The sequence below is a fragment of the Dasypus novemcinctus genome, chromosome 14, assembly GCF_030445035.2.
Source record: "Dasypus novemcinctus isolate mDasNov1 chromosome 14, mDasNov1.1.hap2, whole genome shotgun sequence".
In the NCBI taxonomy this organism is placed as follows: Eukaryota; Metazoa; Chordata; class Mammalia; order Cingulata; family Dasypodidae; genus Dasypus; species Dasypus novemcinctus.
The window spans coordinates 109,734,740-109,878,025 of NC_080686.1; the positions used below are offsets into that span (position 1 = coordinate 109,734,740).

Consider the following 143,286-nt stretch of genomic DNA (forward strand, 5'->3'; position numbering starts at 1 on the left):
ATTTTCCAAACCAATTTTCAAGCCATCCTGTGAGTGAATTGCTGATGCCAGAATTCTCTAACTCCTCAGATGGGGCTGTTAGGCCTTGTAAAGCTTTAGAGATAGTTCCATCAGGGACAGTGTTATTGGGAATAAATGTAGAGCAACTACCTCCAGTCGTAACACAGACTCCCCCTTTCTCAGCGAGCATCATATCTAAGGCCGTTCTATTTTCTCATGCCATTCTGCTAGTAACATCTAATTGTTCTGCAATTCCCTTAACTGCATTCCTGGTGTAATTAATAAATCTCTGTTGATTATAATAAATATAATTAATCCAATCTACATTTTTATTAATGATGACGCACCAGAACAAGAACAACTCAAACCCAGCTGCTACCTGATTTCTAGCCTTAAATTCATCTGGGACTCCTCAGGGAATTCCTATATTGTCTAAATAGATCCGCTCATCAAAAGAACCAAGTAAACTTCTCTCTCCCTCCCTGGGGTGTTATTTTTACTTCTTTTTCAAATGCCAAGGTGAATGGGATGGCCAGTTGGACCAGAGCACAGGTTCCGCCCCACCTGACCACCACAGGTCTGCCCGAGGTCTGACCAAAGTGGAGAAATTGTCAGTACGATCACTGCTTACATTCTACACTCATGTACACGAGGCCATGGCTCCAAGGTCCTGGAATCCTTTCCCCTGTCCAGAGAGATAAGCAGAGTGATTCCCTGGGCCCCTGCGGGAGGCAGGTATGGCCTTGATGTTTCCGTTTTTGACCAGTGGGAAGAGAGGACAATGTACTACAATTTTCACCAGGAGTAGCACTTCGGAAGAGGAGTAACATGCACTAAACTCCCTTTCATGCTTTTCCATACTGAGCAGAAAGGGTACCATATGAGCTGTGGGCCGGCCTGTTGCACAAGCGTAACAGTTGCTTTTGTTTAGACTCTGGGCCGTATATTTGATCCATTCTACCCAGGCATTTGTGTCCCCATATCCTGTTTCTATGTCTATGGTTTGCTTTAAATCTTCTGCCTTAAGTATCCTAACTGCTTTGGGATCATTTTGAATTGGGGAGCTGGCCTTTGGAGGGTTTTCCCTTGGCATCTCTGAAGGGTTGGCTGGAGGGGGCGTTGTTGATGTCATATCTACAGGGGGAGGGAGGACTCAGATACGGAGCCTCCCCAGAGGATCTTTACCTGTAATATCTGCTCCCATTCCATATAGCCTATCAACCACTTGGTCTCTGCCGCTGCTCCTAGTTTCTAATTTGTCTGCTTTCTTAATAGTTATTACTACTGGATTGCACTGAAGACTTTTGCAGTCTGGTGGGGTATTACCTTTATAAAAGGTTATCTTACCCTTTAATGGCCTTGAACTCGGTGAGACCCATCCCATATTCACAGTCCATCCCTTATACTGGGTGGTCCACCATACATCATCCCAGGAGGGGCAAGGGGGGGCTCGACTGTAACCATTCCCCACTGGCTCTGGGCATAGGTATTTATTTTCCCCACTCAGCCATGGCTGGTGCTCTAAATTCCCAGTCTATTACTTGGCAGGCATCAAACTGCACTGTCTGGGACTCCAGACCTTCAGTCACATTTATAACTAATTTGATGGGGCTAGTTGCTTCTCAGGTGAAACATCATAGCTAGTAAGATTATTTTCACCTGTAACTTAAGGTCTGAATCTCTCCTTTGGTATTCTGATAGGACTAGGGCCATTGTTAACTAGGATGATACCCAGCTCAGCACCCCCCCCCCCCATTATTGTTTTTTCAGTGTGATCTTTAAGGGATCTGGGGCCGAAATTATTTTCCAAGACTCAGATGAAGTTGTTAGGTACTTACCGTCCAGTTTAGGTACTGGTTCTTTTACTCGAGTGTAATGAGTCCAGCCTTTTTCTCCTGTTCGGACTGCTGTGTCAGTTGGCAGCAAGACTTGATAAGGTCCTTCCCAGGTCGGATGGAGTTTGGACTCTTTCCACGACTTGATCAGGACCCAGCTGCCAGGTTGGTGTTGGTGGACTGCAAATTCAAGAGGCGGAGTCTGAGCCAGCAAAGCCCGATGTCTGAGGGATGACAAAGGAGAAGACAGGGCCAGTCTATGATTTTGAAGAAAGAAATTTTTCAACTCAAAGGAGGGGAGTTCTCCAGACTTCTCAGGGAAGGGCAGGCCAAAAAGCACTTCATAGGGAGAAATTCCCTGTTTCCTCCTAGGGGCAGTCTGGATTCTTAACAGAGCTATAGGTAAACATTTAGCCCATGGTAATTTGGTTTCTAAGACCAACTTAGATTTTTTTTAAAGGTTTGGTTCATTTTTCCACTTTCCCTGAGGATGGTGGGTGCCAGGATGTATGGAAGTTCCATGTGACACCCAGACCCTGCATAATATTTTGCAACACTCTGGATGTGAAGTGACCGCCATTGTCTGAATCTATGTTTTCTACTAACCCATATCGGGGAATGATTTGTTCAAGGATAATTTTTGAAGTCCCTGATGCTGTAGCTGAAGCAAGAGGGTATGTTTCTACCCACCTCGTCAGGTGATCCACAATAACCAGAACATACTTTAGTCGACCTACAGGGGACATTTCAGTATAATCAACCCGAATGCTCTGGAAAGGTCTGAGGCCTGGCTCTCTCCCCCCTGGCACTTGTTTTCTTAAAACTTTCTTATTAACTTTCTGACAGATTATGCACCATGCACTTATTTGTTTGACTGTAGTATAAAGGCCCATACACACAAAATGCTTGAGGCCAGGTCACACATGGCCTGTACTCCCCAGTGACTCCCTTGGTGCAAAAAGCTAGTACTTCCCTCATTATTTGTTATTCAACATCTGCCGGCCATCTGGGAGGAGCCACTTCCCTTGGCTATCTAAGGTTGCCCCCAATTGTTCTAGTTCTTTTACTTCCTTTTCAGGGAATACAGGGATTCCAATTTCTTTGGGGATGGAGGGTATCAGGACCATTAGTTCCAGAGGGGAACAGAGGGAAGCCTCTTTGGCCTTCTCATCAGCTAACCTGTTGCCTTTTGCTTCAAAAGTATGACATTTCTGATGCCCATTTATATGTGCCATTGATATTTCCCTTGGTTAAGAGCAGACTGGCTGACACTTGTTTCAGCAGTTCCACATGGACTAATTCCTTCCCTGTGCTAGTGATCAATCCCCTTTCTTCCCAAAATTTTCCAAAGACGTGGACCATGCCAAAGGCATATTTAGGATCTGTGTAGACTGTACCATCTTTTTCCTCTAACAATTTAAGAATGTGATTTAATGCATACAGCTCACAAGTTTGAGCTGACCAATCATTGGGCAGTCGGCCAGCTTCTTTCACCTCACAAGTTAGTCCATCAACAACAGCATAGCCATTATGCCTTTTTCCTTCCAGGACTCTAGAAGACGCATCTATGAACAATTTTCCCCCCAAATGTAAGGGAAGGTCCCCCAGGTCAGGCTGGACTCGGGTTTGGTATTCAATTAATTTGAGACAATCATGTTCAGGAGTTTCTACTTGGTTGGGACCTTTCCAAAGGAAAGAAGCTGGGTTCAGACTATGATCAATTGTCAGTATTAAATCGTCTTTTTCCATTAAAGTCACCTCATATTTCAGAATTCGGGAGTCTGTTAACCACTTCCTGCTTTTTGAGACAGAATAGTCCTGACCCGATGAGGGGTGCTAACAACTCAGGCCCCTCCAAAGGTCAGTGTCCTGCTTTCTTCTACTAAGAGAGCAGTTGCTGCCATGGCCTGAACACAGCCTGGCCATGCCCTGGAGACAGGGTCCAGGATTCTGGAAAGGAGGCCACGGGCTTCCTTGGGCCCCCCCTGATCTGGGTTAGGACTCCCAAGGCTGTCCCCTCATCTACTGTCACAAACAGATGGAAAGCCTTCTCGAGGGAGGGGAGGGCTGGAACGGGGCTTGCACCAATGCCTGCTTGAGCCCCTCTAAGGCCTTCACTTCCTCCTCCTTCCATTCTAACCTGTCAGGCTCCTCCTTCAACAGTTTTTGGTATAACCCTTTGGTTTGCATGCATAAGAATCTATCCATAATCTACAATATCCCACCAATCCCAAAAATCTTCTTGTTCTCTTTTTGTCCAGGGAAGAGGTAATTCAGTAATGGCCTGAATTCTTTCTGGATTTATCTTCCTCCTTCCCTCACTACTGAGATGACCCAGGTATTTGACTACCTTTTCTACAAATTGTAGCTTACCTTTTGACACTCAGCCCTTGATCTCCCAGGAAATTCAGTGAGCTCTTTGTAGTTCAGATCACTATCTGCCTTTCTTCACCTGATAATAGCATATCATCTACATATTGTAAAAAGGAAATTTCAGATGGGACTGCAAGTTTCTCCAATACTTTTTCCAGTTCCTGCCCAAAGAGGCTGGGGGATTCTGTGAAGCCTTGGGGTAAAACTGTCCACCTATTTGCTGTTTTCTTCCTGTGGAGAGATCCTCCCACTCAAAGGCAAACAAGTCTCTATTCTCTGGATCAAGGGGACAGGCCCAAAAGGCATCCTTTAGATCTATTACACTAAAGCATTTATGATGGCAGGGGATCTTACTAAGGAGAGTGTATGGATTTGGAACTACTGGGTATCGAACCTGAATGATTTGATTAATGGCCTTTAGATCCTGTACCAGCCTCCAACTACCGTCTGATTTCTGAAAGGGCAAGATAGGAGAATTGAAGGGAGACATGCAGGGCTCCAAAGGCCCATCCCAAAGGAGGCCTTCGATGATGGGTTGAAGTCCCTGCCTCCCCTTAAGGGGAATGGGATATTGTCTTTGGCAAATAATTTCCCCTTCCTTTTTCAATTTGATTTTAATACTGGGTACCTGCAAACCCCCTCTATTCCCTTCTCTTACCCACACTTCCTCTCTGATACCTTTTTTTATCTTCTTCAGTGAGCATGGCTAAGACTACTTCTATCTGCTCATCCCTTACTTCCAAATCCAAACTCATGAATACTATTAAGTCCCTTCCCAACAAATTTCTCCTGGCTTCTGGGATATACAATAAAGGACTTACAATTTGATATCTGTTCAACAAATATTAGTGGGAGAAAGAATGGGTACCTCAGATCCTTCTCCTTTTACCCCCGAGGCTGTAGGGGAACTGCCAGAGAGTTTGGTCTCTGTGGGAAGATAAGTCACAGAGGGTCAGGCTGTGCCAGTGTCCACTAGAAATGTAATTTCTTCCTATGTGCGTCCACCCTTAGATTTACTAAAGGCTTCTGGTGGGCTTTAGAAGTGAGGAGCCTCAGACCCCCCTAATCCTCAAAATTCTTGTGCTGAGACCAGCTCAGCAATAGGTTTGCATGAAGGAAAGGTGATGCAGAACTGAAGAAATGAGAGGACAGAAAGAAAGACAACAAGAGAGAAATTAAAGATGGGACCAGGGGGCTCAACAGTTTCTGGAACTGAGAGCCTTGATCCTAGATTCCACATCATATTCATTAGAAATTACAAAGCAGTAGTTACCTATGTTTACTTTCAAGGCTGCTTGTTATTAAAGCTGAAGCACTGGAAATGCTAGGGAACAGGCCATAACAAAGTTCAAATGTCTCCACATGCAAACAATTTTCATGCTGACCAGACAGCGTTCTGTCTAGGCAAGGCTGGTGTTCCTAAGCTCACACTTCTTATCTGCATTATGGAAACATTTCAACTTCAAACCAGGTTCCCACATTCAAATTCAAGCTATTTTACCACATTCATGAGGGGGATAACCTGACTCTCTTTCTTTAAACTGGGCATTCCCTTTAGAAATGGCCAAGCCTCCCCCAGTGATAGCACCCTGCAGAGCCTTGCCTTCTCCCGGTCCCCTTATCTAAACAAGCCCATTTTGCATCTTTATCTTGCCTCTGCGTGTTCCCTCCCTGACTCATCTCCAGTCTTTTCCTAACCATTTGATCAACTGTGCTTATTATAACCTTTGCTTTCTGTTTCTGCTTTTCCTCCTCTCACCTTACAAACACTTTCTGGGACTCTCAATAATTCATTCAATGGCTTATCCAGCTATCCTATTTTCTGAATCTTCTTCTGAATGTCAGGCCAAGACCCCTTCACATAGCTGACTTTTAACATTCCCTGAGCCACAGGATCATCAGGGTCCATCCCTGAATATTTCCTCACTTGGTCCCTCAATTGTTGCAGGTAAGCAGAGGGAGTTTCATCCTTCTCCTGGGCTACTGCAAAGGCCTTATTCAAGTTTTGAGATTTGGGTACAGCCAATTTGATCCCCTGTATAATGAGGTCTCTAAGATCTTTCATCTGTGCTCTGTCCCCCAGGTCATTATTATCCCAGTTAGGGTCTGTGTTTGGGAACTTCTGTTCTGCCACCATTACCCCCTGTCCGGGTGGATGCTGCCTTTCCCACTCCTTCATAGCTGCCCTCTGCACCATTCCTCTTTCTTCTGTAAAAGGGATATTCAGTATGGACATAAGTTCATGCCAGTTGTATAAGCTAGGACCTAGGAATTGATCTACTTGTTCAGCCAGCCCCATTGGATCTTCCATTAGTATTTCATCTCCTTTTTGAAGTTCCTTACTTCAGTACTTGTCAGTGGGGCATTTACATGGCCAATCTCTCCTGGCCCCATTGGTACTTCTCTCAGTGGATACAAAGGCTCAATGGAGTTATGCTCTTTCACTCTCTTCTCCTCAGATGCTCTGGGGAGTGGAAAATTTTGTATATCTTTCTTACACTGTTCCAATTCTTTCCTCTGCTTTTGGGTTGTAACCAGTGGGGCTGTTGGTTCCACTTGATTCTCCGGTTCTGCAGGGTTTACAATGGGTTCTGTTGGGCCCTCCAAGTCTAATGGCCCTTCTCCTGGGAGGGGAGGGGGAATATAAGGAGGAGGGAGATTTGACAGGGGGTCCCAGGGTTTAGTTTCTACAGCTTTTGTTTCTGCAGCCTTAGTTTCTGCAAGCTGTCTTAGGGTCTAGATTTTCAGCTTTCATAGGATAGAAAGTGGCCCCCTTTCCCTTTAACCAGCACATGGCACAGTCAGGCTCTTCTTTGGAGTAGGGTGTTTCCCCATTAACACACAGTACAAGCTCAGCACAAAGCCAATCCTCGTCTGCCCCGTATTTTGGCCAGAATACCTCAGGCAGTAAAATACTTTCCTTGGACCAGATACAACAGCAGTATTTAATCATTTTCTTCTTGTCTTTTCCCTTGGTCCAATGACTATCAGTCCAATGCCTTAACATCCTCCCTAATGGACTATCTGGAGGAATGTCTCCAGGGGATCCTACAGATACCCCCTTCCCCTTTTTCCCAGTTGACTGACTGCCTCTATTTCCCATTCTGAATCTTGTCTAGGTCTCTTTCTCTTGACTCTTTCACTTTGTCTGTCTCTGGCCCTTTCCCTCATGGGAGAAGAGAAATGTGAATCGGGACTCCACACTCACTTCACGCCATATGTCAGCCATCTCATGCATGCACAATGAACCTCAGACTCATCAGAATTCCTGACCACCAAGGTAATACTATTTATTTATTTATTAAAAGTGGGTGGTAATACTTAATAGCCTTTGTTCTTACCTTGGTCCATGCATGGAATCACCTGGTCAACAAGAGGCAGATTTTCCCTTCCCTTTTTCTTGTCCACAATCAGCAGATCTAAGCATCTGTTCTTGGGTCTCTTGGCTGCCAGAGGCGAGGCCCCCACTGGTGGAGTCCAAGACTGCTTAAACAGCAGGGCAGGTGTCCCCGTCATCCACCCCGGGGGTCCACTCTCTGAAGCTTCAGAATCCTGGGTGAGCCTCCAAAACTGTAAGAAATCTTCTTCTGGAAGAAAATAAGGCTCACCTGATTGTGGAGAAGAAAAAATTTATTCTCAATCTTTTAAGAAGGGGTGCACAACCAGAAAACATGGCTGGTGCCCCGAATGAAGAAGAATGACACAATTTATACCCTCAGCCTAGCACGCAGGCCCTTCCTCTGTTTCTCCATAGATGGGATACTTCAGAGGTTACAACCTATCTGAGAAGATCTAACTGTCCCGTTCAAAAGTTTGTGGTTAACTGCTTCTCCCATCACATTCCAACCATTTTAATTTTTACCTGCTCTCCTTTGCCAAATAAGGAATGGAATTTAGTGCTGAATTGGTATGACTTAGCTTTTTTCCTGGGCATCTTTTTTTACTTCCTATAAGACTGCCTTAAGCTGGTTTCCTTTGTTGCAGTTTAACCCGGGAGTGAGAGACTGAGGCAGTAGGCTGCCAGGTTACATTAGTTCTTTCTTCCTTTATGTGAAAACTAAACTAATCTTCATTTCTTACAATTAATTGATTAGGAGATGGCACATTTTCTATTTTGGATTGGCACATTTAAGCCTTTTCCAGGTTTTCCTGGTTGTCTTTTCTCATTAGGAATTGCCTGCTCATGTCCTATGGTCATTGATTTGTAGGATAGCATTGTGCCAGAGCATACTGACCTTGCTTCAACCACAAATATTTGTTCCAGTCATTACTTTTTTTATTTGAAAACGTGTTGGATTATACACAGTACACAAAAATAAATTCCAGATGGTCTAAAATATATTAAAAGTCATAGAAAAACTTGAAGAGAACAAAAGATTAAATTTCTGGTAGCTGCAAGGAGAAATAATATAAAAAGAAAGATTTAAATACTTAAAATGTAAAGACTTCTGAATAAAAATTGAAAATCTAAAATAAGTGTGAAATGTTGCTGATAAATCAGAAGTGGGAGGAGAAGACTGTTGGGGTGAGTGGGATCCTGAGGGTCCTTTGGCCTATAATGCCATTTCCAAAAGGTAGATGGCCCCCATGTTCTGGAAGGTTGTATGCTGCCTCCTGCTCCTTGGAGAGGAAGAGGTGAGTGGCAGGAAGAGGCACTTCAGGGTACTTCCTGGCCCCACCGATACCTGAGCCTGTCCTGCTCACTAATGGCTCAGTGGCAGCAGCCCTAGACAGAAAAAAAAGACAGAATGATATTAAGCACACTGTTTAAGAAGGAGGAAAGCAAACTATACATTTACATCCCTAAAAACCACTTAGAATCAACCCCTAGTTATTGGAGGATTTAGTAATCCAGAATGACTAGTATTATGTAATTTAATGTGTCCTTTGATATTATAGGGGACTCCCCACACAAGTACCGTACATTGAATCTGATCCAACTCTTATACTCATATTGATTGGACTTTGACTTTTTCTCTTACTCTAAGGCTTCTATATGATATAGAGTTTGTGGCTTAAATTGGGATAGACTCTGAGGAACAGCCACTAGTTCAGATGCTAGCTGTGGACTCCATCCAGGAAGGGTTTGTGGCTTTCCTCTGTACGGGACTTGATGAAATAGCATCTAGTTATCTCAGCCTCTCTCTGAAGTAATACCTCAGCGATATTTCCACCTGAGAGGTAACACCTCAGTGACCTCAACTTTTCTGAATTATTATCCTGGTGATGTCAGTTCCTCTGACATGGCCTCACTGAAGCAATTTCTCAAGGATCTCAGCTCCCATTTGGTGATCTCATCACGTTTAATTAACACGTCAGTGATCTCTTGTCCTTTCTGAAGTAACACTTCCGGGAAGTCAGCCATTGTCTGAGGTAAAACTTCACAAATATCATCTCCCCTTCACAGGAACACCTTATAATTGCAGCTCCTTTCTGAAGTAACACCTCAGTAATCACCTGTTCTTTAAAGTAATGCCTCAGTTATATGAGCTCCCCTTCTGAAGTAAAACCTCAGTGATCATATCTCCTCTCTGAGGCAATACCTGTTAGAAATAAAACAAAAGCTCACCCAATTGTGGGGGAGAATTTCATTAACGGTCTTATAAGAACGGGCGATCGACCTGGATAAAATGGTCGGCACGCCAAACAGCAAGAAACACTGACATTTATACCCTAAACCTAATGCGCGGGCCCCTCCCCTGTTCCCCATCGATTGGGTGTTTCAGGGGTTACAGCCTGTTGAGAGATCTCACTAACCTACCGGCTTCCGCCCTGAGCTCCCTCCCGCGCTCCCTGCGCAGCGGAGCGCCTGCGCGGCTTTCGCCCTGGCGCGCTTTTCACACTGGGCGCTGCTGCCGCTCCTGGCCCCGCCCCCAGCACTCACCATTGGCTCTCGCTGATCTAGCCCCGCCCCCAGCACTCACCATTGGCTCTCGCTGATCTAGCCCCGCCCCCAGCACTCACCATTGGCCTCCCCCTCATTTTGGCGCCACTTTTTAAATTCTCGGAGTGCCAAAGCTACTGGATTCCCTACCCACCCTCCTCCAACTGCAAAGTCAGTTTGGCTTCCCCTTTATTTGAAAATTAAACTTAACCCTTTCCCACATACCCTGGTAATCTCAGCTCCTCTCAGAAGGAACACTTCAGTGATCTCACATCCTCCTTTGAAGGAGCACTCAGTGACCTCCTCTACCCTCTGATGAAATACCTTGTGATTTCAGCACCTTTCTTAAGTAATACCTGTTGCCGTTAGCTCCCTTTGTGAAGTAAAACCTCAGTGATCTTATTTCTTCTTTGAAGCAACACCTCAGTGATCTCAAATCCCCTCCATGTTAACACCTAATTAATTGCATCCTCTGTGAAGTAATACCTCAGTTTCCATATGGTCTCTGAAGTAACACCTCAGTAATCTGACCTCCTTTCTGAAATAACTCATTTTGGTTTCATGTTCTCTAAGAAATAACATTTAATGATCTTGTGTCCTCTGTAAAGTAACACTTCAGGGATATCTGCTCCTTTCTGAGGTAAAACCTAGTGATAGCGGCTCCTTGAGAAAGGCCCATCATTATAAGTTCCTGTGATGTAAGACCTCAGTGTTCTCATCTCCTATCTGAGGCAACAACTCAGTAATCTATGCTTTTCTTTTTTTCTTTTTTAAGGAGATACCAGAGATTGAACCCAGGACCCCATACATGGGAAGCAGGCACTCAACCACTGAACCACATCTGCTTCTCAATTTATGTTTTTCTGACATATCACTTTAGTGATCTTAGAGTCTCTTATGTAACTGCTCTGTAGTCTCATGTCTTTTCCAGAAGTAATACTTCAGTAATTCCGATTTCTCTAAATACCTGTTATCATATCTCCTCTTTGAAGTAACACCTGGCCCATCTCAGCTTCTCTCTCAATTAACACCTTAGTTATTTCAGCTCCTCTCCTATGCACCTTCAATGATCTATCTCTTCCTTGAAGTAACATTTCAGCAATCTCTTGCTTCTGTTATTTAACACATCAATATCTCAACTCTTCTCTGAAGAAACACCTGTCATTTTATCTCCCACTGAAGTAACTCTTCAGGGAGCTCATGTTCTTTCTGAAGTAACAATCAGTGATCTCACCTTCTCTGAAGTAAAACCTCCATGATATCATCTTTGCTGAACTAATGGCTCAGTGGTATAAATTCCTCTGATAACACCTCATTGTCCTCATCCCCACTGCTGAGGGAATACCTCAGTGATCTCAGCTTCTCTCTGAAGGAAAATACATGAGTGACTTCAGTTTTTTTTTTTTTTTTTTGTTGTTGTTGTTGTTTTGAGGTACTGGAGTGGGGGACTCAACCTGAGACCTTGTATATGGGAAGTCAGTACTTACTTGGGCTCCCATGAGTTGTTTTTTTCATTTGTTTGCTTGCTGTTTTTTTTTGTTTTTAGGAGGCACCAGGGACCAAACCCAGCACCTCCCATGTGGGAAGCAGGGGCTCAACCGTTTGAGTCACATCCACTCCCCTCAGCTCGTCTTTGAAGTAACACATCAGATGCCACTTCCCATCTGATTAATACTAAGGGGTTTCAGATTCTTTATTAAGGAACACCTTAGTGATTTAATCTCCTCTCTGAAGTAACATTGCTGATTTCATCATCTCTCTGAAGTAACACTGTGATCTCATCTCCCCTCTAAACTAACACCACTTTTTGTTTCAGCTTCTCTGAAGTAAAACATCAGTGATCAGCAACTTTCTGAAGTAAAGTCTCAGGTATGTCATCTCTTTTTTAATTTTTAATTTTAAAGATTTATTTATTTTTCTCTTCTTCCCTCCCCCCCATTTGTCTGCTCTCTGTGTCCATTTGCTGTGTGCTCTTCTGTGTCCGCTTATATTCTTGTCAGCAGCACAGGAATCTGTGTCTCTTTTTATTGTGTCATCTTGCTGCATCAGCTCTCCATATGTGTGGTGCCACTCCCGGGCAGGCTGCACTTTTTTCATGCTTGGTGGCTCTCCTTATGGGGTGCACTCCTTGTGCGTGGGGCTCCCCTATGTGGGGGATACCCCTGTGTGGCACAGCACTCTGCATTAGCACTGCTTGTGGGCCAGCTCCACACGGGTCAAGGAGGTCTGTCCTGGGTTTGAATCAAGGACCTCCCATGTGGTAGGCGGATGCTCTATCTGTTGAGCCAAATCCACTTTCCTGTTGTGTGTGTTTTTTTTAAGTAAAGCCACAGTCATATCTCTCTTCTGAAGCAAACTACAGTGATCTCAGCTCCTCTCTCATGTAACAGTGAACTCACTGCCCTCTGAAGAAACAGCTCAGTTTTTATTTTTTTAAATTTTTTAAAAAATTAAAGTTAATAGATCACAAGGAAACAGCTGTTTTTAAAGCTCTTCTATGCAGTAATGCCTCAGTTCTGTCAGCTCCCCTTTGAAGTCAGACCTCAGTGATCTTATCTCCTCTTCATAGCAATGCCATAGTGACCTTAGGTCCTCTCTAAAGTAACACCTCTGGTTGCTCTTTACCTCTGAAGTAACATCCAGTGATCTCAGCTACTTGTTAAGGAATTCCACAGATATCTCAAGCCAACACCTCAGTGACCTCATATCCTCTTTGAAGTAACACCTCCATTATCTCATGATCTTACATTAATGATCTTATCTCACCTGAGATAACACCAGCATGATCTCAGCTCATTTCTGAAGTGAAACTCAATGATCTCATGTTCTTTAAAGTAATTCTTCAGTCATAACTACTGTGATGTATACCTCAATATTCTCAAAACCCTCTGTGGAAACATCTCAATAATCTCCACATTTCTGAGGTATCACCCAGTGATCTCAACTTCTCTGAGATAACTGGTCTGTAGTCTTTTCTGAAGTAATACCTCTATAATCTGATTTATTCTCAGTGACACATCATTCATCTTTTCTCCTCTTTGAAATATGACTTCTCCAACCTCAGCTTTTCCACAAATAATGTCCCAGAAAATCTCAGTGATTGGCTGCTCTTTGAAGGAATTCCTATTAAATCAGCTCTTTTTCTGAAGTAAAACCTCAGTTTCCTATCTCCTTTCCCAGGCATTACCTCAGTGATCTGAGCCCTTTTATGAAGGAACACTCGGTGATCTCACAACCTCTCTGAATAGCACTCAGTGATATACTTTTCTCTTGAAGAAAACCTCAGCTTTTTCAGCCACTCTATGAAGAAATGCCTGTTATGTCAGCTCCCCTTCTGAAGTAAAATCTCAGTGATCATATTACCTCTCTTGGGCAAAACCTCAATGATCTTAGCTTCTCTGAGGTAATGCTCTGTGATCTCACTTCCATTATGAAGGATCACCTCAATGATCTTAAGTCTTCTCTGAAGTACCAGTCTGTGACCTCATCTTTCCTCTGACTGACACATAGTGTTTCAGTTCCTCTCTGAAGTAACTTAGTGATCAGCTGCTCTCTGAAGGATTCCCTGTTACGGTAGTCTTCCTTCTGAAGTAAAACCTCAGTGACCTTATCTCCTCTCTGTAACATTGCTTCAATTATATCACCATTCTAAAGGGACACCACAGATATCATGATCTCTTTGAAGTAACACTTGAATATTTTGTCATCTGTGAAGTAACGCCTCAGTTAACTTAGCTCTTTTGAGGAAATTGTTCACTGTCCTAAGTGACTCTGATGTAACAAGTGTTCTCATCTACCACCTGACACAATACCACAGTAATCTTGCTTTCTTAAGGAAGTATCATCTTAGTGATCAGTTTCTCTGAGGTAACTGGTCTGTAGTTGCATGTCCTTTCTGAATATGTCAGTAATCTCAATTTTTCTGAAGTAACACTTCAGTCATCTTATCTTTCCTTTGAAGTATTACCTCACAGTTCTTTCAAATAACACTTCAATGATCTGTACTTCTGTTAATTAACACCACAGTAATCCTAGCCCTGTTAAATAAAATCTGTAATGTCAGCTCTTATCTGAAGAAATACTTCAGTGATCCCAGCATGTCAAGTCATCCTATCTCACCCCACCCCCAGCCTGCAGCAACACTTCAGTGATCTCATGCTGTCTCTGAAGCAACATCATGATCTCAGCTCCTCTGAAGGAACGCATTGCTCTTGGCACCTGAGGGAACATTGCAATGATCTCATCTACCTCTGAGGAATACCTCAGTCATCTCACATCTGCTCTGAGGTAATATTCAGTGATCTCATCTTCCCTCTACAAATGTATTGTGTTTCAGCACCTCACTTGAAATAACACCTCAGTGATTGGCTGCTCTTTGAAGTAATTCCTGTTAAGTCATCTCTCTTTCTGATGGAAAGCCTTAGTTTCCTGTCCTCCTTTCCCAGGCATGACCTCAGTGATCTTAGCCCTTTTATGAAGGAATGCTCAAGATCTTATGTTCTATCTGATTAACACTCAGTGATCTCATTTCCTCTTGAAGAAACACCTCAGCTTTTTCAGCTCCTCTATGAAGTAATGCCTAAGATATGTCACCCCTTTTTGGAGTAAATCTGTGATCTTACCTCCTCCCTGTAGCAATATCTCAGTGAGTTCAGCTCCTCTCTGAATAACATGTCTATCTCATGTCCCCTCTAAGGTAACACTCAATGATCTCACCTCCTCTCTAAAATGGCACTTATGTTTCAGGTCCTCTGTAACACATAGTGATCTCTTTTTAAAAATTTAATTTATTTCTCTCCCCTTCCCCCTGTTGCCTGCTCTGTGTCCATTCACTGTGTGTTCTTCGCATCCACTTGCATTATCTGGTGGCACTTTTTGTTGCATCATCTTACTGCATCACCTCTCCATGTGTGTGTTGCCACTCCTGGTGGGCTGTGCTTTCTGCATGTGGGGCAGCTCACATGTGGGGCATCCCTACTTGAGGGTACCCCTGCATGGCAGGGCACTCCTTGCACATGGCAGGACTGTACATGGGCCAACTTACCACAGGAGTCAGGAGGCCCTGGGATCAAACCCTGGACCCTCCACACAGTAGGCGGATGCTCTATCAGTTGAGCCACGCCCGCTTCCCATGTAGTGATCTCTGATCCCCTATGATCTCAGCTTATTTCTGAAATGATACTCAGCAATCTCAGGTCCTTTAAAGCAATTCTTCAGTGTCATAATGCTGTGTGATGTCAGTAATCTCCAATATTACCTTAGTGATCTCAGGTTCTCTGATGTAACTGGTTTGTAATCCTTTCAGGTGTTAAAGCTCAGTAATCTGATTTCTCCTAAGAGACACAGCTGTCTTTTTTTTTTTTTTAAAGATTAAAAAAAAAAAATTATTTATCTCCCCTTTCCCTCCCGCCTGTCTGCTCTGTGTCCATTCGCTGTGTCTTCTTCTGTGTCTGCCTGCATTCTTGTCAGCAGCACTGGGAATCTGTGTCTCTTTTTGTTGCATCATCTTGCTGCATCAGCTCTCCGTGTGTGTGGCACCACTCCTGGGCAGGCTGTGCTTTTTTCACACTGGGTGGCTCTCCTTACGGGGTGAACTCCTTGCATATGGGGCTCCCCTATGTGGGGACACCCCTACGTGGCATGGCACTCCTTCCACACATCAGCACTGTGCATGGGCCAGCTTACCACATGGGTCAGGAGGTCCTGGGTTTGAACCCTGGACCTCCCATGTAGTAGGTGGACGTTCTATCAGTTGAGCCAAATCCGCTTCCCACAGCTGTCTTCTTAACTCCCCTTTGAAGTATTACTTTCCCAATCTCTAGGTCCCCTACAAATAATTCTTCAGTGATTTCAACTCCTTTCTAACGTATCACCTCACTGTTCTATCTCTTCCTTGAAGTTAACACCTCATGATCTCTGTCTCTTAATGTCTCAGTAATTTCAGCTCTTCTTTGAAGAAATATCAGTGATCCCAGCATTCTTAAATACCTCAGTCATCTTATCTTCCCCCTATAATAACTCCTCAGTGATCTCATTCTGAAGTAAAACTCAGTGATATCACTCCTGTGAGGTAAATTCTCTGTATAGCAACATCTGAAAAGTAATGCCTCAATGATAAAATTTCCATTGCCATAAAATCTCATGTTCTCATTTCCCCATCTCAGTGATGCTCACTCCTCAGTGACTTCAACCCCTCTCAAAGGGGGCCTCCATGATGACAGCACACTGAAGTAACACTTTATTTCAGGTCCTCTGATGTAACACTTCTCTGATCAGTGGCTCTCTGAAGTAAAGCTTAAGTTATATCAGCTCTCCCTCTAAAGTAAAACCTCTATAAGGCAAATGCTCAGGGATCTTAGCACCTCTCTGAAGTAACACAGTGATCTCAGCTATCCCCTGAAATAACACACAGTGGTCTCATGTATCCTCGGAAGTTATACCTTTGTTTCAAGTCCTTTGGATTACCTTATCTCATATCGCATAAGAAGAAACTCTTTGTGCTCCAGTACTCTCTGAAGTAATGCCTCAGTGGTTACTCTCTAAATTAATGATCAGTTTTGACAGCCCCACTTCTAAAGTAAAATCTTGGTGATCTCGTCTTTAGCAAAACCTCGGGGATCTTAGCAACTCCAAGTAACACTCAGTGATCTCAGCTCCTCCCTGAAGTAAAACCTGTTTCATGTCCTCTCTGATGTAATTTTACTATTAGTAATCATTTATCCCCTAAGAAGAAACACTTTGTATTTACTACTCTCTTAAAGCCTCAGTGATCAGCTGCTCTCTGAAGTAAAACTGAGTGATCTCAGTCCCACTCAGAGGGATTACCTCAGAGATATTATGTCCTCCCCGATGTAACAGCTCATTATCTCATCACCCTTCTGATGAACACCTAGTATTTCAGTTTCTCTCTGAATTAACACCTCAGTGAGTGTATTAACACATTGCAGTTGTCAGCTCCTCCATGAAGAAATACTTTAGTGTGAACTCATGTTGTCTCTGAAGTAACTTTCTGTGATCTCAGCTCCTCTTTGATGGAACGCCACAGTGATCTCAACTCCTCTCAGAGGGAACACTGCAGTGATCTTAGCTATTTTTGAGAAAAACCTGTCTCCTCACTTCCTCTTTGAAGTAAAATTCAGTGCCTTCATCTCCTCTTTGACGAACATGGAAGTTTTCAATTCCACTCCGAAGGAACACCTCAGTGATAGGCTGCTCTCTCAGATAATGTCTAAGTCAGCTCCCATTTCTGATGTAAAACTTTAGTATCTGTATCTCCTTTCCAAGGCAACCCCGTAAGTGATCTTAGCTCTTTTCTGAAGGAAAAATCAGTGATCTCAGCTCTTCTCTAAAAGAACAACTCAGTGATCTCATGTCACCTCTGAAGTAACTGTTTTTACCTCCTCTCTGAAGTAACACCTCTGATTCAAGTCCATGTGGAGTTATATTTAATCTCATATCTCCTAAGAAGAAATTTTGTGTTCTACTCTTCTCTGACATGTTTCAGTGATCATATATTCTCTCTTTGGAAAAATATCAGTGAACTTAACACTTCTCTGAAGTAACACTCAGTGTTCACAGCTCTCCTCTGAAATAATACTCAGTGATCTCAACTACCCTTTGGAGTAACATCCAGTGATCTCCGCTCCTCCCTGAAGTAAAGCCTGTATTTCATGCCCTCTCTGATATAACATTTAGTGATCATTTATCCCCCAAGAAGAAACTCTTTGGTTCTACTATACTCTGAAGTAATATCTCAGTGACCAGCTGCTCTCTGAAGTAAGTTGTGACAGTCCCCTTCTGGAGTAATACCTCAGCAATTCATATCAGCAATTCAGAGGCCCAAAAGTCCTCTGCAGGTAAGTGGATTTGGCTCAACTGACAGAGCATCCACCTACCACATGGGAGGTCCAGGGTTCAAACCCAGGGCCTCCTGACCCATGTGGTGAGCCAGTCCATGCTGATGTGCGCAAGGAGTGCTGTGCCACATGGGGTGTCTCCTGCATAGGGGAGCCCCATGTGCAAGGAGTGCACCCCATAAGGAGAGCTGCCCAATGCAAAAAAAGGGCAGCCTGTCCGGGATGGGCACCACACACACAGAGAGCTGATGCGGCAAGATGATGTGACAAAGAGACACAGATTCCTGGTGCCGCTTACAAGAATGCAGGTGGACACAGAAAAACACACAGTGAATGGTCACAGAGAACAGATAATGGGGGGGGGGGTGAAGGGGAGTGAAAAAAAAAAGCCCTCTGCAATCTTACACTTTTTTTAAAGGAAGTCTCAGGGACTGAACCCAGGACCTTGCACATGGGAAGCAGGTGCTCAACCACTGAGCTATATCTGCTCCCCAATGAGAGTTGGGTTTTTTTGCCTGTTTTTAGGAAGTACCAGAGATCAAACCTGGGACCTCATACCTGAAAGCACTCAGCCACTTGAGCTACATCTGCTCCCTCTTCTCTTTTATATGTAACAGTTGACATCAGCTCCCTTCCGAAGTAACAGTCAGAGATATAGCTGCTCACTGAAGTAACACCTCTCTTTCATGTCCTCACTGATGAAATATTTAGTGGTCACTTATCCTTCAAGAAGAGATACTTTGTGTTCTACTCTCTGCTGTAAGGGCTCAGTAATCATCTGCTTTCTGAAGCAACACTGTGATCTCATTTCCACCTTGAGAGATCACTTCAGTGATATTATAGTCTCTGAGGTAACAGTCTCTGCTCTCATCTCATCTCTGACCAATGCACTGTTCCAGTTCCTCTCTGAAGAAACACTTCAGTGAGCAGCTGCTCCCAGAAGGGTTGCCTCAGTTATGGTACCTCTATGTTTGAAGCAAAACCGCAGTGATCTTATCTCCTAACACTGCTTCAGTGATCTCAGCTCCTTTTTGAGGGAATACCACGGATATCGATCTCTTTGAAATAACATTTGAATGATTACATCTGTGAAGTAATGCCTCAGTTTCTTAGCTCTCTGAAGTACTGTTACTGCCATAAACTCCTCTGATGGAACCCTTCACTCTTCATATAGACCCTGATGAAATATATCAGTAACCTCTATTTTTCTGAAGTATCTCCTTAGTGGTCTCAGCTTCTTTAACTGGTCTGCAGTCTCCTGTCCTTTTGAAGTAATACCTCAGTAGTCTCAGTTTCTAAGTAATACCTCAGTCTTCTTTTCTTTGAAGCATTACCTCAGCCATCCCAGTTCTGTCAGTGATTTCTCATTCTATTAAATAACACATCAAGGACCTAAGCTCCTGTTATAAGACGCACCTCAGTTATGTCAGCTCCTATCTGAAGAAATAGCTCAGTGAATCCCTTCTTTTAAAAAATACCTGTCCTCTTATATCCTTCCTGTGTAGTTACATATCAGTGTTCTCATGATGTCTCTCAAGTAACATTCACTGATTTTAGCTCTTCTCTGAAGAAACCTGTTTCATGTACTTTCTGAGGGATCACTTATTCTCCAAGAAGAAACAATCTGTGTTCTACTACTCTGAAGTAACTAACACCTCAGTGATCAACTGCTCTCTGAAGTAAAGCTCAGTTTTGATAACCCCCCCTTCTGTAATAAAATCTTAGTGATATCTCCTTTGTCAAAACCTCAGCTATCTTAGTTTCTCCCAGAAATAACACTCAGTGATCTCAGCTCCCCTCTGAAGTAAGTGTTCTCTGCTCCTCCCTGAATTTACACGTTTCATATCCCCTGTGATATAACATTTAGTGATCACTTATCCCCCAAGAAGAAAAACTTTGTCTTCTGCTACTCTCTGAAGTATGTCTCAGTTTTGACAGCTCCCTCCCTTTCTGAAGTAAAATCTCAGCCATTATATCTCCTCTTATGAAAAGTTAGTGATCTTTGCTTCTCTCTGCAGTAACACACAATAATCTCAGTTCCACTCTGATCAATCACCTCAGGGATCTTATGTCCTCCCTGAAATTAAAGACCACGATCACATCTCCCCTTTGAGGAACACCTAGTGTTTCAGTCCTTTCTACAGTAGTAGCTCAGTGATTAGCTGGTCTGAAGTCAGCCCTATCTTGAAGCAAAACCTCAGTATCTTATATCCTCTCTGTAACAATACCTCAGTGATCTTAACTCTTCTCTGAAGTACAAATCTGTGATCTCAGTTCCTTTAAAGTCATTTTCTGGTGTCATAAACCAGTGTGATATAATATATATGTGTTTTCAAAGCACTCTGGACAACACCTCTGTAATTTACACTTTTCTGAGGTATCATCTAGTAATCTCAGCTACTTTGATGTAACTGGTTTGTAGTCCTTTCTGAAGTAGTGCCTCAGTAATCTTATTTCTCCTAATGGACACCTTATATCTAAAGTATTCTCAGAGCTCTCCTTCTACTCGAACACCTCAGTGACTTCAGGTATTCCTTTTTTAAAAAAAGATTTATTTATTTCTCTCCCCTTCCCTGCCCCCCACCCCAGTTGCCTGATCTGTGTCTATTTGCTGCGTCTTCTTTGTCCGCTTCTGTTGTTGTCAGCGGCATGGGAATCTGTTTCTTTTGGTTGCGTCATCTTGTTGTATCAGCTCTCCGTGTGTGCGACACCATTCCTGGGCAGGCTGTACTTTTTTTTGTGCTGGGTAACTTTCCTTACGGGGTGCACTCCTTGAGCATGGGGTTCCCCTATGCAGGGGACACCCCTGCGTGGCAAGTCACTCCTTGCACGCATCAGCACTGCGCATGGGCCAGCTCCACATGGGTCAAGGAGGCCCGGGGTTTGAACCGCGGACCTCCCACGTGGTAGATGGACGCCCTAACCACTGGGTCAAGTCCGCCGCCTCAGGTATTCCTTAATGCATCACTTCAATGATATATTATTACTTGAAGACAACACCTCAGTGTTCCCTGCTTCTGTTTTTAATATCTTGGGAAGCAGATGTGGCTCAAGCAACACCTCAGTGTTCTCAGCTTATTTTTGAAGTAAAACTCAGTGATCTTAGGTCCTTAAAGTAATCTTCAGGGAAGCGGACTTGGCCCAGTGGATAGGGCGTCTGTCTACCACGTGGGAGGTCCCCGGTTCAAATGCCGGGCCGCCTTGACTCGTGTGGAGCTGGCCCATGAGCAGTGCTGATGCGCGCAAGGAGTGCTGTGCCACGCAGGGGTGTTCCCCACATAGGGGAGCCCCATGTGCAAGGAGTGCACCCTGTGAGGAGAGCTGCCCAGCACAAAAGTGCAGCCTGCCCAAGCATGGTGCTGCACACACGGAGAGCTGACAAAACAAGATGACGCAACAAAAAGAAACACAGATTCCTGTGCCACTGACAACAGAAGCAGGCAAAAAGAACATGCAGCAAATGGACACAGAGAACAGACAACTGGGGCAGGGGGGGAAGGGGAGAGAAATAAAAAAACCCCAAAACTTCAATGTCCTAAGCTAATGTGATGCAATACCTCTGTTCTCAAACCACTATGTGGCAACTTCACTAATTCCCACTTTCCTGAGGGACCACCTCATTGATCTCAGCTCCTCTCTGAAGGAATCCATTAATCTCAGGCTCTCTTTGAAGTAACACTTGAATGATGTTGCCCTCTGTGTAGTAATACCTGTTACCTTAGCTCTTTTGGAGTAATTGTTCTGTCATAAGCGCTTGTGATTTAAGTCTAGTGTTCTCATCTATCCTGATACACGCCCCAGTAATCCTCACTTTTCTGAAGTATCAATTTAGTGATCTCAGGTTCTGAGATAACTGGTCTGTAATCTATTGTTCTTTTGAAGTAACACCTTGGTCATTTTTTCTCTGAAGTGTTACCTCAGTGATCATAGTTCCCTCAGGGACCTAAACTCCTGTTAAGATCCCTGTTGAGGGAAGTGGATTTGGCTCAATGAATAGAGCATCCGCCTACCACATGGAAGGTCCAGGGTTCAAGCCCAGGGCCCCCTGACCCGTGTGATGAGCTGGCCCATGCGCAGTGCTGATGCGCGCAAGGAGTGCTGTGACATGCAGGGGTGTCCCCCATGTAAGGAAGCCCCATGTGCATAGAGTGCGCCCTGTAAGGAGAGCCACTAGTGCAAAAAAAAGTGCAGCCTGCCCAGGAGTGGCGTTGCACACACGCAGAGCTGATGCAGCAAGATGACGCAACAAAGAGAGGCACAGATTCCCGGCGCCACTGACAAGAATATAAGCAGACACAGAACACACAGTGAATGGACACAGAGAGCAGACAACTGGGGTGGGGAGCAGGAAAGGGAAATTAAAAAAACAAACCCTGTTGACAGGAGTATTACTTAATTCCTGTTAATACCTGTTATGTCAGCTCTGATATGAAAAAAATACCTGTGATCCCAGCTTCTCTTTTAAAAACACCTGAGCTATCTTCCCTTCTGTAGTACACTTTAGGGATCTCATGTTGTCTCTGAAATAAGTGATCTCAGTTTCTAATGCAGCATTTTCTTAAAAAAAGATTTACTTACTTCTCGCCACACCCTCACTCTTTTGCATTTGTTGTGTCCTGGTCTTTTCAGGACGCACCGGGAACCAAAGTGGGGCCTCAGATGTGGGAGGGAAGCACCTACTTGCCCGAGCCACCTCCACTCCGTCTGTTGTGTCTTTTTTTTTTGAAAGATTTTACTTTATTCCCACTCTCGTTTGTGCTCGCTACCTGATCTCGGCTGTGTGAAGTGGGCGGTCTGCTCTCGTGGTGGTGCAGGGCAGCCTTCACCAGGAGGCCTGGGAATCGAACCTGGGGCCTCCTATGTGGTAGACGGGAGCACAACCGATTCCCCCTCATGTCTCTTATTGTGTCATCTTGCCATGTTGGTTTGCTGCACCTGCCCACCATGTCAGTTCAGTCCTGCTTTTCCTTTTTTGGAGGCACAGGAACCTCTGCTCCCGGCTTTGTTGGCTCTCAGTGTTTTTCTTCGTGTCACTTTTTAGGCCAGCTCACTGTCTTTAGTAAGCACTGGGAACTGAACCACAGATCTTCCATGTGGTAGGCAGTAGCCCAATTGCTTGAGCCACATCCGCTTCCCAGATGCAGGGGTTTTTAAAAAGGGGTCCATGAGCTTGAATTAAATTTAAAAAAGCGGGAAACGGACTTTGGCCCAGTGGTTAGGGCGTCCGTCTACCATATGGGAGGTCCCCGGTTCAAACCCCGGGCCTCCTTGACCCGTGTGCAGCTGGCCATGCACAGTGCTGACGCGCGCAAGGAGTGCCGTGCCACGCAAGGGTGTCCCCCGCGTGGGGGAGCCCCACACACAAGGAGTGCGCCCGTGAGGAAAGCCGCCCAGCGTGAAAAGAAAGTGCAGCCTGCCCAGGAATGGCGCCGCCCACACTTCCCAAGCCGCTGACGACAACAGAAGCGGACAAAGAAACAAGACGCAGCAAATAGACACGAAGAACAGACAACCAGGGGAGGGGGGAAATTAAATAAATAAATAAATCTTTAAAAAAAAAAATTTAAAAAAGCATTATTGTGGGGATGTGTTGGTTCAGGTGTGATATACAGTCATCGCATGTCCTCTCAGAAGTCACATCTGTGATCTTACCTCTCCTCTGACAAATACCTTGTTTCAGCTCCTCTGAAGTAGCAGTGATGTCACCCCCACTCTGAAGAAACCTCATTTAAGCTCCTCTATGAAGTAATGCCTGTTATGTCAGCTCCCCTTCAGAAGTAAAACCTCTTCTCTGTGGCAACATCTGTGATCTAAGCGCCTGTTAAATAATATTCAGTGATTTTAGCTCTTATTCTGAAGAAATACCTGTGATCCCAACTTCTTTTAAGAAATACCTAAGTCATCTTATCTTCTTGTGGTAATACCTCAGTGATTTCATGTTGTCTCTGAAGTAAACAGTGCTCTCAGCTCCTCTCTGAAGGACACAGTGATCCTAACTCACTCAGAGGAAACACCACAGGGATTTCAGCTATTTCTGAGGGGATACTTCAGTCTTCTCACCTCCCCTCTGAAGTAACATCCAGGGATCTCAATTAAATCTCTGAATACACTGTTTCAGCTCCCCTTTGAAATAACACCTCCCTGATCAGCTCCTCTGAAGTAATACCTGTTAGGTCGGCTGCACATCTGATGTAAAACCTGTTTTCATATCTCTGAGGCAAAACCTCAGTGATCAGTTCTTCTGAAGGAACATTCAGTAATCTCATCTTTCTGAATATTTGATTTCCTCTCCCTTCTATGAATATGTTGTTTCAGCGCCTCTCTGAAATAACACCTAAGTGACCAGCTACTCTCTGAAGTAATGCCTGTTAAATCAGCTCCATTTCTGATTTAAAAAATCTGTTTTTATATTTCCTCTCTGAGGCAACAACTCAGTGATCTTAACTATTCTCTGAAGAAATATTCCGTGATCTTATCTCCTGTTTGAATGAACACATCAGATCTTTCTTTTCTCTGAGGCAACACCTCATTAATCTCTTCTCCACTGTAGTGACCTTCAATGATAGGCTCCTTTCTGAAGCCACAAATCAGTAACCCATCTCTTTCTTGAAGAAACATCTTAGTGATCTCTACTCCTGAAGCAACAGTGATTGCTGCTCCTCCCGAAGTAACCTCTGTGATCTCAGTTCTCCTTGAAGAACTTATAGACTCCTCTCAAGTCACCTCTCAGCGGGCTCAGCTTTTCTCATTAGTGTCTTCAAATAGAGGTAAACGCAAATTCTGCACCAACATGCATAACAGCATGTTGATGTGCAATTAAAGACAATTTTTCCCTAATATGACAACTTAATTCTTTTCAAGAGAAAAAACAATAAACAAAAAAACACTTAAAAAAAAAATCAGGTACTTAACATTTTAGTAGAAGTGTATGGGACTTGAATTTCATGCAACATCTATTTCCTCTCTGGCTAGCTATAACTAGAAATGGCTTTGTTATAAAATTCAGTTTAAAGGATTGTATTCTTTAAAGCAGAACAGATAATTTTGAACACATTAAACACAATGTTTTAATTGCAAATAAACCAGATTCATCACAGTATATGGAAATGGGTCCTAGACTCTCTTGAATATAGGACTAAAATATTTTAAAAAACCAACTCTCAAATACAAGACACAGTAAAAAAGAATTATTTGAATTTGAGAATTTGGTTGTTTAAAATATATACACTAAAGTACTATCTTTTAGTAACATTTTATGAGAAACAGTAAGGCATAGAGAGGGACCCACTTAGTGTGGGTCCTCTGGTGGTGAAGCAGGTGTGAGTGTGAACAAAGGCCTTCTCACGTTTAGCACTCACAGGGCTTCTCCAGAGATGTGGGGCTCTCGGTACAGGTCTCCCCTCCCATGACCACAATGGGGTCCACGGTCCCAAGATGCCTATAAGGATGGATTTTGAGGGGAAAAGTCCATTTATGAATTGAATTTCTACTAAAATGTTAAAACATCCCTTCTGATTGTGAATAAAGTTAAAGCATCAGAAAAAGTGCTTTCTAAAGTTACACCACTTCTTCCCAACATATATTTAAGACTTTCTCCCTTTTCAAATATTAAACAGGGGGCTTTATACACTTAGGATTTCCAGTCACCTACAACTGATAACCTATATTTATATCACTTTATCCACATAGCACTTTAGGGTTTTAACACAACACTAAAAATAGTCGCAATTCTAATTTTCAGTGCAAGAATTATTAATGTAATAGAATGGTTAATTATATTTCAAAAAAGTATGAAATGTTCTAAGGAAAAAGTTTGGAATGTAGGAAAGTTTTATTATGACAATAGTCCTATGCCTTAACTTCCCTTAATTACTTTGAATAAAACTATCTAAAGTTAAATAAAGAATTATGGCTAAGTCTTCATCAAAATTCACTACACTATTATGGTTACTCTCCAATATGATTTCAGGATTTGGAAAAATAGGCCTTGCTGAAGTTTTTAAATTGGAAGAACGTGCCCAGCCCGTGTGCTATTCCTTGACACCAAGTCACCAGAAGGGCTTCCTGTAAAGTCAGAGGCTTCTCTTGGCTGAAGGCTTCTCATGGTCCGTGCACGGGGTTTCTGGAGGTGGCTTTCTCCTAGGGCTTGTGGCGGCTGGGGGCCCCAGCTTCTTGTGCACTTTCTGGTGCTGGATCAGGTGCCCGTGCTGGTTGAAGGCGCGCCCGCACTCCCCACACTCGTAGGGCTTCTCGCCCGTGTGGATTCGCTGGTGCTGGATGAGCACGGAGTACTGGCTGAAGGCCTTTCCGCAGCTGTTGCACTCATAGGGTTTCTCGCCTGTGTGGGTCCTGAGATGCACAATCAGAGTTGCTTTCAGGCTGAAGGCTTTGCCACATTCTGTGCACTCGAAGGGCTTCTCGCCCGTGTGAATTCTCTCATGTTGAATCAGAGACCTGCGTGCACTGAAGGCATGCCCACACTCACTGCACACATAGGGCTTCTCTCCAGTGTGGATCCTCTGGTGCTGAATCAGGTGTGAGTGCTGGACAAAGGCCTTCCCACACTCGTAGCACTCATAGGGCTTCTCCTCAGTGTGAATCCGCTCGTGGTTCATCAGGGTTGATCGGTGGCTGAAGGTCTTCCCACACTCACTGCACTCGTACGGCTTCTCGCCTGTGTGCACGTTGTGATGCTGAATGAGGACTGAGCGGTCGCTGAAGGCCTTCCCGCACTCGCTACAGGTGTACGGCTTCTCTCCAGTGTGGATTCGCTGGTGCTGGACGAGCGTCCTCTTCACACTGAAGGTCTTCCCACACTCACTGCACTCGTGAGGCTTCTCCCCAGTGTGCACCCTCTGATGGCTCCGCAGGACGGTGCTGTGGTTGAAGGCTTTCCCACACAGTGGACACACATACGGCCGTTCTCCAGTGTGGATCCGCTGGTGCTGAATAAGATGGGAGAGTTGAGTGAAAGCTTTCCGACATTCGAGACATTCGTGAGGCTTCTCTCCTGTGTGTATCTTATGATGCTGAGCAAGATCAGAGCTCACTCTAAAGGCTTTTCCACACTCGTTACACTCGTAGGGTTTCTCTCCTGTGTGAATTCTCCTGTGTTTACTCAGTACTGAGCTCTGGCTGAAGGCTTTTCCACACACACCACACACATAGGGCTTCTCTCCAGTGTGGATTCTCTGATGCTGAAGGAGATGAGAGCTCCGACCAAAGGATTTTCCACATTCAATGCACTTGTAGGGTTTCTCTCCATGAGGAACCACTGGGTGCTGAGTGAGGGGCATGCTGTGGCTCAAGACGGGAACCTCTTGATGGCCAACTGGGTTTGAATCCAGACAGAAACTTTTCTCAATTTCATTACATTCTTGATCAATCCTCCCCATAGGAGTTTTCCCTAGAATCACTGTTATTTCCTCCGAAAATAATGGCTTCAGTCTCAAATCCATATTTTGGTTCTTGCCCTTGGTTTCACATTCTGAAACAAATCCAAAATGAAAATGTTAACACCATTCAGACAGCAGAGCAAGCCAACACTGAGCTGGCCTTGCTGATGAAGGGGCTGCTGGCAAGGACATGGTTCCCTGAATGCCCGTGGCATTGTGAGGTGGAGAGGAAAGGCACAGCAAAACCCCCAACTCTCTCAGCCACCTAGAGACGGAAGAAAAAATAGTAACACACTAAGGCTAATACAGTGGTGTAAGTACGGTTTAAGCTGAGGTTGTTCTTCCACATTAAATGCAGAAGGGGCACGAGCAACAGCTGGGTAACAGCTCATTGACACCTAAGGCCAGCCCTCCCTGGAGTCCTTGTGTGGGAAGAAATATGTGCAAAGATACTGGCTGAGAATTTTCCAAAAATAATTAAACCCCAGAACCAAGAATCTCAGAGAACTCAAGATCGATTTTTTAAAAAACATCTAGACACGGCATATTGAAACTGCTGAAAACAAAAGATAAAGAGAAAAATTTAAAGGCAGCCAGAGGAAAAAAGACACATACAGATGAATAAATATAAGAATTACAGTAACTTCTCTTCAGAAACTATTTAAGTAAGAAGACAAAGACTGATATCTTTAAAGTGCTGAAAAGAAAAATAAAAACAACAAAATATCTTGCCAACCTAGAACTCTGTACCCAGGAAAAATCTTTCAAAAATGGAGGGGAGCAGATAATAAGCTCAGTGGCCAAGTGTCTGCTCCCCACGTGTGAGGTCCTGGGTTCAGTTTCCATACCTCCAAAAACAACTCAACACACTCACAGAGAAAGAACCTACAACCAATAAACAACATCTTGCCAACCTAGAACTCTGTACCCAGGAAAAATCTTTCAAAAATGGAACCTACAACCATTAAGCCTGCGCTACCAGGACTGCTTACGTGAGTTCTTTAGGGAGAAGTATGATACCTGGAAAAAATTTGGATTTATACAAAGCAATGAAGATCTCTAGAAATGGTTAAAATGAAGGCAAATGTAACGGACTATTAAACTTTTTAAAAATCACTTTTTTTTTTCCTTCGAGGTACTGAGGCTGGGGATGGAACTCGGGACCTGGTGTGTGAGAAGCCAGCTCTCAACCACCCCTGAGCCACATCAGCTCCCCTCAAAACCACTCTTTTTTAAAAAAAGATACATAAATTGCACTCAATAAAACTACTCTTGAAACACTATCAAAAAAAAAAAAACCCACAAAAGCAACTAGCAAAAAGGTAGATTTTAATCCAGTTAGCAATAAATTCAATGTCTAATCAATATACTAAAATTTCAGAGAGGAATGCTCACTAGTTTCCACATACCAGCAGTAATTGGATTTATTCTTTCATATTTGCTACAGCTCAAGTAAAAGGCTTTTAGGCGTCAGGGTTTAGTCTGGCTGTGTGTCAGGGTTAGAAAAATACTCGTATGTGGTGATGACAGCAGCAGCGGCCACCCCTTACTAGATGCTCACAGGACACTGAGCACTGCCTGAGTGTCCATAGGGTGCTGCGCACTGAACTGGTTGTGTTTTCTGTATGTTATTAATAAACATAACAACACTCCGGTAAGAAATGTGTTATTCCACTTTTAAGACTAGGAGACTGAACAGGGATTTGAACTCCTGGTCATAGAGCTCAAAATCCATCTTCCACTCATTACACCCCAAAGGCAGGAAAGCTCCTGTACCCGCTGGAACTCAAAAGGTAAAGCAGAGGCCACTGCACATCTGCAGTAATGGCTTTTAAAGTGTGCTCTTTCACGGTGGCTGGCACACAGTCTGCAGGAGTAGGGAGAGCCCATGGAATCTGCCTCTCGGTGACAGAAAATAGTAGCAACACTAAGCGATGCCTGTTTCCTCTCCTGATTTCGTCTTCTGCTATCTGCGTGATCTCTGGATCTGAGCTGGGTCAGTTTCCTTCTCCCTTCAAGCCTGTGCTGCTCACTCCTCATAGACTTTTTTATTTTTATTTTTTTATTATCCCCCCCACCGGTTGTCTGTTCTCTGGGTCCATGTGCTGCATGTTCTTCATTTGTCCGCTTCTGTTGTTGTCAGCAGCACGGAAATCTGTTTTTTTTGTTGTTGTTCTTGTGTCAGCTCTCCGTGTGCGTGGCGCCGTTCTTGGGCAGGCTGCACTTTCTTTCGTGCTGGGCGGCTCTCCTTAGGGGGCGCACTCCTTGCGCGTGGGGCTCCCCTACGTGGGGGACACCCCTGTGTGGCATGGCACTCCTTGTGCGCATCAGCGCTGCGCATGGGCCAGCTCCACACGGGTCAAGGAGGCCCGGGGTTTGAACCGCGGACCTCCCATGTGGTAGATGGACGCCCTAACCACTGGGCCAAGTCCACTTCCCCCTCACACAGACTTAACACCACAACTCTCACACTCCCCAATTCCGCCTGTGAACACGGTATCCGACCTTCAAGGCATACTGTCCATGACTCTCCATGCAGCATTCCTCAATGCCGTCCTCTCTGCCTGAGAGGCAGCCTCCTTTCTACATCCGGAGCATTTTTTCTGAAACCATTTTTATGGCATTTTGGGATTTTGCCTCATACTAGTTGCTTTACTTTTTTTTAAAGCCAAATAGATAAAGTTTTTACAAAATACACAATATAAAAAATATGGAAACAGCACAAATGTCTGAAGTGATAAATAAAATGTGGTATATCTCTACTATGAACAGTATTAGGCAATAAAAAAGATTGAAGTACTGATAAATGAGACAGTATGTTTCAACTGTGGAAACAAGTGAAAGAGGCCAATCACGAAAGACCACATATCGTAGGATTCCATTTATGAGATGTCCAGGAAAGGCACCTTGATAGATAGGAAGTAGACTGTGGCTGCCTAGAGTGTGTGTTGGGGTAGTAAAGGGTCTGAGCTTTCTTTTAGGGGTGATAAAAATGTTCTAAAATTGGTTGCAGTGATGGTTGTAAAATCCTGTGACTAAAATAACAACCATCTGATTGTCCAATTTAAGTGGATGAATTATGTGATGTGTGAATTATATCTCAAAAAATCAATTTAAAAGGATATGGAGAATGAAAGAATACCACATAACTCATGAGCTAGTTTAAGAAGAATGTTATCATTACCTTGTAAGTCCTCTGTGCCCATCTGTGTCCGTGACCTATTCCCGTGCCCCCTAAGAGGCAATCATAATCCCATTCATTAATTCTTTGCTTGATTGTATTTTGTTTTGTCACACTCTTAAGTCTCTTTCAAAAGGCAGAAGTTCTTAATTTCAAAAAAGTTCTATTTATCAACTTTTTCTTTCATGGAATGCACTTTTGGTATCCCATTTAAGAAATATGAATGCCTAATCACAAGTCACAGAGATTTTCTGTTTTCTTCTATAAGGTTTTTTAGATTTACATTTTATATTTAGATCTATTATCTATTTTGACTTAATTTTAGCTTAGGTGCAAAGTATGAAAATTCATTTATTTGCACATGGATATCCAACACCATTTGTTGACAAGAACATCCTTTCTCCACTGAATTGCCTTTGTCAAAAACCAATTTTTGATGACATGTATGGTCCTATTTTTGAACTCACTATTCTGTTCCAGTGCTAAATTTGTCTATCTTGATGCCAATACCATACTGTCTTGATTGTTGTAGCTTTATAGTAAGTCTTGGAGTACTATATATCCTCCAATTATACTTTTAAAAAAAAGATTTATTTCTACCCTCCCTCCGGTTGTTTGTTCTGTGTCTATTTGCTGCATCTTCTTCTTTGTCTGCTTCTGTTGTCAGCGGCACGGGAATCTTTCTTTTTGTTGTGTCATTTGTTGTGTCAGCTCTCTGTGTGCAGCGCCATTTCTGGGCAGGCTGCACTTTCTTTCGTGCTGGGCGGCTCTCCTTACGGGGCGCACTCCCTGTACGTGGGGCTTCCCTACGTGGGGGACACCCCTGCGTGGCAGGGCACTCCTTGTGCGCATCAGCACTGTGCATGGGCCAGCTCCACACGGGTCAAGGTGGCCTGGGGTTTGAACCGTGGACCTCCCATGTGGTAGGCGGACGCCCTAATCACTGGGCCAAGTCCACTTCCCCTCCAATTATACTTTCAAAGTTGTTTTTTACTATTTTAGGTACCTTGCACTTCCATGTGGATTTTAGAACCAGCGTATTAATTCTATAAAAAGGTCTTCAGGGATTTGATTGGAATCGCATCGACTCTACAGTCCTCCGCTCTACCAACTGAGCTATCGAAGAATCTCGCAGAATCGCACTGACTCTAAAGATCAATTTGGGAATGACAAATAAATCAATCTTCTGATCTATGAATATGGTGTTATAGTTTTTACTTATTTACATCTTTAATACACTTCAGAAATTTTTCTGTTTTCACTGTACAGATTTTGCATACTTTTGTCAGATATATTTCTAAGTATTTTCTATTCTTTGACATTATTTTAAATGTTTAAAAATAGCATTGTAAATATTTTTTAAAACTTTGATTTCTGACTGTTCATTGCTGGTATATAGAAATACAATTAAATTTTGCTTATTGATATTATATCCTGCAAATATGCTAAACTCACTTATTCAAAATCCTAAGATTCCTTAGGCTTTTCTATATAGATGGTCATGTCACTTGCAAATAAATAACAAATTACATACAGAAGAAAGAAGAGCTAAATTGTAAAGAGAAAAGAATGGAAAAAATTGAGCAGAGGCAATTCACAACAATATATGTGGGGCGGGAGTATATATATAGTATATATATGTGTGGAAGGAGAAAAGAAGGGAAAAGGGGCAGGAAGAGCAAATGAGGAAATAACGGCTGAAAATTTCCCAATTCTCATGAAAGAAATGAACTTACCTGTACAAGAAGCACAGTGCACCCCAATCGGAATAGATCTGAATAGACCTACTCCAAGATACATACTACTCAGAATGGCAAACATCAAAGATAAAGAGAGGGGAGAGGCTGTAACTCAAGTGGTTGAGTGCCTGCTTCCCATATAGAGGGCCCTGGGTCTGATTCCCAGAGCTGCCTAAAAATAAATAAATAAATAAACCCAACTATCATTGGGGAGTGGATGTAGCTCAGTGGTTGAGCACCTGCCTCCCACGTATGAGGTCCTGGGTTCAATCCCCGGTACATTCCCCTCCCACCAAAAAAAAAAAAAAAAAGAGAAGAGAAAGAGAAAATTCTGAAAGTATCAAGGGAGAAGCACACCATCATATACAAGGGATGCCCAGTAAGACAATGTAGATTTTTCATCAGCGATCAAGGAGGCAGAAAGACAGTGATATAATACAATTAGGATACTGAAAGAGAAAAACTGCCAGCTGAGAATTATCTGACAAAACTGTCCTTCAAATACAAAGGTGAGTTTAAAATACTCACAAACAGAAACTAAGAAGAGTATGTGGAAAAGAATCTGCCTTTGCAGGAAATATTAAAGGGAGCCTTACAGCCTGAAAGAAAAAGACAGGAAAGAGTCTTGGAGCAGAGTGTAAAAGGCAAGACTAGCAGAAAGGATGAACAAAAGACTAAAAAGATGAAAATAAGATATGACATTAAAAAAAAATATGTCGGTAAATAATACTTTTACTTTATTATAGTAATATTATTGAATGTGAATGGACTAAACTCCCCAATCAAAAGATGTAGGCTGATGGAATGGATAAAAAAAAACCATGAGCCATCCATATACTGTCTGTAGGAGACTCACCTTAGACCCAGGGATACAAACTGGCTGGAAGTAAAAGGCTGGAAAAAGATACTCTATGCAAACAGTAACCAAAAAAGAGCAGGGGTAGCTATATTAGTATCAGACAAAAGAGACTTTTAATGCAAAAAAGTTATAAGAAATAGAGAAGGCCATTATATATTAATAAAAGTGACAATTCACCAGGAAGATATAATGGTCATAAAAACCGATGTACCTAACCAGGATGCCCAAAAATACATGAGACAAACTCTGGCAAAACTGAATAGAGAAACAGATATGTCTACAATAACATTTGGAGACTTCAACACACTCAGTCATTAGACAGAACTGGAGAGAAGATCAACAAGGAAACAGAGAACTTGAAGAATATGATAAATGAGTTAAACCTAACAGACACATACAGAATGCTGCACCCAAATAAGCATGTTATACATTCTTCTCAAGATGCTCATGGATCTTTCTCCAGGAGAGACCACATGTTATATAACAAGGCAAGTTCCAATAAATCTAAGAATACTGACATTTTCAAAGCACCTTATCAGAGAGCATAATGGAATTAAACTGGAAATCAATAATAGATGTGAAAGGGGAAAACCTGCAAATGTGTAGAGAGGCTGAACAACATACTTCTAAACCTTAATCAGTGGGTCAAAGAAGAAACTGTAAATGAAATCAGTAAATATATTGAGACAACTGAAAACAAGAACACAGCTTATCAAAACTTATGGGCTACAGGGAGCGGATGCGGTTCAAGCAGTTCAGTGACCACCTCCCACGGAAGTCCCGGTTTAGTACCTGGTGCCTCCTAGAGAGAAACAAAAACAAGCAAACAAATGAAAAAACCAACTCAAGGGAACCGATGTGGCTCATGGTGGAGCGTGGCCTCCCATATATGAGGTCCTGGGTTCAATCCCTGCCCCAGTACTTAGAAGACAAAAAACAATAAAACTTACAAGATACAGTGAAGGCAGTACTGAGAGGGAAATTTATAACCATAGGCACCTATGTTAAAAAAAAAGAAAGCTGCCCTAGACCCCTCAGGAGTCCTGCTATTTCAGGCATTGTTTACTGTGGCAGTCAGTGAGGTCCTGGTGAGACATGCAAAGCATAACCTCTGCAAGTCACTATGAAGTCTCTTAACCATACAAACTCACTTGTATTTAATATTTTCCCCTTTTGGTTAACGTCTTTTTCAGATTCATCACTAGTTGGTGCTTGGTATTAATCCCTCGCTGCCAGGGAGGCTCACCTCCAGGAGTTGTGTCTCACGCTGGGGGGGAAGGTAGTGAGTTCATATGCTGAGAATGGCTGAGAGAGGCCACATTTGAGCAACAAGGAGGCTTTCAGGATGTAACTCTTAGGCAATATAAAATATTAGGCTAAGTTTCAGTTTTACTAGAAAAGGTTCCTAAGTACATCAGTATCAAGGGCCCGGTGTTATGGTCAGTCCTCCTTTGCTAGGCACTGCCCCTGTACTAGGGGGAGAGGCAGGGCAGACAAATTCAGGAATTCAGCATCCTGTCAATGGGCCTTACTTTGGAACATTTGCTCCCCAATGTAACAAAGTTAGACTCATTTATCATTTCCATACATAGCTCTTCTTCCTTTTATTTGAACATATAATTAAACATTATACTTGTTATAAATATATGTCCCAGAGATTTAAATCTTTGATCTGTTCTTATGCTGGTTATGCCCCAAATATTTGCAGAGTTGCAGCACCTACTCGCCAGTTCACTGGACTCACCCAGGACAACTAACCAGGAAATGATAACAGACAGTGCCCATCCTAGGAAGTTGAGAGTGTCTGCAACTGTAAGCAATTCAGCTCCATCCATGTGCCCTATGGGATCTAAGCCCCCTCTCAATTAGAGACAGGGTGGGCATCACCATCCCCAAATTCTCAAGATTGAGGAATGAACATAAGGGGGGAAAGCAATTATGGACTAAAATAGACTTACTATGATTCTAGCAATGGAAGAACTTGCATTATTGATATAAAGGCAGTGGACACCAGAGGTTCAGAGGGGAGGAAGAGGGACAAGTAGGGGCAACATGGGGTTTTTTTTTGGACATTGGAATTATCCTGCATGACATTGCAATGACAGATACAGGCCATTATAAATTTTGTCAAAACCAATAAAATTGTGTGGGGCAAAGTGTAAATTATAATGTAAACTAAATCCTTAGTACAACACTCCAATATGTGTTCATCAATTGTAATAAATGTACCACACTAATGAAAGATGTTGTTAATGGAGGAAAGTGTGGAAGGGGGAGATGGTAGAGTATATGGAAATCCCCTATATTTCTGATGTAACATTTATGTAATCTAAAGCTTCTTTAAAAATAAAAATATAAAAAAAGAGGAAGCTAAAAATCAAATCTCTAACTAAAAAACTGGAGAAACTAGAAAAAGAAGTCAACCACTCCCAAAGTAAGCAGAAGGAAAAAAATAATAAAGATTACAGCAGAAATAAGTGAAATTGAGAACAAGAGAAAAATAGAGAAAATCAACAAAACCAAAAGCTGGTTGAGAAGATCAATAAAATTGACAAACCCTTAGCTAGACTAACAAAGAAAGAGAGAAGATGCAAATAAATAAAATCAGAAAGGGAGAAAGTTATGACTGACCCCACAAAAATAGGATTATAAGAAGGTATTATGAGAAACTGTATGTCAACAAATTAGGCAACCTAAATGAAACAGGCCAATTTCTAGAAATGTAGAAACGACCTACACTGATGCTGCAAGAAATACAAATACTTAACAAACAAATCACATTTAAAGACATTGTCAGTCATCAAAAATCTCCCAAAAAAGAAAATTGTGGGAACAGATGGCTTCACAAGTGAATTCTACCAAACATTTTGAGAAGAGTTAACACCAATCCTGTATAAACTCTTCCCAAAAATTGAAGAGGAAAATTACCTAACACTTTTTATGAAGCCAACATTACCCTAATACCAAAGCCAGATAGGAAGAGGATTTGGCCCAATGGATAGGGTGTCCGCCTACCACATGGGAGGTCCAAGGTTCAAACCCAGGGCCTCCTGACCTGTGTGGAGCTGGCCCATGTGCAGTGCTGATGTGTGCAATGAGTGCCATGCCACGTAGGGGAGCAAGGAGTGTGCCCCATAAGGAGAGCTGCCCAGCGCAAAAAAAGTGCAGCCTGCCCAGGAATGGCACCGCACGCACAGAGAGCTGATGCAGCAAGATGACACAATGAAATGAGACACAGATTCTGGGTGCTGCGGACACAAGCAGACACAGAAGACAAAGAGCAGAAAACTGTGGGGGTTGGGGGGTGGGGGTAGAGAGAGAAATAAATAAAAAATAAATCTTACAAAAAAAACAAAAAACTAACAAAAAACCCCCCAAAGCCAGATAAAGATACAAGAAAAACTATAGTGCCATCTCTCTAATGAGCATAGATGTAATAAAGTCCTCTTGATCATGATGTATTATATTTTTTATATAGTTAGGTTGTGCTTGCTAAATTTTGTTTAAAATTTTTACACTATGTTCACGAAGAATAATGGTTTGTATTTTTCTTGCAAAGTCTTTGCTTTAGGGGCATACCACAAATTTAAAAAAAAAATTATTTTTATATATTTCTCTCCCCTTCCCCCTATTGTCTGCTGTGTCTATTCACTGTGTGTTCTTCTGCGTCTGCTTGCGTTATCAGGTGGCATGGGAAACTGCATCTCTATTTTGTTGTTGTTGCATCATCTTCCTGTATCAGCTCTCCATGTGTGCGGCACCACTCCTGGGCGAGCTGCACTTATTTTCACACGGGGCAGCTCTCCTTAAGGGGTGCGCTCCTTGCACGTGGGGCACCCCTACATGGGGGCACCCTGCGTGGCACGGCACTCCTTGCGCGCAGCAGCACTGCGTGTGGGCCCGCTTACCGCGAGTCAGGTCGCCTTGGGGGTGGAACCCTGGACCCTCCATATGGTAGGCAAACGCTCTATCAGTTGAGCCACATCAGCCTACCTTTTTTTTTTTTAAGATTTATTTATTTCTCTTCCCTTCCCCCCATTGTCTGCTCTCTGTGTCCATTCGCTCTGTGTTCTTCTGCGTCCGCTTGCATTTTGCAGGCAGCCCCGGGAAACTGCATCTCTTTTTTGTTGTGTCATTTTGCTGTGTCAGCTCTTCATGTGTGCGGCACCACTCCTGGGTGGGTGGTGGCTTTTTTCACACAGGTAAGCTCTCCTTGTGCATGGCAGCATTGCATGTGGGCCAGCTCACCACACGGGTCAGGAGGTCCTGCGTATCAAACCCTGGATCCTCCATATGGTAAATGGAAGCTCTATCAGTTGAGCCACATTCGCTTCCCACCACAAATTTTGATATGCTGTGTTCACAATTTTATTCAGTTCAAAATTTCTTTTTCTTCCTTGACCCATGAGTTATTTAGGATTATTTTTAATTTCCAAATACTTTAGGATTTTCCAGAGAGCTTTCTATTACTGAATTTTAATTTAATTTCATTGTGGTCAGAGAACATACTTAATTTCTTTAATGGCCCACAATATTTTCTATCTAGGTCAATCTAATATTCCATGTGTACCCAAAAATTATGTGTACTGGGTTGTTGGGTGGCGTGTTCTATAAATGTCAATCAAGTCGAGATGACTGATGTTCAAACTTAATATATCCTTGCTGATTTTCTTCCTACTTGGTCTAACAATTATTTAAAGTAGTTAAAAAATATGACCATAATTGTGGATTTGTCTATTTGTCCTTGAGGTTCCATCAGTTTTTGTTTCATATATTTTGAAGCTCCGTTAATTACATGCATAAATCTTTGTTATAGTCTCTTGATTAACTGACCCTTTTGTCATTATGACTTTCTTTATCCTTGGTAGTATTCTTTGCTCCAAAGTCTACTTTGTCTGATATTAATAAAATAGCCATTTTAGCTTTCTTTGCTAGCAATCAGAGCTAGAATAAATCCTTTTCCATCATTTTATTCTTAATGTATACTTTTGTCTTTATATTTAAAGTGTATTTTTTGTAGGTCACATATAGTTGGGTAGTTTGTTCTTAAATCCAATCAGACCATCTCTGCTTTTAAATGAAGTATTATCTGAAGCTTCCTGAATGGATGACTTCTGAACTGAGGCCAAATTAACAAGATGATCAAGGTAAAATAAATTGAACAAGAGATTACTCATATCAATCATTCACAGCATAAAAGCAGCAGATAACTACTTGCTAGGCAGACTCAAGCCTATGAACCCCAGCTACAGGCATGTGCCCCATTCTGCCACCTTGCATCCACAGCTTTGCAAGAGGATGTGCATCAGCAAAGAACCACGTGCTTTCAGAAGAAAGGCTTCAGCTGTTGCTTTAAGTATATAGTAGGGAAGTGTGGTTATGTGTAACAAGATAAAGGGAAAAAAAACAGTATCAATGAAATAAATTTTTAATCAAGAACCCTTCCCTGGGTTTGGTAGACTGTGTACACTGTATAAGGATCACACGCTGTTTCAGAGCACGTGGGAATCTTCACATGGAACATGATCGCTAACACCTCCAGGGATTGTACTGGATTTAAAAGATGAAATGGGGAAATAGACTTTGGCCCAGTGGTTAGGGCGTCCGTCTATCATATGGGAGGTCCGCGGTTCAAACCCTGGGCCTCCTTGACCCGTGTGGAGCTGGCCATGCGCAGCGCTAATGCGCGCAAGGAGTGCCCTGCCACGCAAGGGTGTCCCCCGCGTGGGGGAGCCCCACACGCAAGGAGTGCGCCCGTGAGGAAAGCCGCCCAGCGTGAAAAGAAAGAGCAGCCTGCCCAGGAATGGCGCCGCCCACACTTCCCGTGCCGCTGACGACAACAGAAGCGGACAAAGAAACAAGACGCAGCAAATAGACACCAAGAACAGACAACCAGGGGAGGGAGGGGAAATTAAATAAATAAATAAATCTTTAAAAAAATAAAAATAAAAAAAAAAATAAAAATAAAAGAAAATAAAAGATGAAATGTGCACTTACCGTGTGGACACGATCAATTGTCTTGGTGTGTACAAGCTGTTCAGCCCATTCCTGGGCCTCAACTGCCCCCTGCCCAGCTCTGGACCCTGTGTTCCTTTGCACGCACAACTCTGGCACACATCTTGAGGGCTGTTTGCACCTTCTGATAAGCAGCTCAGCCCTTACCTTGCCAGGTCAGGACTGACGAGGGTGCACAGGCTGCTCCTGGCTTGCCGGTCAGTGGCTCAGTCTACTTCGCACAGGAGTGAGGGGCCGGGTAGGGGCTCTTGTGCCAGGGCTGCTCAACCCTCAGTGGAGGAGGTCTGGACTCGCTCACTCACCTGAGTGGCCATTCCTCAGGTGCTTGCTTTCAGCAGCTTCCTGCGTGTTCAGGACCCAGGGCTCTTCCCCTCGTTCCAGCTGGGAGATCACATCAGGCTTGGATCCTGGAAGTCCTGCTCAGTGGGGGTGGGGATTCCTCCAATTACCCACGTTGAGCCCCCGATCGCCCCCTCCCGCATGCAGGAGCATAAAGACCGACCAGGCCGAATCCTGCACCTGAGCTGAGTCCCAGTGGGCAGACCATCACTCGACTGACAGGTGCAAATGCCAGGGAGCCCAGGGGCCTCGTGGACCTGAGCAAAGTGCTGGCCCCCGGGAGGCCCCGCCCCGCAGGCCCGGCCTGCCACTCCCACCCCGCAGGACACGCGCAGTGCAGACTGCACATCCCGACAGGTGCGAGCCGGGCTCACTGCAGTCCCCTGGGCCTCACCCAGAGCCTCACCCAGAGCCTCATGCAGAGCCTCACCCAGAGCCTCACCCAGAGCGACCACATTCCCGTACGTCTCCATCATCACGTTCCGGTAGAGGCCCCGCTGAGCAGGGCCCAAGCGGGCCCACTCCTCCTGGGAGAGGAGCACGGCCACGTCCTCAAAGGTCACCAAGGCCTGGAACGACAGGGACCACTCTGGGGTGGCACAAAGTCCCCCACAATGGGAATGGGTGCCAAAAGGTGTTGGGATCAGCCTGGTGGGGTGGGAAGGGGTCTGGCTGGGTCCAGCGTGATGGCTGGGGAGGAGTCAGCTCCGGGCAGCACTGGCTGCGGGGACAGCTCACCTGGGGTGCCGCTGGGGGCAGGAGCTTGGCAGCTGCCATTGCTTGGTCTCCTGGGGTCTCAGAAGATGACGGAAATCCAAGGAGCAGGTGGGGCTGAGGAAAGGAGGGAGCACATGAGGGGCCCAGCTTTGCCCCGGCAGACCCCACTTCCCCTCGGGCAAGTCGCCAGCAAGGGGCCTTACCACGCCCCTGGGCGCTGAGCCCACGGCCCCAGGAGCTGTGTCCAGGTACGAATGACAGGCACTGACGGAACCCCAGGGCCCAGCACCCAAGGCTCTGCTCCCCACCTCTGGGTGGGAGCTGGGGAGGCTCTGGCCGTTTGCCCTGGTGCGCCTCCGGCCGTGTGGTTCTGCCCACACGCAGCCCTCTCCCGGAGCAGACTCGTAGCATCTGGCTTGCCAGGGCAGGAGCTGACCGGTGCTGGCCTCCACGCCTGCTCCAGGCCTTCGGGGCTAGCCTGCTGGCCCCACAGGGCATATTCACGCCTCAGGCATGCCTGGACTCTTCTGGCAGCCTGGTGCTCCCCTAAGGCACCGGCTTTCAACCTGGGGCCAAGAACGGCACTGGGGCCAAGTGTGAAGGTGCACACACCTGTATCCTCTTACCATACCCTGCGGCTGGATGAGTGTGCATCGTGGCTTCTCTGGGGCATGGGTTCCAATTCCCAGTCACTGGGGCACCGTGACCGACCCCTGGTCCTGCCTGTGAGGACAACCACAGTGCGCGGCAAACGGCGAGCAGGGACCCAGTTGGGCTCCGTGTCCGCCCCGCTCACTGCGCCCCGGGGCCCTGCCTCCCACAGATGAACAGGAGCTCACCCTCACCCCCCAGGTGTGTGCAGAGCCCATGCACAACCTGCTTTTGACTTAGAGGTGCCATTTCAAGGGAGAAGCACTTCTGTTTTGTGTCAACCTAACATGTTAACCGAGCTTGCAGCATGCCTAGTTCCTGCATCCAGAGCTTAAAATGAATGCTATAAAATAAATGTGACAAACCTCCAAGATAAAATTATACAATGCATATCACTAAGTGCAAAAATAAGGACAAATCTTAACAAAACATGGTGCAAGAGGACCCCCCCCACAGAGTGGGTATTGTGTGGCTCCATTTATACGAAGTTTGAGAAGAGGCACCACTAACCGTGGGGATACAGTTTGAGAGGTTTACTCCTGAGGGGTCCCTGGGGGCTGCAGACACCTGTCCCCTGACCTGGGAGCTGGTACGGGGCAAAGGAGTTTCCTTCGAGAAGATGCAGACACCTTAAACTTCAATAGGAAGTCTACATGAAACAAAAGCTCATGACGTAAAACCCGTGGAGGATGCAAGGTGGTGGCGGCCGACCAAGCAGGTGCTGCTGGAGCCTGGCAACACCGAATTCTGAGCAGCAGCTGCACAACCAAGCGGCCCTGCTAAGGAGCGGGTGAGACGGGCGGTCCAGCCACGGAGCTGGCGGCAGAGGTGTGAGCAGGGGTCGGATTCTGGATGAACTCCGAGGTGGTGCCCAGGGTTTGTGGACGGACTGGATGTGGGTGAGACAAACGAGGAGTCAAGGTGACCCAGGGATTTGGCCGACGCCACCGGAAGGACTTCTGGCAAAGGGAAGGGGAAGCTGTGGGGGGCAGTTCTGGGGAAGCATCGGGAGTTCGGGTTCAGACAAGTTGGGTCAAGGCATCTGTCCACAGCCAAGCTGGGGAAAGGGAGCGGTCTGCATTGTCACAAAACCAAGCAGGCGCCACCGGAGGGGGCAGCGCATTCCAAGGACACGGCACCCTGCTCCCCCTGGCCTGGCAGGGGCCACTGCTTCATGAGAGTGAGTACACAGCAATTGCCCCCGAGGAGGGGCCTGGGCAGGAGTTTGCAGACACCACAGCCTTCCTTATTAGACTTATAAAACATCAGACACAGGCTTACATTTGCACAATTTTCAGAAAGGTACACAAAGATACACAATAAACTTCGATCAACAGCTCCTTCTGAGGCCCTGGGACCTGGGGTTGGAGTGAATGACTCAACTTCCTCTTGTCCCTGCAGTTCTCCCAAAACCCCAATTTCCTCCAAATTTGTGTGCATGTGTTTGTGTGTGTGTAAGGGCAGTGAAATTCCAATTAGAATCCCAAGAGCAGTCTTATAATAGTCAAAATTCATGTCAAGACTGGGTGACTGGGATTTGGAAGAACAAGGGGTGGGACCTGCCTCACCAGGTGTCAGCACCAGCTCAGCACACAGGCCTCAGGGCGGCGTGGAATGGAGAGTTAGAGGGCAGAGGGGGTCCACTTCTACTCAGCGGGAAACCGACAGTTTATTTAGGAACATGCTGGCATGGGCAGCTGCCCAGAGGGGATATGCAACACATTTCAGGTCAAGTAAAGATTAAGCATAAAAACAGTAACAGTCCCCTAACCGACACCCACTGTGCAGCCGACCCCTGGCCCACTTCCAGGACCCGCTGCCTCCCCCTCTGCACGTTCTCTGCCCATGGGGTCAGCATGCAGACCGGCCACCTCTCCTGCCCTTTCATCACCCTCCCTCCAGGGCTCCTAAGATCTCCAGGGCGAGACCAGCACTCAGTCCTGGGTCTGTCTCCTGTGGGCACCAAGCACAGTCGGTCACCCGCCATGTCGCCACAGCTGCCGGTGAGCAGCCTGTCCAGCCCATGCAGGGCCTTCCCAGCATGCCTCCTGTGGACGGTGTCTGGGCTACCCTCTCTGCACGCACTGGCACGAGACTCTAACCTCCAGTGACTGTCCATCTCTAGTCCCTGGAAACTGGTAGAAGTGGACGGTCATCCACACCACGAAGAACACTACTTGTTTTTTGTTTTTTTTGTTTTTTTAAAAAGATTTATTTATTTATTTAATCCCCTCCCCCCCGGTTGTCTGTTCTCTGTGTCTATTTGCTGCGTCTTGTTTCTCTTGTTTCTTTGTCCGCTTCTGTTGTTGTCCGTGGCATGGGAAGTATGGGCGGCGCCATTCCTGGGCAGGCTGCACTTTCTTTAGCGCTGGGCGGCTCTCCTCACGGGCGCACTCCTTGCGCGTGGGGCTCCCCTACGCGGGGGTGCCGGCGTGGCGCGGCACTCCTTGCGCGCATCAGCACTGCGCCTGGGCCAGCTCCACACGGGTCAAGGAGGCGGTCAAGGAGGCCCGGGGTTTGAACCGTGGACCTCCCATGTGGTAGACGGACGCCCTAACCACTCGGCCAAGTCTGTTTCCCGAAGAACACTACTTGTGGCAAGAGCGATCCCAACCGCACTAGGCCGGGCCCCAAAGCACCTGCCACACACCTGCGAGGATGCCACCCACCGCCCAGCTGTGTCCTGGTCTACATCCTCCTCGGAGGCCCTGGAGTCAGGCATGGCGGCGGCAGCCTGCCCCACCCCCCGCAGTTTTTGCCTGATGCACAGCAGCCCTGCTCACCTGGGACCTGAGCCCACGTGCCTCCACGTGCACCAAGAACCTGAGCACGTCGTGCCCTGCAGTCAGCCCTCCCCTGCCCAGACATCCTCCCAGGGCCCAGCTCCCACGAGGACCACCCTTCCTCAGGCCTGGGCAGTCCCCTCCCCACTGTGTCTCCCTCACTGGGGCCCTTCCTGACCCCCCTCTTGGGGACAGCTGCCCTGCCCACTACCAACTGTGTGTCGTCTGGGCCTGGTCACTGCAGACAAGCCCTGTTCCTGGCTCCTGCTGCACTAGGCCGGGCAGAGCAGCCGACAGCTGAACGTGAACACGTGAGTGTAATCAGAAGTGCAATGAGCTCATATTCCATGGCAGAAAGTGACAGCGTTCACTACTGGTAGGGGACATAGATTTCCCCGTCTGTTTTCTCGGATGCACCCTTGGCACTGCGCCCTCCTGGGGGTGGGGGCAGGCGAGGACAAGGCTGAAACAAAGCCAATGCCCACCATGAGGTCTCCATAGCACGGCTGGCGCTGTGCCGGGCAGCCTGGATGGCCGAGCGAAAGGACAGATGCCACATTTGCTGCAGGGAGGCTCACCCCTGGCCACCAGGGCTCCAACCCCTGCCCTGACCTCTGTCCAGATCACAAAGGGGGAATGGCAAGGACCCTACCCTAAAAACCAAGGATGGAGCCCTAAAAGGTCGTGTAAGATGCCCACTCCCAGAGGCAGGACACCACTGCCAGTGCCCAAAATGGAGTCGGAGACCATGCCACGCACCTCCCAAGCCAGGAGGTACACACGGCACCCACCAGGCATCGCACCGCACCGGGCAGCCGCACTGCGCTTGGCCGTGGCTGGGCAGTGACCCGCATGACCGCCATGGTGGCTGCAGTGTGAAGGGGTCAGGCTTCAGATCCAGGAACTTTGCCTCTGGAAATCTCCCTAGGGAATGACCCAAAACAAAAGCAGCCGATAAACGCTCACAGCAGCAAGTCACTCTGGCAAAAACCAGCAAGACGTGCAATGCCAGGAGACACGCTGCTCAGTTGAAACGCCTCACTAGTCCCTGTGCACCTGTGACAGGAGCCGCCTGCAGACAGGCACCCATGGAGAGGGAACTAAGAAGGGACTACAGCGATGCCAGCAGCTTAGAATTCACTGTTTATTTTCTTGCTTTGTGAGCGAACCTTTAGAAGCCTCGCTTTTTGCTGGAATTACTGACAGCCTTGAAGTGATGGGCAAGCGTGCCTGTCCTCTGGGCACACAGTGAGCGTGATGGTCCCACCAGCCCAGGGGTGGGAAGCTCGCAGCGGCTCCCTCTGGCTTTCCTGCGAGACAGCCCTGCCTTGTTCATGCCCCTACAGGCTCCACCCTGCAGGTGGAGGCAAAGCACTGCCACATCCAACCTTCCACCAGCAACACCTAGTCAGAGGACAGAAAGAATCCGCCACAGCCTCAAAAGAAGGTCCAAACACCCTTTAGAAAGGTGCAGGATCCCTGTGAAGAACTATACAACCTGAAGGACTAGGAGACAATCTGAGTGACAGAGAAGCCAGGTCTCAAAAAGAAAGACACAATATCATAGGGAAGTTAATTCTGCCCACGTTATCCACAACACTGACACATCTCTTACTCAAAGTTGGGAGAATCTTACATTCACTTGGGAGAACATAGGAGCAATCCACAAAGAATCAGAACAGAGATAACCGGGGAGGCTTAATGTGCTGGAGCAGGGAGAGCACCGTGGGTCTGGCCTGGGGTGAGTCGACCTAACAAGCACAGGCAGGGTTTATGCTGGGGAGGTGACTCAGTAAGCAGTACTGGCACCATGGGTTAACTGTTTGGGAAAAACTGAAATTAGGCCTTTATATAAGGCTTAACAAACGTCCCAGAAAGTAGAGCAAAGGCAAAGAGATAAGAAGTAGGGCAGGAAAAAAAAAAAAAGAGATCTCACCTTATACCATATACTAAAAGTTTAAAGGATTAGATGTGGCTCAGGTGATTGAGCTCCTGCCTACCACACGGGAGGTCTGCGGTTTGGTTCCAGGCAGCCTCCTAAAGACACAGCACACAGCAAAGTACAAACAACAAGGTGGTGGGAAGAAATAAATAAATAAAATAGAGTCTTTTAAAAAAAAAGTTTAATGGGGGAGCAGATGTAGCTCAGTGGTTGAGTTCCTGCTTCCCATGTATGAGTGCTGGGTTCAATCCCTGGTAATTCCTACAAAATAAAAAAAATAAAAAATTGAGTTAAGTTTTTAAAATTCTACCACAAAAAGAACTTGAATAAAAATGTAGATAAATTTCTATTATTTTAGAGTGGGAGGGACTTTTCAAGCAAAATACCAAAAGCAGAAGGCCTGTGGACTTTCTGCTGCGTGTAAATCAAACCTTATGCACATCTAAGCCACCATAAACTTTAGAAATGGTTTCAAAGAATAACAATTTAGTTCACAACAGAGAAGATTTCTCAAATCGATGGAAAAATGAATTATTCAACAGACAAAATTAGAAATGGCTATAATTTAGAAGGAAAAAAAATGAAGTTGGAGTTCAACCTTGCCCCACAATAAAATAAATTCCAGATGGATCAAACACTTAGAAGTACCAGAGAAAAATAAGCGTTTATTTAAAAAATAATCTTTGCGTGGAGAAGGCCCTTTCAGACATAGCACAAAGCCCAAAAGCCTTAAAGGAAAATATCTGACCGTCCCAAATTTAAAATCTTCTATCTCAAAAGCAAACTAAAAACCCCAACCCAAACCTAAACACCAGAATTGCAATCAAATGACAAATTGAGAAAAATATTTTCAACATATATGGAAAAATACTATTTCCTTAAGTTACAAAGCACTTCTATTACACAAATCCTCAAGGAAAACAACAACGAATATGAACTGGCAAGTCACAAAGGAAATACAAATGGCTAGACAACACATGAAGAAATTCCGACTTCACCAATAATGCCGGAATGGAAAGGAGCAGCCACCCGGCAAGGACGCGCCGCAGGGCGGCCCCGCCCGGGCTCCGACCCCCAAGCCGACCCTACGGGCCACGGGGCTGGCTCGCAGCCGCGCAAACCGCCGGCGAGGAACGGCCCGGGTCCCTCCGCGCGGGAGAGCTTGCTGGGGAGTCCTTCATCTTTCTCTGACACGCTCGCCTTTTAAAAATACGCTGCCTTACCGTTAGCCACTGAAAAAAATTCCACCTAAAATCAAGGCGAGCGGGCCCAGTGTGACCCGCCAGAGTCGGCTCCGTCCCTACCCTGGGCTCCGCCAGGTGGGTCCTCGCGGGCACGCAGGGGCGGCCGCCCGCGCCGAGACCCCGGGGCCGGCCAGGGCTCCCGCAGGCGCCGGGCGACCCCTGCGGCCCGGAGGCGAGGGAGCGGCGCTGCCGCGGGGTCGGGAGCCGACGGCTGGAGGGCAGTGCGTGCCGGGGAAGCGCCCGGGCGGGCGGAGAGCGCGCCAGCCGCGGGCCCGGGGAAGGGCCCGCCGCCCGCGCCGACCCCACTCACCGTCCACGCCGCGGCCTCTCGCGCGCAGGACGACCTGCCGCAGCCCAGACAAAGGGGCCGCCCCGCCCCGGAGGGGAGCCGCCAATCGCTGGAGGCCACGCCCCTCCCGATGGCGCTCGGGCCACCAATCCCGGCGCGCGGTCAGGCCGCAGGCACCGCCCCCCGCCCGCGCGTTGGTCGCTGACTGGCCGCTCGGCCGCGGGCTCCGCAGCCACCGAGGGCCGAGGTCGCCGAGGCGGCTAGAGAGGCCTTACTTCCGGCGGGGTAGCCGGAAGGCGTGTCCGCGCTTAGGTGCGCCGCCAGGGCTTCCCGACCGGCCCGGCCCTGCAGCCCCGGCTCGTCGGCCCGGCTCCCGGCCCCGCGCTGAGCCCCGCGGTCCCGCGCCGCCCCGCTGTCGCGCGCCGCGATCCGCTGTCCCGCGCCGCGCCGGGAGGCCGGGCCGAGGCCGGGCCCAGCGCTCCCTCTCGCGGGCCACGGCCTTTCCGCCGCTCCTCGCCCGTACGCGCCGGGTCACCTCCCCTGAGGCTTCCCTCGTCCGAGGCCCGAAATCGTCCTGGTTTCTCCGCCCGCTGAGGGTGAACGCCGGGTCAGAGGCCCAGTGTTGCTCGCGGTGGTCGTCACTCGACAGCGTTTCCTGACGTGACTGTCTGTCCGCGCTTCTGTGGTATTTACGGCGTTCTGGTGTGTTTTAAACCATGCTACGGAAGAAACCCAGACATGCCCGCCTCAGCCGCACTCCTGCTCCCGGTGTCCAAAACACTTTGGTCAATGTAATTTTCTGTTCATTCCGTTAAACAGTAGGAACGTTATCACTTCCCGAAAATAGAACTGTACAGATGTATACCCATAAGCACACAAGTAAATGTTAGGTCCTGGTTCAGTGAGGCCCGGGACGGATTAAAGTCAGGCCGAGAAAGCTGTTCGATCGTCGGTTTGGCGGGTCTGAAGTGGGACGTCAACACTTGACTGACCTGGGTTTGCTCTTAACGGCCAGGAAGAGTGAAGAGGTGCTGGCTCTACCCCGCTGGAGGGGCCCGGGGAGGGGAGGGGTGCGCGATGGGGTGGGCATTCCGTCTTTCAGGCACAGAGTTTGGCCGTCCGTTACCCGGGCGGGGGGGACTTGGCGCCGGCTGCGGGTCGGGTCAATTTGTCAAATGGGGCTAACATTCCCAACCGCTTTGGATACAGTTAAGGGATAGGGAGGGAGAGCGGGAATTGGGGTGGCGACTCAGGGAGCTGCTTCCTGCTGTTGTGGGGTGTCACTGTGTTGTGGTAGCAGAGGAAGTCAGTGATTGCAGTATTGAAGGCCAGGACTCGAGAATTCTCTGAGAAGGAAGATTTATTACGACTGGCTGGCCCCAGTGGACTTCTGTTCAAAAAAACTAGCCTGGAGCAAGATTTCCAGGTCCATTTTATGCAGAGGATTTAGGAGCAGGGGTCAAGCAGCGCTTTTGGCTGAAAAAGGACTTTCTTTGTTAGTTCTTAGGGTTTGTTTGGGTACCAGGTAAGCTTGAAATCAGGTAAGCTTGAATTAACATACCGCCCACATTCCTTCTGGATGTAGGTTGGAAGACACATTCAGTCTACATCCTTCCTGAATACACAAAGCCTGTAGAGTCTATACCACTTAATTGGCTTTCTGGAAACTAGGCAAACTTGGATACAGAATAGGTAAGTTCGAATACATGCACAGGCCAGTATATGCACAGGCTGTGTTAGTTGGATTTAGTTGTTTCCTTTTCGGTGTGGTTTTTGGTTCAGCGTCTGGTATTGTATTTTCTGCAGCAAGAGAAGATTATTTACGTGCTTTTGGGTGACATTTCAGATGATTGTTTGGATAAACTGAGTTATTGTGCACAAGATGTATGGATCTGCTGATATGAGGACAATGAGAGTTATAAGTGCGATAAGAATAGGAATTAGCCATGATATTTAGGGCGGACTGCGAGGCTCTCGCTCCCAGGAGTCTGAAGAGAAGGATTAATAAGATTAATGTGAGAGTGGTTAGGAGGAATAAGAGAGTGGCAGTGACATGACACTCAACAATAACAGATGACAGTGAAATTATATGATTTGGTGGGTTTAACGATATATAAACATATTAAAAACCAGTTTAGGTATAAGAAGAGTTTACATAGACACACAGTTTTAGCAGGAATAGGAGACTTTAGATTAACTGTAGTTTTATAACAATGTTTTTTAATGATTTTTATTTTTCATGGATTTTAGATTCCTAACCAGTAGGGCTGCATAGGCCTATGACTAAAATGATTTTATTTTTCCCCCATTAGTATAGTTTGAGGCATAGGCAACAATAAATTATTATTATTTCCCCTTTTGGACCAAAGGGTGGCTGGCACTTTACCTTGTAATCTTAGTGCCTCTTTTGATTTTGCTGTTAGCATTTTAAGTGGAGCTGTGATTATAGCTCACAGTACTGAATTTAAACTTAGTTCATTGTTGTAAGAATTCTTTATTGTCCTTTATCTGTTTTATTAGAACGCTATTCAGGGAAGCAGATGTGGCTCAGGCAACTGGGCTCCCGCCTGCCATGTGGGAGGTCACTGGTTTGGATCCGGGTGCCTCCTAAAGAAGACAGCGAGCTGGTGCGACAGGCAAGTGTGGCAGCCTAACACAACAAAATGACCCAAGGAGAAAAAATATAATGAGAGCCACAACAGAGCAGGGAGCAGAGGCTCCTGGTGCCTCCTAAAGAAGTCAGCAAGCTGACACATGATGATACAGTAAGAACGCAGGGAGGAAAAATACAACGAAAGACACAAAAAAGCAGGGAGCAGAAGTGGCTCAAGTGATTAGGCACCTTCCTCCCATATCAGAGGTCCTGGGTTTGTCTCCTGGTGCCTCCTAAAGAAACAAGGAAGATGAACAGACACAGCGACTGAAAAACAAGGGGGTTGAGAGAAATAAAATGAATCTTTTTTTTTAAAAAGGGTATTCATTTTATCATTTTTAAATAAAAATTTCAACCTATATTCTGGTTCATAGTTTAAGACTTCACGAGGTGATTGGTAGTTTTTTGGTTACTGTCAACTTGGGTTGGCATCTACATAGGGCACTTATGTTTCTAGGCAGCAGTTGGTGGCTGGCTGGTTACAGGAGTCCCGATGCAGGGTCTGCAGCAGTGAAGCACACCTTGCCCCTTCTGAGAGCAGGAGGGGCTGATGCTGCAGTCGTTGGGGTGAGCACAGTGGACACTCGTGGGTGATGGTCACAGGCTGTTGGCGAGTAACAGGCAACTGGGACTGCTGGGCTGGGCACCACAGGGTCTCACAGTCACGACATCTGCATTTCTGCGGAGCCGCTCTGCTGTTTTTCGGATTTCAGTGGAATGGCTCTGGAGCTTTGTGAGGGCATCTGCTTTAACAAACAGACCTGAGGGAGGTGTTACAAAAGTGGGCAGGAATCTGACAGTTACCTGTGCTGCTAGCAGGCATTTTAGGTATCTTTTCACAGATTTCTTCCCCACACAGGGTGGTTCACAACAGTTCATTGTTCCTGTCTTTAGTATTTACAGTCCACCCCCAGATGGGGATGGCGGTTTTTGGAGTGACTGGACACTAATGGGTTAGGCCTTCTACTTGCAGTAGAGCATGGTGTGCTGCACATAGTTGCTTTCTAATTAAGGGGCAGTTTGGCCTCTTTTACAACTGATTACAACCCAAAGGGTATTTGTTTAGAATGTTGCCTGTGCCACAGACTTTACCTAAAGCTCATGTTGGTGCTGGGTACATCTAATTTACAGGGTGAAGGGTCCACCCCCTTTACTGCTAGAGCCTGTGTTGCTGTTTTAAAAGCACCCTGCTGGGCTTGTTGTTTTTTTCTTTCTTATTCCATGTGTAGCAGTTTGATATGGTTCATGAATTCCAAAAATAGAGATTGGATTATGTTTGTAAACTGGTCTGTACCTGGATATGATTAAATTATGATTAGGGCTTTAATTGGGCCACATCAATAGGATGTTGAGTCCCCGCCCCCTCAGAGCAGAGAATTTAGTTAGAGTTTTGATGTTGGAGTTTTGAGCTGGAGCCTGGGAAGTAAGTACACAGAGGAGTAGAGCAGCTGAGCCCAGAGAGACTCAAGCCCCAGAAGAGAGATAGCTGGTTGCCTGACAGTCTATAGCTGGCCTTGTGGAGAAAACAGAGGAGCTGAGCTTGGAGAGAAGCAAGCCCCAGGAAGAGAGGAACCCAGGAAGCCTGAACCCTTGCAGACATCTGCAGCCACTTTGCTCCACTATGGCAACAGACTTTGGTGAGGGAAGGAACTTATGCTTTATGGCCTGGTAATTGTAAGCTTCTGCCCTAATTAAGTACCCTTTGTAAAAACCAACCAGTTACAGGTATCTTTTTTTTTGATTAACACGTACAATGATTTTAACCTCTGAGCTAAATGAGGGATGAAGGGTTTTCAGTATCTCAACACCCCCAGAAAGGTCGTTACTTGTTTTGGAGTTTGTGGTGTGAGAAAACATTATACTTTTTTTTTTTAAGATTTATTTTTTATTTATTTCTCTCCCCTTCCCCCTCCAACCCCCTTTGTCTGCTCTCTGTGTCCATCTGCTGTGTGTTTTTCTGTGTCTGCTTGCATTCTTGTCAGCAGCACTGGGAATCTGTATGTCTTTTTGTTGTGTCATCTTGCTGCGTCAGCTCTCCGTGTGTGCAGCGCCACTCCTAGGCAGGCTGCACTTTTTTCACGTGGGGTGGCTCTCCTTGCAGGGCACACTCCTTGTGTGTGGGGCTCCCCTAAGCAGGGACACCCCTACGCAGCATGGCACTCCTTGCGCCCATCAGCGCTGCACATGGGCCAGCTCACCACACAGGTCAGGAGGCCCTGGGTTTGAACCCTGGACCTCCCATATGGTATGGCAGATGCTCTTATCAACTGAACCAAATCCACTTCCCAACATTATACTTTATTTTTTTAAAGATTTATTTATTATTTATTTAATTTCCCCCCCGGTTGTCTGTTCTCTGTGTCTATTTGCTGCGTCTTGTTTCTTTGTCCGCTTCTGTTGTCGTCAGCGGCACGGGAAGTGTGGGCGGCGCCATTCCTGGGCAGGCTGCACTTTCTTTCGCGCTGGGCGGCTCTCCTTATGGGGCGCGCTCCTTGTGCGTGGGGCTCCCCTACGCGGGGGACACCCCTGCGTGGCAGGGCACTGCTTGTGCGCATCAGCACTGCGCCTGGGCCAGCTCCACACGGGTCAAGGAGGCCCGGGGTTTGAACCGCAGACCTCCCATGTGGTAGACGGACGCCCTAACCACTGGGCCAAGTCCGTTTCCTCCCAACATTATACTTTAACGACACTTAAGAGTTTGATAGAGTGGCAAGAACCTTGCAGCTTGTCCCAATTGTTTGCTCATTTCAGGCTCTTAAGATCAGATACCATTGTTTCTGGTTTTCTCTTAATTCTGGAAAAAGAATTACTGGTTAACAGAATATCATTAATATAATGAAATAAGGTTACAGCTATAGGTTTCTTTCATGCAGTCAGATTCTTTGCCACCAGGCCAGGACAGGTGGTTGGGCACACAGCCTTGGGGAAGCACTGCAAAATCTACTGTTGGCTTCTTCACATGAAGGTGAATGCAGGCTGGCTGGACTTGGCTAAGGGGAGAATAAGGAAAGTGATAGTGACAAAACTGGATATTAATTTCTTGCAACAAACTAGCAATATTTGGGACTACTGCATACAGCAGTGGTATTATTGTTGATGTGGGCTATGGGTGGGAGGCTCTTTGTCTAGTCGGAGATAACCTTAACCTAAGCTGTCTGTCCTGACTTGTGGGTGTGGGATGGTGAGCGGCTGCAGCCGTGCCCTTGGTAACCAATGGCAATGACTCCAGTCCCAGGAAACAGTTTATCAATGCAAACTCTATAAACTTTAAATATTCAGGGAAAATGCAAACCAAATGTGCTAAAAGCTTATCTAGAATATATGAAGTCCATGCTAAAAGCTTACCTAGGATGTGGAAGATATATATGCTAATTCAAAGCTATTGAACACTGAAACAAAGAACGATTTAGCCCGTCCTCTGTATAAAAGGGACTCAGAATTCTTGTTCGGGGCTCAGGTTTGCAACAGAAAGCTCCCGAGTCCGCCCGTCCGTCAATGAACCATTTTTCTTTCTCAAAATCATTCCTGAGTCCTGGCCTTTCTTTATGCAAATAATTGAACCTCTCTCAAATTCTACAACGTTGTAACTTATAATAATTTATTATTATGCACCACCCATGGCAACTTTCAGTGGCCAGTCTTTTTTAGCAGAGGTGAGGCAAATCAGATGAACACAAACTAATGTATTTGCCTCTTGATTTTCAGGTAGAGAGGTTGTTTCTGTGACACATACCATTTCTTTTTTAATAATTAAAACCATGATTAACACCATTATACTTTTATCTAATATTAATTGCCAAAACATTGTTAAATTTTCAGAAATTTTATATAGTTTTTAAGTATTCATATGAACATTTTACTCATACAACTTTGATTAACAGGAGGTTAAAGAATCCCTTTTAATTTTATAACATTTTTCAAACATTTTAAAACACTTTATTCAATTTATATTAAATGAACTTATTATTTTTTTATTATTTAACTTTTTTCAAGGTAAAAGAATAAGTCTTTTGCAGTAAATTGAAATAAAAAGATATTTTTCAGGATTTGACTTTGAGAAAGCAAAAGTTGTTAGGTTTGAACTTCATATTTCTTTAAAAGTAATAAGACGTGTTTTTCTTAAACAACCAAGGAAACAATAAGGTTCAAGAAGCTATCTTGATCAAACAAACTTTTTTTTTCTCCATATAATAACTATTCAGGAGGAAAACTATAAAGTTTTACTAAACAGACTAATGATTTTAAAAACTTTGTTACTTGAACAGAGAAAGAACAAAATTTTAATTTTGCATTATTATGGTATTTGATACTACAGCTTTTAAAAATTTTATAGTTAGACCCAATAAATTTTACTCAACTTTAACTATAAAAATTTCTTTTCCATAGACCTTCTGCACTTTCTGAATTTATTCAGATTTTGCCTCACATTTTCCTCTTTACTTAATAGCCAGTCATTTCATCTTAGGACAAAATTACTTTCTTTTTCTTAATAATAAAAACACATTTTATATATATTTCATACTCAAGTTACCAAAATGATTTGGAAACTGTTTTAAAGCAAGCTTCTTCCTGCCATAACCCACTGAATGCCAGTCCACTAAATGGACTGGGAAAGAGTGTAAACTACAATGTAAACTATAATCCTTGCTGTGTAGCAGTGTTCTAAAATGTATTCATCAAATGCAATGAATGTGCCACACTGATGAAAGAGGTTGTTTGTGTGGGAGCAGTGGGGGTGGGTGGGGAGTGGGGGTATGTGGGAATTTCTTATATTTTTTAATGTAACATTTTGTATGATCTATGTATCTTTTTAAAAAGATAATAAAAAACATTTTCAGCTTTGCATTCTCTAATAATTCTATTTTCTAGTGACCCATAAATATTCACTAGTCACTAACTCCCTAATTTTAACAATAAATTTAGTCTAGAATAGAGCAATCATAAAAAAGCAAGCTTCTTACAACATGCGATTGCCATGATTACATTGATTAATAGATATTTTATTTTAGCAGTACAGGAAAAACTACTTTCTCCATTATTTTATGAAAACCTAAGATTTTCAATGGAATCAAGATTGTTTTCTCTTTACCATCACTGTAATATGCAGATTGAGGTGGCTTCTGACAGGTTTTTCTGTCATGAAGTTACTTTTGTTATTAGCACCAATTCTGTTTCTGTTTGATAATGATTTTCTGGAATTAGCTATTTAAATATTTCAGTTTAAACAATGCTTCTACAAACTTAAAACTATTCATAATTATATAGACTATGGTTACTTCACCTTAAGACAAATTTCACCTTTATAGAACACATTTTCTTACTTAATGTTACGCCTACAATACCTTCTACAACTTGCCACATGCATTCAAGTTTTGTCTTACACACTTCCATTCTGCTTTATAAAAAGTAGCCATCTTATTTTAGGACAAAACATACTTTCTTGAACAAACATCAAATTTTAGTCAGCACTTTCACAAACTTTTTACTTTTTAAAAATAGCCATTTAAGTTTCACATTTCTCATCCCATTCATGAAGAAAAATAATCTATTCATTTTAATTTAGGCAAAAATAATTTTTTGAAGAGGTTTGTAGTAACTTCATTAGTTAGAATGTGCAATTTCCATCATTTTAAAGATTTAACACATATAATGCTAATTTATTTTATTAGCATCTATACTTATTTAATAATATAAGCACTTATTTGATATTTTGGCCATTTGAATAGAGCTCTTTTAAGAATTTTCATTTATTATTTTAATATTACCATCTGGAGGTATCAAAATATACACTGACACTGAACAGACAAACACAAAAAGAGTTTAAGACACACCAACTGAAACATAAAGCTCATTAATTTGACTCATAGTTTTTACCTTTTGGGTATGGCTGTTTTTAAGCTTTTCATATTTCTGATTTTATTGCTTTTAAGATTTTAGAAAAGTATAATCAGTGTTGCTTATAATATGCAAGCTTGTTTTTGGAAACAGGAATATTTGAGCACTATAAATGCAGTTAAGTTTTAATTTAGCAGTTTGGATAGATATTTAACACATATTTTGGATTATGACTTTTTAGGAATACACTTAGACTTAAAATTTAGGAGTAAGCTAAGGCTTACCTGTAAGAGGTGAGTAACCATGTATTTTGTATTTTGCAGGACATGGAGAGGGACAGGACATGGGGGTTTGGTGGGCAGCAGTGGTAGGGCTTGTGAGGGGCTGTGAAACTATTTCATTGATCCCGCTATTGAGATCGAGGAGTTAGGGCCAGGGAGTTCAGGGAGGGTAGAGTTAAGTGGTTTCCACATTGATAAGAAATGAGAGTGGAGGGAGAAGGGGACGTGAACATGCACCCTGCTCTCTGCTCTGGCCGCTCTTTGGAGAGGGAGGGCAGCAGCTGGGGAAGGGAGCCTGAGGGCAGGGAGGTGGGCTAGAGCGGGTGGTAGGTGGGGAGAAGGGGGGGTTCCGGGGAGGCGTAGGGGAACGGGAGGAAGACAGTAGGCTCAGAGGCTGCTGACGGGGCAGGCAGCAGTTTGATATTGATGAATTCCACAAAGAAATATTGGATTATGTTTGTAAATGGGTCTTTTCCTCTGGACATATTAGAGCGTGTTGGATTCAGAGGTTTTACTTTTACTTGGTTAAATAATGATTAAGGCTTTGATTGGGCCACATCGGTAGGAGAAACTGCGTTGCAGAGGAGGGAGGTTGGAGTTTTGATGCTGGAGTTTTTTTGAGCTGGAGCCGGGGAAATGAACACACAGGAGAAGAACACAGAGGAGTAGGATGACTCCACGGCTGAATCCCCGGGGAGAGAGACAGAGCTGTTCGCCTGATGGTCTACAGCTGACCTTGTGGAGAGAGCACAGCAGCTGAGCCGGGAGAGGGGTGAGCCCGGGGAAGGGAGGAGCCCGGGAAGCCTGAGCCCTGAACGCTGCAGACCCCGGCAGCCCCAGCATGTGGCAGTAGACTTTGGTGAGGGAAAGAGCTTATGCCTTATGGTCTGGTAACTGTAAGCTCCTACCCTAAATAAATACCCTTTATAAAAACCAACACATTTCTGGTGTTTTGCATCAGCACCCCTTTAGCTAACTAATATGGGCGTTTGGTGAAGGGGGTTGTGATCAGAGGGGTTGAGGTTGGAAGGATTTTTCTGTGCAGGAAAGGGCGTCAGCTGCAGCGAAGGAAGATTTGACAGGGGGTGCAGGATCGTCAGAGGGAGGGACAGTTCTCTATGGAGAGTAAAGAAGAGCCTGCACGAAGGGGACCTCGGACAGCTTGCCATCGCGTTGGATACTGTTGAGAGCGAGGGGGATTCAAGGACTTCTTCGGAAAAGAGGGCATGAGAGAAGAGATGCGAGCGTCCCCGGAGCGCTTATTCTCAAACCGGTTAGGCAGGTGCTGGGACCTGGAGCCAGGCGTCTCCGGAGAGGGGGTCAGTTGATGGGGACAGTTCCCCGATGCCGGAGAGGGTCACATACCTAGTGCTAGGATTTTTTGGAGCAAAGGAGACAGGTGACTGAAAAAGACACAGGGTCCTCTGGGGAGGCCCCGAGACCCACCCAAAGCCGAGGCAGTGCCGGGTGTTGGCCGGGGAAGCCGCCGCGGCAGGGGCGAGGGCACTGCGTGGAGCTGCCCCACGATCTCCCGTGTCGGCACCAATGTCAGATCCCGATTCACGGAGCCGCGGAGACGGAGGAAGCTTGTTCGACCGCGGGCGCGGGGTCTGAAGAGACTCCAGCACTAGACTGAGTTGGGTTTGCTCTTAGACAGCCTAGGGGCGGGGTATTAGCAAGAACAGTGAAAGAGGGCTGACTCGTACCCGCTGGAGGGGTCTCGGGAGGACGAGGTGTACGCCCTAGAAGGCGCATTCTGTCTCTCAGGGACACGGTGGGGTTTGGGGCATCTGTTACCGCGCAGAGGAGACTCGGCGCTGGCTGGGGCTTGTGGCTGGGGGTCACGGGCCGGTACTTTGCCAAATGGGGCTAACAGTAAATTGTGATTTATTCAAATTACACATACCCTTACCAGTTTAAAATTACTGTTCCAAAAATAACTAAACACTTTACTGAGTCAGCCTGGTCATTTGTCATAATTTACAGTGGAGATGCCTTATAAATTATACCAAATGTGAAGAGGATAAATTTTATTACATAAAAAAATCCCAGCATAAACAATGTAAAAAAAATACAACCCTCAAATTTGGAAAAATATTTGTAATTCATATTACAGTAAAAGGGAAAATTTTCTTAAAATATAAAGTTTCCACTAGTCATTAAGAAAAAATAGGCAAACTATGTAAGCAGCTCACAGAAGAGGAAATACAGATGACTGAGAACACCATAGTCATGAGGAAAATGTCAGTTGACTCTGTCCTGGGCACCCACCCCTCTGGGAAGCAGTGCTGTGGGAGCGCTGTGTGTTTAGTTTCCTCTTTTGTCCCAAGTCCCTGGGAGGTGGCCTGGGGCACGGCAGGTCCTGTTGAATGAACGTAGTGCGGGACTAATCGTGTCGATAAAGAACCAAGACCAGACGACTCGGTGTTGGGGAAACCGGCAATTTCAAACACCCCCAGAGAGCCTGCACATCCGAACTGCTTGTCGGGCCACCAGCCCGCAGCGAGTGCTGAGCTGGAGACGGCGGGAGCGGTGTGGCCGTGGGCGCTGCCCGGGGCTCAGTGACTCCTGCAGAAGGCGAGCGAACAACGAGCAGAGCAGAGACCCTCTGGGGGGTGACGGGAACACAGGAAAGGCACAGCAAATACATAAAGTGGAAAAGGACACCCCTCGGATCCGGCTGGGCCCTCCAGGGCTCTGCCTCGCGGGCAGGGCTCGTGGAGAAGCCCCGCCGCGCACTCCCGGCCTGCAGGCGGCCGGGGCCGGGCCCTGCGCGCCCCCTCCCACCCCTCTCCCTCTCGACCCCGCCCCGAGCTGCTCCACCTGCTCCGCCTGCTCCGGCAGCGGCGGGGAGCAGGCGCGCACCCCGAGCGCCTGCGGGGCGGGAGGCGGCGGCCGAGGGGGCGGGAGCCCGCCGCGCGGGGTGGTCGCGCAGCCCCCACCGCCGGCAGCTCCAGGGCCTCGCGCCGGCCCCCCGCCCCAGGCCGCCTCCGCGGCGACCCCGCCGGTCCCGGGGCGCCTGGCCCCGGCCCTGCCTGCTCCCCTTCCCCGAGTCGCGCACCTGCGCCGAGCCCCGGGCGCCCTCCGAGGGCTCGAGGACTAGAGCGCAGAGAGTGAGAGGGGAAATGCGAGCGCGGGGGCGTGGGGGCGCAGGCGTGACCCAAGTGGCAAACTAAAAGGCCAAGTATCAAAATGAATTATAGTCGGGAAACGGACTTTGGCCCAGTGGTTAGGGCTTCTGTCTACCATATGGGAGGTCCGCGGTTCAAACCCCGGGCTTCCTTGACCCGTGTGGAGCTGGCCCATCGCAGTGCTGATGCGCGCAAGGAGTGCCCTGCCACGCAGGGGTGTCCCCCACGTAGGGGAGCCCCATGCGCAAGGAGTGCGCCCCGTGAGGAGAGCTGCCCAGCGTGAAAGAAAGTGCAGCCTGCCCAGGAATGGCGCCGCCCACACTTCCCGTGCCGCTGAAGACAACAGAAGCGGACAAAGAAACAAGACGCAGCAAACAGACACAGAAAACAGACAACCGGGGGAGGGGGGGGGGATTAAATAAAATAAAAAATAAATCTTTAAAAAAAAAAACCACAAAATGAATTATAGTAATAAATTATAACCCATTGATGAGTCGGTTATATAAATATATGAATGAATAAATCGCGATGAAGGAAAAGCTCTTTTGGTGAAATATCAACTGATAGATGCAGAAAGAATAATGGATCTAAAATAGTGGGAAAAAATTTGGTGAGAAAGAAGTTATCTACACAGATTCAAAGTATCGTTCCAGAAAATATTTAATAATTAAAAAAGAGAAATAACAACTTTACAGTAGAAAAAGCTGGCAGTCATTATCTAAACAAAGTGATTTTCAGAAAAGGACAAAATAGGGTCTCAGAACCCCTGATAGGACACACCAAGGACACTGTAGTTCCTGCCAAAATTACATAGACAATCTATCAGGGAATATTGGACAAATCCAAGTTGAGGGGCATTCTACAAAATAACTCATCTGTACTCTTCAAAAACATCAATGGTGTGAAAGACAAAGACCAAAGAACTATTTTAGACTGAAGGAGACCAAAGCTATGAGACAGCTTATTATGTGTAATCTCAGACTGGATCCTATAACAAAACTTTTTAAAAAAATGCTATACGACATTACTAATACAGTTGTCAAACATTAATGTTTTCAGTTTACAGTTATCAGTGATAATTTTCTGTCTTTGATAATTATACTATGGTTATGTAAAAGAATGTCCTTGTTTTTAGAAATCATATACTAGTGTATTTAGGGGGGAAAGGGCATCGGGTCTACAGTTTACTACAATTCAGGGAAAACTGTAAATATATCTATAGAGAGGGAGGGAGAAAGAAAATGCTAAAGCTAATACAGTAGTTGTTAATTCTTAACAATTAGGATATCTGAGTAAAGGGATATAGGTGCTCTTTGTACTAATCTTACAAATTTCCTGTAGGAATGTCAAGATATTTTAAAAATTGCAAAAATTAGGACTAGTCATACCAGAAAGAGCAACAATGTGATGTACAGAGGGGGCTTTGGGGTAACATGAAGTTCTTTTAGGAATCCCAAAAAGAAAAAGATTGTTTTTTAACTAATCCATTCCTGTGGTTGTGGGGCTTTTTGACTGGACTAGGTCAGTGAGGCATGAGCCAGCTTGGGTGTCTGCCTTCTTGCTGGTCTGATATAAGTGGAGACAGGAAAAGGATCCTGCCATGTAAGAGGACTGCAGGAAAACAAGAGAAGCCCCAAAGGCTGAGAGGCCCTGGACCGCAGAGCCACGGAAAGAGGCCCCCGAGGAGCTGGGCCCCCCGGGAGCTGGGCCACGGAGCAGCGAGGCTCAGGAGACGAGCCCTGCCATATGCCTGAGAGCTCACAGCTGAACTCAGGAAGAAAGTGGGGAAGAGAGTTTGGAAAGAGACAAGCTCTTTGCCTGGTTGCTCCTGGCTGAGCTCTGGGAGCTGGGCTGGGAGAAGGTGAGCCTGGAGGGGGGGCGGGTAGAGACCGCCCACCACCTTGCTTCAATGCCTGGGAGATGACTGTGGTGAGAAAGCATCTGATGGTGCCTTGATTTGGACATTTCATGGCCTCAGAATGGTAAGCTTTTACCCCAAATAAAACCCCTTTAAAAAACAAACTCATTTTTGGTACTTTGCGTTGGAAGCCCTTTGGCAAACTAAGACACATGGTATCAGCTAATCTGAAGATTGAAATCACCACATGGATGATCAATCATGCCTACGTGACAGAGCCCCAGTGAAAACTGTCAACACTGAGGCTTGGGTGAACCCCCAGGTTGGCAGTACTCCAGGTGTATTACAACTCACCTGCCTGGCCAAGTAATGCTGCCCTGACCCCACGGGGAAGAGGACAATGGAAGCTCCACCTGTGGTACTTTACCTGGACTCTGCCCTACACATTTCTTCTCTTGACTGATTTTAATCTGTATCCTTTCCCAGTAATAAACTAACTGTGTGTAGCGAATTCTGTGAGTCCTTCTGTTGAGTGTTTTAAGAACCCCTCAGGCTTGCAAAAGGTGTTAGCAGTGAGAGTACTCTAGCATGCCTGGCTCTCCCTAGACTTCGCAGTTGGCTCTTAACATGGGCATTGTGTGTATAACTGTATGTCTGGCTATACAGTAGCCCTGAGTGAGGCCATGGGGACCTGAAACAGCTGAATGGTGAGAGTGAGAAAGCACAAAATTGGACTTATGTAGCACAAAGGAAAGGCACAAGTGTGGGGTAAGGCCTAAAACTCAGACTCAATATGATGTGTTGCCTTGACATCTGGTGACATCAGAAGGGCCTTGAGTGATCTAACCACAAGTTCCCCTCCCCACTCTGCCACTGCGGATCAACTCCCTTAGTCAAACAACGCTCCTTATCAAAGGACCGGGAGCAGCACCTGCTTATCCCTGAGTAGTGTTTTTCAGTTCCCTGCCAGCCCTTGTAAATATTAAGCAAGTCATCACATCCTCCCACAGGAACTGGGGGGGGGCACCCCACCCTCTTGTTACTGTAAAGCCTGCCTCCCACAGCCCCTGACCCCCATGTGGTCCTGTGTGGCATGCAGTGTCCTCCTCCTCGGGCTATGATTTTATGTAACCATTGTTAATCTCATCTGTCCAGTGTTGCGTATCATGTGTTCAGCCATCCCCTTAATGCTAGGACAGGAACCCCCTATCCACCACCATCAAAAGTGAGGGAGCCTCTGGTCCAAATTATGGAATGGGAGAGACAAGAAAAGGAATTGGTGGTTACAAGTAGGTGCCACCCCTGGGAAAGGGTGACAGAGCAAGAAAAACCCAAAAAACCTCTTTACTTCATTTTATGTAAGCAGAATATCAATTACAGACATTTACAAAGGACTTACTACTTATGATCAATTACCAGGCAAAAGAATTACTGTGGTTATCTCAAAAACAAATGTCAGTTTACTTTTTTGCTAAGTTTTTATTACAATAATACACTCTATTCTCGAATACTGAGCCTTTATAAGCTTCCCCCTCTAACAAATGTTGGCAGTCTGCTCACAAATTGTTTAAAAATGGAAGAAAAAAAAAAGGGTCACATGAATCACAGATCAATGACAGTGGTAAGCAGTGGTGGGAGCTTGTAAAGGAAGTTTCAAAGGAGGGTCCTGAGCTTTCTTTCGACTGGCGTGGGGATGAAGGATGGTGAGTGACCCCAAGTTTCAAGTCTGGGAAGGAGACGAAGCCGAGACGACTGCCAGAGAGGAGCTGAGCAGGAAGTGACACCAGAATTTCATTCCCACCAGCCCAACAGCTACTCCCTGGTGTGAACCAGCTGGTGTTTAACCAGCTTCGACCGCTGGCTGAAGGCTTTCCCACAAGCAGTGCAGCTGTAGGGCTTCACTCCCGTGTGAATCCTCTGGTGCTGGATAAGGACCGAGCGCTGACTGAAGGACTTGCCACACTCACTGCATTTATAGGGCCTCTCACCAGTGTGGATTATCTGATGTTGAATAAGGTGTGAACTCTGGCTGAAGCCCTTACCACATTCAATGCACGTGTAAGGTTTTTCTCCAGTATGGACTTTCTGATGGTGAATGAGATTTGAGCTTCGATTGAAGGCTTTACCGCACTGATTACATTCATGGGGTTTTAATCCATTATGAATTCTCTGATGCTGAATAAGGGTTGAACTCTGGCTGAAGGTCTTTCCACACTCAGTACACTCATAGGGTTTCTCCCCAGTGTGAACTCGCTGGTGAAGAATAAGGTTGGAGCTGCGACCAAAGGTTTTCCCACATTCGTGGCACTCGTAGGGCTTGTCCCCCGTGTGCACCCCCTGGTGCTGAATGAGGGCTGAGCTGTGGCTGAAGGCCTTGCCACAGACGCTACACTCATATGGCTTCTCTCCAGTGTGGATTATCTGGTGCTTCCTAAGCACTGAGCTATAGCTAAAGGCTTTTCCACACACACTACATATGTGAGGCTTTTCTCCAGTATGAATTCTCCGATGCTGAATAAGGCTTGAACTCTGACTAAATGCTTTCCCACAGTCACTGCATTTATAAGGTTTCTCTCCAGTGTGCACCCTGTGGTGTTTAATGAGGTTTGAGACCCGACTGAACGGTTTGCCACAATCATTACATTCATAGGGCTTTTCTCCAGTGTGAACTCTCTGGTGCTTCCTCAGATGTGCACTCTGGCCAAAGGCTTTTCCACATTCACTGCATTCGAAAGGCTTTTCACCTGTGTGAATCCTGTGGTGTTTAATGAGATTTGAGCTCCGCCTGAACGCCTTCCCACAGTCACTGCACACATACGGCTTCTCTCCAGAATGAATTCTTTGATGTTGGATGAGGTTGGAGCTGCGTCTGAAAGCCTTCCCACATTCATCGCATACATAGGGTTTCTCAGTCATGTGAGACTTTTGATGCTTTTTAAGGCTTGAATTCTGGCAGAAGGCTTTTCCACATTCATTACATACATAAGACTTCTCTCCACTGTGATTTATCTGATGCCTAATAAAGCTGGAATGCACAGTGAAGTCTTTCCCACAGTTGTTGCATTGGTAGGGTTTCTCACTCACATGAGACCGTTGATGGTTTTTAAGAACTTTCTGGCTGAGAGATTTTCCACGTTCATTACGTATCAAGGGCTTCTCTCCCTTGTGGATTATTTGATGCTGAATGAGGTCAGGGTTTCCTCTGAAGGTTTTTCCACACTCGTTACATATAAATGGGCTTTCACCTAAGGGAACCTCCTCAAGGCTGGTCAGGTCAACATTGTGTTGCAGGTTTTGGCCACACATGTCATGGGGATGTGGCCTCTCTTCTGGAGTTCCCTTATATGTCATCAGGATTGGGCTCAGCTGGCAGCTTCTCTCATAACCATTACAGTCTAAAACTTGGTTTCCTGCAGGGTCCTCCTTAAAGAACACTGTTCCGGATGTGAAGTTCCCCTCACGGTAGAGGGACTTCACCAGTCTCTTGCCTTCAGCAATTCCCCAATCTCTTTCTAAAATGTCATAACAGAGTTCTCCAAACTCAGGTGTCTGGGAAACATCTCCAGCATAGCTTTCTATTTCTGTCTGTGATTCTAAATCCTCGGAAACTTCTTCCTTCTGAAGGAACCCCTTGTCCTCAGTCCTGGTGTTATAATCTGAAATAATAAATATAAAATCATTTGAAAGGAATTGCTGTGGCAGGAACAGGAAAATACAATCCTCCCCTAGATCATGTGAGGGAACAAGGGAGGGCTGGGAGAACTGGACAGGCAGAGGAGCAGTGGATGAGAGCATTTCCAATGAACCCTCAATCTGCCCTTCCTTAGGATTCCCCGTCTCAGGAAATGTACCTGCAGTTTCCTTTCTGCTTCAGAACAAAATCCTAGGCACTCCCTTGACTCCTCCTTTCTCCCCTTACACCCACAGCTGGATCATCAGTATGTCCCATTGGCTCTACCTTGGAATGTGTCCTCAATCCAGATACTTCTCACCTCTCCATCCCTCCCATCTGTACAAGGAAAACATTACATACCTTGCATTTTTATTGTGACAAAGCAAATATAAAATTGACCATTTTAATAATTTTTAAATGCACAATTCAGTGGCATTAATTACACTTTGTTGTGCTACCTTCACCTCTATTTCCAAAATTTGCCATCACCCCAAACAAACTCTGTCCCCTTAAGCAGTAACCTCCATTCCCCCACCCCCTAACTTCTGGTAACCTCTAATCTACTTTTGTCTCTATGAATATGCCTACTGTAGAGATTTCATATAAGTGGAATAATGCAGTATTTGTTCGTGTTAAGCTTATTTCACTTAGTATAATGTTTTAAAGGTGAATCCATGTTGTAGCATATATCAGGACTCCACTTATTTTTATGGCTAAATATTCCATTGTATATATACACTATATTTTGCTTATTATTCATTTGTTGATGGTCACTTGGGTTGCTTCTACCTTTCAGGTATTGTGAATAATGTTGCAATGCATATTGGTGTACAAGTATCTATTTGATACTTGAGACCCTGTTTTCAATTCTTTTGGGTATACACCTAGGAGCAGAATTACCTGGATCATATAGTAATTCTGTATTTAAATTTTTGAGGAACAACCAAACTTTTCCAGTGGCAAAACCATTTTACATACCCACCAGCAATGTAGGAGGGTTCTAATTCCTCCACATCTTTGCCAACACTTGTTATTTTCTATTTTTAAAATTACAGCCATCCTATGATTTTATGTGAAGTAGTATCTTACTTTTTTTATTTGCATTTCCCTAATGACTAATGATATTACTGTCTTTTCATGTGCTTATTGGACACTTGTATCTTTTTTTATTCACTTTTTATTGTATTTTTTTAAAGATACATAGATCAGTATCTTTTTTAAAAGTTTAAAAAAATTTTTTAAAGAAGCTATAAATTATATAAATGTTACACAAAAAATATAGGGAACTCCCACATGCCCTATTCCCTCCCACTCCCACACTTTCCCACACTAACAACATCCTTCACCAGTGTGGCACACTTGCTACAGTCAATGGACACATATTGAAGCACTGCTACCAACCATGGACCATAGTTTATACTGTAGTCTACACTCTGTCCTGCACAATTCTGTAAGCTATGGCAAAATATACAATGGCCCATATCTGTCACTGAAATGCCATGCAGGACAATTCCAATGTCCCGAAAATGCCCCCACACTACACCTCTTTTTCCTTCTCCTTTCCCCCAGGACTTCTGGTGGCCACTGCCCCCATATCGATGAAACTTCTTCCATTGCTAGAATAATAATAAGTCTATAGTAGAGTAATAGTAAGTCTACTTTAATCCATTGTTCACTCCTCCATCTTGAGGATTTTGGGATGGTGATGCCCATTCTGCTTCTAATTGAGAGGGGGCTTAGATCCCAAGGGGAAGATAGATGGAACTATCTTGCTTGCACTTGCAGACACTCTCTACTCCTTGGGGTGGGTGTTGTCCATCATCATCTCCTGGCTAGTTGTCCTGGGTGAGTCCTATGAACTGGAGAGTAGGTGTTGCAACTCTGTTGAGATTCAGGGCTCAACTGGCATATGGATGGACCAAGGATTTAAGTCTCTGGGACATATGCTTACTAAATATAGTACTAATTATAGATTCAAATAAAAGGGGCAGAAGAGCTGTGTGTAAAGAAACTATAAATGAATCTAACTCTATTACACTGGGAAACATATACTCCAATGTAAGGTCCACTGACAGGGTGCCGAATTCCTGCGCTATCTGGAGCTGTCCAGCATCTGGATATCTCTACAGCCCTCAGGGGCCCCACTATCTGAGGCACTGTTTACTGTGGCGGTCAATGGGATCCTGCTGAGGCGTGCATAAGCGTAACCTCTGAATGATGTCCCAACTCACTTCGAAATCTCTTAGCCCTGAAAGCTCATTTATATTTGCCATTTCTTCCTATTTGTCAAGGTCTTTTTCCAGATGCACTGCTAGTTGGCACTCGGTAATAATTCTTCAGAGCTAGGGAGGCTCAATTCCGGGAGTCATGTCCCATGTTGGGGGGATGGCAGTGCATTTTCATGTTGAGTTTGGCTTAGAGAGAGGCTCCATTTGAGCAACAAGGAGGCTTTCAATATATACTACAAGGTTACATTTCAATTTGACAAGAAAAGGTTCATAAGTACAGTCATCACTATCAAGGCCTGGTGTAATGGTCTGTCCTCCTTCATTAGGCACTGCCCTCATACTCTGGGAATTCTTGCTGTCCTACTTGTATATCTTCTTTGGAAAAATGTCAATTTAAGTCCTTTGCCTATTTTAAAATAGATGTTTTTGTTGCTTTTTGGTTGAGTTGTAGTTCTTTTTATATCTGTATATTAAACCTTTATCAGATTTGAGACTTTTCAACTATTTCTCCCAATTCTCTGAGCTGTCTTTTCACTATCTTTATAGTATCTTTTGATGTTTGCATTTTAATGACATCTAATGTGTCTATTTTTCTTTTTGTTGCCTGTCCTTTCAGAGTCATTTAAGAAACCACTGCCAAATCCAAAGTCATGAAAATTTGCCCCTGGGTTTTCTTCTCAGAGTTTTATAGTTTTAGCTTTTATATTTAGCTCTTTGATCCATGTTGAGTTAATTTTTGTACATGGCATAAGGTAAGGGTACTTCATTCTTTTGCTTTTAGATATCCAGTTTTCCCAGCATCATTTTTTGAAAAGACTGTTCATCATTGAATGGTCTTGGCACTCCTGTCAAAAACTAAATTATCATAGATGTGAGGATTTGTTTCTAATATCTCAATTCTATTCCACTGTTCTATATGTCTATTCTCATGTTACATTGTTTTGATTACTGTAGCTTTGTAGTAAGCTTTGAAATCAGAAAGTGACTCCTCCCAATTTGTTCTCTTTTTTGCAAGATTGTATTGGCTAATCCTGGTCCCTTGGAAATCTTTTTGAATTTTAGGATAGTTCTTTCCCTTTCTCGAAAAAAAAAAAAAAACCCACAACAAAAAAACAAACAAAAAACCCATTAAAAAAAACACCAAAATTCACTAGGATTTTGATAGGGATTGCAATAACTGATATATGACTTTGAATAGTAGTGTCATCTTAGCAATAGTAAATCTCCTAACCCACAAACATGGGGTATTTCCTATCATTTAAGCAGCTTTCCTTCCTCTTCAATTCTAAAAGAACAGTTTCAGGAAAATTATTGTTACTTCTTCTTTAGATGTTTGAAAGAATTTACCACCTGGTCCTGGGTTTTTCATTGTTGGGAGGGTTTTGATTATTGATTTAATCTTCTTACTTGTTATAGTTCTATTCGGATTTCCTATTTCTTAATGGGTCAGTTTTGGTAGTGTTTGTGTTTCCAGGAATTTGTCCATTTAATCTGGTTCTTCAATTTGTTGGCATAAAGTTGTTAACAGATTCTTTTTTTTTTTTTTCTTTTTGTAAAGTTGGTAGTAATGTCCCCTCTTTCACTTCTGATTTTAGTAATTTGTCTCTTCTTTTTCTTATTCAACCTAGCCAAAGGTTTGTTAACCTTTTCAAAAAATCAAGTTTTGCTTTCATTGATGTTTCTCTATTTTTTATATTTTTTAATTTATTCCTGCTTTAATCCTTACCAATTGTTTCCTTCTGATAGCCTTGGTAGTTTGCTATACTTTTTCTAGTTCTTTAAGGTTATCGATTTGAGATCTTTTTTGAAAGTAGGCATTTTCTGCTATAGCACTTCTGAGCACTATATTTCTGAGCACTATATTTCTGCATCCCATAGGTTCTGGTACATGGTGTTTTCATTTTCATTTGTCATTATTTTCTAATTTCCCTTATGATTTCTTTTTGATCCATTTATTTAAAAGTGTGCCGCTTCATTTCCACAAATTTATGAGTCTTCCAGTTTTGTTACTGCTTTCTTTTTCACTCCTGCTGTGGCAGAGAAAAATACTTTGTATAACTTAAATCTTTTACAATTTACTGATTTTGTGACCTAACAGATCTATCCTGGAAAATGTCCCATGTGCACCTGAGCATAACTAACGTGTAGTCATTTTACTATCATTGGGTGGAATGTTCCATTTATGTCTGTTAGGTCTAACTGGTTTATAGTGTTATTGAAGCTCTCTCTTTCCTTTTTGTGTTTGCTTGTTCTACACATTATTGGAAATGGAGATACGGAAGTCTGCAACTTTAATTCTGTGAACGTTTGATTAATATATTTTGGGGCTCTGTTGTGAGTTGTGTGTAAATTTATAATTCCTTTACCTCCCTCATGAATTGGACCTTTTGCCAATATATAATGTTCTTTATCTCTTGTAAGCTTTTTTTTTTTCACAATAAGATTTTATTTTGAATGTAATTTGAAAGACATAGAGTAAAAAGGCCTAAGACACAACTGGTGTAGATTACAAATTCAGTCTTTCCAACCCCACCAATGGTTTTTGTCATGCCAAAAACGTTCCTTTCTTTGGTAATTCCTAGTTTTAGCTTCCTGGAGAAGAGATTTTTTTTTTTTTTCCCCATAAGCCATCTTCATTTTTTTTTCAATGGAGTAGAGCTTTATTTCCAGGAAACAGCATCTTGGCTTGTGTATTAGTCAGCCGAAAGGGGTGCTGATGCAAAATACTAGAACTCTGTTGGCTTTTATAAAGGGTATTTGGGGTAGAAGCTTACAGTTAACAGTCCCTAAAGAGTATGTTACTTCATTCACCAAAGTCTGTTGCCACATGTTGATGCAAGATGGTGGGTGATGTCTGCAAGGGTTCAGCCTTCCTTCTTCCTCTTAAGGCTCTGTGACCCCAGCTTCTTCCAATCTCAGCTGAAGGATGGTATAAAGCTCATCATCTCTCTACCCAGGGCTCATTTCTTTCTGGGCTTGTTCTCTTCATAAGGTCAGCTGTAGACTATGAGGCTCATCTCTCTTCCTGGGGCCTCTGCTGTGTTTAATGAGCTCTCTTCCTTTGTGTTCTTCTCCGTGCATTTACTTCTGTGTGAGTATCTGTTTTATCCCCAAGGGGGCAGGGACTCGATGCTGAGTCACACTCTAATGAGGTGGTTGGATCAGAGTCCTAATCTTAACATAATTTAATCAGATGGCTCAGCTGAATATAATTCAACCAAAGGGTTATCAAGCCAGAGAAACAGACCAGTTTCAAACAATCTATTATTTCTTTTTGGAATTCATAAATAATATTAAAGTGCTGTAGCTGGAGATGGGTATATATATATTTTTAAAGATTGATTTATTTATTCCCGCCCCCCCCCCCCCGTTGTCTGTTCTCTGTGTCTATTTGTGTCTTCTTCCTTGTCTGCTTCTGTTGTTGTCAGCGGCATGGGAATCTGTTTCTTTTGTTGCATCATCTTGTTGTGTCAGCTCTCTGTGTGTGTGGTGCCATTCCTGGGCAGGCTGCACTTTCTTTTGTGCTGGGCGGCTCTCCTTATGGGGTGCACTCCTTGTCCACGGGGCTCCCCTATGCAGGGGACACCCCTGCGTGGCAGGGCACTCCTTGCACACATCAGCACTGCGCATGGGCCAGCTCCACACGGGTCAAGGAGGCCTGGGGTTTGAACTGCGGACCTCCCATGTGGTAGATGGACGCCCTATCCACTGGGCCAAGTCCACCGCCTATATATATATTTTTAAACATCAAGGTAGATCTGACATGTCAACAAAGTGGGAGGGCTCAGCCAGAGGTGTTGTGGGAAGGTTCTCTAGTATTTGCTTATCATCTTGCTGCAACCAGAAATCCACATATGGAAATGCCACCCAGTAATAAGGTCCTATACAAAGTTATTCTGTTTGCATCATATATACTAATCATTGGTCCTCCTGTTAGAGCTTGTGCAGCAGGCAGCTCCTCCTCTAGACCTCAATCTTGAAAGAAGGCTCTGTAAACCTCTGCAATTTTAATGTTGACAGCAATGCCAGAAATGATTGGGATGTGTTTTTCATTTTCTTTTTGGTAATTTAATTCTGTCACACATAATGCCACCAAAAGAATATCATCTTGTCTGTCAAACTCACTAAGAAGTTGGGACGTTTTTGTGACAATTGCCTATTGTCACTGAAGCCTCCCATGAGGTATACTTCCAGTCTTCCACATTGAGAGTGGCTGGAAAAGGATTTTATGACGTTCATGATCAAGGGGACCTCAGCTTTTGTATCAGTTCTGTCACCGTGTGTCAAGCAGGTAGCCCCACTACCATCCTTTGGGGAGGTCACTACGAGCTGTCTTTTCTGAATATACAGAAGGCCCTGGGGGCCCACTTGTTGAATAGACTGACCTCTGAGAATTCTGGCTCTTTTCTCCAAAGGTGGGTGGGCTCGTTCAAGGTCCTGGAACACCTGTGGCAGCCACTCTCACTGCCTTTTAACGAGCAGTGGCATTGCAGAGGTGGCTGCCCCAGAAGGCCTAGGGAGGTGGTGACTCCCCCATAACACTCTTTTAAGCTTTTTTGACTTAAATTATTTTGTGTAATAGCTACCCCAGATGCCTTTTAGTTACTATCTGCATGGAGTATCTTTCCCCACCCTTTTACTCTAAATCTCATTCTGTCATTGTATCTAAAATGAGTCTTTTGCAGATAGCATATAAATGGATCATGCTTTGCATTTAAAAATATCCACTTTGCCAATCTCTGCCTTTTAATTATTTAATCTACTTAGAGTAATTATCAGTAAGGAAGGACTTACTGCCATTTAACTGTTTTCTGTAAATCTTTTTTTTTTAAATATTTTTTTATTTATTTAATTCCCTCCCCCCGGTTCTTTGTTCTCTGTGTCTATTTGCTGTGTCTTGTTTCTTTTGTTCGCTTCTGTTGTCATTAGTGTCATGGGAAGTGTGGGTGGCGCCATTCCTGGGCAGGCTGCACTTTCTTTCGCGCTGGGCAGCTCTCCTTACGGGGTGCACTCCTTGAGCGTGGGGCTCCCCTACGCGGGGGACACCCCTGCATGGCGCGGCACTCCTTGCGCGCATCAGCACTGCGCATGGGCCAGGTCCACACGGGTCAAGGAGGCCCGGGGTTTGAACCGCGGACCTCCCATGTGGTAGACAGACGCCCTAACCACTGGGCCAAGTCTGTTTCTCTGTAAATCTTTTGTTTCTCAATTATTCCATTACTGGTTTTCAAATATTTATTTTGTAGTGTGCCATTTAAAAAAAAAGATTATTTTTCTTTATTTATCCTCCCCCTGCCACAGTGGTTCTCTCATCTGTCTGCTCATTGTTTGCTCACCTTCTTCAGAAGGCACCTAGAACCAAAGTTGGGACCTTCTACATGAGAGGTGAGTGGCCACTGGCCTGAGCACATCCGCTCACCACAGGCTGTACTATCTGCTGGCTTGGGGCTTCTGCTCATTGCAGTGGGAGTGGCATCTAGCTCATTTTTGTGGCAGGGGTGGCATCTGCTTGTCTTCTTTTAGGAGGCATCAGGACCCAAACCCAGGACCTCCCCATGTGGTAGGAGGGCACCCAATTGGATGAGCCATATCCACTTCCCATCGTGTGACATTTTGATTCCCTTTTTTCCTTTTCTGTGTATATTTTGGTTATTTTTTTTTAGTGGTTACCTTTTTAATTACAATTAACATCTAAAACTTACAACAGTTTGAATACCAACTTAGTTGTAATAGTACACAAATACTCTGCTCCTATGAAACTGCATTCCTCTCTATGTTGTTACTGTCACTGATGAGTTATACACTGTGTCTACTAAAATAAGATTTTAATAGTTTTTTTAAATCATAGGAAAAAAAGGAGTACAATCCAAAAGTATAATAATATTGGCAGTTACCTATATAGCTACCTTTACCAGTTGTCATAGTACGCCACAGTTGCTATAACAAATACCAGACTGGTTGGCATAAAAAGCAAGAATATATTGGAGGCTAGAAGCCCGCATCAAGGTATCGGCAGTATCAACCTTTTTCTGAAGTCTCTTGTGTTCTGTTGTTGGCTTGCAGGAAATTCCCAAGTCAATCTCTGCCTCTATCACATGGCCATCTCTATCTGCTCTGTCTAAATTGCTTCTGCTTATATGGATTCCAGTAATATTGAATTAAGGCTTGCCCTGATTCAGATTGGCCTTACCTTAACTAATAACATTTTCAAAGATCCTGTTTATAAATGGGTTCACATCCACAGGACCAGGAATTAGGACTCAAACATGTCTTTGTGGGGGACACAGCTTAATCCATAACATGTTCTTTATTTCTTCATATGGCTTCAAGTTACTGTCTAGTACCTTTTCAATTCATCCTGATGGACTCCTTTAGCATTTTTTGGAGGAAGTTCCTCTAGTAACAAATTCTGTGAGCTTTAGTTTATCTATGAATATCTTAATTTTTCCTTCATTCTTGTAGGTTAGTTTTGATGGATATATAGAATTTTTGGTTGACAGCTTTTTCTTTTAGCACCTTAAATGTTATCCCACTGCCTTTTGGCTTCCCAGCTTTCTAATGAGAAATCAGCTATTAATCTTATTGAGGATCCCTTGGAGACGAGTCACTTCTTGCTTGATGCTTTCAAAAGATTCTCTCTGTCTTTTGATAATTGATTATAATGTGTCTGAGTATAGCTCTCTTTCAGTCTGCCCTGTTTGGAGTTTGTTGAGCTTCTTGGATGTGTAGATTAACATCTTTCATCAAATCTGGGGAGTTTTTGGCCATCATTTCTTCAAATATTCTTTCTCCACTCTTTCCCCCCTGCTGCTTTTCCTGGGACTCCCACAATATACATGCTGGTGTGCTTGATGGTGTCCCACCAGTCCCTTAGGCGCTGTTCACTTTTCTTCATACTTCTTTTCTTTTTATTCCTTGGACTGGATAATTTCAATTGTCCTATCATCAAGTTTGGTGATACCGTCTTCTGCCCACTTACATCTACTGAATTCTTCTAGTGGACTTTTCATTTCAGTAATTGTAAATTTCAAGCCCAGACTTTCTAATTGGTTCCTTTTTATAATTTATATCCCTTTACTGATTTTCTCATTTTGTTCAAGCACCACTTCCCTGGGTTCTTTCACTTCTTTGCCCATGGTTTCCTTTAGCTCTTTGAGCATACTTAAGATGACTGATTTAAAGTCTTTTCCCAGTAAGTCCAATGTGGGCTTCCTCAGGGATCATTTTGATTATGTACTTTTCCTCTTTAACTGGGCCATACTTTCCTATGTCTTTGTATGGTTTTTGAATTTTATTGTAATCTGGACATTGAAACATAACCAGATTCTCCACCTTCCACAGAGTTTGCTGTTTGCTTGATTGTGGAAAGCTTAGCTTGTGTTCAGCCAGTGATTTCCTTGACTACCAGGAGCTAAAAACCAAAACAAAAGAAACAAAAAAAAAACCTTGTCCAGTTTTTGTGAATTGGTCTGTGGTGGGGCACTCCTTTAATACTTAGCCGGGCTATTTACAACTCTGCCTCTGACCTCCCTTCCTGCTTGTACAGAGCCTAGAGATAGCCAGTGGTGAAAGCTTTGGGTCTTCTCAGGTCTTTTCTTTTTAAAAGATTTATTTATTTCTCCCCCCCCCCATTGTCTGCGCTCTGTGTCCATTTGCTGTGTGTTCTTCTCTGACCATTTCTATCCTTATCAGCGGCACTGGGAATCTGTGTTTCTTTTTGTTGCGTCATCTTGCTGTGTCAGCTTTCTGTGTGTGTGGCACCATTCTTGGGCAGGCTGCACTTTCTTTCGCTCTGGGTGGCTCTCCTTATGGGGTGCACTCCTTGAGTGTGGGGTTCCCCTATGTGGGAGACACCCCTGCATGGCACGGCACTCCTTGCGCACATCAGCACTGTGCATGGGCCAGCTCCACATGGGTCAAGGAGGCCCAGGGTTTGAACTGCAGACCTCCCATGTGGTAGGCGCATCCCCTATCCATTGGGCCAAGTCTGCTTCCCCTCAGGTCTTTTTTTGAGCATGCATTCTGCCCTAAGCATTTATGTGTCTTTCTATATTCCCCAGTACACACAGGCACTTTTCAACACCCTAGTTTTCCAAAGAAACTCCCTGACTTTTCTTCCCAGGCCTAGGTGGTCTATTTAATGTCTCCATCATCATCATTTGCCTCCGTAGCTCCAAGTTTTTTGATCATCTTACAGTGTTTTTGAGCAATGTCTACTGCTTTCCCATCCCAAGTAAGTTGTGAGTTCAGAGAAACAGAGACAAGTGTGAGACCTACTTTTGTTCTCAGTGACAATTAATGAAATTCCAGTCTTAGCCTTAGAAGTCACAAGTATTGAAAGGTTGGCCCTTTGCAGAGAGGTCTGTCCCCTTCAAAGAAGAAAGGTAGCTCCAATAGCATGGTGGACTGAGAACCACAAAGAAGCATCATCTGACTCCCCTGTGTAGCAGGGACTCATGAAACATCAGACACTGTTCTCTTTCACGGAGGAGCCTTCAGACACTGTTGCTATGTCCTGTAAAATGTACTTTTTATCATTAACATCTCCAATTCTGATTGGAGTCTTGCTGGATAACTTTTTGCACCAGTAACAATGCTTACACTGGTATGTCTGTCTTTCTGAAAGTAGGAATACCTATAAGAATCCTTATCAAGAAAGAAGAGGGCCTTTGGCACCTCCTTCTCTCTTCACACCTGAAAGAACAAGGAAACCTTTGCTCCCCTGGACCCTCATTCAAAAATGTTAAGCATCTCTGTCTCATTTAAATTAAGACTTTCCTAGGGCATGCCATCATCTTTTCTTGCTGAGATATTAAGTAGATTAATTGGTCTCCTATTCCCCTCCTTGCCCCAAGACAGCCTAGTGATATCAGACCATTTCTCTCTCTCTTTCTTTTTTCTCCCATTCCACTCTCAATGCACTCAAAGCACTTCAAAGTCCTCCCAGGGCCTCTAGGTCTCATGTGGCCCAGGGTCCCCCCAACCTCATCTGCACTATCCTTGCCTTTTCTGCTCTCATTTCCTGAACACAGTGGATATGCCCACCTTAGAGTCTGGACTGCCTCCTTCCTCTGCCTAGAACACTCTTTCCATATTATCTTCATGTTCCCTTTTTCCTTTCTACCAGATCCTGCTCCAGTGCACTTGGTATGCTTGATGGCCATCCCACAAAAATGCCAGCTCTTTCTCCTCTCTCTCTACTACCTCTTCCTTGTTGTTTTCTACACAGCACTGATCACGTCCTGATACAGAAGGGACTCCACATGCTTGAACCTGGAAAACTCCTAATCTATAAGAATCAGCAGTAATGCATGGTGAAGGATACCCTTTCTGTTCCAACTCCTTAGCCTCTTCAGGTTCAGTTACCCCTATGCTCTGAACTCTTCAGTTCAGGCTGACAACATGTCTCCCTGTCTGGGAATTCTATAATCTTCCACCACACCACCACTCTTTCCATCTCTTTGCCTCCAGTGTGCCTCCATGCCTGTTCCCTGAGGAGCTGCCATAGTGATCTAGAGGCAGATCAGACCTGGCCACATGAGTAGTCCTTCAACCATGTCCATTCCCTCAGAGAACCAACCCCTTTGCCCACCATGCCTTCTGCCTGACACTTCTAGTTGTGGTTACCCTCCCCCAGACATGCTGTGTTCGGTGGCACCCCTGGCCTGTCCCCTTTGACAAGCACACCCTCCTGCAGACTCCTAGCACCCTGGAGTCTGGGATCAAGGCAGACAGAGCCAGGAAGTGAAGGAATGACAGAACCAGACAGGAAGATCTGGTGGGAAACAAGGGTCTGACAGAGTGCTCAGCTGCACCAGGGATGGCCTGGGTCTCACTGTGCCCACCTACCGAATCTGTGGGAGACTGATCTAGGAGCTTATCACTCTCCTTTAGATGCATTTAGAGCAGGGACTGGATGGGGAATGATGAAGAAGGCTGTGGTGACTCTATAGACAAGAGGTGATAAAGTTTTTCTATAAAGGGCCAGAGAGGACCTACTTTAGGCTTTGTGGTTGTTAGGTCTCTGTTACAGTCTTTGTTTAACAATCAATGTTAGCTTAGAGGCCGAAAACAGGCCACCAGCCAGATTTGCCTGTGGGCAATATTCTGCCAGCCCCTGATTTAGACATGATATCACTGGTATGGACCAGGAAATAATGGCAGTGGAGAATTGAGAGAAGTGAGTTGTGACAATTTGAGATTATTTTTGTGAATCCCCAAAAGAGAAAGATTATGTTTATAAACTAAATCTGTTCCTCTGGGTGTGATACCCTTTGATTGCATTAAATTCACCAGGGGCTTCTGATTAAGTTTACTTGATAAAATCAATTTATGGCTTTGATTGGGCTACATCCATAAGGTGTAGCTCAGGTTGAGTCCTCGCCCCCTTGGTGGGCTGATATAAATGGACATTCACTGAAGAAGACACATGGGAAAGAGAGCTCTGTCATTTTTGATCCTGGGACCCCAGCAAGGGACAAGCCATTCGCCTGATAGTTTGCAGCTGATCTTGGGAAGAGCCAAGACTGATAGAGAAGGCTCAGAAAGAAACAAGCCCTATGCCAGGAAAGAGAGGAAGCCTTGAGAGACAAGCCCAATGCCAGCTTGCAGCTGAGAGAGGAAGCCCAGAGGGAAGGTTGAGCCCTTGTGGAGAGCAGTGACCGCCTTGCTTCAACAGATGGCAACTGACTTTGTTGAGAAAGCAACCTTGAGTTGGACTCTTCAGGGCCTTGTAACTGTAAACGTCTACCCCAAATGAATACCCTTTATGAAAGCCAATAGAGTTCTGGTACTTTACTCATTGGCACCCCTCTGGTAGACTAATACATGGGTGGATTCACAAGATGACCAGCCAGCACTTGGAGATGCACAGGACAGGCAGAGAGCAAGGGGCTGGTGTTAGGTGATTTGGTGTTTTGGTTTGAGCCACCATTTTGATGGAAGACTTTTACTGAGACAGAAAACAAAAATGAATACTGTTGGTGAGAATGTGGGAGATCATGAGTTCCTGCTAAATTTGAACTTGTTAAAAAAATTTTTTTTTGAACTTGTTAAATTTGATGTAACTCTTTTCTGCACATAGAGCTGTGAGAAAAAAAAAATATAAAAGTCCCTCCTTAAAAAGGAAATATAAAATCAGAAATATGGTTTTAAGAAAAATCTTTAAAAAGCCAGTAAAACTTGGGTTTAAAGGCAAAGGTTTAAGAGCAAATACACTTTCTTACACTTATTCCTGGCACCCAATGGGAGAAAAGGACTGAGCCTTCCCAGAACAAAGAAACCCTTTTGTTTTTCCCGATAGGAAACACTTGTTAAAGACCCTTATGATTAGTGGCTTTTGGGTTTGGGAAACAGGCTGAGTTTCTCCCCAAGGCCTGGAACGGGCCCCTGTGAGGGCTGTGTGAGACCTGGCAGGACACGGACCTCGCCCGTCGCCCTGCCCAGCCCGTCCGCCATGTGCACCGCAAGAGGCACCCCAGGGCATCTCTCACTTGGATCAGCGCTCCCCCCACCCTGTCTGACAGCGGCTTTTTAAACAGAAGCTTCCATCAGCCTGCTCTTTCTGGACTCTCTTGTCCCCTCTGCCCAGCACCCCTGCAGTGGCCCCCCGCTGTCCAGGTAACATCCTGCCTTTCCTCAGGCCGGTCAGCAGGCCCATCTCTCAGGACACACCTGGGACCTCACGTCTCTTACCCTGCGCAGAACCTGTTCCTCTCTGTTCTGTTCAGCACACCAAGGACTGCAACATACCACCTCTGCCTTTATCCCTGCCCTCCCCTGCCCCATGCAGCGTCTGATCTGGGCCCCCTGCCCAGATGTCCAGAATATAATATAGGTCACACTCAGTTAAGATCTGACAACACAGCCACTGTCAGATCTAAGAAAGGAGAGCCAACACTTTGTGGCCATCCCGATCACTGCTGAGAGTGTCAGAGAGGAGGCAAGTTGGTGGGGTGTCTCCAGGAAGGGACCTTTTGGCAGGCATTTAAGGCGATGGGAGAGGCTGGGCAGTGTGAACACAGCTAGGAGGGCGCAGAGCCAAGGTTTCTACAGGATGGCCTGGGAGATCAGGAGGGCTGTCCACTCTGTCAGCCGGACTCAGTACTGTGGGGCAAAACAAAGGACGCTGGCAGCCAGCAAGTCACACCCCCTTTGTGTTGGGTAGGGAAAACCAGTATTTTGCTCAGGCCACAGGCCAGCAGGTGCCAGGCCGAGTTCCTCTCTGATGTCTAGCCTTGGGCCCTTTGTCCAGAAGGCACACAGATCCCAACAAGGACAGATGCCTCCAGGAATAAGCACAGGGTGACATGGACGTTGTCTCTAGACTGAGGGTACAGTGAGGGCACCTGCTCCCAGTACCTGGCTGCTGATGGTGAGGGTGGACAGCTCCTGGACCAGCGTCATGGCAGCAGAGGGGACCAAGGAGTGCAGATCCAGGATGGGCCGTGGCAGGGATGTCACTTACACAGGCCTGAGATGCAGGGGCTCCTGGGGATGGTCCCAGCCCCACCAGCTCCATCTCTGCCTCCTTGGGACGAGCTCTGAGGCTGGACATGGCCAGGACCTGGAGATCAGTGGGACACACATGAGCTTCCAGGAGGAGCCAGCTCCCAAGACCAGCTCTCCCACTGGGCGGGAGTCTCTTCTTCCACTTTGTAGCTTGAGACCTGAGGAGGGCCTGTGCCATCTGCCCTGACCCTGGACCCAAGGGGATAGCCAGCCACATGAACAGACTCACGAGCCAGGCCACAGGGAGGAAAAGGTAAGGAGCTGACCCTAGGCCCAGCCCTGACAGGAGGAGGTCCCCACAGTGTGCACCCCTGCCGGGCACCTGCTCCATTATACATCATCCTCGACACTCAGAACCCTTCAGGCTTCACACCCAACCCACCTTACAGGGGAGGAGACAGCAGCTCCTGGGCCACTTGCATGGTAACCATGGCGCCACTTGTCAACCCAGCAGTCAAATCTGACTAAGTCACACCTTCTCAGCAGCTTCCTCAGTGCATGTCTCCATCTCCACCCTCCTGGGCTGCCTTCCCACTGCAGCAGCTCTCTCCCAGTGCCTGGGTGAAATCCTCATCTTGTGCTTCCTGTTGGTGGCAGAGGGTTCCCTCCTGCATCTACATGGACTTCCTGGGTGATCTTGTCCAGTCCTGAGGTGTCAACACTTCTCTTCCTCTGAGATACCAAACTTGTATCTCCAGTCCTGACCACTCCCTCTGGACACTCCCAGTACCACACATGAACTCAGTTACTAATTCCCCATCTCTGTGTAAATTCACCATGCCCTGCCCAGTGGCCCAGCCAGGATGGAGCCTGAGTCCCCTCTGCCCCCCACAGCCACACCATCAGCAGCTTCCATTGACCAACTTCCATCCCTGCCATCTCCCTGGCTACTGCCCTGGTCACCCAGGCAACAAAAGCTGCCTCTCTAGCATCCTTGCTGCCCTCACCTCTGACAATCACCCCCAACTGCAGTCAGAGGGAGTGTCCATCAGGTCCTTACAACCCTCGACAGCCCCCTCACCCCTGAATACACTCCCCTCTTTCTCTGAGCCCTGCATACACTGGCCTGTGTCCCTAACATGAGCTAAGCCATTTCTGGCCCAGGCGTTCATACCAGTTGTGCCCACCAGCTCTCCCCCAGGCCCCTCCTCAAGCTCTCTTAAGACACCCTTGCGAAATGGACTTTGGCCCAATGGTTAGGGCGTCCGTCTACCATATGGGAGGTCTGCGGTTCAAACCCCGGGCCTCCTTGACCCGTGTGGAGCTGGCCATGCGCAGCGCTGATGCGCGCAAGGAGTGCCATGCCACGCAAGGGTGTCCCCCGCGTGGGGGAGCCCCACGCGCAAGGAATGCGCCCGTGAGGAAAGCCGCCCAGCGTGAAAAGAAAGAGCAGCCTGCCCAGGAATGGCGCCGCCCACACTTCCCGTGCCGCTGACGACAACAGAAGCAGACAAAGAAACAAGACGCAGCAAACAGACACCAAGAACAGACAACCAGGGGAGGGGGGGAAATTAAATAAATAAATAAATCTTAAAAAAAAAAAAAAAAAGACACCCTTGCTTAGTCCTTAGTCCTCCTGACCCCTTATCCCTCTGGGCACTGGGTCTCTGTATTATCTGGAGCCAGCGCTGTTACCTTTCTTACCTCCACTACCCTGGGGTGGCACTCAAATTTGCTGCACGAGTCAGGAAGCTGGAGCCAGCCCGGGAGCCTTCATGGGGGATGGAGCATGGGTGATGGGACAAGGGCACACTGGGTACAAGCGGGTGGTGGCAGAACTTTCTCAGGTCTTAGACAGTTAGAGGCCAGTCTTTCAGGGCACATGGGATGGAGAAAAAGGAGTAGAAACTGCCAGCAGAAGCTGCATGGACGATGCCTGCTGACCTGAGGGCTGGGTCTGTCCTTGTGGACACTCATTTTTTTGTGTTTCTGAGCATCTGCCCAGTGCCCTCTTGGATCCCAGTGGCACACTGAAAGTGAGGGAGGTGGGCATAAATAGGCAAGTGCTCTGGAGAGATGGGGGGGCGCAGGGCCCTGGGGCAGGGGGCATTTTAAACAGGGCTGTAAGGGCAGCCCTCACTGAGGACAGAGGGAGGGAGGGAGGGAGGGAGGGAGGGAAGGAGGGATGGAGTCAGGCAGACACCAGGGAAGCACTGGAGGGTGATGGGGTGGGGAGGACAGCAGGAGGCCAGTATGGTGGAGAGATGAGGGAGTGGGGTAAGCCAAGATGTGCCAGTCAGGTCCACAGCCCCCAGCCCCCAACCCCATGGTGAGGAGGCTGCCTGCACTTTGAGGATGGAGGCTCAGAGGAGGGTACACAGTCCAGATGCATGTCTTCAGATGAGGGGCTACCATGTCCTCCAAGACTTTCCTATGGCAGAGTCAAGGCTTACAGAATGAAGTGTGCTCTCCTGCTCCTTCTGCCTCAGCTGCGAGGAAGAGACCTTTGCTCCACCACGGATAGAGATAAAAGTTATGTGGAGATGTTATGAGGAGATTGAGAGGGTATGGCCAAGGGGCTCTGGAAAGGGGAAAAGGCTGAGGAGTGACTTCTCTGCAGAAAAGGAGGACAGAGCAGGGAGTTGAAGTGATGGTGCACCTATGGGACCCAGGCTGCTCAGGAGTTGTGGGAAACTGGTTTTTACCTATTTGTTGCTTCCTGTTAGTGAAGATGATGTTGCAAGTTGCTTCTTCTTATTGTAAATTACCTTACTGTAGATGTTGCAAGTTGCTTCCTGCTATTGCAGAAGATGTTGCAAGTTGCTTCCTGTCACAAACGGCTGCTCGTTAGCTTTCAAATAAATATGATATGGAAACTAGGATTGAGGCTGTCAGTTTCAAAAGCTGTGAAGTCCCTGGTCCCATCTTTGTTTCCTCTCTTGTGTCTTTCTTTCCGTCCTTTTATTTCTTCAGTTCTGCGTTGCCTTCCCTTCGTGCAGACCTGTTGCTGAGCTGGTCTCAGCCACTGGCAACCAAACAGGGACTTGAGGGGAAGAACAACTTCAAGCTAAATTAAAGATGTTGTCATGGCACAGAGCCCCGAGTGGTTTAGAAGGCCTTCCAAGTCCTCAGTGAGTAAGGACACTCTCAGGTATTCTAGCAGGGTTACAATGGGAAATGGAGATAGTTCAACAAAATATTGCCTGTATGTCTGTCTCCTCAAACAACTCAAGGCAGGGGGAGACAAGGTCAGCAAGTCTCGTACTTTAGAAATACCTACAAAACTGGTAACTTTAAGCAAGGGAATGTGTTCCATAAAGGTGAAATTCATCTTAAAATAATATTATAGTCTATATGGTTATAAACAATTATAAGAAGTTTGTGGAAGCATTGTTTGAATTGAAGTGTTTAAATGGCTAATTCCAGGAAGTCATTATTGAAAAAACTGGATTGATAATAATAACAAAAGGTAATTTTATAACATAAAAACTTGTTGGCAGCCAACCTCCCCTGCCAACTTGTTTCTAAAAGACTATTTCTAATATTGCATGCTACTAGGTATTTGAAATGAAGAAAAGTTATACTTGCATATAACCAAACTGAATTATTATAACAAGTTTAGTGTTAATAATAATTGTATGTTGTAAGAGGTTTGATTGGAGACACTTTCCAAAACCAAAACTTACGTATAATGTATAGAGTGTGCTTTTATTATTAAAGAAACAGAAAATAATTTTGGCCTAAATAGAATGATTGGTTATTAAGAAAGAGTAGGGTGTAGGACAAAACCTGAATGAATACAGAAAGTGCAGGTTTGTGGAAAAGGAATTTTTGTGGTTAAAGTTGAGTAAGATTTGATGGGTCTATCTATAAAGTTTTAAAAGCTTTAGGATCAAATAGTATGTGTCACAGAAATGACCTCTTATCATAAATTAAGTAACACTATTGTAGTATGCAGCAGTCCCAAATATTGCTAGTTTGTTGTAAGAAATGAATACCCAACTGTGTCACTATCACTTGTTTTAAAACTTGCTAAGCTTTTCTTTAGTATTTCCTTAGGCAAGTCAAACCAGCCAGCATTCTCCTACCTATAGAAAAGTCAACAATGGACTTTTGCAATGCCTCCCCAAGGCTGTGTGTATAGCCCAAACATCTGCCCTGGCCTGGTTACAAAGAACCCGGCTGCATTGAAGAAACCTGTGACTCTACTAAGAAACATCAGAGGCAATGATATCTTAAGGGCCTGGAACAGGCAAACAACTGGGATAAGCTGCAAGGTCCCTGCTACTCTATTAAATTCTTAAATGTTATTTGATTGGACAAGACAAAACTATACCCTCAGCTGTAACTGATAAAGTACAATGTTTTCTCATGTTAATAGAATTTGTAATATTGTTGGAATACTAAAACTCTGTTATCCCTCACTGAGATGTCTTAATTGGGAAAGGTCCTTCACGGGAACAGAACCTCCAGCAGGCTGCTTTAAAAAATAAAAAAATATATATGTATAAAAAAAGAGGGAGAAGGTGGAATTGACTCAGCCTGTGACTTGGATGTGGCCAGCACCAATATTGGCTTTAGGTGGGGTTTGTGGCAAAGGCAACATTCTAATGTGAGTACCCCTCAGGCTTTAATCACAATTGTGGGAAGACGCAATATGTATATTAAAAAAAAAATCATGTGTAGCATAGGAAGCCCTAATAAAAGTGAAAGGTTTAACCCAATAGTGTCTGGTTACTCTGAAGACTGCCATCCCTATCCAGGGGTGGATTGCAAATACTAAAAGCAAGACAAAAAATGGTGGACTGTTGTGAATCACCCTTTATGGGGGAGAGATCTGTGAAAGAACATCTGGGACACCTGCCAGCAGTGACAGGTAACTGTCTGTCATGTCCCTGCCCCCTCCTCTAACATCCTTCTCAGGATTGTTGAGGCAGATGCCTCATAAAGTCCAGAGTCATACAAATGAGACCTGAGAAGAAGCAGAGTGGCTCCACTGGAAAGGTGAACATTGTGAGTACCAGACCTTGTGGTGCCTAGCCCAACGGTTCCAGCTGCCTGTTGTTCACCAGCAGTTTACATCACCCATTAGTGTCCTTCATGCTCACTTCAATGACTGTGGCATCGGTCCCCTCCTGCTCTTGGGAAGGGCAAGACATGCTTTCAGTGCTACAGACATTACATCAGGACTCTTATAACAAGCCGGGTTTTGTTTTCTGCCTGAAAATGGGTCCTCACAATGATGGACTAAGCTATTTCAACACTGAGTTGTGGCCTCAGATCCAGTGAAGATGCTAAGAGTAGGACCAACGAGGGCACTGAAGTTACGTGATAAACTTCCAGCGGCCCCACAGTCCAAAATGGGGAAGTAACAATATCATTGTCTATGCCTCAAACTATACAAATTGGGGAGAATGAGGTAATTTTTGATCAAGTACTGGCCTATATAGCCTTGCTGGTAGGAAATCTTAAGCCTGTGAGAGATACATCTTCTGTTAGTTGGAAGTTTGTATAAATCTGCTGTAATTACGGATGATGTATAAAATGCTGTTCTCTGATTTGACATTGTTACTTAAACGGTAAGCCCGCAATGAGCCCTTCAGGGTATGAGGCAGCAAGAAACCACCCAATCTGCCTTCGTTGCTTTATAAAAACAAAAAGGGGGATATGTTGTGTGAAACTGGCTTTTACCTATTTGTTGCTTCCTATTATTAGAGAAGATGTTGCAAGTTGCTTCCGTTACTGTAAATGTTGTAACTTGCTTCTTGTTATTATAAATGTTGTAAGTTGCTTCCTGCTATTGTAAATTACCTTATTGTAGATGTTGCAAGTTGCTTCCTGCTATAGTAGAAGATGTTGCAAGTTGCTTCCTGTTATTGGAGAAGATGTTGCAAGTTGCTTCCATTATTATAAATTACCTTACTGTAGATGTTGTAAGTTGCTTCTTGTTATTGTAGAAGATGTTGCAAGTTGCTTCCTGCTATTGGAGAAGATGTTGCAATTTGCTTCCTGTTGCAAACAGCTGCTCGTTAGCTTTCAAGTAAATACAATGTGGAAACTAGGGTTGAGGCTGTCAGTTTCAAAAGTTGTGAAGCCCCCTGGTCCCATATTTCTTTCCTCTCTTGTGTCTTTCTGTTCTTTAATTTCTTCAGTTCTGCATCATCTTTCCTTCACACAAACCTGTTGCTGAGCACTCAGGAAGGAAGGGAGCAGGCTGATGGACGGAGATCATGGAGGAACCAGGCACTGGTGGTCTGAGGTCAGAGGGCAGGTGTGGGGACAAAACTGGTGGCAGAAGGTGAGGATGTAAGGCTGAGGTCCCATTTAGTAAGAAGGACGAGGCACAAAGGAGTCTTCGGCTAAGCCTGGAGAGATAAATGAGAGATGGCAGGGCTGACCTGGCAGAGGTGCTGACAGGGCTGAGGCAGGGTCACCGAGGAACAGACTACCAGGGGCTTTGGCTGCCCAATAAAGGTTAGCTGTGGGCTCTGTTGTCATGTAAGTGAGTTGAAACTAAGAAAAAGTCTCAGGGAGATTAACCTGACAGGCCTGCAAAGAGGGTTGGTGTGAGACGCGATTCACAGCAGGGAGGTGCTGAGCAAGGTGCCAGTCCCCATGGAGGGCAAGATCAGGAGCACAGGCTGTGGGGTCAGAAGCGCAGCAGTAGGTACCTGCAGTCCCAAGGACACCAGTAAGGCCTCCAGGGACTGCAGATGCCCTGATAGTGCAGAGGTCCAATTTCCCAAAGAGGAAAATTGTCTTCACTCTTCCCCACCAAGGGAAGACTTAATTTTACAATATTTATTTGACTCATTTCATTTAAAAATACTCTGGTTTGTCATTATTGTTATCCCAATCTCTAATGGACCATTTGCTTATATAAGCAAATACATGTATTTTTCCTTTTCTTAGCATAAGTTTTAGTAATCTGTCTTCCTGTTTTAGGCCTTGATTTTCTCACCTCTTCATGTGGGATCTTGGGAACTTCCCTCCAGGACACAGAGTCCATCAGTGGTAGGCAAAATGCCCCTCTCTCCTGGAAACTGTGGATGTGTTATGCTAAAGGCAAAAGGGACTCTGCAGAGGGAACTAAGCACCCAAGCCAATCACAAGGGCTCTTAAAAGCAGATGTGGGGAAACGGACTTTGGCCCAGTGGTTAGGGCGTCCGTCTACCATATGGGAGGTCCGCGGTTCAAACCCCGGGCCTCCTCGACCCGTGTGGAGCTGGCCATGCGCAGTGCTGATGCACGCAAGGAGTGCCTTGCCACGCAAGGGTGTCCCCCGCGTGGGGGAGCCCCCACGCGCAAGGAGTGCGCCCGTGAGGAAAGCCGCCCAGCGTGAAAAGAAAGTGCAGCCTGCCCAGGAATGGCGCCGCCCACACTTCCTGTGCCGCTGATGACAACAGAAGTGGACAAAGAAACAAAAGCATACAAAGAAACAAGACGCAACAAATAGACACCAAGAACAGACAACCAGGGGAGGGGGGGAAATAAAATAAAATAAATAAATCTTTAAAAAAAAAAAAGCAGATGTGGGGAAGCGGACTTGGCCCAATGGATAGGGTGTCCACCTACCACATGGGAAGTCTGTAGTTCAAACCCCAGGCCTCCCTGACCTGTGTGGAGCTGGCCCATGAGCAGTGCTGATGCGCTCAAGGAGTGCCGTGCTACCCAGGAGTGTCCCCTGCGTAGGGGAGCCCCATGCGCAAGGAGAGCCGCCCAGTGCGAAAGAAAGTGCAGCCTGCCCAGGAATGGTGCTGCACACACGGAGACCTGACAGAAGATGACACAACAAAAAGAAACACAGATTCCAGGTGCCGCTGATAAGGATAGAAGCAGTCACAGAAGAACACGCAGCGAATGGACACAGAGAGAAGACAACTTGGGGGGGAGGGGAGAGAAAGAAATAATTTTTAGAAAAGCAGATGTGGCTGAAGAGATGCAGCAGAGGGTAGGCAGAGAGGGTCCAGGCCAGGGAAGGATTCCTGCAGCTGCTGGCTCTCGGATGTGGGGGCCTTAAGAACCCAGAGAGCCCTCGAGTGCCCCGGCTAAGAGCCGGCCAGGAATCGGAGACCTCAGAACGGCTTCCTGGCCACAGCCTGGATGAGCGCGGACGCAGATTCTCCTGGCTAAGGACTCGGCTGGTGCTGAGCGGGCGGACAACTGAAAGGACCAGCCCCCATTCCACTCCCACAGACGACAGGTCCCAGACCCTGCTCCCTCCCCAGGGCCCCCTCCCCACCACAGGCGAGGCCTGGCGCGCAGGGACCCCGTTTCTCACCGGCTCGGGCGGCTCTGACGCTGGCGCCCAACTCTTGCCCCATGTTCCTCCCGCGCGGCTGCTGCCGGGTCCAGCCGCCGCCGCCAGGGCAGCCTCGCCGCTCGCCCTCCCCAGCACAGCCCCGCCCAGGGGCCCTGCCCAGGCCGGCGCCCGCAGCCCCGCTGGGCCCACCTCCACGCGCGGCGGGACCGCGGGCCAGGCGGGCCTCGCGGGGTGGAGGCTCCGCCCGCCCCACTCACCTCCTCCGCCGCGACCCGCAGGCGCGCAGGAGCCGGGCCTGGGAGGCGCGCACGGGAGCGCGGGGCCTGGGGAGGCGCGCACGGGAGCGCGGGGCCTGGGGAGGCGCGCAGGAGCCGGGCCTGGGAGGCGCGCACGGGAGCGCGGGGCCTGGGGAGGCGCGCACGGGAGCGCGGGCCTGGGGAGGCGCGCACGGGAGCGCGGGGCCTGGGGAGGCGCGCACGGGAGCGCGGGGCCTGGGGAGGCGCGCACGGGAGCGCGGGGCCTGGGAGGCGCGCACGGGAGCGCGGGGCCTGGGGGGCGCGCACGGGAGCGCGGGCCTGGGGGGCGCGCACGGGAGCGCGGGGCCTGGGAGGCGCGCACGGGAGCGCGGGGCCTGGGGAGGCGCGCACGGGAGCGCGGGGCCTGGGGAGGCGCGCAGGAGCCCCGCCCCACTTCCGCCCGCGAGCCGCTCTAGGCGGGGGCGGCCGGACTCGGTGGTCTCGGTGGTCGCAGCCAAGCGGCATTTTTACCAGGGGGGTGAAATCTTACCGCTGCAGGGAGGACTAGTGGGAGAATTTTTCTTTTAAGAGTTATTTTTTATTTATTTCTCTCCTCTTCCCTGCCCCCCCCCCCCCCCCCCCCAGTTTTCTGCTCTGTGTCCATTCGCTGTGTGTTCTTCTGTGTCCGTCTGTATTCTTGTCACACGGCACCGGAATCTGTGTCTCGTTTTGTTGCGTCATCTTGCTGCATCAGCTCTCTGTGTGTGCGGCGCCATTCCTGGGTAGGCTGGACATTTTTTGCGCTTGGCGGCTCTCCTTACGGGGTGCACTCCTTGCATGTGGGGCTCCCCTATGTGGGGGACACCCCTGCGTGGCAGGGCACTCCTTGCGCGTGGCAGCACTGCGCATGGGCCAGCTCCACACGGGTCAGGAGGCCCTGGGTTTGAACCTTGGACCTCCCATGTGGTAGGTGGACGCACTATCCGTTGGGCCAAATCCACTTCCCTAGTGGGAGAATTTAACATATAGATCCCTGGACCCAGAAAGGATTAAGCTCAATGAAAACCTCAGGATGCGTAGCAGAACCAAACCAATCAATCAAATGATTTGCCAGATATATGGAAAAACATCCATTTGGGACAATGTCCATGGAACATTCACAAAAATTGATCATACACTTGGACATAGAGAGTACAAATATTTTAAGATGTGCATTCTTTAGGCAGATTAAACTATCAAAATTAGAAATACCTAATTAAAAGCTGACCACCCCACTTCCAGGCACCGCATTTTGAAGTAGTTAGAATGAAGTTCAGCAGATGTAAAGAGGCCCAAAACTAGCAATGGCTTAAGCAGAGCAGGGTACATTCTGTCTCACCCAGCAGACCCTTTCCACCTTGGGGCTCCACCCTCCGCAGAGCGTGGCCGCCACCCTCGAGGTCCAAGCTGGAGCATCGAAGAGGAAAGGGTGGGCTGGAGGATACGCCAGCGGGCACACAGCCCACGTGCCACACCTCCCTGCAGCACCGCTGGGAAAGGGTGGTTATCCTCGGGTGGGCACGTGCTCAGCTAAAGCTCTATTTCCATAAAGGAGGGAGAACCAGAAGCTAGCAGCGGACAGCCAGCAGGCCCTGCACATCTACCTGAAGATTTTAGAATACTGTTTATTTAGAAAATAACATCATTAATATGAAACCAGGGTAAAAATACCAGAGAATATAAGAGGCGTGAAACTCATAAGGATGCCCAAGAAGAGGTCTTATGAAAATAAGTGAAAATCCACAATGTGGCCAGTGAAAAAGCACATTTGCTAGAATATGACTGATCATTGGCTTCTATCCTCTGCCTAGCCCATATTCTCAAATGCCCTTACATTTTTGGGGGCCATTACCCCAATATCACATTGCTGTTCTAAACTGTCATCATGACATTTCCCCTCTTTAAGGTGACTGCTGCTTTTTTACTCATTGAGAAACTTTGTTCTCTAAAGTCATAGACTGTTAGAAAGTTGAGATAGTAAGATAGTAAGAATGCAACAGCCTATCAATGTCCAGAGGTACTAAATCACTTTGACACAGAGAAACTGCCTCAGTTTCCAACCCAGGTGCAGAGCTTCAGAGAAGCAGTTTTTGAACACAACATTCTACGTCTATCTTTACTTTGTGAGTTCCAAGGAAATGGGATCCTGAACCCACTTCACAGTTCAGACCTGATGTTGATCCTTTACACCTGCCTTGCTGTGCTGTAGGCCTATGAAAACATACACAGTGCAAAGATCTGTACTAAATTTTAAAATATATAAATAGGACACTAGAAACAACCTGCTTTTTCAATAAATCTAGAGGATAAAATATCACTCAATTTTTTAAAATTAATTTTTTTCTTTAAATGTTTTATTTTGAAGTAATTTCAAACTGTTCACTCCTAGCAGGCCAGGTGGGATAAGGGCCTCATCCACTAAGGTGGGCCAGGGATGGGTAGTGTAGAAATAAATAAAACAAAATAAAGTTACTATGGCTAAGAGATTTAAAATGGCATCAGGAGGTGTTCTAGAGGTTACTCTGAAGCAAATATCAGCCAGTATCACAAACTGCCAAAATACTGACATATTGAACCTACCACCTCCCTTGTACTTAGCACCTTCCATTGTACAGCATCTATCATAAGAGGCACATTTTTCATGATTTAACATCTGTGAAAAAGGGATACTTCTTACAACTGCTGACCTTGTACAGTTGCTTTCTGCCCAGGAGCCTGAAATCCTTCTGGTCAGAAAACACCAGAGTCAAACTTTGCAGAATGCATATCAGGGGCTTGGACAATCATGGCGCCAGCCTCTAAGAGACACTCTGTCACCAATTTCCTAGTGCTTGAGATGGCAACAGAGGTGACAACATGCTGAGAAACCGGACTGTACAAGTTGGAGTTGACAGAAGATAGTGGCTCTGACCATGACAGTGTCAGGAGTGTGTTAATTAATTTTGCTTACAGATTTTTATGGGTACAAGAATGATATGGGAGAAAAATAAGTTTAAACCTAAAGAGATAGCTCAACAAGTATGAAATAACAGTTCTGCATAATAAGAAAGCATTGTGTGAGTTTACTTTGCAGTGTTTCTCCCCTCTTAATGTTATATCATATTTATATGTCATTTCAATTGATGTTGCCTTTGGTTTAATAAATACATTATATATCAAAAATTATGCTTGAGATTATCTATAAATGATCTCTTTCATCCTCAGAACTTTGTTACATAGTCATTATCTTCCTTATTTTATGGATAGTGAAGTAAGGCTTCAAATGATTTAGATGACTTGTCAGAGAATAAATAACTGGCCATCAGGCAGCACAAGAATTATAACTCTACTGTAAAAACCACCCTCTTTCTAATAATCAACATGGTCTTAATTAATGCACTGGGGAGAGTAACTCTATTCCATTCTTGCCTGGGTGTGAAGCACTGTAGCTGCTTTTTGTTGGCCTGGAAACTGAGCCAGAGAAACTCACTGGGCAAGTGTTGGGCAGCTTGGGAAGGACAGAGGAACTGCCTGGGAAATCCAGAGCCTCCCCCTCAACGGAGTCACAAGCAATGCACGGGGGCTGACAGGGAGGGTAAAGGAGTTGTCTCCAGTTTTATGCAAGACCTTCTGTGTCAAACTTACTCCTCAATTTCCCTAACCCCTGTCTTTCCTGACTTTAAGAACATGAAATTTTTCTTGGAACAATAACAGGGGCACAGCCCTGTTTAAGAGTCCTTGATAAATTTTGTGTGGTTGTGGATTGTATTTTGATCAGTTGGATGATTGCATCCAAGGCTTCCAGATGCAGAGTATTAATTTTTTCTCTGATATTGGTGGAACCCTTTTATTTAGGATAACTTTGATGAGGGATTACAACTTCCTCTAAGCTCTAAATATCAAACCATTTAGTATACAATGTTTATTCTTAAACCTGTACTATAAAATGATTGTTAGAAGAAACAAATCTCTTTGTTCAACATATTTGAGATGCATTAGGAAATGAAAGAAAAGGAGTGTGGTCCTCCCATCCTCGTCCAGCCCTCCAAGGAGGCGGGGGTGGCACAATGCCATCGACTAGGACCACGTTCAGTAAGCTAGAAAAGGGCACCACCGGTCACGACAGAGTTCACTGTTTGATCCCCATTTCAGGCTGAGGTTATTTTTTTAAAGACTTTTAAAATTTCCCCTTCATACCCCCACCCCTGTTGTCTGCTCTCTGTGTCCATTCACTGTGTGTTCTTCTATGTCTGCTTGCATTCTTGTCAGGTGGCACTGGGAATCTGTATCTTTCGTTGTTGCATCATCTTGCTGCATCAGCTCTCTGTGTGTGCGGCGCCACTCCTGGGCAGGCAGGCTAAGCATTTTTCATGCAGGGTGGTTCTCCTTGCAGGGTGCACTCCTTGCATATGGGGCACCCCTATGTGGGGGACACCTCTGTGTGGCACAGCACTCCTTGTGTGTGGTGGCACTCCACATGGGCCAGCTCACCCCATGGGCCAGGAGGCCCTGGGTACCGAACCCTGGACCTCCTATATGGTAGGTGGGCGCTCTATCAGTTGAACCACATCTGCTTCCCAGGCTGAGGTTCTGACTGTGTCATTCAAGAGCCTACAGAGCTACTGGGAATTTGAAACACCCTCCTCTCCCCTTGCCTAACACACAATCACTTACATGGAAGCACTGAATGAAGAGTAGCCTGTGTAAGTGCTGGGTGGCTTCCTGGCAGATGATCAGTTTTCCCTAAGTGAATATTCTCTTTTGGTGTTTTTTATACAAAACGAGCTACATAGATGGTCAGATATTCTCCCTTCTGTGGAGCAGGAGCACCCCAGGAACCATACAGTTTCAAACTGAAGGTTGAGATGGAAATAATTTGCCAACAGTGGTTGGCAGCCACACACCCAGAACACAGACATGCAGAGAATGTGGTTTCCACATTTCCCCCATATCTGAACCGATTTTCCTTATCACCTGGTGGAGGCAGTCACTGTCCTTTGTTTCAAGCACTTAAGTTTAATTTGATCCAATCATATTAAAATAGTCTTTTAGGTAAATGCTCAGTCTTTCCAACATCCACCTGCCTCTTGCTTCTCTCCTAGGATGCTTCTGGGCATCTGGAGGAGGGGTGGGGCTTACCTGGCCTCTCCGTATGGAGGGACCATTGTCCTCTGACCCACTGGGCTCTCAGGACCTTACTATTCTCTGAGAGGAATGGCTGCTGTTCCGAATTAGCTAAGTCGGATTTTAGATTTGGGTCCAGGTGGAGATCAGGTGAGGCATAAAGGGCAATCATGGCCATAGTCCATGAGAAAAGATAGTTTGTTACAGGTCACAGAGGGAGAGAGCTGACTGTCTGTGGGAGGGGGCTTAGCCAGAGGGTGGGGGTATACAAGCAGAGAGGGACTCATGGGCTGTGCCTTTGTTGTGTCCAGGAGTTCAAGGACTTAGTCTAAAGCAAAGGTGCATAACAGGGAAAGGGCCTGGGGGTCTGAGAGCGGTGGGCGTGGTTCGTCTCTCCTTGGGGACCAGCTATGGGTTTGGGGTAAGGCGTGTGATGGTGTGGGTGGGGGCTGCGGATGTGGGTTTGGGCTCTGGGGGTATTTATGCCTCAGGGCTGGAAAGCTGGGTATTAACTAGGCCGTCAGTGTGGACGTGAGAGGCTCGGCCCAAGTGAAATGGGTGCCGAGGCAGCACACAAAAATTTTTGATAGTTATGACAACTCATCCTTGATGCCTTGGCATCATTTATTTGGAAGATTGTGGCACTTTGGGTGGCTGACATATTTACTGCCAGGAGCATAGCATTATTGAGTCAGTGCATAAAACACTTGAGGATATTGATTATTATAAAAATGTCAATAAATAGTAAAGCTGTTAGAGGCTTGTAATAATTAACAAACTGTAGCTCAGTTTCCCCTGATATGCACTGGGGAAAGGCTAACCATATCCCCCATAAGCCTCCATGTCTAAGGGCATGGCGCTTCCCCACAGGTTAAACAAAGAAACCACATAGAGATGGGAGTAAAGGGAAATGGAAAACTTCCCTATCTGCATATCAGAGGGAGATAAAGAAACCCTTTAATCCCTACACATCAAAGAAACATCTGCTCCTGCAGCATGCCAAGAAACCATAACTCCCTCACCCACTATCCTCTAGTCATTATCAGGGAAAATTGTCACCTCCAGGGCTTCCTATTGGTCCCTGCACCTCACTCGGACCCTCAACCCCTCCCACCAACTATCATTTCCCTGCCTAGGAATGTACCATATAAATTGAAATTCCCTCCTTCCAGGAGTGGGCTGAAGTCTCTCTTCAGACTGGTGGGGAGGCGACTGAAGTCTGTTCTTCAGACCCCCTCTGTTAGGAGAGCTTCTCAATAAATTCTTTCTCTGCCTGTGGTCATATCAGTCTCCATGTCCCAATAAGTGCCATTTTTTTCCAACATATGGTGCTAAAAACCCGAGACTGGGGTCATGTTGAGACTGATCGACTAGTGAGGAGTCTCCCCTCTGCCAGGGCTGAGCACCCATCCAACACCGTACATAGAATCTCGGCTGGATAAATTAAGGATTTCTCTGCCAGAGGATCCTGCTGTCTCTCTCTCTCTCCCTTTCCACTGTCCAGGACAACCCACTGGGAAAACCTAGCACTAATAGGCTCATCACCATTCCCCGAGAACCATGGTGGATGGTATGTCTATGTTTTCATGGGAAGAAACCCCTTGGCTCTGGAGACGTCTGGCTCCAAGTGCAATTTCCCAGGGATGCCTGTCTCACTCAGAATCTCCCCCATCCTAGAGATCCTTAGTCTCATCCCAGCCACCTAAAATGGGGAATTCAATTTTGGCCCCCCCAAAACTACACCTCTTGGCTGTCTCCTTCACAACCTTAAACTCTGTATCTGAAAGGAAACATCAGACCCAAAAAACTCATTTTCTATTCAACCTCTGTGTGGCCGCTATACAAATTGGACAATGAAAGTCAATGGTCAAAAAATGGCACTTTCAATTTCCAAGTTCTCCAAGACTTAGAGAACTTTATCCAGCACCATGGCAGATGGCCAGAGATTCCGTACATTCAGGCATTCCTTTTCCTTCCTTCCCTCCCTCTGCCAATCCTGTTCTTCCTACCAAATTCTTCTTTTACACCAGAAACCTCCTCAGAAATTTTCCTCCTCATCACTTCCGCCCCCTAAAACTTCTGAAAACTCCAACTTTGATCCCTCAGATCACACCCCCTGTACCTCCTCTATATAATCCTCCAGGGTTATCTCTGGACTCACCCTACACCATTTCTTCCTATCCCCCTTCATCACTGTGGCCTTCTCCCCTTCTCATACGCACTTGCAGAGACTACCCCCCTCCTTCTGCACCCCAGCCCTCCACCTCCATCAGCCCGCAGGCTCCTAACTCCACACAGACGCCAGCTCCTCTCTCACCCCTCTGGGAGCTGAAAGAATAGTCAGAGTACATGTTCTTTTTTCACTCAGATTTAAGCCAGATAGAGGACCAGTTCATATCTTTCTCTTGCAACCTCTACATCATTGTTTCCACCTGTCTATCCCCAGAAGAGAAAGAACATATTTGGTTTGCAGCCCAAACCCTTGCAAATATCCTAAACCAACAAAACACTGCCAACAGCTGTGTCAGAGCCACAGCAGTCCCCTCTAAAAAAACTTAGCTGAAAATCCCCCTCCCTCCAGAGTTTCCAATAGACTCCACTCCATGTAAGTACAAAAAAAAATCCACCAAGACCATGCTTCAAAGGCAAAAAGCCTGGGCTGAGCCAAGCAGTGCCCAAACCTACAACCTCCTCCAAGGCCATGCGTGCTGTGCAAGCAAGAAATCCACTGAAAGTCTGACTGTCCCCAGGCCTCTCGAGGCAAAAGGGCATCGGTCACCCAGTCAAACCCAACCCCCAGCCTCAGCCTCTCAAACCTTCTGGAACCAGCAACAGATGATTAAAGGTACCCCAGAAACTGTGCAGACCCCACATCCATCTCCAAAGCAGAATCTCAGGTAACTCTGATGGTAGCAGGTAAGATAATTTCATTTCTCATTAATATGGAAACCACTTACTCTGCCTTTCCCCAAATCCCTAAACCTTTAACTCACTCCTCAATCTCAATGGTAAAAGTCAATAGTTTCACAACCCATCTTTTACTGTACCCAGTAAAAAGCCACCTGTTCACCCACTCACTCCCTCCTCTGCTCCCCCTTTTTGCATCAAACTCTGTCAGTTCTAAAATCTAAAATACTAAAGTCCTATCATTGCTGCCAATCACAAACCAGTCACAGTTCAACAAAAAATCCTACCCACATCCTATTCAAACCCCAATATTCTGTCCTTGATACTCTGCAAAGTATCAAACCTACAATTACTCACCTCTTACAAATAAACCTTTAGCTTACTCCTGAACTTTAAATCTAAGTGTACTCCTAAAAAAGTAATATTCAAAATATATGTGCTAAATATCTATCTAAACTCTTTTAAATGTTAACTGCATTTATACTGCTCAAATATTCTTAACTGTTGCTGATTACTAGTAAGCATGTTTCCAAAAACAAAGTTGTATATTACAAGCAGCACTGATTCCAAAAAATCTTGAAAGCAGTAAAAATAGCCATACCAAAGGAGTAAAAATTATGAGTCAAATTAATGAACTTTAAATTTCTGTCTGGGTGCCATAACTCTTTTTGTGTTTGTCTGTTCACTGGCAGTATATATTTTAATACCTCTGGATGGTAATATTAATTCTTACACGAGCTCTATTCAAATGGCCAAAAATTAAAGAAGTGCTTCTGAGCTTCTTTAAGACCATTATAATATGCGTTAATCAGAAAAAGTGCGTGGAAATGAAAGCCCCTCTCCCAGCAGGCTGCTTTTAAAGCAATAACATAGGCTAAAGCAGTAAGGGGGTGAATCTTAACTTATCCTGTGAATCACACGTAGCCAGCACCAATATTGGCTTTGGGTGGGGTTTGTGGCAAAGGCAACTTTCTAAACAAATACCACTTGAGTTTTAGTCACGATTATGAGAAAAAAACAAAGCACAAGACAAGAACAATGAACTCTTGTGAGCTGCCCTCTTTGGAGAAGAAAAATCTGTGAAAGAACATCTGGAACGCCTGCCAGCAGTGACAGGCAACTGTCCACCATGTCCCTGCCCCCTCCTCTAACATCTCTTGAGACTGTTAAGGCAGATGCCCTCCCAGAGATCCAGAGCCATACCATTGAAAACCAAAAAGCAGCAGAGTGGCTCCACCAAAAAGGCAAATACCATGAATACCAGACCTTGTAGTGCCTAGGGCAGCAGTTCCAACTGCCTGTCCCTCACCAGCAGCTCATGAACATCACCCACGAGTGTCCATCGTGCTCACTCCAATGACTGCGACAATCACCTCACTGGATGAGACATACTGGCTGAGCACAGACTCCAGCAGCACGATGGCAGGTGGATGACATCAGTCCCCTCCCTCTCTCAGAAGGGGCAAGGTGTGCTTTCAGTGCTGCAGACATTGCAACAGGACTCTTTTAACCTTGTAACCGAATCCTTACAACAATGGACTAAGTCTAAATTACAAGTTAAAGTGCCAGCTGCTCCAAGCCCAAAAAGGGAAGTAGTAATACTTTGTTGTTGCCTATGCCTCAGACTATATAAAGTGGGAAAATGTGGTCATTTTGATCACCGCACTGGTCTATGCAGCTCTGCTGATTGGGACTCTAAAATCCATTTAAAAAATCACTCAAAAACGCTGTTATGAAACTGCAGTTAATAATCTAAAGTCTTTTATTCCAACTAAAACTCTATATGTATAAGCCCATCAAATCATGTAATTTCACTGTCAACCATTAATGCTATTGTTTAATGCTGAATGTATAATCTTATTATTCCTTCTCCTCAGACTCCTAGAGGCAATAATCTCACAGCCCACCCCAAATTTCCTAATTAATTCCTATCCTTACCACAATTATAACTCTCATTCTCCTCCTAACAGCAGGTCCATACATCTTTCATGCAGTAACTCAGTTTATGCAGACAGCCATCCAAGTTGTCACCCATGATCATCTTCTTGTCCGATTCACACACTGAATCATACAGTCAATGACCCAGGAATATGTAAATGGTGTCTTTCTGCTGTGTGAATGATAGCAACCCCTGAAGGACCTGAAACCACAGCCCACTGTGCAGTATGGAAGGGAACTACTTCTTTTCTCTGCCCCTTGACAGCAGGAAGTAGCCAGATCAAGCCAATGTCCCAAATCCCCTCACCTTCCCATTCTGCCCTGTACCGTATACACCAATACTGAGGTCCCCTTATATATATATAAACAAAGAATTAGGAATGTTAGAGGCTTGCAATAATTAACAAACTGTAGTTCAGTTTCCCCTGATATGCACTGGGGAAAGGTTAACCATATCCCCCATAAGCCTCCATGTCTAAGGGCATGGCGCTTCCCCACAGGTTAAACAAAGAAACCACATAGAGATGGGAGTAAAGGGAAATGGAAAACTTCCCTATCTGCATATCAGAGGGAGATAAAGAAACCCTTTAATCCCTACAGATCAAAGAAACATCTGCTCCTGCAGCATGCCAAGAAACCATAACTCCCTCACCCACTATCCTCTAGTCACTATCAGGGAAAATTGTCACCTCCAGGGCTTCCTATTGGTCCCTGCACCTCACTCGGACCTTCAACCCCTCCCACCAACTATCATTTCCCTGCCTAGGAATGTACCATATAAATTGAAATTCCCTCCTTCCAGGAGTGGGCTGAAGTCTCTCTTCAGACCCCCTCTGTTGGGAGAGCTTCTCAATAAATTCTTTCTCTGCCTGGGGTCATATCAGTCTCCGTGCCCCAGTAAGTGCCACTTTTCTCCAACAAAAGCCAAAATCCCCACCCTTGAAGGATTAGCCAGGAGAAAATGTTAGAGGGTTTTTAGGGTCTCAGGTGTCTGTTGAAAAACCTTGGAATCTTGTGAAATATCTTGGTCCCCTGAGTCATCTTTTGAAAATTGATTTTGACCTGCCCTGAATTATTAATATACACACAGGAAGAGGTGCTTCTTATGGCACAGACACATACACACACTCCCTTTTTTTTGGTCAGAGGTTGTCTAAGGCTAGGGGCCATCCCAGACTGTCTTGGCTGGGGAATCTATTTATTTTTGTTTTAGCCCTTATTAGCCCTTAGAGCAAGGGTTCTTAACATGGATCCATGGACCCCTTGGTGTCCACGAGCTTGAATTGAAAAAACCAAAATCAACTTACTATCTTTATTTTCTCTGACCTCCAAAGTTGAGTGTCATAAACTATCTGCCGTTACATTCTGAGAAGGGGCCTGTGGTTTTCACCTGACTGGCAAAGGGGTCTGTGGAACAAAAAAGGTTAACAATATTGCCTTAGAGGGACAGGGACTTAGGCAGAGTAGTGGAGGGCAGACACACAGGCCTCTGGATGTTGGAAGCTTGTGCCTGCCCTGGGCTATGAAAGCTACAATGTTTAGTCACCAGTAGAGGGGAAGAGTGCAAGGCAGCTCTGCCCAGGGGCATGACTGGTGAAGGCATCACAGAGGAGGTGGCCCAGGGGAGGTGCTCTGTCATTCTGGCCAGGGGGTGGCTGAGGGCTCTCTTTCCTGTTTCACAAGGCAGTGGCCAGATTTATCAGCTGGCTCGAGTGTAGGGGTGACTCTGGTTTGTTCAGGGTGATAGGAGCAGCAATGGGGGACCTTGGTGGTGGTCTTGGGCAGTGTCATCTGAGGCAAGGCAGGGGTCTCCAGGGACCATCCTGGGGGCGGGTGGGAATCCCTGCCAAGCAGCACTCATAAAGGATTGGGGACTTGGTCATGGGCTTTGCGTGTGTGTGTTTGTGTGTGTGTGTATATTCATCACTTGAATCATTATTACAGCATTTTCATTATTTCAATAATAATAAACAAAATTGAGACAATAAAACAAGAAAATTCTTCCCCGCTCAATCTCTCTCTGTTTCCCCTGCTATACACAGCTCCTATTTCTGGCTATTCTTCCACAATTGTTTATTTATTTATTAAGCAGTTTTATTGCGATAAATTCATATACCATACAATCTATCCATACAATCAGTGGCTTTTAGTATAATCACAGTGTTGTGCATTCATCACCATAAAAAATTTTAAAACAATTTCATTACTCCAAAAAGAAAAATTTGACACACCTTAGCATTCCTTCCCCAGCCTTACATAACCACTAACCTAATTTCATCTTTATAAATTGATTCATACTTACATTTTATATGAAAGGAATCATACAATATGTAGTACTTTGTGTCTGATTTCTTTTACTTAAACAGGGGTTCTTAACCAGTGGTCTGTGAGCTTGAATTGGAATTAAAAAAACCATTATTCTTGTGGGGACATGTTGGTGCAGGTGTAATATATTTATTAAATTACACACAGTATAGTGTGGACTTAGTAAGGAGTCTGTGATTTTCACCTGACTGGCAAAGGGGTTGGTAAAACAAAAAAGGTTAAGAACCCCTGAGTCTTAGCATAATTTTTTTGTCTGATATTAACATTTTATAGTATTAACATATATTCGTTCAAGGAAAAAGTCTTATATATGCAATTTTACCCATATTAATATTTCACATGAGGTTTTACTATGCTGTAAGTCCCATATTATGTTTTTTAGCTTTCCTTTTAGTAATATACATGACCTTAGTCTTTCCCTTTCAACCACTGTCATACCTATATAATAGTATTGCTAGTTACAAACACTATGTTGTGCTTTTACCTTTTCTATGCATTTCCAAAGATTAACACGTAACTTTTTTCCAATTCTGCACAAGTTAACCAACAGCTTTATATTCTCTAACCTCATTCTATTTTCTAGTGAGCCATATTCTAGTTAACTCTATGAATTTCACACTATATATTTAGTTCACAACAGCACAATCATACAGTATTTGTCCTTTTGTATCTGACTTGCTTCACTCAACATAATACCCTCCAGGTTCATTCCATGTTGTCATGTGCTTCTCAACTTCATTTCTTCTGACAGATGAATAATATTCCATCATGTGTGTACCACAGCATGTTTATCCATTCTTTGGTTAATGGACACCTGGGTTGTTTCCAACTTTTGGCAAGAGTGAATAATGCTGTTAAGAACATTGGTGGGCAGATGTCTGTTCATGTCGCTGCTTTAAGGTCTTCTGGGTATATACCTAGTAGTGGTCTTGTAGGGTCACATGGCAAAACTATACTCAGCTTCTTTAGGAACTGACAAACAGTTCTCTACAGTGGTTGTACCATTCTGCATCCCCACCAATAGTGAAAAAGTGTCCCTATCTCTCCACATTCTCTCCAACACTTGTAGTTTTCTGATTTTTAATAGTGGCCACTCTAACAGGTGTGAAATGATATCTTTTTTTTAAAGATTTATTTCTCCCCTCCTCCCTCCATTGTCTCCTCTCTGTGTTCATTCGCTGTGTGTTCTTCTGTCTGCTTATATTCTCATCAGGCAGCTCTGGGAACCAGTCCTGGGACCTTCCAGAGTGGGAGGGGGGCTATCATTCTCTTGCACCACCTCAGCTCCCAGGTCTGCTGCATCTGTTATTATTACTCCTCTGTGTCTTTTCTTTGTTTTGTCATCTTTGCTGCACCAGCTCTCCATGTGGGCCAGCACTCCTGCACATACTCCATGCAGGCCAGCATGCTGCAGGGGCCAACTTGCATTTACCAGGAGTCCCTGGACATCAATCCCTGGACCTCCTATATGGTAGATGGGAGCCCAATTGCTTGAGCCACATCCACTTCCCTGAAATGATATCTTATTGTAACTTTGATTTGCATTTCCCTAATTGCTAGTGATGCTGAACATTTTTTTCATGTGTTTTTTTTTACTATTTGTATTTCTTCTTTGGACAAATGTCTATTCAAGTCTTTTGCTCATTTTTTAAATTGGGGTGTTTATCTTTTAATTGTTTAGTTGTAGCTTCTCTTAGGTATTAAACCCTCATTGGACATGTGATTTCCAAATATTTTCTCCCATTGAATTGGCTGCCTTTTCACCCTTTTGATAAAGTCCTTGGGGGTGCAAAAGTGTTTAATTTTGAGGAGGTCCCATTTATCTATTTTTTGTTGTTGTTGCACATGCTTTGGGTGTAAGGTCCAAGAAACCAACACCTACCACAAGGTCTTGAAGATTTTGCCCTACATTTTCTTCTAGTAGTTTAATGGCCCTAGATTTTATATTTAGGTCTTTGATCCATTTTGAGTTGTTCTTATATAGGAAATGAGATAGGGTTCTCTTTCATTCTTTTGATTATGGATAGCCAATTCTCCCAGCTCCATTTGCTGAAGAGACTGTTTTGTCCAGTTAACATGGGCTTGGTAGGGTCTGTCAGAAACCAGATGGCTTGGGAAGCAGATGTGGCTCAAGTGATAGGGCTTCTGCTTACCATATGGGAGGACCTGGGTTTGATCCCTGGGGTCTCCTGGTGAAAAAGAAGAAGAGAAAGAGTGCCCGCGCAGTGAACCAGTACCCGTGTGGTGAGTTGAGTGCCTGCGTGGTGAGAAGAGTGCCCCTGTGAGTGCCTGTGTGGAGAGCCAGTGCCCGTGCAAGTGAGTCATGCAGCAAGATGATGACACAACAAAAGAGAGATGAAGGGGAGAGTCAAGGTGAAGTGCAGCAGAAAGCAGGAACTGAGGTGGCACAATTGACAGGCAACCTCTCCCCATCAGAGGTTCCCAGGGTCAAATCCTGGTGAATCCTAGAGGAGAAAAAAAATGAGAAGAGAAGACAAAAAGAGAAATAGATACAGAAGATCACACAGCAAATGGACACTGCCAGCAAAAACAGCAGGGTGTTGGGAAGGGGGAGGGGGAATAAATAAATATAAAAAAAACAACCCACAACAACTGATGGCTTGGGGAGCAGGTGTAGATCAGAGATTGAGCACTGGCATCCCACATATGAGGTCCCAGTTTCAATCCCCAGCCCTGGTACCTCCAAACAAATAAATAAACAAACAAACAAAATAAAAAATGAAAAAACAGTTAGCTGTAGAGGTGTGGGTTTATTTCTGGATTCTCAATTCTATTCCACTGATTGATGTGTCTATATTTATGCCAGTATCATGCTGTTTTGACCACTGTAGCTTTATAATATGTTTCAACATCAGGCAGTGAAAGTCCTACCACGTTGCTCTTCTTTTTTAGAATGCTTTTGGTTATTCAGCTGTACTTTCCCTTCCAAATAAATTTGGTAATTACCTTTTCTATTTCTGTAAAGTGGGCCATTGGAATTTTGATTGGTGTTGCATTGAACCATAAATCAATTTGTGTAGGAATGATATCTTCATGATACTCAGTCTTCAAATCCATGAACACAGAATGTCTTTCTGTTCATTTAGGTCTTCACTGATTTTTTTTAGCATTGTTTGTAGTTTTCAGAATATAAATCCTGTACTTCTTTGGTTAAATTGATTCCCAGGCATTTGAGTCTTTTTGTTGCTACTGTAAATGACTTTTTTTCCTTGATTTCCTCCTCAGATTGTTCAATACTAGTGTACAGAGACATTACTGCTTTATGCATGTTGATCTTGTATCCTGCCACTTTGCTGAACTCAAGTAGCTTCGTTGTAGACATTTCAGAATTTTCTAAATATAGGGTCATGTCATCTGCAAATAGTGAGAGTTTACTTCCTCTTTTCCTATTTGGACACCTTTTGCTATTATTTTTTGTCCGTTTGCTCTAGGCAGAACTTCTAGCACAATATTCAATAACAATAGTGACAGTGGGCATCCTTGTCTTGTTCCTGATCTTAGAGGGAAAGCTTTCAACCTTTCCCCATTGAGTATAATATTGGCTGTGGGTTTTCATATATGCCCTTTATCATATTGAGCAATTTTCCTTCTATTCCTATCAGAGTTACAGATCCTGCTTATCAGTGCTAGGCAGCCCTGATAAGCAGGACTTTAGGAATAGAAGCTTTGATGAAGAGGACTTGTGTATTAGATAGATATAATTGATGGTTAATCACCTTTCATTGGTGGTTTTTAGAACTGGCTCAGTAGGACTATTGTATGCATAGATGAAGACTCTCTGTTTGAGGAGACCTTGGACTACAGGCTGGAGACCCACAGTACCTTGTTTCAGGCAGTAGTGCAGCATGTATCACTTTGATTGGTGGGGGCAGTTCCACGGTGGTCCCATTTGGCATAGTCCACCACAAGAGCCAAAGATTTGATCTTATTCCAAGCGACATGTCAAAGCATCAATACCTATAGTGGGGAAAGTATGAACAAAAGATGACACCACTAGCAGTAGCTGTTTCATAAGAGTTATTCCAAGAGCCACAACTCTGGGGTGGGGGTGGGGGGATCCAGGGGACTGGGCCTTTGATATGCAGGAGGATGGGGGCTCTCCAGGGGAGGGGGCATGTGGCCCCTGTAGGATGGCTACCTGGCTCTGATAAGCAGGATCTGTGACTCTGATGAGTCTCCCTCATGATCTGCCAATATCCCACCCCATCCAAATAAGACAGCCTGGTAACGTGGTGGGAGAGGGATCACTGTAAAAAATTTCCTATGATTAGTGTCAAAGGGGTCTCCTCAGGGTTGGAGATGAACTCTGGTTCTCTTTTGCCTGGATGCTCAAAGAAATGCTACATCCATTGCATCATCCCAATCTTTCTAAGTAACAACTGGGTCTCATCAGTTGTCTGTCTGGGTATCTGCCTTGGTGGGAATACCTGCTATGGGTGGTGTGTCAGTAGCAGAAGGGGCTTGGAGTCTTTAGTGATACTAGCCAACTGTCTCATTTTTGGGAGATGAGAGTGGCAACTCAGATCCAATATTAAAGACTTTCAGCAACCAATCTGCCCATTTCTCCTTGTCCCCATGAACAAAATCCTTAAGTATGGTTTGAATTTCCAATCTAGTAACATTTGGAAGCCCTGCTTGACCTTACATGTGGTGATGTGAAAGATTTGTGGCCCCTGCAGCCTGGCCTCGTCGATAACCATCTCAATCCCCCTCCCCCACTTCCCAGTCAACCTCATTGGGGCTGGGGTGTTTTCACTCACATGATGGCAGTAGAATCATTAGACATAGCCATCAGACCTCAGGATCACAACCCAGGCTTTGGCATGCTGATGAACAAGAGCACTGGGTAGCAGGTGTGTGGGAGGCTTACATTCCCTATGAATTTAGGAACTTCCTCTGGTGTCTTGGGGGTGCTGGGACAATATGCTCAAGCCACTGTATTTTTTGTCTGATTGTTCCTTAGCCACCTCATGCCTGGGGTTAGCTCTATATCTCATGGGGTTGAGGGCAAAAAGCGACCGCAGTGGAGACAGCAACAAATTACAGGTTGCATACCCAAGCAGCACTGTTGCTTGTGGGGTGTTGTTGTACTTCCTGCAGAGGTGTTTAAGACCTGAAGGAACAGTCCACACAAACAGTGGCTGGAGTCTCCCACAGCAGTCTCTCCACTGCTTGGTCCAGGTCCCAGGGGGTCCAGCACTCTCCCTTTGGGCCTAGGTATGTTTAGCCCCAGCCTCCTCATTCAGGAGTCACAGCCCCGGGCAGGGGATCCCCATTTCCTGTCTTGCAGGTTCTGACTGCCTATTGGAGCCACGACAGGAACTTCCTTGTGAAGCCAGTGTTGCTCAGTGCACGAGTCCCCCAAAGCCAGCTGTTCCCATTCAGGGGAGAGCGGGAGCCGCAGGGCTCTTGCACACGGGGCCAGCCCTTTGGCACTCCTGGGAAGGACTGCCAATTTGGGGTGGGAAGCTCAGGCAACACTCAGCAGGGGAAACAGGTGTCAGTGCAAAGCAGCACGGACATTGGTCCCTCCCCAGAGAATATTAACTGCCTGAGAGAGCCAGTTATTGAGCCAAGAGCAGTCAAAAGACCTCATTTTCCATGGTGGTCACCAACACACCTGCTCACTGCACCGCTTGTTTCAGATTAGCTAAGTTGGGTTTTAGGTGTGGGTCCAGGTGGAAATTGTGGCCATAATGCATGAGAGAAGATGGTTACTCATGGGCCCCAGAGGAAGACGGATGACGGGGAGTGTGATCAGCTGTGGGAGGGGGCGCAGCCTGAGGGTGGGGAGTACACAAGCGGAGGGAGGGGGACCCATGGGCTTGTTTCTTTTAGTGGTCTGGGGTGAAGTGAGTAGATGTCCCACAGGATCCAAGGGCTGGATTAAAGCAAAGCTGTGCAAAAAGGGAAGAGGACTGGAGGTCCGAGGGCTTATCATTAGGGACCAGCTGTGGGTTTGGGGTGAGGTGTGTGGGTGGTATGGGTGGGGGATGCAGATGCAGATTTGGGCTCCGGGGGAGTTTCTGCCCCAAGGCTGGAAAGCTCGTTGTCCACTAGGCCGCAGGTCAGCGTGGAGGCGAGAGCTTGGCCGAAGGCAGTGCGCAAACATGGCTGATCTTATGGCAACAGCTGGGGCAGTTCTCTGGACTGGGCCACTGAGGCATGACTGTCCCTGCATCTGCAGCTGGGTAACCATGTCTGGCCTCCTTCTTCCAGCAGGTCAGGGCCCCTCAGTCCTCCTGGCTGGCCCGCCCCGCCAATGCTGTCACTGCTGCTGCAGCAGACTCACCACCTCTGTTCTGGCGTCTGCTGCAGGCTCACTCATGCCTTGCCCTGATCCCACAGCAGGTGCAGCAGCTTCAGGAGCTGCCATGTGGGAATTCCCATGGCGCAGGAGCAAATCTCCAAACATCCCCATCTGCCTTGCTGCTTTCTGCCAGTGGGCTCACCACCACTCCTGACCAGATGGGAAAGGTGTCAGTGGGCAGATTCTCAGAGGTCAGTGTGGGGGGTGGAGGTGCAGGAAGAGCCTGAATTTTACACTGTTTCATTCCCCTTTTCTCCCCAAACCTCACATGCTAGCAGGTGCAGGCATGTGACTTGCCACTTTCTTGGTAGTTCAACCTGCTACAAGCAATTCCCTACCCTGGGGCATTTGGATCTAACCTGCTCCTAGCAGATACATAGCATTTCCTGGTATGCATGTACCATAATTTGTGTTTTATAGTTCTTTGTAAATTTATAAATTTTATGAGTCATACACAAAAACATTCTCACTGGAAACATTTCAAAACAACAATTTTATGAAGCAAAAAGTTATTATCCATTTTTATCTCCTCCTCCTTCCCCAGTTAATGCATTTACATACATGTGTACATATTCACAGTTTTTAAAAGGCACAAATGGCATTTTACAACTATTTTGCAATTTGAATTTTTCCTTTATGCTTTGGAGAGCTTTTCATGCACAGAACTTTGTCCCCAGCTCTGACATGAGAGATGCAGAGCCCTGGTGGGGTCTGCGGCCACAGTGAGTGTAAGTGGTAGGGCTGCAGATAAAATATAGGGTGCTCAGTTAAATTTGAATTTCATATAAACAATAAATCATTTTTAGTATAAGTATGTCCCAAATATTGTTGAGGCTATATTTATACTAAAAATTATTCTTTGTTTATATGAAATACAAATTTAATTGAGCATACTGCTTTTATTTGCTAAAGCTGTGACCCTGTCAGTGGGGCTGGAACAGCTAGGAAGGGCTGGCAGGTCTTGACCTGCTGAAATAGGAATGCCAGCTGGTGAGTTACACCAGCTGCAGACACCAAAGGATAGACCAGTCTTGCCTCAGTGGCTCCCAAATCTGTGGCAGTTTGAAGTTATTTTATGAATCCCAAAAAGAGAAAGATTGTTAACTAATCCATTCCTGTGGGTGTGAGACCCTTTCAGTTAGACTATGTCAGTGAGGCGTGACTCAGCTTGCGTCTCCATCTTCATGCTGGGTCTGATAAAAATGGAGACACAGAAAAGGGGACCTGCCATATTTGATCTGCTGTGTGACAGAAAGGACTCCAGTTTCATCTACAGCTGAACTCAAGGAGAGAAACCCCCAAGAGGCTCAAAGAGCTGAGACCCAGGGAGTGATGAGTCATATGCCAGATAGAGGAGACCTGGAAAGAGACAAGTCCTATGCCTGGTTGTCCTCAGCTGGGCTCTCGGAGACAGAGGGGAAGACTGAGACAGGTGGCCATCTTACTTCACCGCATGGCAATTGACTTGTGAGAAAGCATCTCAGCTAATGCCTTAACTCGGACATTTCATGGCCTTGGAACAGTAAAATTTATCCCAAATAAATCCCCTTTAAAAAGGCCAATCTATTTCTGGTATTTTGCATCAGCAGCCCTTTAGCTAAGTAAAACACTATTAAATGGATGTGATTTATTTAATCAAAGGATCAGGTGCATTTGTCTTACTAGCCTCTATTACACTCTCATTCAGCAAGACTTCTCTTGGAAAACCTTCTCCATCCCATATGATATTGGTGGGACCCCTGACTAGAGTATACCACTCTACTCCCAGGCCAGGGAATGGACATATGTCCTAAGCTAGACCCATAATTTTCCCTCTCCTGGGACCTCGAGTGAATTCAAGTGTAGGAGACTCTTGGGGCCCCGCAATCCTGAAGACCATGCCCATAAGTTTGATGAGAAGCCCTGAAATCTACATTTTGGATAGTAGTACAGTCACTCCAACTTTCTTTTGATTAGAATTAGCATGATAAATCTTTTTCCATTCTTTTGCTTTCTTTTTTGTTGTGTCTTTATATTTAAAGAGCATTTTTTTTCTTTATTGTATTTTCCATCTCTAGGATTTTTTATGTGGGTCTGTTTTTCTATCTTCCATGTCTCTCCTTACATGGTCAAGCTTTCCTCTACATTTTTTAAAAATTATTTTTTATTTATTTCTCTCCCCTTCCCCACCCCCTCCCCCCACAGGTTGTCTGCTCTCTTTGTCCATTCACTGTGTGTTCTTCTGTGTCCACTTGTATTCTTGTCAGCGGTACCCAGAATCTGTGTCTTGTTTTGTTGCATCATCTTGCTGTGTCAGCTCTCCATGTGTGTGGCTCCTGGGCAGGCTGCACTTTCTTTTGCACTGGGCGGCTCTCCTTATGGGGTACACTCCTTGTGCCTGGGGCTCCCCTATGTGGGGGACACCCCTGCGTGGTGCGGCACTCCTTGCACATATCAGCACTACACGTGGGCCAGCTCATCACAAGGGTCAGGAGGCCCTGGGTTTGAACCTTGGACCTCCCATGTGATAGGCAGATGCCCTATCCATTGGGCCAAATCCACTTCCCTCCTCTACATTTTTTAACATATGCAATAGGGTGTAATTGTTTCATTGTCCTTGTCTACTAATTTCACCAACTGTGTCTGTATTAGTCAGGGTTCTCTAGGAAAACAGAAGTGACAGGAGATATCTGTAAATTTTATGAGATTTTATTTTATTTTCAACAAATCAATTTTATTGATACATATTAATAAAGCAGAAATCCATTCAAAGTGTACAATCAATGGCATTGGTATAATCACATAGTTGTGCATTCATTACTTCAATCATTATTAGAGCATTTTCATTATTCTAATAATAGGCAAAAACAAACAAAAATGGACACAAAGAGCAGACAGCAAGCAATTTGCAGGGGGGAGGGGAAATAAAACAAAACAAAACAAAACTCATCCCCTCTCAATCTCTCTATGCTTTCCCTGTCATGAATATATGCTATTCTGTGTCCATCTGTCTAGATTATTTGTATTTATATTTTGTAAATAAAGTGTTATATATGCAATATTACCCATAAAATTGTCTCACATGACCATGGGAATGCACAAGTCCAAATTCTGTAGGGCGCGCTGCAAGCCAGGGACTCCAGAGAAAGCCCTCAATGAGGTCTCCAGGGGAAGTTGGCTGTCTGAAGTAGAGATGGGAATTCTCTCTTCTGACTGCTGAAATCACTTCTTTTATGGCCTTCAACTGTTTGGACCAGATGTCTCCCATTGTTCAGTTGATTGTGGATGTAATCAGCCATAGATGCAGTCAACTCACGGTAATTTAAGTCCATGAAATAGCCTCACAGTGCAAGTAGGCCAGTGCTTACTTGACCAAACATCTGGGCATCGTTTCCTGGCCAAGGTAACACACAAGCCTAACTATCAGTGTCATTTCTGGGTCTGTTTTTATTAATTTTTCTATTCATTATATGTCATTTTTTTTCTGATTTTTAAAAAAGATTTATTTTATTTATTTATTTCTCCCCACCCCCTCATTGTTTGCACTTGCTGTGTCTGTTGTCTTCCTTGTTTCTTTAGGAGGCACCAGAAACTGAACCTGGGACCTCCGATGTGGGAGGGAGGCACCTAATCACTTGAGCCATCTCTATTCCCTGCTTTGTTGTGTATCCCATTATGTTTTTTTCTCCTTGTGTCTCTTATTTCATCATCTTGTTGTATAGCCTGCCATGCCTGCCTGTCACACCAGCTCACTGTCTTCTTTCGGAGGCACTGAGAACTGAATCATGGACCTCCCATGTGGTAGGTGGGAGCTCAGTTGCTTGAATCACATCTGCTTCCCTCTGCTTTTTATGCCTAGTAATTTTTTATTGGATGCCAGGCAGTGTGAATTTTACCTCTATGGTTGTGCTTTCCCTTAAATCCAAGTAGTTTTAAATTGAATCTGACAAGAAAGTGGAGAATAAACCCTCTCATAATTAACTTCTAGTAAGTTTCACTTGGTTGGATTGGTAACTATTACCAATTGCTGCCAAGTGCTGAGAGTCCTACTTCTCTGCTTACTGCTCAGGAGAATTTGGTGGTCAGGAGTGCAGCCTGCATATAGGGAGGAGGACAGATGCCTGTTGGTTCCCCTGGACTTTGACAGGATGTAAATAAAGACAACCCAAAGTTTCTCATTAATACCAGTGCCTTCATTGCTCTCACCAAAGTTGTATGGTAGTCATATATTTCACAATGCAAGTCACTCAAAATGTGAGGGCAAGGGTATATTTCCACACACAGAAAAGCTAGCCCAAACACTCTATTTTTCCTAATCACCTTTCAATGTGTTGTTAAGGGCTTTAATTTTATTTCTTATAGCTATCTATCACCAAATTGAAAAAAAAATAGAGAGAAGCAATTCTCATTATCCAGCTGGGGGAACAGGAGCCTTGTACTTCGTTACAAGTTTTCCCAATGTACACCATGATGAGTATTTGTCAGAATTTGGTGAAAAACTTTCTAAGACTTGATGTGATAGAATAAATAACAAAGAAAAATACTATTTTGTTCAACTACATACAAATGTAAAATTGGAATACATTAAAATAGTCTAACTATAATAAAAAGTAAACAACAGACTGAAGAAAGCTTAGCATAAATTTTTAGGAATAGCTTTATCTTATTTTTATAATCAAATATTAGGTTGAACCATTTGAAAATGTCCATGAATAAGAAATTGAAATATGCTGGTACAAGCGAGGGACATGACACCCGGGGATGAGCCTCCCTGGCACCGAGGGACCACTACTACTTACCAGCTGAAGATACAACTAGAAAATGACCTTGAATTAAAGGTTCAATACGGATCAGCAGAATATCCCTGTCTACATATAATAACATGACTTCAAAATGCTGATTGACCTAATGTAAGGGGGAAATGGAAAGGAGAAATGAGATTATAAGGCTGTGAGTCTCTAAAAAAGAGTCTGAAGGTTGTCAGAAGGAATCCCCTTGTGCACAACTGAGCAGAGTCTGAGAGACAGACAAAGTAGATACAACCCCAGGTATTGGTTCTTTTGAGGGATAAAGAGACCCATGGGTTCTATGGTCATGGCAGATGGGGTTCACTGTCATGGCAGATGGCCCTTCTTCGGAGCCTGTGTTTCTGTGTGATGGAATTGGACTCAGAGGGGATCTCTTTTCACAAGACTTCCATGCTACTTTATAGGAATTGTAATAGGTGCTGGGGTTTAAGATATATTTAGGGGATTTGAATCTCTGGACTGATAATATGACACCCAGGCCCAGAGCCTCAACAGACTTCAGCTCCTACACTTTGATTTATTGGACTTATCCCACTCAGCTAACATGGAGTTGAAGAAGGTCAACCACCACACCATGGAGCCTAGAGTGCCTACAACTGAAAGCAGGAGGAGTGCATCCAGTATCCATGTGGAATCTAAGCCCCTACTTGACATAGATGTGCAATGGACACAACCAATCCAATGTCCACAGAGAAAATGTGGAATGGGTGTGGGAAGGGTAGCCATGGTGGCTGCTGGGTTTGGGGAATGGGAGGAAGAGATGAGAGGTGGAGCCGGTTACGGGACGTCGAGTTGTCCTGGGTGGTGTTTCACGGACAACTACGGGACATTGTAGATCCCCCCAGGGCCCACTGGATGGAACGTGGGAGAGTGTGGGCTATGATGTGGATCATTGACTATGGGGTGCAGTGATGCTCAGAGATGTTCTTACCAGGTGCAATGGATGTGTCACGATGATGGGAGCAAGTGTTGCTGTGGGGGGAATGGGGGGTGGGGGCGGTGGGGTTAAATGGAACCTCATATTTTTTGAATGTAATTTTAAAAAATAAATAAATAATTAAAAAAAAAGAAACATGCTGGTACATAAAGTAAATATATTCAGTCAGATAATTAATCATAAAACTCTAATTTAAGCTTAAATGGCAAACATCATACTTTTTACATTAGCTAACACATTTCAAGATTCTAATACCCAATGCAGACAAGATTATGCATTTGAAAAGTCTTCTCTTTTGTTTGGTAGATCTTTTTATTAAGTATTGATTGAATCAGTGATGACATATACTTTAAGAATTCTTCTAGAAAGAAATTGGGAAAATTTATGATGATCCATAAAAACATTACTCCTAAAAATTTATTTTAAGGAAATAATTTAAAGGAAAGAGAGGTTATAAGTATGAAAACATTCATCATAGCCTATTGGGGATTGAATCATGTCTCCCATAAAAGGTAAAGACATTATTAGGTAAGGTGCATCCAAACTGAATGAGCGTGGACCTTAATCAATATGGCATAAGTCCTTATAAGAAAAAATTAGACACAGAAGGAGAAGTGGTGGGAGAGCAGCCAGAAGCTGGAAGTCAACCTGCAAGAGAAAGGAAAAGATGCTGTCATGTGCTTTCCATGTAACAGAAAAGCCAAAGGACCTCCAAAATATCTGGCCAGCCAGCAAATAATGACCCAGGAGGAATCAAGTCTTCTATCCATAAATTTCTGTTGTTAAGCAAACCCATTGTATGGTATTTGTTTTAGCAGCTGGGAAAGCAAAACACAGACTTACAATGTTAGAAACAGTGACAGCTTAGAAAACCCTAAATATTGAGCAAAATAAAATTACAAAAACTACAATGAGTGTCTCCTGGATTTAGAATTATGCAGTCACTAAACATGAAGTTATCAAGCCTATGAAGAAATATGGAATATATAAAAAATCAGAAAAATATGAATGTAGGCTTGAAGTTATGTAAAAATATATTCATGTGTAGAAGAACAAGTAAGAAGTAAAATAACATGACAAGGGTTAACATTTAGTGAAGGGTCCACAAATACATGTCACCCAGGCTGCTCCCTGTACTCATACCTGTGGTGGACATCAGTATCTGATCAGAGCCTTTTTCCTACTGTGCTTGAATGCCGCTTCTTTGGGCAACTGACTGGGTTATGTACATGAAACTAAATCTATGTACCATCTCATCATTGGGCTGACAGGTTTATGGAATTTTTCTCACTTTAAAATGGACAAGGTTTATAAATTATTATTTTAAAATAAACGGAAATTGGAGAAACAAAGAACCAAAGTCAGACCTTGAGAAGTTCTTAAAGTATTAATATGATGGAATGAACATGTGTGCCAGGTAGCTACCACTCATTACACCATACAAATATATACACACTCTGAAATAACAGGCTAGTGTTTTAAAACTTAAATGTATTACTTAGTATATCATGTAGTATATATCACATGTATATACTACTGGAACTGTTAATGTTAAAAGGACTAATAATACCAAATGTTGGCAAGATGTAGAGCAACAAATTCTCATAAATGGCAGATGGGAGTGTAAAGTGGCACAACCACTTTGGAAAACTATTTGGCAATATCTATAGTTAAACTTTCATATATTCTATGACCTAGCAATTAGATTCCTAGATATATACCCAACAGGAATAACTACTTATGTCCACAAAAGACATGCACAAGAATGCTCATTGCAACACTATGTGTAATAGTCCTCAACTGGAGACCACCCAAATGTCTATCAATGGTAAATGGATAACTAACTATCATATACTCAGGCAAGGAATATTACACAGAAAAGTAAAATAAACTACTGCCATATCCAACAACATGGATGAGTCTCAACCTATGTTGAGCGAAAGAAGCCACTCACAAAAGAGTACATATTGGGAAACGGACTTTGGCCCAGTGGTTAGGGCGTCCGTCTACCATATGGGAGGTCCGCGGTTCAAACCCCGGGTCTCCTTGACCCGTGTGGAGCTGGCCCATGCGCAGTGCTGATGCGCGCAAGGAGTGCCGTGCCACGCAAGGGTGTCCCCCGCGTGAGGGAGCCCCACGCGCAAGGAGTGCGCCTGTGAGGAAAGCCGCCCAGCGTGAAAAGAAAGAGCAGCCTGCCCAGGAATGGCACCGCCCACACTTCCCGTGCCGCTGACGACAACAGAAGCGGACAAAGAAACAAGACACAGCAAATAGACACCAAGAACAGACAACCAGGGGAGGGGGGGAAATTAAATAAATAATAAATACATCTTTAAAAAAAAAAAAAAAGAGTACATACTGGGAAGCAGATGTGGCTCAAGCGATTGGGCTCCTGCCTACCACATGGGAGTTCCTGGGTTCAGTTCCTGGTGCCTCCTAAAAAAAGAAAAGATGAGCACAGAGTGAACAGACACAGTGAATGCAAACAATGGGGGGGGGGGAGGGGGAGAAATAAAGAAATAAAATAAAATCTTACAAAAAATAGTATTTATTATACGATTCCATTTCTATAAAACCTTAAAACAGACAAAAGTAAATTGATGGTGACAGAGGTCAGGATAATGGTTACCTTTATGAGAAGCTATTGATGGGGGCATGAGGAAGCTTTTTGGCATTCTATAAATGTTCCTTATTTTGGTCTTGATGGTCATTACACAGGTGTATACAGATGTAAAATTTCATTGACCTGAATGTTTAGGATGTGTGCACTTTATTAACTATATATTATACTTCAACAAAAAGGTAAATATAAAAACCAAATATGTAGTGAAATTTTGTTGGCCAAAATGGCCTGCGGCACTAAGCAGCTCCTTTCCTGTGGCCGATTCCTGCACGCGCCAACCTGAAGTCTGCCTCTTCCCTCAGCAACAGAAAGCCAGCAGCCTATCGCGCGCGCCAACCTGAAAACTGCCTCTTCCCTTAGCAACAGAAAGCCACCAGCCAATCTAAAATGTGCTGTCCCGTTCGCCAATCCATTCATAAGATGCTGCCCAAACCCAGCCTATCCGCGATTGCCACCTCTCCCCCTGCCCCCACCAAAGCCCATATAAGCCGATGTACTCCCTCAATAAACCGGACCTGCGCCAGGAGCCTGCGTCTCCAGAGTGGTTACTGTGTGTTCTGTGCTCCACTGTCCTTACCTGGCGAGGCCGCTGTCTCGCCTCTTCCCCCTGTCGCACAGGTGGGGCTGGAGAGAGTAGTGGAGACCGGCGGTGACACTGACAAAATTTGGTCTTGGTGGGATCAAAAATTGTAGAGGATCCGAAATTGTATGGAATCCCCCAAAGGCTAAAAGCAAATGCAATGAGCTGAAGAACCAGAGCAAGGGAGACACTTCCATAAAAAGTGAAAGAAATGCCAAAGGTGTTCCGTGTCCAGTAGTGGTGGAAGCCAGGGGCAATCAACAGAAGGCCAGTAGAAATAATTAGGTTAGTCAGTCCTTGAAGATTTTCCTTTTCCTCTAGCAAGGCAGCAAGGACAGGAGCTTCTATATATAGGCAGAAATATTGCTTGAAGCAGAGAGATAGCACAGGTCCATGGCGATGCCCAGGAGAAATGAGAAGAAGCCAGAAGACCACTGCCAAAGTACTCCTCCCTGAAGTCTGTTCTACCAATCTAGCACTTTCAATGAGAATTGTATTGGGTATAATATCCAGAATATGCTTCTACATATGCTTTTCCCAGGAAGGCTGGGCAAGTGAGCAGAATCTAGCAGGAAATTAAAACTGTAGAGATGAGCCATTGATTATAAGGAGAGAAAAGATATCATAGGGAGGGAAGCAGACTTGGTTCAGTGGTTAGGGCATCCATCTACTACATGGGAGGTCCACAGTTCAAACCCCGGGCCTCCTTGACCCATGTGGAGCTGGCCCATGTGCAGTGCTGATGCATTCAAGGAGTGCCCTGACACGCAGGGGTGTCCCCGTGTAGGGGAGCCCCACGCACAAGGAATGTGTCCCGTAAGGAGAACCACCCAGCGTGAAAGAAAGTGCAGCCTGCCCAGGAATGGAGCCACACACACAGAGAGCTGAAACAACAAGATGACGTAACAACAACAAAAAAGAAACACAGTGTCCCATGTTGCTGACAACAACAGAAGTGGACAAAGAAGAACACACAGCAAATAGACACAGAGAAGAGAAAACTGGGGTGGGGGGGGGGAAGGGGAGAGAAAGAAATAAAATAAATAAATCTTAAAAAAAAAGATATCATAGGGAGAATTTACAGCTGGAGAAAGAGTTACTGGAACAATCAGGACATAAAGTTAAAGTAAATAGAGGAAGGAATTCCAGCCATATAATAGGAATAAAGAATTATGAAAAATAATCAGAGAACTTAGAGATAAAAACATACATAATTGTTGAAATAAACTCAATAGATAGGCTGAAGAGCAGAACTGACACAGCAGTGGAGTAAATTAGTACCATTTTTATCACTGCCATTCAACATTGTACTAGAAGTTCTAGCCAGAGCAAATAGGCAAGAAAAAGACTATCCAACTGGAAAGGAAGTAGTATAACTATCTCTATTTGCAGATGATATGATCCTATATAGGAAATCCCAGCAAATCTACAAGAAAAGTAGTAGAGGTAATAATAATTCAGCAAAGATACAGGGTACAAGAGTAATACACAAAATATCTGTTGCATATCTATATACCAGCAATGAGCAATTTTAAATTGAAAGAAAACAATTCCATTTATAATCACATCTAAAAGAAGAAAATAGGAATAAATTTAGCCAAGGAGGTGAAACACTTGTACACTGAAAACTAAAAAGCACTGCTGAAAAAAAATTAAAGACCTCAATAAATGTTCAGGCATCCCATGTTCATGGATAAGAAGAATTAATACTGTGAAGATTTCAATACTACCCAAAGCTATATACAGATTCAATGCAATCCTTATCAAATTCCAGCAGACTTTATTGCAGAAATGGAAAATACAATACTTAAATTCATATGGAATCACAAGGGACCCCAAATAATAAGATAAATCTTGAAAAAGAAGAACAAAGTTGGAGGACTCACATTTCTCTATTTCAAAACTTACTACAAAGCTACAGTAATCAAAACAGCATGGCACTGGTATAAAAACAGACATGTAGACCAATGGAAAAGAATTGAGAATCCAGAAATGAACCAACATATCTATGGCCAACTGATTTTTTTAAGGAGGTATCAGGAATTGAACCCAGGACCTCATACATGGAAATCAGGCACTCAACTATTGAACTACATCTGCCTCCCATTGACAGGATACAAACTATATTAAATGGGGAAATAATAGTCTCTTCAACAAATAGTGTTAGGAGAACTGGATATCCACATGTAAAATAATGAAGTTGGACCCTTACCTCACACTATATGCACAAATTGATTCATAATGTGTGAAGGTCGTCCCAGCCCGCGGGACACTAATGGGGGCTTGAGTACCCGTCAGGGAGGAATGTTATGGGACAAGAGACACGAAGGACGACAGCCAGACAGAGTTCAGATCAAGCTGCAAGCTGCAAAATTTTATTGAAGGGGCTGAGCATATATACTCTAGGGAGGAGGGGGGGTGGCGGGTAAGGACAGGTGGTGGTCTGGGATTGGCAGCTGCTGTTGTTGGGGGAAGTGGCAGAGGTAAGGTGATTGGTTCTGGCTGTTAGTGAGGGAAATAGCAGAAGTAAGGTTAGGAGGCAATTACTGATTGGTGGTCGCACTGACTGCCTGAGGTGTTGGCTGGGCGGTAACTGCGAGAAAGGGCGCGAACCTTCTTCCGTGAAGAAGGCTGAGTATACTGTAGACGGTTACTGTATCAGCTCTGGCAGCTATTATGTGCTCTTTGATATTGCTGAAGGCAAGTGCTGTCTTAAGCGTCCCCAACAATAATGGATCAAGGATGTCAACATAGGGGCTAAAACCATAAAATTCTTAGAGTAAAACACACAGGAAACTTTCATAACCTTAGAATTGGCAATTATCTCTTAACTATGTCATTAAAAGCAAGAGCAAAAAAAAGGAAAAATGGGTAAACTGGACTTCATGAAAATGAAAAGCTTTTGTACATCAAAGGACATTATCAATAAAGTGAAAAGACAACCCACAGACTGGGAAAACATACTTGCAAATCATATATATGATAAGGGTTTAATAAACAGAATATATAAATAACTGCTACAGCTCAACAACAAAGAGACAAACAAACCAATTAAAAATTGGGCAAAGGACTTGAAGAGACATTTCTCCAAAGAAGACAGACAATGGCCAATAAGTATATGAAAATGGATTGAACATCAGTAGTCATTGGGGAAGTGCTACTCAAAATCACCATGATACCACTTCATACCCACTAGGATAGATATTATTTTAAAAATGAAAAATAACAAGTGTGGGCAGAATGCAAAGAAGTTGGAATCCTTGTATGTTGCTGGTGGTAATGTAAAATGGTTCCACCACTATGGAAAACAGTTTGGCAGTTCCTCAAAAAGTTAAACAGAATTACCATATGACCCTACAATTCTACGTCTTAGGTATATACCCCAAAAAACTGAAAGCAGGGACTCTAACAGATACTTGTACACCAATGTTCCTACCAGCATTATTTATGATAGCCAAAAGGTGAAAACAATGCACATGTCCATTGACAGATAAATGGATAAACAACATTAGGCATATACCTGTAGTATATTCATTCATTATTTATTCATTAAAAGGAATGAAATTCTGATCCATGCTACAGAATGGATGAACCTTGAAAGCATTATGTTGAGTGAAATAACCTAGATGCAAAAGGACAAATACTTATGATTTCACTTATATAAAACATCTAAAATAATTAGCAAATTAATAGTGACATTAAGTAGATTAGAGGTTACAAGGGGCTGTGGGCAGGGGGAAATTGGGAGTTATTGCTTAAAAGATATAGAGCTTTTGGGAAACAGATGTGGCTCAAGCAGTTGGGGTCCTGTTTACCATATAGGAGGTCCAGGGTTCGATGCCCAGGGCCTCCTGGTGAAGGCAGGCTGGCCCATGTGGCAAGCTGGCCCATGCAGAGAGCCGGTCCATGTGGGAGTGCCACCATGTGTGGGAATGCCGCCCCACATGGGAGTGACCCTTGTGCAGGAGTGCCACCCTGCACAGGAGTGCTGGCCAATGCAGAGAGCTGGTGCAGCAAGATGATGCAACAAGAGACACAGAGGAGAGAAGCAGATTTGTCTCAACTGATAGAGTGTTCGCCTACCACATGGGAGGACCAGGGTTCAAACCCAGGGCCTCCTGACTCGTGTGGTGAGCTGGTTCATGTGCAGTGCTGATGCATGCAAGAAGTGCCATGCCATGCAGGGGTGTCTCCTGCATAGGAGAGCCCCATGCACAGGGAGATCACCCCGTAAGGAGAGCCACATCCTGCCCAGGAGTGATGCCACACATATGGAGAGCTGATGCTGCAAGATGATGCAACAAAAAGAGACAGATTCTCAGTGCCACTGACAAGAATGCAGGTGGACACAGAAGAACACGCAGTGCATGAACACAGAGAGCAGACAACGGGGAGGTGGGGGAGAGAAATAAATAAATAAATCTTTAAAAAAATGATATAGAGCTTCTATCAGCGGTCATGAAAAGTCTTGGAAATGGATGTTGGTGATAGCAACACACCATTGTGAATGTAATTAATACCACTGAAGTGTACACTTAAGAAAGGTTAAAATGGGAAATTTTGTGTTATATATATATATTACCATGATAGGCAGCGGACTTGGCCCAGTGGTTAGGGCGTCCGTCTACCACATGGGAGGTCCGCGGTTCAAACTCTGGGCCTCCTTGACCCGTGTGGAGCTGGCCCATGCGCAGTGCTGATGCATGCGCAAGGAGTGCCATGCCACGAAGGGGTGTCCCCCCCATAGGGGAGCCCCACGCGCAAGGAGTGCGCCCCGTAAGGAGAGCTGCCCAGCGTGAAAGAAAGTGCAGCCTGCCCAGGAATGGTGTTGCACACACGGAGAGCTGACACAACAAGACAACACAACCAAAAGAAACACAGATTCCCATGCTGCTGACAACAACAGAAGCGGACAAATAAGACCCAGCAAATGGACACAGAGAACAGACAACCGGGGTGGGAGGGGGAGGGGAGAGAAATAAAGAAAATAAATAAATCTTTAAAAAAAAGTTAAAGGAAAAAGATAGGTTCAGTTAATGACTCTGGGGAGAATTGGGTGTGTAAAAGATGGGTAGGAGGTTTTCTAAAGATATGAAAAATATAAAAGGAATGTTAAGGGACAGTGAGGATAGAGCTAAAAGTGGCAATCTATGTCTAAAGGGAATTCCACAGAGAGTGGAGAAAATATTTGAAGAAATAAAAGTCAAAAAATTTTCAGAATGAAAGAAAACCCCAAGTCTTTAGATTCAAAAGACTCACTAAGTTCCTTCATGATGTCTCTTAGGGGCTCTTACTGAGTCATTCATAGTGAATCTCTGAACACATTGTGGTGAAAATGTAGAAATCCTGAGGAGGGGAAAAAGGATACTCAAAAACTGTCAGAAAGAAAATAAACACTTCACCTATGAAGGAATGAGAATTAGCTCAGATTAGACTGCAATATCTTCAAAGTGCTAGAGAAAAAGAATTTTGAATCTATAATTCTATAGTTAGCCAAACTAACTTTCAAATGAGAGGGAGATGTTAAAGATAAGATATGAGCTCATACATTTCTGTCCATTCATATTTCTTTCCATGCTTATTACCTTGATAAAGTGACACTGATATGCATTCTGTGGTGCTTAATAGCATTACAGCTGTAAGTAAAGTCTCATATTCACTACACAGATAAGGCTCTCTCCTACATGAATTCCCTGATGTTGAACTAGGCGGTGCACTGGCTGAAGGCTTACTTTCACTGCATCCATTAGGCATTTCTCCATTGTGAGTTTTCTGATGGGAAATGAGAGAGGTACCATCTCTAATACCACACTTGCACGTCACACTTCTAGGGCTTCTCTCCAGTGTGAATTCTCTGATATCAGATAAGATACGCTCTGGCTAAAACCTTTCCCAAATCATTACATTGATAAGGTTTCTTTCCAGTATGAATTCTATGCTCAGTTAGGTGGCTGTTTGAAGGTCTTTCATATTCATTACTTTGATAAGAATTCTCACTAGGATGAAGTCACATATACAAGGTCACATCTCTGTGACAGGTTTCCGGTATAGAGAGTTGCCTGAGCTCCTACTGAGTTTTTGCTGAGGGTCACTGTGACTGACCCAAACCTCTCTGCCCTGCTAGCTTGTCTGGATGCTTCTCCAGCTCCCCACATGCTCACTGGCATCTCCAAGCTCCAGTTCATGGGGAACAACCTCAAGAATCTTTCCATTTCTTCCCTTAGTGATTGTATCATGCAGTTGAAAATCTCCTCTGGAGTCAACTTCTTTTCCCCCTCAGTTCAAATCCTAGGATTTGCAATTATAATGATGATATGCTATTTTACTTCTTTATTAGGGAAGAAAGAAGCCTACCATTTACTAAACATCTACTATGTTCCAGACATTGTGCTAGTCATATTATATTATATTACATATAATTTTCACAATTCTGTAAGGAAAGTATTACTATTATTTTTCTACTGATAGAAGAAACAGATGTAGAAATAATTTTGACCACAGTCATACAGCCTGTAAGTGGCAGAGCCAGGATTTAAACTTAAAGATGTTTAACTTCAAAGGCCATGTTCTTTTCCCACTATCACACTAATTCTTAAACCTGCTATGGTAAGAACAGAAATAGAGGAAAATGAAGTAAATGAGGAAGAAGGAAGCAGAGGGAAAGCCAGGGACTGAAGTTAAAGAAAAGTGGCACAGAGAGTAAGGGAGACCCAAAATATTGAGCTGGACCCCCCTGGAAGGAACAGACATATGAGAAATTAACAAAGAGTAAGAGAGGTGCTTGGGAAGGAGGACAAAGGTGTTTTGAAAGACTGACACTCTTAGTACATTGTTCTTTCTCCAGTGACACAATGGAGAACTGTGCTACATACAAAGAGCACTGGACTTGATATCAAAAGACAGATTTAAATCCTACCTCTGCTATTTACTTTCTACCTTCATGACCTTGGCCAAATCTCATGTACTGTGCATATACCATGCTGCAATTCTCTCACTTATAAGTGGATATAATACTTTTTCATAAGTTTGCTATGAATATTAAAGGAGCAAGATTCTTAGGAAAGAGCTAGACACATATCTGCTGAACCCAAATCTGCCATTATGGTTTAAGGTCTGAGTCTTCCCATAGTCTCCCAGAAGCAAGAGATTTCCAGATTAGACCTCTCTCCATTACCTCCAAGTTCTTGTCCAACTGCCTAGTTGATATGCTGCATTTGATATCTTCTGGACATCTCAAACTTACAACACCCTTCCCAATCCTACATGTTCCTCCTGTGTTCTCAGCAAATGGCATAAGGTTCGAACCAGTTGCTCAAGCCTGTAATCTGAGTAAATATTATCCTTGACACTTTCCTATGCCCCACCCTCAAGTTTCTAGTTATCAAGACCAAATGGGGGAAGCAGATGTGGCTCAAGCAGTTGAGCACCAGCCTCTCAAATGGGAGGTCCTGGGTTTGGTTCCTGGTGCTTCCTAAAGAAAAAACAGACAATGAGCAAAAACAATGAGCAGGCAACAAACAAAAAAACCCCAAGCAATTGCAAACAATGAGCAAAAAAACAACAACAAGCAAACAGATGAGGGAGCCATGGGGGGGGGCAGTGGAAAGACCCAATGATTCAATTTTCTGCCCATATCTCAGATTCATGTGCTTCTCTTGAGCGCCACTGCTGCAAACTTCCATCATTTCTCACTTGGAAAATCCCACTTATTGGTCTTCCCACTACTATTATCTATGTGAAATAAAAACCCAACAAAATGACTACCAACAAGAAACAAGAATTGAACTGACAAAAGACTTCTCATCTCTAACAGGTGATGACAAAAAAATGTACAAATATCTGCAGGGGATTTTGAATTCTGTAAGGAGCCCTACTCTTATTCAGGTGTAAAGGCAAAACTCAAGTTCTCAGAAATCAGACTATGATGGTAATAAAAACTGTTGGTAAAGGCTAAAGCCGTGTTCAGGGAGCGAGTGTGGCAGGCTCTCTTGACAGCCTGTCCCACAGCCATTCCTCCCTTCCTCCTGAGTTTTCAGACCATATTTTGATTGGATAACAATGTGTCCACAGCCAGAAGGAACCAGTTGATTTAGGCCAATTGTGGTAACTACACTTTCTGTTTCATGTGACCCAGTTCTAGCCATTTAGACTTAAAAGGGAGTTTGGGAAATATATTTTTTTTCCATATTAAAAGAGAAAGCACTTTGAAAAGAAGCTCTTTTACCACTCATCCCTTTCTTATTACTTTGGGCACTTTTGTGTGTGTGTGAAATACTGAGAGGTGCTTGAGGCAGTTATCTTGAATTCTCAATAGTAAATCAGAGAGAAATGTACTGAGCTCCATATCCAACCCTGGAACTACTTTCCTCTAGAACTGTTGAGATGTAAGGTAATTAGATCTTTTTTATTATTTGAGCCACAGTGAGACTGGGCTTCTGCTACTTGCAGCAGAATACTGCCATGCTAGGAAGATTATAGCTCCTGATGATTACTGATGTGTGTAAAAAAAAAACACTAAAAGTGTATACATAGAATTAATAAATTAAAGGATAATTAATGGAATAGAAACAGAACCCATGGGATTAATAATACAACAAAGAGATTGTATTTTGATAATACCAATAAAATTTTTTAAAAAGACACACTCTCTACAGACACAAAATATTTTCAGTAAATCTCTTGAAGAAATAAAAAAATGAAATTTAAAATAAGGAACTGAGAGAGTTTAAAACTGCAAGCAGGAGAACCGCATCCATCTGCCATGTGGGATCTAAGCCCCTCTCAAATTAGAGGTGGAGTGGATATCATCATCCAGGGTCCACAGGATGGAGGACTGTACTGTGGATTAGAGTGGACTTACTGGTATTCTACTATAGAACAGTTGTGACTCTAGCAATGGAAGAAATTTTATCATTGATGTGGAGACAGTGGTCATGGTAGTTGCTGAGGGCAGGGGGAGGGAAGAAGAGGTGTGATGTGGGGGCATTTTCAGAACTTGGAGTTGTCCTAAATGATATTGCAGGGACAGATGCAGAACAGTATATATCATGCTTTAACCTATTGAATGGACTGGGGGAGAGTGTAAATTACAATGTAAACTATGATCCATGCTGCGCATCAGTGCTCCAAAATGTATTCACCAAAGCAATGCATGTGCCACACTGATGAAAGAGATTGTTGATGTGGAAGGAGTGGAGGTGGGGTGGGGAGTGGGGAATAGGGGAACCTCATATTATTTAATGTAACATTTTGTGTGATCTATGTATCTTTTTTAAAAAGGCAATAAAAATATATTTAAAAAGTTAAAATAACATTAAGAAGAAAAGTTTGAAAAAAAATTATGTGGGGGAAGTGGACTTGGCCCAGTGGTTAGGGCGTCCGTTTACCGCATGGGAGGTCCGTGGTTCAAACCCTGGGCCTCCTTGACCCGTGTGGAGCTGGCCCACGTGCAGTGCTGATGTGTGCAAGGAGTGCCGTGCCACGCAGGGGTGTCCTCTGCGTAGGGGAACCCCACACGCGAGGAGTGCGTCCCTTAAGGAGAGCCACCCAACACGAAAGAAAGTGCAGCCTGCCCAGGAATGGCGCCGCACACACGGAGAGCTGACACAGCAAGATGGCGCAACAAAAAGAAGCAGATTCCCCTGCCACTGACAACAACAGAAGTGGACAAAGAAGAACACACAGCAAATAGAGAGAACAGACAACTGGGGGGGGGGGGAAAGGGGAGAGAAATAAATAAAAAATCTTTAAAAAAATATGTGGTATCATATCTGCTTTTTTTCCCCAAAGATTTAATTTTTATTTTTCTCCCCTTTCTCCCCAACCCCCCTGTTGTCTGCACTGTGTCCATTTTGCTGAGTGTTCTTCTTTGTCTGCTTCTGTTGTCAGCAGCACGGGAATCTGTGTTTCTTTTTGTTGTCATCTTGTGTGTCAGCTCTCTGTGGGTACAGGCACCATTCCTGGGCGGGCTGTACTTCCTTTTGCTCTGGATGGCTCTCCTTACGGGGCACACTCCTTGCATGTGGGGTCCCCTATGCAGGGTCACCCCTGCGTGGCATGGCACTCCTTGCGCGCATCAGCCCTGCGCATGAGCCAGCTCCACACGGGTCAAGGAGGTCCGGGGTTTGAACCGCGGACCTCCCATGTGGTAGGCAGACGCGCTAACCACTGGGCCAAGTCTGCTTCCCTGAAGACATTATTTTTAGTGTAATAAGTCAGACACAAAGGACAAATATTTTATGATATCTCTTATGTGAAATACTTAGAATAAGTAAATTCACACAGAAAGAAAGCAGAATAGTGGCTACCAGGGTTGGGAAGAGGGAAGAATAGGCAGTTATTGCTAAATGAATATGAGTTTGGGTTTTGGATGAAGAAAGTAGTGTGGAAATAGTTGTGAAAATTAATTAGTATTATCAATGTATTTAAAGCAAAAGATTGTTCACTTAAAATGGTTGACATTTTTATTTTATATATATTTTACCACAACTGAAAATGAATTATTAAAAATTACTTAATTTGTAAATAAGAAAAAAAATTAAGGATGAGTGGATAGATATACAGTAAAGCAAATAGAAAACAATATTAACAATCATAGACTCTAGGTGACAGGTGTGGTATATTCACTTTACAACACTTTCAAGTTTTCTGCATGTTTGAAAATTTTTATTAGTATACGGTTATAAAAGGGGGACTGACTTAAATTAAAAGAGATCAAGGAGTCATAACAACCAAATGCAATGTGGGATCCTTGCTGGATTTGTGCTTCAAACAGACCAGACTTTTTGGAGACATTTGAATACAAAGCAGGGATTAGAAATTAAGGAATTATTACCTTGTACTGTGGTTTGGTGGGAAACAGTACTTTTTTTTCTTTTAGGGACACACAGAAGTATTTTGTTTAGAATTTACTTTAAAATATTTCAGACTGATAGATGTATAAACAGGTAGATGGAGTGATAGAATGATATGGCAAATATGGCAAAAAGTTAAAATTGGTGCATCTGTCTAACTGGGCGGATAGGAGCATGTTGGAGTTGTCTGTATGAGTTTTGTGTTATTTTTATAACTTATGTAAATTGGAAAGTATTTCAAAATAAAAGGTTTTTAAAAAGTGATGGATTAAACTTTTAGTCAGACAAACAATATTTGAGGGAATTTATGGTAAATTGAATTGCCTTGCTCCAAATGCTAAAGGAGAAGGAAAATGATAGGGTCTGAAACTGCATCTACATAAAGAAAGGAAGATCAGAGAAGGAATGAAAGTAAAATAGAATATTTTATTTTTCTTATTCTTATCTAACAGATACTTTATTGGATGATTATAGCTTATGGATAAATGGAGTGTATGACACCAATGTTACTAGGAATTGGGAGGGAGGAATTGCATATACTGTTACTAGGTACCCGCACTACTTGTGAAGCAGAATAGTAGTATTACTTGAAAGTGAACTTCTGTTAGATTAACAAACTCTAGGGCAACCACTAAAGAAAATGCTCCAAGAAAGGGGAGAGAAAGGTGTCTCTCTCCCTTTGGGCAGGAGAGGAAATTAAAAAAAAAAAAAAAAAAAAATTGGTGTTTATCCTTACAGTCCTCACACTGCTTATCTTCTGAAACCTCAATGTTCCACCTGGCCAGGTGAAGACAGGCTGCCTTCCTTCCTTTCCGCTCTTTTGAGTTCTTCCTCCAATTTCTTCATTGACTTTTCTCGTCATCACACCATACTCTCGGTAGGTTAGCCTTCACCTGGTTCATATTTCCTTCCTACTTAGGTCTCACCTGATTTCTTCGCTCACCCCATTTTACCTCTGACCCACACTCCGTTCCTCCCTGCTACACACAGCCCTGCTCTGCTGGCAGGTACGGGTTCTGCAGAGACAGTTCCGCGGCGTTGGAGGAAAGCGGAGGCGGCTGGAGGGAGTTGGAGCATCAGGGTCCATCTCAGGGACCAGGCCCTGGGCGGCTTGGTTTTCACACTCCAGCTCCACCCAGGTCAGTAATTTAACATCTCAGTGCCTCGGATTCTTCATTCCTAACGGGGTTAATTATAGGACTCCTCTTGTGGGGTTCTGTGAGGAATAAATTACTTAATACTTGTAAAACGTGTATATCAGTGCTAGGTATGTAGCAAGGCGGTAGCTCAAGTTTTAGCTTTATATTACTGCAACTGGAGGAAAAAAGAGCTGTTGTCCGAGAGGGGAGGACACTCGAGGCGAGATGTCCTAGGACAGGGAGAGCGGGGTCCGTCCCGGAGAGGATCTGCCGCCGGGTCCTGGGCCCCCTGCCGCCTCTCCGCTCTCCCGGGCCGCAGGCCAGCTGGCGGAACTCTGCGTGGGCGCCCTCCCTCTGGCGCCGTCGGGTCGGGGCACTGACACCCAACCTCGGGTAGAAGCGGCGGCCGGAGCATAGAGTCCCCGCAGCCGCCACGAGCGGCCCGAGGAACCCGGCGATCCGATTGGGCGACGAGTTGGAGGGCGGGGCGGAAGTTCAGAGGGGCATTTCCGGCCGGGCACCTCGGGGTCCCGGCGCCACCGCGCCGCACGGAGCTGAGCAGGTTTGAGTCCCCGCCCGCGGTTGCCTCCTGTAGCGTGGGTGCCGGAACGGCACAGCGGCGGGCGGGAACGGTGCCGAATGCCCTCGACGGCCCTGGGAGGACGCGCCAAGGGCGGCCGCCGGGGCTGGAGCGCCCACTTTGTGTCGGGTGAGGGTCGGACAGGGGCTAGGGCGATGCGAGGCCCAGCCCACGGCTCTTCCAGCAGGGCGTGGAATCTTCGCATTGTGAGGTGGTCCACGCTTCGCCAGGGAGCTCTGAGGCGGGGTAGCTGGGTTAATTAGGAAGGACTCACAGAGAAGTTTGGGCATTTTCCGGGGAAATGAACCAAATAACGTTTTTCTTGGAAGACAGAAATGCGTTTTCCATTAAGCAGGAATGGGTTAAGTGAAAGGATAGAATTGTGAGAGACCTTCGCAGTGAGGCACCTCGATTGCAGGAGATTCCATCCCAGCTCTAGAACAAGTCCAGCATTCATTTAGGCATTTGTTCTTTCAGTTAGGCGTGCTATAGATTTATTAACAGCTAAGAGTCATTTTTGTTTGCAGTTTACAAAGAATATGCTAAGCCGTTTATACACAATCTCTCATTTCCCAAAATGGCCACTTAAAGTAGATGGTGATTTTATTCTCATTTTATGGTCTGTGGAGATACTCGGGTCACTCACCTGAGACCTCTGCATCAGTAGGCGGTGTAGCCCAGATTGGAATTCAATTTTATTGGAGTGCAGAGGCTTATCACAGTAGTGTTCTGCCTTCCAGGTGAATCTGGAAGTGGGTAGAGTGCGTTAGAAAGAAGCACTTGTGATACACAGCGGGAGTAAGTCAAAGGCAAGCCCTGGTTGGAGGCATGGAGGCTGCCTGTGTCCCAGGTGTGTTTCAGCTGGAGCCTGAAGGCCCAGGGGAAACGAGTTGACTGGACTATGCATCAGTAGGCTTGGGTTCAGCTGCCAGAGAAGACCCATCAATAGTGGCTTAAGTGATGAAGACAGTACAGATAGGGCTGTTCTAAGGTTTGTTCCAGGATGCCAGGGTCTAGAATGTGTCTCTGAAGTTCTCTTACCCTCGTGGTCATTACAGATAGGGGAACAAGGAGCTCTTCTCCCTGAGCCTTGTTTCTTTTTCATCATCAAGGAGGAAAGGTCTTTCCTGGAAGCTTTTTGACAAACTTCTCTTATGTCTCATTGACTAGAACTGAGCCTTGTGGTGATCTCTAGGGCCAGGGGTGCTGGTTTACGGGAATGGGACATTTCCACTTGAACTAAGGGGTTTGCAGGGAGGGGGCTGAGGTGAGGGACCACTGACTGTGTCTGCAGAGGCCATTTGGGAAGATTTTCCTGGGAGTAACATCTCAAGAGTGTCACCTGCCAGCCCTAAAATAAAACTAAATCCATACTTTTAAATGTCCCCTGTGTATTGACAACTCCCAATGCATATTCAGCCAGCCCAGTCTCTCTCCTGAATTTTGAATCTGTATATCCAAATTCTCTGGCTCTCTGCTTATAAGTTTAAAGGACAACTTAAATCTAATGTTAGAAAACAACTCTTAATTTTACCCTTTAGAAATACTCCTGTAGTCTTATCCTTCTGAATAAGCGGAAATTCCATTTAAGTTGCTCAGACCAAAAATCTTGGCATCTTACCTCACATCTAATTCACCAGCAAATCGTATTAGTGGTACCTTCGAAATACATCAGAATCTGACCACTTCTCATCACCTCTACCACCATCCCTCTGGTCTAAGGCTCTCATCTTTAGCTGGATTATTGCTAAAGACTTTGAACTGATTTTCCTGCTTCTTCCCTTACCACCCCCTTGCAGCCTGTTCTCACAACAGCAATCACAACAGCAAACAGCAAAGCCACTTATATCAGGTCATAGCACTCTGCTCAGATCTTGCAGATGCTTCTCATTTCAGGGTGTTTCTGGAGCACTTAACGCACCCTACCCTCCTTTCCTGGTCTCCTTGCCTTTCCTTGAACATGCCAGTAGGCTTGTACCTCGGGGCCTTTGCAGCAGTATCTTCCCCTGCCTGGAACATTTCTTTCCCTGATATCCATATGGTTCCTACCCTCTGTCCAGATCTCAGTTTCGATGTCACTTCATCAGACACTCTTTCCCTGGCTATCCTGTGTAAAATAACTCCTAACTATCAATTGCTTCCCTTAGGCTGCTTTATTCTTTCTTTTTTCTTTTTCTTTTTTGCTTTATTCTTTTTAGCCTTTCATATCACCTGACACAGACCATGTCTGTCTGTCTCTGATTGCCTGTGTACTGCCTTTGAACAGGAGCCTGGTTTGCTCATCTTCAGCTATGTACCCACAGAATAGGTGGGGCTGAGAGATGTAGCCCATTGTCTCCCCAGTCAGGGTGTGCTGCAGGGACCTGGCTTTCATACTGCAGCCTTGGGATGCTGGGAGGCCTCAGTGTGGGGATGGGAATGAGATATGGTCTCAGAGACCACTGGAGTGCTTACCCCATCTACCCTTTCTGGGGTTTTCAGGCAACTTGAAACTTGGTCTTTGCTAACATAGACTTTTTGAGGTCTGGGCTTGGAAGTCTTGGGGAGGCTGAAGGAGTAGGTCGGTCAGGCCCCATCACATTCTTCTTCTGCAGCTTTGCCTGCCACCTTGGGACAAGCTCAAGAGACCCAGCAATGGCAGTCAAGCAGCTCCTACCTGTTGGGCCCCAGGTGAGTGGTCATCATGGAGACCCAGCACTGCCATGGCTGGACTTTTCCTTGGCTGGACTCTTCCATGGATCCCTCTGGAGGGCTGGTCCCTGAGGGGAGATAGCTCCCTGTCTCCTCCAGTGTCCTTAGCCCCTGAGTTCATTTCCCTAGAACATGTGCTCCCCACTGTATTTTCTCAGTCCCTGGACTGGTTAGAATACAGGTTAGGATGAGAGACATACAAAAATGAGTCAGCTCTCTAGTGGGGAAAACATAATTCAGTATGGGTGTTTAGAAGGATTTTTTACCCATCCTGAGCCTAGTACCTCCCCTCTTTTCAGGACCTCACCTGGGCCTGACCCCAGGGTTCCAGCAGGATCTTGTCATTTCAGGTCTTGATTTCCTTCGAAGATGTGGCTGTGCTCCTCTCCCGGGAGGAGTGGGGCCGTCTGGGCCCTGCACAGCGGGGCCTCTACAGGGACGTGATGCTGGAGACCTACGGGAACCTGGTCTCTCTGGGTAAGGCCCCTTTCCAGGACTCAGCTCCCTGGACAGCCCTGGGGACTGAGGCTTGACTGGGCTTGGGCTCAGCAGCTCCTGCCCCCTAGGCCCAGAGATGGGCGGTTCTAACCCTGGTATCAGGCAGGCCTATTCTGTGCAGAGGAGGGGACAGGTGCTGCTGGGAGCCTCCCTGATTTTTTTTCTGGGAAGTCTGGAGGAAAATATCATTCATTGAGCATATTTTTTTTTTTTTTTTTTTAAAGATTTATTTATTTATTTAATTCCCCCCCCTCCCCTGGTTGTCTGTTCTTGGTGTCTATTTGTTGCGTCTTGTTTCTTTGTCTGTTTTTGTTTCTTTGTCCGCTTCTGTTGTCGTCAGCGGCACAGGAAGTGTGGGCGGCGCCATTCCTGGGCAGGCTGCTCTTTCTTTTCACGCTGGGCGGCTCTCCTCACGGGCGCACTCCTTGCGCGTGGGGACTCCCCCACGCGGGGGACACCCTTGCGTGGCAGGGCACTCCTTGCGCGCATCAGCGCTGCGCATGGGCCAGCTCCACACGGGTCAAGGAGGCCCGGGGTTTGAACCACGGACCTCCCATATGGTAGACGGACGCCCTAACCACTGGGCCAAAGTCCGTTTCCCTCATTGAGCATATTCATATTCATATTGAGTAGATTCATAGCACCCGAGTTAATCTTTATATATCTTGCATGTTGGTGAAAGGATACACAGTTTATAGATGAACCTGAGGCTGAAAAATATCACTTTCGTAGCTCAAAACAGGCAGTCAGTGGTAGAACTGGGAGTTGAATACATTTGGTTTCAGAGACCCATCTTCCTTATACCAGAATGTGCTGCTTCCCAGGCACCACCGTTGGGCATCAACATCTGTAGCATGAATCTAATACTGTGATATGTTCAGACCCCAAACTCTGTTCCTTATTCACAGTCCCAGAAGAGATGGGTTTTGACTATAATGCAGCTTGGGCAGAGTCATGAGTCTGTCCCGAGTTTGGAGACGAGGTGGCAGGGAGGTCATGGCTGGCATAGAGGTGCTGCCCTCAGCCCTGGGATGAGTCCTCATCTCTTTTTTTCCTCTCTCTGGAGCAGGACTTCAAGGTTCCAAACCTGACATCATTTCCAGACTGGAGCATGGGAAAGAGCCATGGACCCCACACTCACCTAGAGCTGAAGGGAACAGGATCTGGAAGCACAGGAGTGAAGGTAAAACTGCAGGAACCCTCCTCCCTTCTTTTCTTCCTCTGCTGACAGATGCTGCCACCTTCCTCAGGCAGACCCTTTCCCTGTAAGCGCTGAACCAGATCTTTTGTCACCTTCTTTATTCATCTTCTGTCTATCCTCTTTTCTTGCTATGAATGACCCCTATTCTGTATCATAAATGGGTTCATGTTTACCCTAGAAAACCCTCTTTCAACCCCTGAAAAAGCTCAGGTATCTTCCCCTGGAAGCTGGATCTCTGCCCTGGTGGTCTCCCAGTCCCCTAACTCCCATGTTACCCACTCTTTAGGGCTTTGTGACCAGCTCTTCAGCCCTGGCTGCTTGGAGACTGCACTCAGAAAGACTGCCTCCTGCTGAGTTGCTCATTCATGCCAATATTCATTATTGAGCACTTGGAATGTCCCAGGCTAATTCTGGGCCTTGGAGAAAAAGACATTACAGGGTTTTTTCCTTCTTCCACAAACTACCGTACAGTGTAGGGAAGGATCTGAGCATGTGAACAGAGTTTACAGCTAAGCATAGTCCTCACCTGTACTACGAAACTCTTTTTCTCCCAGAAAATTGCTAATGGCCTGTGATGCAACTTCCAATTACCATTTATTGAGGGCTCAGGGTCTATGATAGACTTGTAGGTCTTTTGTGTGAGTTACATCTGATCCTCAAATAATCTGCAAGGATGAAAAACTTCATGGAATTATTTTCCCTTTTCCACAGGTTAGGAAACTTAGTAACACGTAGTTGGGGAACAGCTAAGTTATGATCCAGGGCTGTTTTGCTTTAGAATCTGTGTTCTTTCTTCCATGCCACCTGAGTCCAGTGTGTAGTTTGTCCTTCCGTCCATTCGCAGGGACGTTCATGTGCTTTCCTCCTTCGAATGGCACCACGGTGTTCTGGGTTTTGGCTCCCTTGTCTGAAGAGGAGACTTGGGATGGAGCAGGTATTTGGCTTCATGCTAGGCAGGAAGAGGACCCTGAGAAGGAGATAGAAGCAAGAATTGTATAAGCAGGAAGGAAGTGTCCCTTGGAGGGAAAAGGAAGCCCAGGCAGGAAGGTTTGTCAAGAATGGGGCTGGCCAGCTGGACATACAGTATATTTGAATACTTATGATGTGCCAGGCACTTGACTAGGCACAACGCATGAACAAGATAGGTGAACAAGATAGGTACTGTCCTCACATCTCTTGGCGTCAGTGATGTGCTGGGGAAGAGAGACCTGAACAGAGCCAAAGAGTGTTAAATAAGAAGTAAGCCGGGCCAGTCAGGCAAGGGCTGGCAGGCTTCATCAGATTTCATTCTTATTTCAAGGGGAATAGAAAGTCATGGGATTTGTTTTTAATAATAGTTAATTTAAAAAAATAGTTAAATTTTTATGCAGTGAATGTGTATTAGTTTAATAAAACAAAACTGAGCAATGTAAAGAAGTATAAAGATGAGAATGATATATTACCCCAAATCCTGTCACACAGAAATGTCCTTTATGTGATAGTGTTTCATCCAAACTTTCACCTTAATCCCATCAGCCATTGTATCCTTATATCCTTACAATCATACTGCAGCCCCCAATAGGACTTTACCAGCAGATTTTAGAATCATAGTGCTTTGGATTCTTATGTCAGGAGTTCTAGAAAAGTTTCCTTTATACCCCCTGCCCATTTTACCCATATATGTGCATATAGTCTTGGGTCCCCAGCTGGGACTTGAACCAAGAGACTCTGCTCCTTTGTCATTCTTCATCCTGATTAGTTTGCTGGACTGCTGCTCTGGGTATGTTAAGGTCAATTTTCTCATTGTCATCTTTGCCTTCTGGCTTTTAAAATTCTTGAAAACTATGGTAGATATAGCAAGTTTGTTTAGGACAGCTAAAATACCAGAAATCTATTGGCTTTTATTAATAAAAAAAGGGTATTTATTTGGGGTAGAAGCTTACAGTTTCCAGGCCCTAGAGCATAAGTTACTTCCCTCACCAAAGTCTGTTGCCACGTGTCAGGTGGAGCAAGGTGACTGCCAACGTTCAGGCTTCCTCTTCCTCTGAAGGCTCTGTGGTCCCAGCTTCTTCCAATATCAGCTGTAGGCCATCAGGCTCTCTCCCAAGGACTCAGGCTTGTGTCTCTCCACAAAATCAGCTGTAGAAAATCAGACATATGGCTCATCTTTCTTCCTGGGGCCTTAACTGTGTCTGTAGAGCTGTTTCTATTCTGTGTTGTTCTGTATGTTTACTTCCCAAGCTCCAGCTCAAAAAACCAAACTCCATTCTCTGCAGTGTGGTTTCTCTATAAGTCCCCACCCACCAAAGGTGCGGGGACTCAACAGCCTGCGGGTATGGCCTAATGAAAACCTCAATCATTAGTTAATCAAGTAAAAGTGAAACTTCTGAATTTAATATAATCTAATACGCTCAGAGGGACAGATCAGTTTAAAAACATAATCCAGTATCTATTTTTGGAGTTCATAAACAATATCAAACTGCCACTGGCCCCCTTACTGTTGAGGGACCAGGGGTCCCCATTGGTCCAGTAGTACTGCATTAGCACACTAGTTTTGAACTCCATCAATGTCTGCTTTATTCATCCCTTTTCTTAATAACTATTTAAAAATTTCTATCCTGCTTGGATGAATCCCTTAAATAACCCCCATTTCCAGCCGCCCTCCCCCCGCCATTCTCTAATTTTCTTAACATCTGTACAACCCATAAGAAGAAACAACAAATCTGATACAATTTCTAGACCATTTGATTTTGCAGCTGTAAGATAATATGGGATACCCATGCAAAAGAAGTCCTCTTTGTCACAGCATTAACCATGACCTGGTAAGGGGCATATTAAGTGTAGGGAGCATCCCAATTATCATAAAGGCAGTCCAGCTTGGCTTGCATATGCGTCATTGGCGTCATTTGGGGTGTTCTGCCTGGCATTTAAGGGTGGGAAAGACAGTTCCTCTTTTCAGGGTAAACAAACTTTACAGTGACTTTTATCCAGTCCACCAAGCTAGCTGTTCCCTGAGGAAAAACCTCCTGTGTGTTTGGATAATGTATAGCCTTCTGTGATTGTTTAGCAGTAGGCATGCATCTTGCAGAATGCAGACATTCCACGGCATTCAAAACCAAGGGGACTGCTCTTAAGTTAGTCAGTCTCACAATCTGTTTTAGTAAAGATTTGTCAGGAAGCTGATGTTATTTATCCATAAAATGAGATAACTCCTTTATATATATTCCCTGTTTTCAGTAGTTTCTTGGTTTCTGCTTTAACCCCTGCCACCTGGACTGCGTTCTTGCTGACCAGAAGTCATGAAAGAGGTGCTGACTGTTGTTCCAGTATAAGTTTTTCCTTTGGTAGTGGCAAGTACTGACTCAGAGCAGTACCAAGATCTGCCCCAACAGTGTCCTTTGCTTTCATTTTAGCTATGGCAGGTGACAGTAACCAGGGGGTTATGTATTTAGCTTGTTTCTCTTTACTTTGTTTTTCCTTAGGTATCCAGTGAGCCAACTCCTCAGGAGTTGGGGCTATGATTTTTAAAATCCATTGGTAGCTTTTACCTTCAGTAACTAACTGATCATAGCTCAGCTGCTGGTCTTATATCATGGGTAACTTGGTAGTTATCCATACATCAAAGATTTTTCAACTCCTGCTTTCTCATCCTTCCTTTTTTAAACAATGTTTTTAGCATGTTTCACTGGGTGAGGGTCATTTTAGTGAATCCTACTTCTGATAGCAGCTATGTTAGGGTCCCCAAGACTGTGCTTGGGCTAGATGAGCAAGAAGGACTCATGGGATTCAGAAAAGCTATTATACTCATGGGGATGTTTTGTAACATTGAAAGACTGCAGGTTAAAATCAGCAAAGGGAAAAGTTGCATGGGGCAAAGTCCAGGAGAAATTGGACACAAGCTCTCAGGTGTCCCTTCCTAGTGGAGTCACATGGGACTTGCTTAATTCTTCCAGCAATGATGTGTGACAGTACATGTGAAGGGTTGTCATCCAGTGACGTTTGATGTCCAGGGTTTTTATGGGGGTTAGTCATGTAGGAATGAAGTGTCCACATGACTGACTTCAGCTACTCAGACTCTAGTCCATCCCCCACCCCACCCCCAAAACCAGCCAAAATAGGTATTCAACATAAGTCACATTATTAGAATAAAAATATCTGGTAAACTGGTAAAGCTTGACCCAAGGTCTCAGGCATAAAAAAAGGTCTCAGGCATTTTCTATAATTAAAGCTGGCCCTAGGCCTCAAACATATAAAACCAATCTTATAAGGCATAGTATTCTAAGGACTCAGATTATCTCCCAGAAGATAAAAGTTTTTGAAAACGGGCCTTTTTTTGTAATGTGCAAGATTTGCACCACCCAGGCGTAATGAGTTAATCCTTTCTTGCTCAACCATATATTGTGATAGGAAATATTGGAAGGGTAAAAAAAGTTTCAGGGGAGGTCATGAGTTCAGTTTTGGCCATGTAGAATTTGATATGTTTGTAGGTTATCAAGGGCAGTGTGTTTCTGCATCTCATGAGAGAGAACCCATCTAGAGTTTTAAGTGTGGAGGTGTTTGGCTTAGGGTGTTAGTTGAAGCCATGGGATCACCTGGATAGGTTGTGGCCAGTATCCAACATTTAAGGGGCTCTGGTGGACTGTCAAGAGATTTGTATCAAATGTTACAGGCCGTTTGAGGAAGATGAGTATTAGAAGAATGGGGATAGAAATACACTTTGTAGAGATCATGTGTTACAATGTTGTGAGAAAATGGTGGTGAGTAGACTAATATCTCAAGAGGTTTAGTAACATGGTGGGTGATGATCGCTTGAAGAGGAAACAGGCAGGTCACTGGAAAGCTCTTTGAAGTCAAGAGAATCTTGGATGAGTATTGTATCAGGTTGCTGTTATGCCTCCTTGGAACATTTTTCATATCTTGATGACCTGTTCCTATGGTGAAATGATCATGGATGTGCTTTCAATGCTTACTTCTTAGGAAGACATTATACTTTCTCTTGGCAGTTCTTTTTTTACTGAAATAAATGAAGTTTTATATTTTCAAGGTCTTAAAACAAAGCTATACCTATTTAAAGTTTCTTATGCATCTTTCCCTACATTAAGAGATGGAAAAATCTTGAGTTCTCAAAAGGGGTCTGGTTAAGTAATGCTGTTAGTGGTTAAAACACCTGTAGTTCTGTCACTGTAAGCCAGGGAAGAGATGACAGTGACCCATTCCCTCTTAGTGTGCTGGATCCTAGATTGCCTTCAGGTGCAACATTACTAACAATATTTGTCTTCGTACTTTAGTGAGAGACATTTCTTCTTGACTTGCCAGTCACTCTGTTCTGTGACTTCCCATTTTGTTTACATTCTTTATTTTCTTTCCTATTTGGAAAAGTGTACCTTTTAATTAGGATCATCTTTTCAGACTATAGTCCTTAATCCTTAAGGACACTAACTCTTCAAATGTCCAAACAGAAGCCACAGAAATTCAGGAGATTTATCCATTTAGAATGTGATGGTAGTTTTCATGTGTCAACTTGGCTGGTTATGGAGTCTAGTGGTTTGGTCAAGCAAGCACTAGCGTGATTGTTACTGTGAAAGTATTTTGTGGATTTAAATCATTTGTCAGTTGATTGCATCTGTGGCTGATTGCATCTACAGTCAACAAAGGAGATTATCTTTGACAATGAGAGAAGTCTCCTCAGGCAATCAGTGAAGGACTTAAAGGGAGAGCTGATAATTTTAGCAGTGAGAAAGAAGTATTTCCATGTCTACTCCAGATAGCCAGCATCTCCTGGTCACCTACATGGGAGGTGCATTGTCACCTCCATGGGAGTTCCCAACTTGCAGCTTCTGCTGGAGAATTCAACTTCACCTTCACTGAGTTTCCAATTTGTGTCCTGCCCTATTGTGTGGCTTGTGTGAGCCAATTCCTATAATAAATCTCTTAATATATAGGTGCAATTCTCTGGAAAACCCTGACTAATACACAGACCAGCCTCTTTAGGCTGCTTCTAGGTTTCTAGAGTGAATTATTCATTTTTTCCCCCTTTCCTACTTTGGATAATAAAAGAAACTCCTTTGAAGTAATGAGAATAGCTCACTGAAGTCTTTTACTTAGTCCAATTTTAGACCTAAAACAATTGTATATATATGTATATGGATAGCCTAATACAATTAACATTTTTCAGCTCAGGCTCTGATCTGGCTAGACCATCTGAAAGTAGCATCCTGTTCCAGCTCTAATAATAACCACTATTAAAAAAGGGATGGGAAGCAGATGTGGCTCAAATAGTTGGGCATCTGCCTACCACACGGGAGGTCCTGGGTTTGGTTCCCAGTGCCTCCTAAAGAAGATGAGTAAGACAGTGAGCTGATGCGATGGGCTGGCATGGCGAACTTACACAACAAGATGACGCAGTGAGGAGACAAAGCAAGAAAACACAGTGAGAGACATAAGCAGGGAGTGGAGGTGACTCAAGCAATTGGGCACCTCCCTCCCACATGAGAGGTCCCAAGTTGGGTTCCCGGTGCCTCCTAAAAAGAAGAGAGCAGACACAGCACACAACAAGCACACAGTGAGTGCAAATAACGGGAGTGAGGAGTGGGGGAAGGGGGATAAATAAATCTTAAAGGGAGAGTCCATTGTGCTTTCATGGTATCTTAAATCAGGGCTTCCCTCTCATTATTCTGGCCTAGATTATCCTTCCCACAATCTTTGTATCCATGCTACTTTTTTTTTTTAAACTTCCTTCCTTTAGGTCTCTCAGAATCCAGATATATGGTGTTTTTCATAAATTTCCAGGCATTTTTATTCACTGGGAGTGTATTGGGTGAGACTGTTGCATACATTTGGCTTTTCTGCCTTGTGTTTCCTTGCTATTTGAATGAGTAGGTTGCTTCTGTGTTTCTATTTTTATTTTTCCCAATTTGCTCCTGAGAAACAAAGTTGTCCAGATCAACTCATTTTTCCCATCATCTATTACTCAGTTACACACTTCATTCATCATGAGCCATTTGTCATTTATTTCTCAACAAGTGTTTGGATACTTATGTGTCAGTCACACAAACCTACCTTGTTTATAGAGTATGTAGTTGTGACATGAATAGCCAAGGTGATGTCTGCCAAACCTCCACTCCCTTCTTTCTGATCAACTTCTTCACCTCCCTGAGAGCTCTTTTCCCTCAAATTAGCCCTGCTGTATCTGCTCCATCTGTGTCTGGTTACTGTATGTGTAGATGTAAGCCTTTGACCTTGGGCTTTCTCCCTTCCTCCCTCCTTCCCTCTTTCCCTTCCTTCCCACAACAGCTTTCATTGCTTTGATTCTGTGCTTCTCTCTCCCCTTCCTCTCTTCCCTCTCTACTTTCCAGTGAGATATGTATCTGTTTTGGCATCTGAGAATCCAGGTGACACTTGTTTCAAATAGATTTTCCTGCTTGTGCTCTTATTCTCCCATTAAAAAAATCAGAAGTGACTTGTTTTATCTTCATTCTTTCAGGTTATAATTCCAAGACTGAAAAAGAGGAATCAACTCCAAAGCAGAAAATTTCTGAAGAAATGAAATTACACAGAGAACAATTAGAATATATAAGGAATATTTCCAAGGAATCTGATTTTGAAAGGTTGAGTAAAACTGAGGGAAAATTTAAGAATTACTGGGGAAAATTTCCAGTGGAAGAAGTTAAGAGATCCTTCTCTCAGAAGCAAAGTTTCAGACCAGTGACAGTGACACATGTGAAAACCCTCTTAGAAATTCAAGGCCAAAAATTGATTGTAGTTGGGGAAAACTGCACTACAAACTCGAACCCTATAAAACATCTTAGAGTGACTGGAGGGGAAAATCTCCATCAGAGTGCTTCATGTATAGAAAACGTTCAACAAAGTAAAGATCCCATTAACCTCCAAAGCTTACATCTAGAAGAAAGAGCTTGTCTGACAGATGTTTTTGTGAAAGTACCCAGACAGAGTTCAGTTCTTAGTGTGAATCAAAGGATTAACAGTCCAGAGAAACCCTTTGACTGCACTGAATGTGGAAAGATTTTCAACCAGAACAGAAATCGTCTTCAGCATTATAGAACTCATACTGGAGAGAAGCCATATGAGTGTAATGAATGTGGGGAAACTTTCAGTCGGCGCTGTATCCTTAGCAAACATCAGAGCATTCACATTGGTGAGAAACCTCACAAATGTGATGAATGTGGAAAAACTTTCAGTGCTCATTTATACTTTATTCAGCATTGTAAAACTCACACTGGATTAAAACCCTATGAGTGTAGCAGATGTGGGAAAGCTTTCAGTACACGCTCATCTTACATACAGCATCTTAAAATTCATACTAGGGAAAAACCTCATGAGTGTAATCAGTGTGGGAAAGCTTTTAGCCATAGTTCTAATCTGATTCATCATCAGAGAATTCATAGTAGAGAAAAACCATACAAGTGTACAGAATGTGGGAAAGCCTTCAATAGACAGTCACATCTTGTTCAGCATCAAAGAATTCATTCTGGAGAGAAAACTTATGACTGTATTGAGTGTGGCAAAGCTTTCAGTGCACGATTATCTCTCATTCAACATCAAAGAATTCATACAGGAGAAAAACCCTATGAATGTAATGAATGTGGAAAATCCTTTAGCCTGAACCGAACACTTACCGTCCATCAGAGAATTCACACTGGAGAGAAACCCTATAGGTGTAATGAATGTGGGAAATCCTTCAGCCAACATTCACAAGTTATTCAGCATAAGAGAATTCATACTGGAGAGAAGCCTTATACCTGCAATGAGTGTGGAAAGCCATTCAGTGCTCGACTTTCTCTTATTCAGCATCAGAGAATTCACACAGGAGAGAAGCCTTATGGATGTGATGAGTGTGGGAAAACCTTCAGTCAAAAAGGACATCTTATTCAGCATCAACGAATTCACACTGGAGAAAAACCCTATAAGTGTAATGAGTGTGGAAAAGCTTTCAGTCAGAGTTTTAATCTTATTCGCCATCAGAGAACACACAATGGCGAGAAGCCCTATGAATGTAATGAATGTGATAAAGCCTTCAGTTTGCTTTCTTCCCTTGTTGAACATCAGAGAGTACATAATGGAGAGAAACCCTATGAGTGTCACAAATGTGGGAAGGCCTTTAGCCAAGGCTCACACCTTATTCAGCACCAGAGGAGTCATACTGGGGAGAAACCTTATGAATGTAATGAGTGTGGGAAAACTTTTGGACAAATGTCTACCCTAATGAAACATGAGAGAACGCATAATGGAGAGAAACCCTATGAGTGTAGTGACTGTGGGAAAGCTTTCAGCCAGAGTGCACACCTTATCCGCCATCGAAGAATTCACACTGGGGAGAATCCCTACGAGTGTAGTGATTGTGGGAAAGCCTTCAATGTTCGCTCCTCTCTCATTCAGCATCACAGAATTCACACTGGTGAGAAACCTTATGAATGTCATGAGTGTGGCAAGGCTTTCAGTCAGCATTCACAGTTTATTCAGCATCAGAGAATTCACACTGGAGAGAAACCTTACATGTGCAATGAATGTGAAAAATCCTTCAGTGCCCGCTTATCTCTTATTCAACACAAGAGAATTCACACTGGAGAGAAACCCTATGAATGCATTGAATGTGGAAAATTCTTCCGGCAGAGCTCTCATCTTATTCGGCACCAGAGAATTCATTAATGAATGTGGAAAAACTCAGAGAATAAATCTTACTAGCCGTGAGAAAATTCATAAAATTCACATAAGAGAGCAAGCCTATACATGTAATAAGTGTGGGGAACTCTAGCGCACAGCCAGCTTTTAATAAACATCATGAAGTTTGCTGGGGAGAGTAATTTGCTTTATTTGATAAACTATTCACTGCTTTACATTATCAGTCATACTGAGGAGAAAATCACTTTATGACTCATTTTGGAGGTTCAGCTCTTAAGAGATTTAACCATTTCCCAGTGAGCTTCTAAGTAAGGTATAATTACCAAATTATGCGGTAAACGTTCCAGGGTATATGCCTTGCCTCAGATTCCAAGGATAGTCCTCTGCTTGTATTTAAACAAGTGCCATTTAAATATAATTATTTGGCTGTTTTTATATCAGCAAAACTCAAGGTGAAGTTAGGCAATTCATTTGACCTTTTACTTGCCTTCTCTTTTTATAATTTTTTTATAAGCTTCATGAAAAGTAACTGGAGATCCTTGAACTTTCAAGTGTGATGGAACTAGGTTTTTGTTTTTAATTAATTTTTTGTTTGGGTGTCTTTAAAGTGTTCCTGTTCTATTGTGAAGGATATGTTACCTTTAACCAAAAAATTATCCCTTTCAGTATCAGATAATTCACACAGCATAGAAACCTTGGAAATGAGTGAAAATTTGTTAAAGAATGAGTATGAGGCATGTATACATTCACACTGTTGAGAACCTGTTAAGAGGGCAACACATGTAAAGTGGATTTTCTAATAATTTGGGAAAAGATAAACCCTTGTGAATTTGGGGAAAAATAGGCACAAAGTAGACATATAGTGACATGGAACACTGTATAGGTTCTGTTCTTAAAACCAAGGTTCTTATGTTTAATATCAGTTTCTACAGGAGAGATTAGGGATTGTAGCATCTATACTGACCTCCAAGTTTCCTCTCAGCCTAACAGCAAGCAGATTCTGGCAAGGGAGGTGCAGTTCATGCTGCTCAGAGAAGAGGACTCCAGATGTAGGGTGTGGCCTCAAGCAACTTTTAGTAAATATGTTTGTATTTTGTAGAAGGCATTTCTCAGTTTGTCAATCCTTGTCAACATGCTTTAGAGGTATTAATGTTTTTCAGAAACAGTGTTAATCAGTCAGTGTGCCCTTTAATTTTCCCACCAGCTGCTTGGGGATGATAAGTATCAAAGTCTCAGCTCTTTTCTCCCAAGTACAGTTTTCAGAATTGCTGCCCCCTTGTCCTGCTATACCTCTGCCCTTCACTTTAAGAACCCTTCAAACTCAGATTCTGCAGAAACTTCTACAGTATTTCTCCTGCTTCTTTGTGGCAGAAAAAAGGTTAACATCAAAATAAAGAGGATTATATACATGAGAAATTCATCAAAA

The 143,286-nt window shown here is 44.6% G+C and overlaps 3 protein-coding genes, 2 long non-coding RNA genes and 1 pseudogene across 18 annotated transcripts in view; 3 read left to right on the forward strand and 3 right to left on the reverse strand.

The window, feature by feature from the left end:
• Positions 1-7,129: 7,129 nt before the first annotated feature.
• LOC105745775 (uncharacterized) lies at positions 7,130-31,722 on the forward strand. The gene is made up of 3 exons (XR_009180556.2): positions 7,130-7,488; positions 11,909-11,961; positions 31,527-31,722. It is a non-coding gene; the product is annotated as an uncharacterized lncRNA (long non-coding RNA).
• Positions 24,848-47,189, reverse strand: ZNF250 (zinc finger protein 250). 2 transcript variants are annotated; one of them, XM_058276226.2, is made up of 5 exons: positions 47,124-47,189; positions 40,215-40,307; positions 39,919-40,045; positions 39,440-39,553; positions 24,848-27,435 (listed from the first exon to the last, which is right to left on the reverse strand). In XM_058276226.2, exons 2-5 carry the CDS (start codon positions 40,251-40,253, stop codon positions 26,021-26,023), a joined length of 1,695 nt encoding a protein of 564 aa, XP_058132209.1. In that variant the 5' UTR covers positions 40,254-40,307; positions 47,124-47,189; the 3' UTR covers positions 24,848-26,020. The 2 variants fall into 2 exon arrangements, with proteins under 2 accessions (XP_058132209.1, XP_071064206.1); XM_071208105.1 differs by having other exon boundaries at positions 39,907-40,045; positions 47,124-47,175.
• Positions 47,190-47,511: 322 nt separating this feature from the next.
• Positions 47,512-50,937, forward strand: LOC139436446 (uncharacterized). The gene is made up of 3 exons (XR_011645737.1): positions 47,512-48,130; positions 48,688-48,794; positions 49,623-50,937. It is a non-coding gene; the product is annotated as an uncharacterized lncRNA (long non-coding RNA).
• Positions 50,938-59,644: 8,707 nt separating this feature from the next.
• LOC101421785 (zinc finger protein 16) lies at positions 59,645-88,012 on the reverse strand. Of its 8 annotated transcripts, none has more exons than XM_058276232.2 (5): positions 87,732-87,949; positions 85,023-85,576; positions 81,917-82,367; positions 79,122-79,326; positions 59,645-64,516 (listed from the first exon to the last, which is right to left on the reverse strand). In XM_058276232.2, the coding sequence occupies exons 4-5, from the start codon at positions 79,315-79,317 to the stop codon at positions 62,673-62,675; spliced, it is 2,040 nt and encodes a 679-aa protein (XP_058132215.1). In that variant the 5' UTR covers positions 79,318-79,326; positions 81,917-82,367; positions 85,023-85,576; positions 87,732-87,949; the 3' UTR covers positions 59,645-62,672. The 8 variants fall into 8 exon arrangements, with proteins under 8 accessions (XP_058132215.1, XP_058132214.1, XP_071064200.1 ...); XM_058276231.2 differs by lacking the exon at positions 87,732-87,949 and adding an exon at positions 87,493-87,664; XM_071208099.1 differs by having other exon boundaries at positions 81,917-85,576; positions 87,732-88,012.
• Positions 70,137-78,651, reverse strand: LOC131273334 (protein N-terminal asparagine amidohydrolase pseudogene; annotated as a pseudogene).
• A 39,751-nt stretch (positions 88,013-127,763) lies between the features above and the next one.
• Positions 127,764-143,286, forward strand: part of LOC101423403 (zinc finger protein 252-like) — a 16,183-nt gene continuing 660 nt past the window's right edge. The window contains exons 1-5 of one of the 6 annotated variants that reach the window (XM_071208095.1): positions 127,776-127,834; positions 130,447-130,522; positions 130,894-131,020; positions 132,111-132,224; positions 139,705-143,286. The exon at positions 139,705-143,286 is cut by the window's right edge and continues 660 nt beyond it. In XM_071208095.1, the coding sequence (XP_071064196.1) occupies positions 130,487-130,522; positions 130,894-131,020; positions 132,111-132,224; positions 139,705-141,887 (2,460 nt within the window). In that variant the 5' untranslated portion in view covers positions 127,776-127,834; positions 130,447-130,486 and the 3' untranslated portion in view covers positions 141,888-143,286. Of the gene's footprint in view, positions 127,982-130,446; positions 130,523-130,893; positions 131,021-132,107; positions 132,225-139,704 lie in introns of all 6 variants that reach the window. The other 5 variants (XM_058276233.1, XM_071208093.1, XM_071208094.1 and 2 more) reach the window with 5 other exon arrangements.

Excerpts from the sequence above, each read along its gene's own strand:
- LOC101421785 (XM_071208099.1), bottom strand. The coding sequence starts at position 79,317 with ATGTCCAGCCTCAGAGCTCGTCCCAAGGAGGCAGAGATGGAGCTGGTG. Across the intron at positions 64,517-79,121 it reads CCCTCACCATCAGCAGCCAG|ATTATAACACCAGGACTGAG; the intron begins GTACTGGGAGCA and ends TTATTATTTCAG.
- ZNF250 (XM_071208105.1), bottom strand. The coding sequence starts at position 40,253 with ATGGCAGCTGCCAAGCTCCTGCCCCCAGCGGCACCCCAG. Across the intron at positions 40,046-40,214 it reads TGCCCCCAGCGGCACCCCAG|GCCTTGGTGACCTTTGAGGA; the intron begins GTGAGCTGTCCC and ends CTGTCGTTCCAG. Across the intron at positions 27,436-39,439 it reads CCTGAGGAATGGCCACTCAG|AATGTGAAACCAAGGGCAAG; the intron begins GTGAGTGAGCGA and ends GATTTGTTTCAG.